The following is a 144,179-nucleotide window of genomic DNA, read 5'->3' as shown; positions in this document are numbered from 1 at the left end:
TCCATAAGTGCTTTTACCGACCGCTCTCCAGTGTAGGGCTGCAGGTAACAACTGTTTTCACCGTAGACTCATGTGTTTTTATGTCTAAATTGATCTATTCATTGATTAGACTGTAAAGAATCAGAAAACTATGGAAATGTCCAGTGTGACGTCTCCATGGCAACAGGCCACAGATATTCACTTTACTGTCATATAAAACACAGAAAATTAACAAAACCTTCTCCTGGTATTGTTTTCAGAGGTTGCGTTAAATTCTCAGCTGTTTATATGTATTTGAGTTGACATGATGATAAGCTGGAAACATTATTGAATAATGCTGTTCAAAGCAATCTCACTGTTGGGGTGCGCTGGGCAGGAGCTCACATTTGGGTTAGCTTAGCTTAAGGTAAATGGTAAATGGATACCGCCTTTCTAGTCATCCGACCACTCAAAGCACTCTTTACACTCCGAGTCACATTCACCCATTCACACACATTCATACACAGGTGGCCGAGGCTACCATACAAGGATCAAGGATACTTCGACATGCAGACTGGAGGAGCCGGGGATCGAACTGCTGATCTTTCGATTGGTGGACGACCTGCTCTACCTCTGAGCCACAGCCGCTCCGATAAGGTTACCCAAGTTGTGCGGATATACTTTATTTTCATGAGGTTTTGGGGTCTACACATTTGTGTACGGGTTAGGCGTAGGGAAAATACCAGACTAGCTTCTTGCATTTTGTGTTTATACAGTATATATATGTCACTGTCAAGATTACTGCACGTAGGGAGACTCTGAAGTGACGCAGTTTCTTCAGCTTCATATGATTAACGGTAACGCTGTGTCCCAGTTAAACTGGTGAGGTGGAATGTTAAATCTCTTAATCACTCTGTAAAACGTAGGAAAGTGTTCAATCATTCAAAGTTTCTTGAAACTGCTGTAGCTTTCCTCCAGGAAACTCATTTGATTAATTCGGGTCACTTTCTGCTAACAGGGGGATGGGTGGGGCTGTCGTTTCACTCCAATTTTCCTTCAAAGGCCAGAGGAGCTGCTATAATTATCAGTAAGAGCGTACAGTTCGTGGCAACAAATGTCGAATCTGATTCTTCAGGGCGTTTTCCCTGTCATCTTGGCCATGTCTACGCACCCAACTGGGATAACCACATGCTTTTCAGCAACTTCTTTTCTAAACTGCCAAACATGACAACACTTCGCCTTATTAATTGGAGGAGACTTTAATTGTGTTCTCTCACCTATTTTAGACCGCAGCTCTCCTCAGAAGGTTTCTACTTCAAAATCAGCACAATCAATTCAACATTTGAACATTTGAGGCCGACTGACTTTACCATCATGTATCTGTAACACACAGTCCAGCTTTCGTTCTTGGAAGCTAAATCCAGCTGTTCTCTCAAATGAGGCTTTCGTGACTTATATTATATCTGAAATAGAGTACTAATCAAACCCCAGGAATGTCCCCATCAATAGTGTGGGAAACGCTAAAGGCATATCTAAGAGGCCAAATGATTTCATTCGTGCACACAAGAGAAGAGTAAAAAACGAATGTCTTAAAAAAATATCAGATCAGATATTGGAGTTAGATTTGTCACACAGTCAGACGCCCTCTCCAGTAACACTGAAAAAGCGCCTGATTCTACAAACAGAATATAATCGTTGAGCAACCCAACAAGCTGAATATCTGATATCTCAATTACAGTGTAAGTTTTATGAGCATGGGGAGAAGGCAGGGAAGCTCCTAGCCCACCAGCTGTGCCAGAGAACAGGTGCTCAGTCTGTCCCTGAAATATGTGATGAACAACGTCTAAAACAAACACATAATACAGAAATTAATTCATGCTTCTACAGATTTGATCAATCACTGTATTCCACAGATCAAGCTACTAATCCAACAGAGTTAGAGGATTTTTTTAAGAAACTGAATGTTCCTTCAATCCATCCAGAAATGGTGGCTAAACTGGAAAGGACGATAACCACCTCGGAGATACGGAGTATGCAGACTAGGAAATCTCCAGGCCCGGATGGATATCCTGCCGAATCTTTCAAAAAATTCTCCACCCAGCTCTCTCCACTACCACTATCTGTTTATGAAGAGTCTTTCTTATCCCACTCCCTTCCCTCTACCATGTCTCAGGCTGTCATCTCATTCATTTTGAAAAAAGATAAAGAGCCCCTTGAATGTAACTCCTATCGCCCAATTTCACTTGAAAATACGTACAAAAAAAATCCTCGCAAAGGTTCTCGCCCTACAAATGGAGAAGACCCTGCCACTAATCCTTGCACCTGATCAGACGGGATTCATAAAAGGTCGGCACTCCTTCTTCAACATCAGGCGATTTATAAATATTCTATATGATCACTCTTCAGCCAGCACTCAGGAAGTAATTCTCGCCTTAGATGCCGAAAAGGCGTTTGATCGGGTGAACTGGGACTTTCTGTTTTATACTTTGCAAAAGTTTGGCTTCGGCCCTAAATTTATATCATGGATTAAGGTTCTTAATTCATCCGTAGGCGCTGCAGTGCGTAACTAATAATAACATATCGCCCTTTTTTGAGTTACAACGCAGCACTAGGCAGGAATGTCCTTTATCTTTTGTTTGCCATGGTAAATGAGCCACTTGCCATAGCTCTGAGAATGTCCGCAGATATCAGAGGGGTTAAACGAGGAGGCCTAGAACATAAGGTGTCATTGTTTGCTGACGACATGTTACTTTATATATCCGATCTGTCATCTAGTTTTCCATACTTATAAGATCTGCTTAATGAATTTGGTCAATTATGTGGCTATAAAGTCAATTTTCAGAAGAAGAATTAATGTCAGTTGGGACTGCAAACCAAGATACCTCCCTTTCTTCAATTCCTTTTAAAATCAGTCCTAAAAAATTAGATATCTGGAGATTTGGATGACATGTGATTATAAAGACCTATACAAAGTTGTCACGCATGAAGCAGGACTTTGACTGTTGGGACTCGTTATCCCTATCTCTTGGAGGAAGAATTAACTCAATCAAGATGATTATTTTACCTAAACTCTATATTTTTCAGAGTTTGCCAATATTTCTTACAAAATCCTTTTTCAGCAATTTAAATAGTCAAATTTCAACCTTCATTTGGAACAAGAAACCATCCAGAATCAAGGGAAGAATATTACAAAGACCTTGTAAAACAGGAGGCATGTCACTGCCAAATTTTCTATACTACCTAACTCTGCTAACATTAGAGCAACATTATATTGGTTAAGAAATGACGTTACTGATAGCTGGGTGATAAATCAATTTCAATTTCAATTCAATTCAGTTTTATTTATAAAGCCCAATATCACAAATCACAGTTTGCCTCACAGGGCTTTACAGCATACGACATCCCTCTGTCCTTATGACCCTCACAGCTGATCAGGAAAAACTCCCCAAAAAACCCATTAACGGGGAAAAAACGGTAGAAACCTCAGGAAGAGTAACTGAGGAGGGATCCCTCTTCCAGGACGGACAGACGTGCAATAGATGTCATAATAATGGAGAGAGCATCCACGCAGTTTAATCCCCTATCAATGTTATGTGCTAAATTGCCACACCAAATCCAGTTGTAAAGTATGCTATTAGAATTTTTCATCAGTTCAGACGGCACTTCAAACTAGTGGACCCTTCACTTGCCGCTCCAGTAGCAAAAAAAAACCTAATGTTCACTCCATCCACAAGAGATGCAGCATTTGATATATGGTCAAACGCTGGAATCACCTACGTGACCTCTATATTGACGGCCTCTTTCCATTTTTTTTTATATTCATTTTCTTTTTTTCTATATTTATGTGTATATATATTTAAAAAAATCTTTTTTATTATTTTCTTTTTTTTGTTTTGTCTTTTATTTCCACTCACTGGTCTGGCTTTCCTCATTTGTTTCTGGGTTGGTTGGTGGGTGAGGCTGATTTTTGTCCTTGTTGGTTTTACGTTTGTTAGTTGATGCTTTGTGCATCTTATTGAATAATCAGTAAAAATACCTTGTTCAAAAAATGTTACATTATTCTGTGTTTATTTTACTGTAGGTGCATTTTTTACTTTCGTCTTTTTTACTTTTTTTTTTCTTCATTGATACATTTTGATTTTAGCGTCGAGGTTAGTGAGTCTCAGTATTTGTGAAAATTAACACTGAAAAAATAAATCCTCACACTGGTTGGAGTTTGTGCTTGAAAAATAACCAGGTGTTTAGGGTTCCAGTGGTAAGAGATTTTCACAGTATGGTAACTGCGGTTTCACAGCATCAAGGAATTTATATTATTATTAGTTATAATGAGCCTTAAAGGAATTAAAACAAAAGGGTCATTGTTGGTTAAACAAATGTTCTATTACTATAATTGAACCTTAAATCATTTTGTTATTTAAAGTTTGTGTAAAAAAATCTTCCTTTAGAAAATAACTCAGGAAAGATTCTCTCTCCAGTTGCATTTTTTTAATATCAAAGATAAGCAAATGTACACGGTGTGATAACTGTCAACTTTTATATCATGATACCTTGAAACCAGAATATCTCTGCAACCCTTCGGGGGCTCCTACAGCTGAGCACAAGTGGGATTTAAGACTTTTTAAGATTTTTTTAATGCCACTCAGAGGGAAATTTAAGAAAAAGGAGAACATGACCTGACTTCAGTTTTTTGCCCAAATATTTCTTGTAACATAAAACATGACTTTATGGTGATTTTGATGCAAAAGGTGTTCGGTGGATTATTTTCATCTTTTTTGAAGTTATTTTTTGAGGTTTTATAATACAATGTTAAAAACATAAAAATCCTACTTCCCATGTCTTAGTATTTTTGAGAAGTTTTAATGCCAGTTAAGGCCCGATCACACAGAAAGCATTTTGCAGGCTGCAAACACAAAATGCACTGCCTTTTATTTTTGACTGAACGCCACTACTGAGAGGCTGTCAGCAGATAAACAGAGATCTGTGTGGGTACATGAGACCCTAAAAAAGAGGCTGGATCATGGGGAGTACCACCAGTTGGTCCAGGAGCTTCTCCTCCATCATGGACGTTTACAGGCAGATTTTAGGATGACTCAGGGGCAGTTTGACAACCTGCTGTCTATCATCAGGCCGTATAGCTCTGGGTATCCAGCAACCACTACCACCAGTTTCTCCTCCATTGTTTACCAACTGTAAACGTGTTGTAGTGACCACCACAGAAGCCCCGCCTCTCAAATCATCCCATTGGACAATGGGGAAAAAGAGGTGACGTGGGCGCTTTTGTTGCTCTGAGTTAAAGGTTTTTCAACTCCAGAGCGCTCCAGGAAAACACCAGGCGCCTAGTGCGCAGAAACATGAGGCGCATCACAACAGCGAGCAAAAAGCTTCATTCTCATTAAAAACTGTTACAAAAAGCCGCCTCCAGCTGCTGAAACACTTCCTGTGTGATCGGGGCCCGAGGCCTTAGATTTACATTAATGCCTTTTAAGACTTTTTAGGGATCCAAAGAGTCCTGACGAACTGAAACGTCTGTACAGCTATCAAACCTTTTTGTCCACCTGCCACTTTAGCTGGTGGATTCCCAAATCTAGCAGCCACTTGCACATTTTACCAGCTTCTGTCTGGTGTCTGCTGCTAATCTCAAGCCTGAAGTTAATCAGCGACGGCTCCAGCCCCGATTTTGTTGTTTTTATGGCGTTCAGCTAAAACAGTGATGAAATAAGAAGCCTCACGTCGGCTGACTTTAATCTGACGCTGAACTCTGCACTCTGTTTACAGTTCACAGCCACGTAACCAGAGGTGTAGTGAAGGGTATACTCAGGTATACGCAGGTATACGTTCCTCTTTTAATGACTGCTTACAGTCTACAAACCTGTCGGCTAGAACGCCACGGGAATATACAGGAGAGTGGACTAACTTCCTGTCAGTACATCAACCACCACCACACCACTGCATCTAACTACATGATTATAACTGGAGGCTGACACCTGAAGAGAGCCTTCACACTGACTTCAGATCAGCTGATTCAACCGTCAACAAAACTTTATTTAGACCCTCAGATTTTCAAAAAAAAAAAAAAAGCTGGAAACCTTCCTGAAGTCCCGTCAGTCTGCAGGTACAGAGTGTGTGTGACAGACTGATAAGCACACACTTAGAGCCCTACTTTTCCTGGACTCTGCTAATAGGATTCCTCCTCCCCCTCCTCCTCCTCCTCCTCCTCCTCCTCCTCCCAGCATGCACTGCTCAATCCACCAACACACACGCTAATAAAACCACACGTATGCAGACACATGCACCAACACACACACACACACACACACACACACACACACACACACAGCAGCTGTAACCTTACCTGCGTGTCCTGGTGTCCTCGCCGCCGCTGCAGCGACGTCCCAGGAGTTGCCGTGGTAACCTCCTTTTCTGCTCTCTCCCGTCCCGTCACTCTCTCCCTCTGTTACAGAGTAACCTGGTTTTATCCTCCCTCTCTCTGTCTCCGCACACTTGTTGTCTGCAGCAGAGCCGGCTCATCGTGGATTTACAGACTCGACTCAGCTGCTCTTCCTCCTCCTCCTCCTCCTCTGACTCCTCCTCTCTATCAATCAGCTGACATCCCCGCCCCTTCTTCCAGGCAGCCTGCCAGCCAGTGTCGTCTTCAGACATTGCTGTCTTCAGCCAATCAGCAGCAGCTCTGACAGATGGCAGGTCAGCTTATTACTGGGTGGGGTGGTGGTGGTGGTGGTGGTGGTGGGTATCAGAGGGTCAGCTGACCCGGTCAGACCTGTCTGGTATCAGGACACTGGAGATGCTTTAAATTAACGTAGAGATACAGGCTGATTAAACAATAAATCACACACTGCTCTACTGACCACGCCCCCAACTGTGATGTCACAGTGCACTGGAGTACGGTGGTACGTAGGGCCGGCGACAAAACAATCTCAAAAAGGATCACAATAAAACGTATGTCGATGATGATGATAAACTCTAGTCCTTTTTCCTGGACATGGACAGACCTAGACTGATCAGCTGTCGGTCAGTCTGCAGTGTTGGGGATGTGCATGTTGTTGTACACGCCCATTTTGTTACTGCAAAGTTTGAGTCGAGGTGAGGAGGAAGTGAGAGTAGCGTGGACGTAACAAAAAGAGAGGAAATGAAGCTGAAGAAGAGCTCGCGTTATCCTCAAAAATGGATGTTGATAAAAAAGGTCACACAACCTCAATAATTTAGAAGCGGTTTGGCTAATTGAAAGGCGATGACGCATGGACAGTGGAGGTCAGTAAAACACGTCGTCGGTTGGTGCCAACCAGGACAGCAAACGCAACACACCTTTTCCATCACCTGAGAAGGTGGCGTCCCAGCGACTACACTGAGAGCATGGAAATCTGCAGTAAGTTCACCAACAAGTGTTAAACGGCCGAGCACAACTGCTGCTGTGGGCGGGGCTAGAGGGGCGGCACCAAAACACCAATCAATAGTGTCGTCTTTTGACGCCATAAGCCCGTATGAGAAGTGATGGGAAAGGAGCAGAGATATAACAGAGGCAGTGTCGTATTTTCTCATCAAAGACGTGACGCCCATGAGCTCCGTGGAGACAGACGGGTCCAAGAAATGAATTAAAGCGTGAGACTGCAGGTACGAGCTCCCAGGCAGGAAATACTTTTCTCAAACTGCTCTGCCGCAGCTTTACGACGAGATTATCAGGATACTTTTTAACTCGCAGCATTGTCAGATTATATATCGTGATAAATATCAATATCGATCATTACAGGGAAGATTATCATGATAATATTTTTTGCCATATCGCCCGGTCCTAGTGCACTGGTATGTCAAAGCGTCTGCGGTTAGTTCACTGTCTGTAATAAACACGGATGTGTTCAGGGACCTGGATACAGCCTTGACGGCTGAACCCAGTTTATTGTAATGAAAGCTGCTCAGCGGAGCACGACGCCAAAAAATGCTCAATATCCACCGTACGACATCACACAGATGATCAATGCTAATCACGCATCACTGGGTTCATAGAGCAGACGCACTAGACTTATGACAACAGCACTGGCTACTTCCTGTGCAGCGCTCTGTTAACTTGGAAGGGATGAAATGATTTAATCTTACGGCTCTTTCAGACTTTCAAAATGTTATCGGCCTGAATGCCTTGATCCTGAAAGTGGAACGAGTCATTTTGCAGCAGTTGTGACGCTCAAAAAACGTGTCTACTGACTTCCAGACGTCTCTGTCTCTGTAAGTCAATGGGATCAAGTGTTGTTGGGGTGAATGACATCACATGATGGACTCAGAAGTTGTAATTTCACTGCTACGAAAAATTGGCTTCAAAGCCGGACGTGCTTCCTGGAGACCTGGCTGAATCCAAACGTCCACACTTGCAGATTCACAGACTTTGCAAACGCGTTCCCTGGAAGTCTGGGAGTGCTGAGGGCTCCAAATCCCCAATTCAACCAGTCCACAGGACTACCCAAGAGGACTTCCTGCAGACCTCCAGAGAGTCCGCCTGGGGAGCAGACATCACTGGTTTAATTACCCACGATTCATTGTACTACAGATGTTACATCAGGTGCCTTCTGAATCGCATACTTTGGTCACATTACACACAACTGAAGTCTGTGAGGGCTCAGTCTGCAGGTCCAGAGGACGGACATTTGGATTCAGCCACAGACTGTATAAATACTGGACGTAACCATGGTGACGTCGCCCATTTGTTTAGGGATGTCTGAAACTCCCAGTTCTGCATTTCAGCTGCCGCCGTCTTGTTTTTTTGGAGCCAGAGGTGACCATATTTGGACAAGAGGGTGGAGTTCACCCTAAAGCTAGCTGCTAGCTTGGTTAATATGGTGCATACAGCTGTGGCTAATGCTAATGCTAATTGTTGCTAGTGAAAAACAGGTTTAAAGCATTTAAATAATATGTACTTACTGTTTTTTGTACACACGTTTACAGACCATAACTCCTGCTGGTTAAAATAACAAACCACCTTCTGACGGCTACAGTCTGCTTCAGTCCGAGTGCTGGTCGGATCGTCTGATAGTGTCAGAAATCTTCTTCTCAATTTATGTAGTTTTTCAATACCGACAAGCCAACAATCCCTCTGCGCTTGAATCCAACTGGAGACCTTTGTTGCATGTTCCCCGTCAGTCACTGTCCCCGTGTGTCTGATGGTACTTTAAAGTTAATTATAAGGAAACAGCGTTCACTTCTACATACTGTAACTGGACAATATATTGATATTACTTTGGTACGATGATATGAGACCAGTTATTGTCTCAGGTTTCTGATATGGTCATACTGCCAGTGTCGCCTTTTCCTGGTTTTAAAGGTGATGTCATGTTTTGCACTCATCAGACTGTTCTATTATTAAGGCGGAATTTATACTTCTGCGTTGAATCAATGCTGTAACCTACACCGTGGCCTGACGTGCACCTCCCCAGAAGTATAACGACACATCACAGTGCCGCAGACCTCCTGTCTGTCTCTGTGAGCTGACACCATTTCCCTCAGTGGAAACAAAGCTTTGATTTACTTTAATTTCACAGATAAGAAACAATAAATTGTGGAGACAATAAAGCCTCCACACACTGTGTGTGATTTATCCTGGCTGAAATATGAGCAGAGCAAATCTCTGCTAGCTGCTAGGCTCATTTATACAATGTAAAATGCCATAGGCTTGTGCTAATAATGTTGGCATGTTGTATTTGTTTGGAAAACATGTTTAGTATAAGACAGTTGTTTTGTCAGTGAACCTTGTGAGCTGTAATGGAGCCGAACTTTGTAATGTTACCTTTGTTACATGTTGCTGGCTTCATATGAGCAGAGGAAATCTCTGCTAGCCATTAGGCTAACTTATACAATGTAAAATGCCATAGGCTCGTGCTAATAACGTTAGCATGTTGTATTTGTGGGGAAAATGTGTCCAGATAAAGACAAGTGTTTGTCTGTGAATGCTGTGAGTTATAGTCAAGTTGATTTGTGTTTGAGACTGTCTCTATTAAGCCATGTTTAATGTGTGTTTACTGTGTGTTTAATGTGTGTTTAATGTGTTTAATGTGCGTTTAATGTGTGTTTAGTGTGGGTTTTTTTTACAGTGAATAAAGTTGTATTCAAATATTAAAAACAAAAGCACAGAGTTGTTGGAGAGAGACGAGGGCTGGGAGGCTTTTCACAATGAAATTCAGCAGGCTCAAGTTTCACATGATTTTAACAGACTTTCCAGGCTCACGGTGACGCTGGACTTGTTGTAGTAAAGTTTAGAGCTGTGTGTTATGATTATTTAATAATGCTGATGGATATTGTGAGGAGGGATGGGAATCGAGAACCACTTTACTTATTGTTTAAACATAAATGTTTTTATTTAGAACTCTTGACTTCAGAGTACCCACAAATTTTTACCCGAGAATTTTCAAAACTTTTATTATTTTTTTGTTGGCCCACATGTTAACTATCTTTCGTCGCTGCGGACCAGATGGGCGCATACGGGTAATCTGACAAAACATCAAGGCCACGCCCCTTTTTTCCTGTAGATTTTAAAGAGCTCTGACATGTGTTTGGATTCTAATTTTGACAAACTTTGTGTGCATGTTTTGGGATGTTTATGAACATATTTCAGACAAGACAAAATCATTTACATTCAAAACTTTCCCAAAACATTCTGTTGATTACAAACTATTTCCTGGAAGGATTTGAACCTTTTTCTGGAATTTCGTGACCATGGGAACCCTGCGACTTTCTTTCTTCTCTCTTATGTTTAATGTCGAGCACCAAAACACCCAAAGGTAAATTCCTCTGATGTGATAAACCTGATTCTGATCTTAAGTTTTGAATGTTCAGCTCATCTGAAGCTGACTGACGTCTTTAACACACACACAGCAGACAGACCTGAAACAGAGGTCGACTCAAACCGTCTTCTTCTGTGGTGCAAAATAAAATGACAAACTCTGAGCGTCTGTGAGGACCTTTAAAGGATTCAACAGACTGTTCAGGACTCTGCAGGGACGTCTACAGCTGAACAACAAGCATCACTCAGTCTGCAAGCTGTGTGTGTGTGTGTGTGTGTGTGTGTGTGTGTGTGTGTGTGTGTGTGTGCTGCAGTACCTCAGGAGGCGGAGTCACACAGACAACAGGAAGTCTGAGAGGAGAGAAGAAGTTCAGATCAGTTAAAGCAACATAAACTGCGTCTCAGTCATAAATCATACATACAGACAAACTGACAATGAACGAGTCCTGATGAGTGACTACAGTTGACTTAATTACATCCTGACAGACTTATTTAAACACACATTGTGTCCCAGGAGATCTGCGACAATGGAAGCTAAATAAATAAATACACAAACAAAACAAAGTGCATGTGTGAGTTCATGTCTGTGAAAACAGACTGATATTATGTGTGAGGATTTTATCCATCGTAACTTATTTACAGCCAGAAGAATGTTGGCATTGTGCGTTTCTACAAACTACAGAAACATCACAGTTCTGTGTTTCATACGAATCACATCAAAGTGACGAATTAGATCAGCTGACTTTGTCCTCAGGAGGTGGAGGGGACGGTGGATGGTGGGACACCTCAGAGAGATCACTGTCCAACACCAACAATCAACATTTAGTGAGTCACTGATGTGTTTCCAGCGGCTTTTAGGCCTGCAGGAGTGGATGTTTTGTAGCAACCAGTCACTGTGTTTCCTGCCAGAACAGCACCTTAAAAAACAATGTTTTTTTACCAACACATTGCTGCATTTCCTGCCAGGAAAAAAGCGGTTGTTTTTCGGCAACCCTCTGCAATGTTTCCAGCACCTTATCAGCCACCAAGGTTGAGTGTTTTATAGCGACCAGTTGCTGCATTTTCACTGGGGATAGTGCCAAAGCAACACTGCTGCCTTTCCTGCTGGGAGAGTACTATGAAAAGCGGTAGTTTTCAGGTGAGCCTTCACAGTGTTTCCAGCACCTTTTGAGCCTCCAAACATGGGTGTTTTATAGCAACCTGTCACTGCATTTCCACTGGGGATAGTGCCACAAAAAGTGGTTGGTTTTTTGGCGACCCTTGTGATGTTTCCAGCACCTTTTGTGCCACAAAATTTGGGTATTTTGTAGCAACCAGTCACTGTGTTTCCTGCCGGAACAGTGCCATGAAAGACAATTGTTTGTGACAGTGACATTGCTGTTTTTCTTTCTTGGATAGTGCCACAAATAGGGTTGTTTTTGGGTGACCCTTTGTGGTGTCTCCAGCGGCTTTTAAGCCACCAAACATGAGTGTTTTGTAGCAACCAGTCACTGCATTTCCACTGGGGATAATGCCACACATCGTATTGTTATCTTTTACCAAGACATTGCTGTTTTTCTTTCTTGGACAGTGCCACAAAGAGCAGTTGTTTTTTGGTGAGCCTTCAGGGCGATTCTGGCAGCTTTTAAGCCACCAAACATGGGTGTGTTGTAGCGACCAGTCTCTGTGCCACAAAAATACAACTGTTTTTCTACTGAGACATTGCTGCCTTTCCAGCAGGGACTGCACTCCACACCTATTTTAAGCGAAAACATGATCTTCCCTGACCAGAATCGTTAGTGTTTCTGTGCCTAAACATTAACTATACGTTAACCACGGCAGTGTTGAGATGTGAAGTTTCAACAAATCAGCTACAAAATAAAATACAAATGTAACGTATCTGTGGTTTAAAGAAACGCAAAATACAAACACTTCCTTCTGGTGATTGGGTCGTTAGTTTCTCTCCTCCTGTTCCAGACTTTGAAAATATATATTCATATAATTAAATCAGAATGTTTCTATTAAAGCTCAGTGCTCTCTTCTGATCAAATCTAAACCTGGAACATTATTGTAGAGCACTGGTTCCCAACCTGGAGGCCCCGACCCCCACTGGAGCTCACCAGGTCTTTATTTCAGCATTTCATTGTCTTAATTTTTGTGAGGAAAACTAAATGAAATTGTTCATTTTAAAGTTTAGATTAGCACTCCAGATATAAGCTTTGAAAAACTCTCCCTGGGTGAGGACGCAGTGAAGACATGAACACAATCTGTCACTCACTGTTAAACTAATCGTCAGTTATGTATTTTCCACATTTCTAAAATAAACAGTAACTCCTCCTCTGTTTGAGGTTTTGCCAGTTTACATGTTTTCAGCTCCGACATGTTTGGACTCCTCCATATTTATGTCCTGGAGATCCTCAGATCCACATTCTTATGATGAATCAGATATGTCAGCGCACTGTGTGTCTCTACAGCCTGATATCGTCCTCTGTCCTGCTGACACAAACACTCACTACAGCTCCAAATGTGGATTCAATCAATCAATTTCAATCAATTTTATTTATAAAGCCCAATATCACAAATCACAGTTTGCCTCACAGGGCTTTACAGCATACGACATCCCTCTGTCCTTATGACCCTCACAGCTGATCAGGAAAAACTCCCCAAAAAACCCTTTAACGGGGAAAAAAACGGTTCATCCGCTGCTGAAAATAGTCCCCAGCACAGTCACTATTTCCTCCTGTTAGTCTGATTAAAAAGAAACTGCAGTGAAATTACTTATGAAACTTTATATTTAGTCCCTCCAAGTTGTTGCGATCGCAACAGTTGATCCCTGTCATTTCTACACGACCTTGTAATTTCGTCAAATCACTGCAACTTAACCACAAATGTGACCATTTAAAGTGCTAAAATCTGGTTTCATTGTAGAGCTGTGTGCGGCGTGTCAATTCTCTCTGTGTTTATCAGTAGGGCAGGTGAGAGGTGTTGCTGTTCGCTTCCTGTGAGACTGTAAAGCCAAACCCTGTTCTTTTGTCCTGAGCGTAACCACTCAGTTCACGGTGTTGTACCAACATAGCGCTTTTATTTTGAAAGAGACTGTATCAAACTGTACATTTCCTGTGAAAACAGAAGTGTATTTTGAAAACAGACAATGCATGTAACAGGCTGAAGTTGACACAGCGTCCCAGAACGTCAACAACCAACACACCCAGGGTACCTTGGACGTCATATGTGGACATGGAAAGTCCATGACCAAACGTGGACATGTGACGAGGTCACAGTGAGGATGATGATGCAGAGTCACACACACATTGACAGGGCTAACTGTTAGCATCAACCAGCTAACATTACCCAACATTTGTTGATGGGTTTAATGTAGGGCCCCCCCCATAGCCGACCAAACATCAGTCGACCAGAAAGGTCATTAGGTGGCAAGATTTCATTGGTCGCTCAGTCACAGAAAAAACAAACACAAACATGAAACTCTATCAGGAGCTGCACCTCGTCACAATAAATCCAAACCTATATGACTGGAGCGTGTGTGACTTTACTTTGAAAGGACAGACACAGGAAGTGTCCACGCTCAGCAGTCAGACAGCAGTCAGGTTAATCTCCAGGGCTGGTACCTGCGGTTATTCCACAGGCTAGTTAATAACATGTCGGGCAGGAAATCCAAAGTGTGGGATCATTTTGAGAAGGTGAAGGACGAACCCAAGGTGATATGTAAACTCATCTTCATTGGTCGACCACAAACATGACGCATCATGTGAAACATGGAAGTAGCTACATGCCCATTAGCCCACAGCGTCATTAACAGGCGGCTCGCTCAGTGTGTGACGTGCACTTGGAGATAAAATATAGGCCTATATTAATGAAGGTTCATTAGTACGGTTTGTGTTTCTCTGTAATGTAGCACAGTGTTAACAATGTTACTGATACTATTCTTTCTCACACCTTCAACTCAAACCACCAAAATATATCATTTCATCATTACAGCAATATCAGAAACATGCAGGAGACTAGTCCACTGATGGACCCTGATGAGGACTGATGGTCCACTGATGGACCCTGATGAGGACTGCTGGTCCACTGATGGACCCTGATGAGGACTGTTGGTCCACTGATGGACCCTGATGAGGACTGCTGGTCCACTGATGGACCCTGATGAGGGCTGCTGGTCCACTGATGGACCCTGATGAGGACTGATGGTCCACTGATGGACCCTGATGAGGACTGATGGTCCACTGATGGACCCTGATGAGGGCTGCTGGTCCACTGATGGACCCTGATGAGGGCTGCTGGTCCACTGATGGACCCTGATGAGGACTGATGGTCCACTGATGGACCCTGATGGACCCTGATGAGGACTGCTGGTCCACTGATGGACCCTGATGAGGACTGCTGGTCCACTGATGGACCCTGATGAGGACTGTTGGTCCACTGATGGACCCTGATGAGGGCTGCTGGTCCACTGATGGACCCTGATGACGACCGCTGGTCCACTGATGGACCCTGATGAGGACTGTTGGTCCACTGATGGACCCTGATGAGGACTGCTGGTCCACTGATGGACCCTGATGAGGACTGTTGGTCCACTGATGGACCCTGATGAGGACCGTTGGTCCACTGATGGACCCTGATGACGACCGCTGGTCCACTGATGGACCCTGATGACGACCGCTGGTCCACCGATGGACCCCGATGAGGGCTGCTGGTCCACCGATGGACCCCGATGAGGACTGTTGGTCCACCGATGGACCCTGATGAGGACTGTTGGTCCACTGATGGACCCTGATGAGGACTGTTGGTCCACTGATGGACCCTGATGAGGACTGTTGGTCCACTGATGGACCCTGATGAGGACTGTTGGTCCACCGATGGACCCCGATGAGGACTGTTGGTCCACCGATGGACCCTGATGAGGACTGCTGGTCCACTGATGGACCCTGATGAGGACTGCTGGTCCACTGATGGACCCTGATGAGGACTGATGGTCCACCGATGGACCCTGATGAGGACTGATGGTCCACCGATGGACCCTGATGAGGGCTGCTGGTCCACCGATGGACCCTGATGAGGACTGATGGTCCACCGATGGACCCTGATGAGGACTGCTGGTCCACCGATGGACCCTGATGAGGACTGCTGGTCCACCGATGGACCCTGATGAGGACTGATGGTCCACCGATGGACCCTGATGAGGACTGCTGGTCCACTGATGGACCCTGATGAGGACTGTTGGTCCACTGATGGACCCTGATGAGGACTGATGGTCCACTGATGGACCTTGATGAGGGCTGCTGGTCCACCGATGGACCTTGATGAGGGCTGCTGGTCCACCGATGGACCCTGATGATGACTGCTGGTCCACTGATGGACCCTGATGAGGACTGTTGGTCCACTGATGGACCCTGATGAGGACTGATGGTCCACTGATGGACCCTGATGAGGACTGATGGTCCACTGATGGACCCTGATGAGGACTGTTGGTCCACTGATGGACCCTGATGAGGACTGATGGTCCACTGATGGACCCTGATGAGGACTGCTGGTCCACCGATGGACCCTGATGAGGACTGCTGGTCCACTGATGGACCCTGATGAGGACTGTTGGTCCACTGATGGACCCTGATGAGGACTGATGGTCCACTGATGGACCCTGATGAGGACTGTTGGTCCACTGATGGACCCTGATGAGGACTGTTGGTCCACTGATGGACCCTGATGAGGACTGATGGTCCACCGATGGACCCTGATGAGGACTGCTGGTCCACTGATGGACCCTGATGAGGACTGTTGGTCCACTGATGGACCCTGATGAGGACTGATGGTCCACCGATGGACCTTGATGAGGGCTGCTGGTCCACCGATGGACCTTGATGAGGGCTGATGGTCCACCGATGGATCCTGATGATGACTGCTGGTCCACCGATGGACCCTGATGAGGACTGTTGGTCCACTGATGGACCCTGATGAGGACTGATGGTCCACTGATGGACCCTGATGAGGACTGATGGTCCACTGATGGACCCTGATGAGGACTGTTGGTCCACTGATGGACCCTGATGAGGACTGATGGTCCACTGATGGACCCTGATGAGGACTGCTGGTCCACTGATGGACCCTGATGAGGACTGCTGGTCCACTGATGGACCCTGATGAGGACTGCTGGTCCACTGATGGACCCTGATGAGGACTGTTGGTCCACTGATGGACCCTGATGAGGACTGCTGGTCCACTGATGGACCCTGATGAGGACTGTTGGTCCACTGATGGACCCTGATGAGGACTGTTGGTCCACTAGGATTTATTTAACATCAAAGTCTTGGGACAGTTTAATGGCTCGATGTCGGATGTTAGCCGCTGTTGCTGTGTTAGCTCGTGCTAACCAGGCAGAGAGAGCAGCTCACGGGGACGGACCTTCAGCGCTGCTTCCAACGGCAGCAACAGCTGATCAGCAACAATCAGCTGTTGGCAATTATAGACTATCATCCTGAGGGAAACACTGTATGCTCATGATAATAAACTCTGAACAGCGCAACTATTTTTGCCATTTTCACTTGCTCCTATAAACCCATAAACATCACGACATGCATCATAAATTTTTAGAAAAGCTGCCGTAGAATCAGATTTCAGCAACGATGCCAACAAACAGTCTGGTAACTCCTGGAGGGACTGTGACACAGACGGTTTTAACGACGGGGCTGTGTTACAGAACAACACCGTCCTTTAACCAGTCAGTGTTTCATTCTTTGCTATTTTCATTATTTCTCATGCAACAAACGTCCCGTTACTGAGCCGTTAAACATTTATAACATTACTGAAACGTAACATCTGTCAGTGAGGATGTTTACTCTGCTCTGCAGTAAACAACAACAACAACAACAACAACAACAACATGTGAAGCTCTCAGTGTTTAACGATGTTTATTATTTTGTCTAAACTACATTTTCATACCTGCAGGAACAAACCATCAGAGACGTGTCGCCACAGAAACACTTAGAACCAGCATCACTAAATTCATGACACTTTGATGCTTTATTATTTATTTTAATCATTTTAAGTGAAAATCTCAAACATTTACTGGTTATAGTTCACATTTTAAATTGACCCGGCAGTTATTGTCTGGATTAATTTATAAAACGTCAGAAAACAGTGAAACATGTCGTCTCTGTGTCCTCAAATGTTTGTTCTGTTCAGTGCAAAGATATTTATTTAAAATGACATAAAGCATGTTTAGATGTTTGGAGCTCTTCACGCGATTAATCACTGAAATTACTCATTGAAACTGTTGCCAATCAATTAAAGCACAAGTGATAAATCAAAAGAAAAGAGCACATTTAGGACACTGCTTTAATTTCATAACCTTTGTTCATCTGTGACATTTTAAAGACCAGCTGATAAAATATGGAGTGAAAGAAAATGATGTGTAGGTTCATTAATTCAGCCCTTTTGTCTTCTGACATGTTATATATCACCACAGACACATTTCTAAGCACTTTAAATCTAAATGCATTCATATGTATTTGTGTCTTTTATTTCTAACTCCTTTTATTCCAACACTCAGCAGCGATGCTTCAAACACTGAGTCATGACCCCCGATCCCGATCCTGTTCCTGTTCCTGATCCTGATCCTGACTGATGAGGCTCAGTTTATGAATTATCTTTGCAGTTTGATCCATGAAACAAAAATGCAAACATATAACATGCTCATGTGCAGTCTATCTGAGAGAAACGAGGCGGGTTTGTTGCACAAAAAGACACGTTTTTGCTGCTTTTACGAGCTCCGACACCCGCTGCTCTCTGGAGCTGCGAGCACGCCTGAACTCCTTTCAGAAATGTGTCGGTTTAACGCTGCTCTGGGTGTTTCTCCACCGTAACCTCGGTCTCATGTGTCAGTCAAAATCTTTTATGAATGTCATGGCAATACTTTTCAGTACGGCGTGCATATAATCAGCCAACGAGCGCTGCCTTCGCTGAAATGTCGACTTTCCGACAGACTCGCATCGCTGCTGGCCACCGCTCAGCAGGGTGGACCGTGATTTTGAAAAGACAGCAATTAGCGGACAGTGGGTTGTAAAAGTGGACATTTTACCAAAAGAGACCGCAGTTTGCTGGTGTCATATGTGCGCCGATATAACGAGAGGGTGTAAGTCAACCAGGAAACATGTTCATTTATAATAACACGTTTATAGATTTTAGCTAATTTTTAAAAATGTTTTAAATTAGATGTTTTTCAAAGGAGTTTGGCACTCACCTTCCAGGGAGAGGGTGATGTCGCGGGGTTTGGAGCTTTCTAGCGACCCGTCAAACACCACAGCAGCACCGACGTGGACTCTGAGTCACCTGGTGGGTCCATTGAACGTTAACGGTGTCGGTAACGGGCGAACCGACGGCCACACAGCGGGCAGATGTTACGGTTAACTGACCGGAGAGTAACGGCTAGCTAAGTTAAGATTCATGGCGGCGGCGGTGAAAGTGCAGCCGGAGGTGAACCGTCCGCCGTGTTCGGTGCTCACTCCGGTTCCTCTTCTTCTTCTTGTTTCTCTTCTGCTGCTTCTTTTCTCTGTTTTTCAGGCGGCTGCTTGACATTAGTTTACGTTCTCCACGGTGACTTCGACTTCCGCATCGTTGAGGTGACGTCACGGCGACGTAAGGAGACGTCAGACTGGACCCGCCAGAAGAAAAAAGATTTCATTAATAAAGTCGTAAAATTAAAACTTAATCAACAAAATATAACCACTCTTTACTTGTTGTTATGTCATGTAGTAATGAGGAAAACAAGAATAATTATTAAATTATTTTAAATTTAATGAAATGAAATGAAATGAAATTAAATTAAATTAAATTAAAACAAGAAAAACATCTTTATTCATTTGCAGAATTTTAAATGAATCAATAAAAGCATTAAAGTTATTCACCTCCTGTTTTGATTAATATGTGAAAAATATTTCATTTCTACGTGTCTATTACTGAAGCCGTTAAAATAAAAATTTACTCATGAAATTTTACGTCTTTTTTCATGTTTTTTTTTTATTTTTTTCTTGATATTTTTTATTCTCAATATTTTGGGTCATCTGTCTGCACGGAGAAAAAAAAAAAAGAAATCACTATTTGCACATAAAATATTAACTTCCTGTTTAGATTTTTATGTAAAAAAAAAAAAAAAAAAAAAGAAAGAAAAAAGAAGAAAATAATATTAAATTGATAAGATTTGATTTTCATGTGTTTATTAATAATGTTGTTAAAATTAAAGTTTTATTTTTGAAATATTACAACTTTTTTCTTGTTTTATTCTTTAAAAAAAATAAAGTTTTAATTTCATAAAAATGTCATAATATTTTTCCAGAACGAAGTCGTCTAGCCACTCTAGAAACACTAAATCAACCCTGAGTTAAGATTATTTCGTCATTAAATTATGATTTAATCTTGAATTATTTTTAATTTATCTCGTCAAATCAAAACTTTCTCCTTATAACATTACAACATTTTCTCTGGTTGAAAGTTCCAGTGAAACATTAGCCCCTTTTACACTGCCAGACTTTCAGCGAATGTTGGGCCGTTTTGCCGCCAAACTGCGAGCGTTTAGACACACAGAGCCGGATTGGCGAGTTGATCCAAGGTGCCCAGTTTTCCGCCTCGTAGAGTAGACATCAGCCCTTTTTAAACAGGAGTTGTGCAAATTTGCAGGAAAGCCCAATCAGTGTTTTTTCAGCATTGGCAGTATAAAAACAAAATCGGGGAGTGCAGCAAAATGCCGCCTACCTACTTTTGTTTATACAGAATGTGCCTTTTTCGGGGCAATGGGGGGCGTGAGCAAGTAACAAAACGTGTAGCTCAGCGTGTGACGTAAAGAGTGACGTGGGAGGGAAGCCGCGGCTGGTCAGTCCTTCGGTGATTCTCTCGTAAGTCGGCCCGTCCTTCACCGTCCCCGTCATCTGACGGTTAATGGCCTCTTCGTTTGCGAGGACAAGGAGGGCGCGCAATTCCTTGTCTCCCCAGTTGCTCATCTTTACAGTGTCTGTCAGGTTTGTGTTTCCCTCTTGCTACTAGCTGCTCGCTAATTCCTGCTATCAGCTGTTTCCTGTTTATCCACCGCCAGTGGCTCGCACGTGCAGCGTCATCAACAGCTCCTCCCACAAGTCTTCAACAGCTCCTCCCACAAGTCATCAACAGCTCCTCCCACAAGTCATCAACAGCTCCTCCCTCAAGTCATCAACAGCTCCTCCCACAAGTCATCAACAGCCCCTCCCACAAGTCATCAACAGCCCCCCCCCACAAGTCATCAACAGCCCCCCCCACAAGTCATCAACAGCCCCTCCCACAAGTCATCAACAGCTCCTCCCACAAGTCATCAACAGCTCCTCCCACAAGTCATCAACAGCTCCTCCCACAAGTCATCAACAGCTCCTCCAACAAGTCATCAACAGCTCCTCCCACAAGTCATCAACAGCTCCTCCAACAAGTCATCAACAGCTCCTCCAACAAGTCATCAACAGCCCCTCCCACAAGTCATCAACAGCTCCTCCCACAAGTCATCAACAGCCCCTCCCACAAGTCATCAACAGCTCCTCCCACAAGTCATCAACAGCTCCTCCCACAAGTCATCAACAGCCCCTCCCGTTGCAGAAGGCCGCCTCGGTCTGTTTAAACTAAAAAGGTTCCACCAATATGTCTACCCTCCCGATGCCGCGGCTTCCCTCCCACGTCACTGTTTACGTCACACGCTGAGCTACACGTTTTGTTACTTGCTCACGCCCCCCATTGCCCCGAAAAAGGCACATTCTGTATAAACAAAAGTAGGTAGGCGGCATTTTGCTGCACTCCCCGATTTTGTTTTTATACTGCCAATGCTGAAAAAACACTGATTGGGCTTTCCTGCAGATTTAATTCCTATCTAAAAGGGGCTTTTGTTAGTTATGTTGTAAATATATTTGTTTTGTAAATCTGTAAATGTGTTTCTAAAATATTCATATTTCCACATTAAATGACTGTAAACGTTTTTCTTCTAAAGATGCAGCTTTATCTCTGAATTTCTTCTTATAAAATTCTGACTCTTCTCAGTTTTATGACTTGTTTCTTAATATTACGTATTTATTCTCTTATGATTTCTTTCTTCTTCTTTTTTCACTTCATCGTCTAAATGTCACATTTTATTTCCCTCACAGCGTTCTGTTCAATAACGTATGCTGCTGGATGTGTTTAGGTCGAAACACTGCTGGTAACGACATAATATACAGAGAGCCCGTATAGGGTTGGTAGGCGGGGCGGTGGATGGGTCCAGCAAACTCTGGACTTTCACCCAGGAGCCGAGTGTTCACTTCCTGAATGTTAAACCAAGATGCTTTTTTTCTAAACGTAACCACGTGCTTTTGTTGATGTCACGGTGTTGGTAGAGTGACCTGGAACATCAGCAGCAGACACAGGAGGGTGCGTAACACGTCATATGTGATCGTAAAAGATGGCTGACAAAATGATGACATAAGTATGTGTGTGGGGCTTTTGATGTGTAAAGTCGTCACTCTATCATGTGACAGGGCGCTCTGGTGGCGACGCTGCGGGACGGCCAGTGACAGAGTTTTAAATGTGTTAATAACTGAGCTGAGATATATCAGTCACAAAATGGTAGATACAACACATCATCCCACCGCGTACGATGTGACGGACCATGAAACACTTTGTCTCCTATTTCTCCATCAAAACTTTAAACAATAATGATGATTGATTATTTCAAAGGGTTATGGATGCAGATGATTTGGAAAGTTTTATATCTGCAGAAAAATTTGAGATTAAACGTCTTTAGGTGTAAAATAATGACATTTTGAAGAATTCAGTTCTGTTTTGCGATTAATTCTGATTTTACCAGCTGATTTCTTTGGTATTAAACCTGTGGAGTGTGTTATGGCTGCTGTTCATGATTGTGACCAGCAGGGGGCGTCAGCACTCAACACAACCACAGATTAAAGGCGACACAGTTTCTTCTTCACTGCATCGCTGAGGGTTTCTGCACAGCAAATAAATCTGCAGGAGAACTTTTTAAATGCTTTTTTTATTTGTAGTGAGAAGTTTCCAGGTGAGAGGAGGCGGAGAGCAGACAGGTGGAGGATGAAGATGATGCTGGAGGATGAAGGCTGGAGACAGCTGGTGGCGTCAGGGGTCACATATGAAATCCTTGATGTCGACCTCTCCATGTGACATAAAGAACTCAGGGTGACACTGTAATGTCCAGAAAGCACAACAAGCTCTGTCACGAACACATCAAAACAGACGTGCTGTGTTTTTACAGGATGTGGTGACAAGACTCCAGGAAGTAGTCCAGCACAGAAGCTCCTGATCTAACTTAAAATCACAACGTCCTCAGCACACTCCCCAAAACATCAAACTGTCCCCGTCCTCGCTGCTGAGACTCACCTGGCGCCGCTCGCCTCTCTCAGGCTGAAGGTCACAGGTGAACGGATTGCTGTAGTCTTGTTTGCGGCAGCCGGTTTTGATCATCTCCAAGTCTACGATGTACCGATACTTGTCTTGAAAAACCTGAAACACAGACGTACAAGAAAAATGCAAGTACCTCAAAACTGTATTTAGGTACAGTAAAGTAAATGTACTCTATTACTCTCGTCTGAGTGTTAACACATCAGATTTTTTACTTTTCATAATTTAATTTTGATGCAAATACTTTTTACTGTCACTTAAATAAAAATGGCGGACTTTAACGTGGAACAAATACGAAAAAAAACCACCTGTGGCTGAAGTTGACACGGCGTCCCAGAGCGTCAACAACCAACACACCCAGGGTACCTTGGACGTCATATGTGGACGTGGAAAGTCCATGACCAAACGTGGACATGTGACGAGGTCACAGTGAGGATGAGTTGGCATAATTAGTGGGATATGTACAAATGTTGGTGCACAGTGTTTCACAGGGACACACACAAACATCTGGTGGGCGAGCTGCTCGTCTCTGATGTGCAGAACAGCGTCGGAGAAACATGAACCTGTTTCTTCAGAGTGTTTCCTGCTGTAAATCAGCTGGTGTGTGTCTCTGAGAGGAAGAGACCTCTGGGCATAATTCAGCTCCTCAACACTGAAGGAATTATGACCAGTTTCAGATGGATGTAATCTGTAATCTGTAATCCTCACTGATATCTGACACACTGGATCTTAAAAGCTAATCTGAGGAATAAAGAGGCAGGACTGACAGAAGTAAAGCAGTTACAAAACGTATGTGTTGTCTTTGTTCCTGATGTCGAGTTTGGGATCAACTCAGTTTCACTTTAACAGAAACAGTTAAAATCCTTTAAATTAATTTAAGAAATTATAAGTGATTCTCAGTGTGACATCATCAGCACTGGGTCAGTTAAGGGCGTTTTAAGTTGATGTTGACCTGTCTGTGACCTTTGACCCCACAGACATGATGTGTTTCCTGTCTCGTACCTGCCTCCGTGCTCTGATGATGGTGGAGGGTTTGAAGTAGTAATCATTGTTTGATCCGTGGTTGTTGTAGTAGTGGATGGCGCTGGTGAGACCCTGCTGAAGTTCGTAGTCACTCTCGCTGACATCCGTCCACGGCCCGAGCAACATTCTGCCTTGCTGGCCCACGGCCGACGCCACGACTGCAGAGGAAGAGGACGGCAGACAGTCAGACCTGCTTTTATCTGACAGCTTCACACATTAAACACACAAAGAGTTCATACGATCTGGTGTTCAGTTATAAATTCAGCTCCAGACATTTCGTACAAATCATCAATTCGTACAAATCATCAATTCATACAAATCATCAGCTCGTACAAATCATCAGCCCGTACAAATCATCAATTCATACAAATCATCAGTCCGTACAAATCATCAGCTCGTACAAATCATCAGCTCGTACAAATCATCAGTCCGTACAAATCATCAATTCATACAAATCATCAGCTCGTACAAATCATCAGCTCGTACAAATCATCAATTCATACAAATCATCAGTCCGTACAAATCATCAGCTCGTACAAATCATCAGCTCGTACAAATCATCAGTCCGTACAAATCATCAATTCATACAAATCATCAGCTCGTACAAATCATCAGTTCGTACAAATCATCAGCTCGTACAAATCATCAGCTCGTACAAATCATCAGTCCGTGGCCGACTGAGTCGTGTCATACGAGAGCTGCCTCTGTGCTTTGGTGTCTGACGCAGAGATCACTGACAAACAGTGTTGTTTGATAAGTTGGGATGAGAAGGGGCTGGTTACCCTCAAAACGAGAGACAAGTGAGAGTTATTTCAGTCTGCAGTCAGTGACAGAGACAACGAGGCAGGAAACTATAAATGTCTGTTCAAACTGTGACAGTGTGAGAGCAGGAGTGGGCGGAGACAGTCACCTGTCAGTGCACAGGTAGAGGTCACATCAGGACTGGGTGTCGCCCGTTCACATCTTTTATTTGGGATCGTGGTGCTGCAACACCTGCAAATAGTTTGTTCAACTTTTGTTTGAGAGCATGCTGTCGTGTCAGCTCGTTCTTATTTCCAGTTTGTCGGATACCAACACTGTGTCACGCCCTTTATGAGCGAAATAAGCAGTCAACACCACGACTGAGCGTTTCTGTCTTTGAGCTGCACTGCACCAACCACAGTCTCAAAAGTATGCATTCAAACAGCCACAGTTTGTGACATCACAAACCCCAGGAACCAATCCTGTCAACTTGTGGAGTATCAGACGCCAGGTGTAGCTACGTATCGGTCACTTCTACTCTATTCTCACGGTTTATGCAACATCAGCAACACATTACCCAACATGTCCTCACACAGCGCTTCGTATTATCCTACGAGTTAGCGTCCCACGAATGACGTTAACGTAAAGCTACGAAGGTTAGGAGAAGAAACACGGCTATGACGGACATTAAAATGACTCAGAGTTCACCACCGGTCTCCAGGGAAAAGTCCAACATGTTCCTTTCACAGACTCGTCAAATACGGCCATTTTGTTGGCAGACATTGACGTCCACGTGACGGGCGAAGTGTCCACATGACGGGCGAAGTGTCCACATGACGGGCGAGGTGTCCACATGACGGGCGAGGTGTCCACATGACAAGCAAGGTGTCCACGTGACGGGCGAGGTGTCCACATGATGGGCGAAGTGTCCACATGACGGGCGAGGTGTCCACATGACGGGCGAGGTGTCCACATGACGGGCGAGGTGTCCACATGACGGGCGAGGTGTCCACATGACGGGCGAGGTGTCCACATGACGGGCGAGGTGTCCACATGACGGGCGAGGTGTCCACGTGACGGGCGAGGTGTCCACATGACGGGCGAGGTGTCCACATGATGGGCGAAGTGTCCACATGACGGGCGAGGTGTCCACATGACGGGCGAGGTGTCCAACTGCGTCTGTTGTTGACGATCCAGCACGCTGTGTCAAATTGAGCCTGGTACATGTCCTCTTTCTTCTCAAAACACACTTCAGTTTTCACAGGAAGTGTACAGCTTCTGGTCATCAGATGTGCACAGTCAGTAAAACACTTTGTATTTATGTTTATTTGATTCATTCATTCATTCACATTCACACAGGAGACAGACGGCAGGCTCCCGTGTAAAAGTCCAGGATCTGTTGGACCCGTCCACCTCCCCTGCTGCCCACATTATAGACACTTTCCAGCTCTTTATATCACCTTGTTACCAGCAGCGTGTTAAACTGACTCATCCTGCCATGAAAGGTCCTTTGTTGCGTCGGTGGCTGACTCCAAAATCTCTGACAAAGCATCAATATTTGACAACGTCAGAATGAGAACGGGCTCAGAAGTACAAAAGGATTTCATTTGTGGAAAAACACTTTTAAATATGTAGCTCTGACAAGGAGAGACGAGGTTTTAAGGGTTAAAGCAGTGAGCGGAGACGAGCTTCAAACTTTACTACAGCTGCTCCATAAATTCACCTTTAACTGAAATATTAAAAAAAATCAAATCAAAATAAAGACTGTTTTATTTAAACATAAAAAATTCTGTACGATGAAATAACCTCTCTTCAAACATGAATAAAGGAACAGGAAGTTTCTTACCCAGGACGGCGAGCAGAGAGACGAGCAGCAGCGTCTTCGGTCCCATCATGTCCTCTGTTAGTGTCTCTGTGGGGACTCGTCTGTGTCTCCTGTGAGGCGGCGACACTCTGACCTCAGATCATTAACTACCTGAGATATCTGTGTCAGGACCAGCTGGTTTTCTTCTTCTGTTTGTGTGACTCAAACATGTGACGTCACACAGATCACCTGAGGGTTATGAGTTATGTTTGTATAATTACTGCTGAAAATTAATGCACAGATGTTTAAGATACGACAGACTGTGAATATATCAAACAGGAACTTCTTTTATAGCGTGACAGTCAGATACTGAACATCATTTCCATCGGTGTGTTCGTGTCTCCGCCGCCACGTGATCATAAACACTGTTAAATGGCCCTCAGACTGGCTCTCTGCCAACACACTGATCCTGGTTCAGTCTGTCAGTTTAACTCAGGACTCAGGACAACAACTCCAACAATCGGGGTATCACACGGCTCAGCCTCCCTGGGATAGTTTACTCCGGGGTGCTGAAGGCTCCGATAGACTGTCAGACCTCCTGTTCAGCAGGAGAGATGCGGATTTCATGCTGGTTATAGAACAGTGGACCAGGTCTTTACCCTCGCAGGGCTGCTGGAGGGGTCATGAAAGACCTGTGTCTGTATACTTGGCACAAAGTCAAACATGTTCCCAGTGGGTGTTGTCCTGTCGTGTATTATCATTCACTCTGAAGCTTTGGAACAGATGACCAGTAAGGGGCTCAGGGTCAGAAACATATATGGTCAGGGTCAAAGAAGATATTTGTGGCCCAGGGTCAGGGATTGGAGAAATCCAACAAGAATGACCCTCTGTTGTCTGTTTGACTTTGTCTCACATTTCACAAACACCACCAGGTCTATATAAGCAGGGTATTTGGGACTGTTTTCCAGAGCAGTTCATATTGGCTAAGAACCCTCTCCAAGCATTCTAGATGCTTGATAGATGCTGTACTTCTTGTAATAAAACCTTTTCTTATGCAAGCAAGATGGTGTCATCGGAGTCTTTTTCATCACCTTCACATCATCGCTATTTAAGAAACAACAATTTTGGCGTCACGAACAGGATGAGAAGAAGGCACAACAGTCCCTTGTCTCTAATTCTGTTCATGATATCCTCCTGAGACCCTGCGACCTCATATGAGGACATCATATTGGCAATGCACTAATCCATGTCAAAACAAGATGGCAGCCATCACTGCCAAGTCAGTCTGCAGCCAATCTCAAGACAAAAGTGGAAAAGCTGAAAATTGTTTATTTAAGATTCATAACGTTTGTAGTTTGATATGGCAACAAATTTGACCAATTTCAGCAACAGTAGCAAAATAAGACACTGCCAATTAGGAAGTACTTGTTTGAGGACGTTGGGACTTTCTCATCGTCTCGTCTGAGGACGTTGGGACATTATCATCATCTTGTTTGAGGACGTTGGGACATTATCATCGTCTTGTTTGAGGACGTTGGGACATTATTATCATCTGGTTTGAGGACGTTGGGACTTTATCATCGTCTTGTTTGAGGACGTTGGGACTTTATCGTCGTCTGGTTTGAGGACGTTGGGACTTTATCATCGTCTTGTTTGAGGACGTTGGGACTTTATCATCGTCTTGTTTGAGGACGTTGGGACATTATTATCATCTGGTTTGAGGACGTTGGGACTTTATCATCGTCTTGTTTGAGGACGTTGGGACTTTATCGTCGTCTGGTTTGAGGACGTTGGGACTTTATCATCGTTTTGTTTGAGGACGTTGGGACATTATCATCATCTTGTTTGAGGACGTTGGGACATTATCATCATCTTGTTTGAGGACGTTGGGACTTTATCATCGTCTGGTTTGAGGACGTTGGGACTTTATCATCGTCTGGTTTGAAGACGTTGGGACTTTATCATCATCTGGTTTGAGGACGTTGGGACATTATCATCGTCTGGTTTGAGGACGTTGGGACATTATCGTCGTCTGGTTTGAGGACATTGGGACTTTATCATCGTCTGGTTTGAGGACGTTGGGACTTTATCGTCATCTGGTTTGAGGACGTTGGGACTTTATCATCGTCTGGTTTGAGGACGTTGGGACTTTATCATCATCTGGTTTGAGGACGTTGGGACATTATCATCGTCTTGTTTGAGGACGTTGGGACTTTATCGTCATCTGGTTTGAGGACGTTGGGACTTTATCATCGTCTGGTTTGAGGACGTTGGGACTTTATCGTCATCTGGTTTGAGGACGTTGGGACTTTATCATCGTCTGGTTTGAGGACATTGGGACATTATCGTCGTCTTGTTTGAGGACGTTGGGACTTTATCATCGTTGACAATATTTCAGTCTTCTGTCCTTCTGATCCCAAATTCGTAGGAGAAATTAAAAATACATACCAAACAAAAGTTCAGGTCTCGGGCGAAGGTTCATGGACAGGATCCTGAGGTGCTGCCGGGGGGAGGAAGGGGTCCGCTATGGGGCATCTGCAGTGATGCAGGAGCTGTGCTGGACGTCGTGGTGAAGAGGGAGGTGAGCCAGAGGGCGAAGCTTTCCATTTCCTCGTCCATCTCCGTCTTGAGAGACATCCGGAGGGAGCTCGGAGTAGAGCCGCTGCTTCTTCACGTCAAAGGGGTTCAACATCTGATCAGGATCCTCCTGGACGCCTCCTGTTAGAGGTGTTCTGGGCACATCCAGCTGGTAGGAGGTCTAGAGTGGGGTCTAAAGTGTCCTCAAGTGATGTCAGAGAGAAGAGACCAGACCTCTGCAGCTAACCCTCCTCTCTGCTGCAGGAAACATCATAATCTACCAAACAGCTGTCAGAGGGAGAGGTGCACTGTGGGTAACGTAGGTCCCAAGTTTCCACCAGGAAGAAGAACTATAGATTTGATCCTTTTAGTTTGACACTGTTCGTCATGACAGTGGTGACGGAGGGCGGCAACAAGGACCGACAGTCAGACAGTGGAGGCAGCAGGACGACTTCAGTGGTCAAACAGAGGAGGGGACAGTGGACCAGGTGGGGAGGAGGACGGAGTCCAAATTAGTCCTGAAGGTTGGACAGGACATATGAACATTTCTTACAAACCAATCAATCAATTGATTTATGGAGAAAACAATCAGCAGATTAATCCACAATAAATATAATCATTAAAAACATGTGAAAGGAGGTTTCATAATGATTTACATAAATACATGAGCCAGAATCTTCTAATGAGATCAGAAATAATAACAATCACTTTAAATACTTTATATTTTCAAACATCATTTTACTGTCAGAGTATTTCCACAGTGAGGTCTTGGTTCCTTCCCTGCAGTACAGGATGTGAAACCTTCCTCTGGTTATCTTCCTCTCTCTGTGTCTCTCTGTGAATCATTTATCTGTCAGATTCACTCTGTACAAAGTGTTTTAAACAAAGTGTGACTCTGTTCTCAGATCTGGAACAAACTGCTCCTCTAATCAGACTGTTAGAAACTGTAATCAGCTGATTCTGTTCTGTGACGACTGAAAACGCTGATTCATAATAATCAGCCTGTGTTCAGCTTTGTGACGACGAATCCTCCTGCTGACCCAAGAGGGTTTTTACAGAGCTTATTCAAAGGTGTTTCAAATATGAAATGAACCCACCTCCTCTAGACTGAATGACATTCTGATGTTATTCAGTCTAGAGGAGAAAAAATAATTAAAGAAAACACAAACAAATAATAAATCAGATCTGCAGACACACAAATTCTAAATAAATTTAAAGAGGCAAGCGTCAGTGGCGTTGTGTCGCACTGTGGCAACGACCAAACTGAGCGTGGGGATCAGAGATAATCAATAAAGTGTAGGCTGTAAAGCCACCAGTATAGTCTGATAGACTGATAGTGTGATTTTACTGTGGCCACTACTCTGTGCAACCCACGTTATTTTCATCATGATATATTTAGGGAAAGATGCTGTCTGTTGCCTCTTTAAAGAAAAAACACACTGTGCATAAAACACAAATCCACGAGTGCAGAACTGAGATTCACAAATGAAAACTAGAATCACAAACATGTTTGAGAAACATATTCACACAACTTTTTCATTTAGTTGTTAACTAATTAAATGTGCTCACAGATTCTTTTTATGTTTATTCATAAAGTTAATATTGAGACAGATCTACCTCCATATGAACACGCTGAAATAAGACAGAACAGCACAGTGTGATAAAAACCATCCTGTACGTTATTATGGTCAGAAACTTTCTCAAACTAATGACTCAGTGTTGTTTCAAGGAAATAGTTTGAGAAAGTTTCTCATTATTTTAGGACACTAACAAATAAAAACAGTATTAATGTGAAAGCCAGTTTTTGCCAGTGTGATAAAAATAAAAATAAAAATCCCGTGAGTCAATACAATGAAAAATTTTGTCTTAATGACTCTGTTGTTTCTCAGGGTTTTGTTTTTTTGTGGAGGCATTAACTTAATATTTTGATAAAGTTTGATAAGTTTGTCATAATTTCAACAACGTTTCTGATGATTATATACATATATATATATATATAATACACTATAAATGTACTAGAATAAAAACACTAAATACTAAACTATACTTTTTTTTGCAGAAATGGAGAAAATCAGTACATTTATAAAATAAACAAAAATAAATCAAAGTTCTTGATGAGCAGAACAGAGCCACTGTGTTTGAGAAGGAATGAAAAATAATAACTTTTTATTTCATTTATTATTGTTGTTGTTGTTGTTGTTGTTTTTGCTGCTTCCGTGCCGTAAAATAGAAGAAAATCAGTACATTTATAAAATAAACAAAAATAAATCAAAGTTCTTGATGAGCAGAACAGAGCCACTGTGTTTGAGAAGGAATAAAAAATAATAACTTTTTATTTCATTTATTATTGTTGTTGTTGTTGTTGTTTTTGCTGCTTCCGTGCCGTAAAATAGAAGAAAATCAGTAAATGAAAAAAAGAAGAAAGGGGCGTGTCTCAATGAGGCCCCGCCCCCTGCGAACAGGCTTTAACTAGGACGGTGAGACAGGTGAGACAGGTGAGAGGACAGACCGCAGCAGCAGAGGAAGAGGAGACACTGACGGGACTCTGAGTTTACAGATTTTATTAAATATAAACTCCTGATAATTTTATTAATATAAATAAAGATGCTGCAGGTGAATGAGACGGAGCTTCCGGTCCTGTCGGAGTACAGCTTCGAGCGGCGCTTTGACGAGAGAGGAGCGATTGAGTGGATGCAGGCTAACTGGTGAGCTAACAGACTGAGTTTATATTCTGTCTCAAGTTTCATTCAAACTGTAACAACTCTTTGATTTGACTGAAACGTTTCTGCGGAGACTTTGGACCCCACAAACTGTCAGCAAGAGCAGTCTCCTCAGTGGAGAAGCTACGCTCCGAATTCCATTACAGTAATCAACACTTTTAAAAATGGCCTCCCCATCCTAAAGTACACACTGTTTAAAATATTTATGAAGGCGGTTTCGGGATTGAGAGGGTCCAGTGTTTGTTTCGGCATACTCCCAGTACTCCAAACGGCACCTGTTACGACACACACTCACCTCAACCGGTTTGCTCGATACTGAAAGTGCCACACTGCGAGCGATCAGGGGAGTGAGGGGAGGCGGCGGACACAGCGGTGATCAATTTAAATATCATCTAGGTTTGTAGGATTAAAATGTCCTTTCTGTATTTTGTGAATGCCGAACGGCAGAGCTGGGATCACTCATTCAAGAGGAAGATTATGTTTGTGTCCAAAGTATGCCTCATTTACAGGTAAGGTAGAGAACTTTAAATTACGTAATATGTGAAGGGGATTTGGTACTGCAGGCAAACATAGCGCAGCAAGTGTTCTCGGGATTACACAGAGCTCAAAGGAATCAGTGCGCTCAGTGGATGCTGCACGTGCACTACAGGTGAGTCACGGTGATGTCACACTGTGAAGCATTTAAAGTATGTTGGAGTGTTTAAGGTGGATCCGGTTGTTCCGGTTGAAAGCCTCCCAGGGTCAGGGTCAGGGTCAGATGATGGAAGAACTACAGATCCTCCTTCATGGGTTAAATACAGACATTTATCTTGTGTTTAATATAATTATGATATTGTAAGACCTGTGTCACGTTAATAAAGCAGCTGACAGTGTTTAACATTCAGTCATGATTAATTATGATTAAAATATATATATTTAATGAAACTAAAGAAAAGAGGTCAGAGTGAAGCTGAGATGAAACAGCTGACGTGACTCAGTCAGTAAAACACAGGTGTACCTCAGGTGTGACTCTGCACCTGTCTATGAAAACATGACTGTGACAGCATGAAGAGAGACGTCACGCCGGATCAGTTCTTCACACAAATTAATACAATTTAAAATTTAATAGGCGAGAGAGCAATCAGATTTATTGTTGTTGTTGTTTTCTTTAAAGAAATATTTTTATGTCAACATTTCAACATCAACTTTTGACATTAGCATTTTGACGTCAAACTTGTAAAGTCAGCTTTTTTAATATCAGTATTTTCACAACTTTTTAGAGTTAGCATTTTGATATCAACTTTAACATTAGCAATTTAACCCCAAACTATTAAAGTCAAGTTTTCAACGTTAGCATTTTAATGTCAACTTTTTAAAGTTGGCATTTTAACGTTAACATTTCAACATCAACTTTTTAACATCAATATGTTCACAACTTTTTAGAGTTAGCATTTTAATATCAACTTTTTTGCATCAGCATTTTAACGTCACTATTTTAATATCAACTTTTTAACATTAGCATTTTAATGTCAGCATTTCAACAAACTTTTAACGTAAATATTTCAGTGTCTGAAGAAGGGCACCTGTGGCCCTAAACGTCACTCCAGGATGGTGGAATGAATGCACCTAAAGGGCGCTGAAGTGTGCAGACTTTTTTGTCTTAACGTAAATATTTCAACAACTTTTCAACATTAGCATTTTAATAACATTTAACGTACTTTAACATTAGTTTTGTAACATTAGCTTTTCAGCATTAGCATCGTAACATTAGCAAGGTGTGAAAATAAGAGTAGCATCCAACTCAATGCAAACATTAAATGTTAGCTAAACTGCTGTTAGCTTGTTGTATAAGTAAATTATCTTTTTTTTTTAACCTGTCAAAGAAAGTTACGTTAATGTTTATTCAAATCTTGATCACCTGACCCGAGTGTGTCCTTCACATGTTTTTATTCAACATTTATGTCTGAACGTGTGTTTCCTCCTGCAGGAGCAAGTCTTTCGTGTTCAGCGCTCTGTACGCCGCCCTGGTGTTCGGAGGTCAGCACTACATGAAGCCTCGACCCAAAATGAACCTGCGGCGGCCGCTCATCCTCTGGTCGCTCAGCCTTGCCCTCTTCAGGTAACAACACAATTTTAACATTTAAAACTCTGTTCGTGGTGACGTTCAGCACGTTGGTTTTACTTAAACTCTTTGAAAGGATTTTAAATCAGTCGCTGACTTTATGACAGAAGAAAATAAAACGTATCTGAGTCGACCAAAAATCCTCTGAGAGGGAAGACGCTCTGTAACACCGTCAGAGTGAGACCTCCTTTTCTGTAGAGGATCTTTCATCACAGCCATTCATGACAGATCAATAAATTTTCCGTATAAACTTAAAATAAGTGAATTGAGTTGTTATTAAACGTGTCAGTTACATATTAAATCAACATTTGAGTGAATATAAACATCAGATCAATATTAAAAGACTGGATTTGGTATCAGGACCAAACAAACGTGATCAGACTTCTGCTCCTAACAAACAAACAAATGTTGTTTATATGTGTGTAAACAGGTTTGTTTATTTTAACTTCAGTTCTCGATTATAGCTAAAATTAAGAACAAAATCTATTTAAACAATTTTAAACAAGAGTTTCCAGATACATTTAGAGCAATTAACAGGTGTCTGAGGGGGCGTGGCCTGTTTATAAGCACCTGTAATATCAGGTGAGGTGTTTCTGTTATTCTGTCCACCCTGTGCGGGCTGAGGTAACACTCTGCCAACAAATTAAAAACCAAACAAAAGTAAAAGTCGTTTCCTCAGAGACGTCCTGAAAACACGACCTTTAACCTCCTGTCTCCATGGTAACCAGCAGCGTGCCGTTAGTGATTTCTGTGAACAACAATAAGAGCTGCTGGGGATGGAGGCTCTGTCTCCATGGTAACGAGCTGTCGGTCATTGTGCCTGAAGATAATTACAGCTCAGGTGTGTTTGTTCGTCTGTCGCCATGAGGACGACCACACAGAGCTGTCAGCTGATGTTAAACACCGCTCACACCTCGCTGTGTCTCCAGAGGGTCGACCCACAGAGTCACGCTCTCTGTCTGAGCTGAGGCCTCTGTCAGAAAGAACATGTGACACGCAGGTGGTGATCAGCTGTGAACGCAGGCTTCAGGCTCTGAGCGCTAAAGTCAGATGACGCCGCGACGCTGAAACGTGATCGATCTGCCCCGCCCACTTTAAATGATCAGTGAAGAACAGCAGCGTTGCTTCAGTGAAGATGAGCGAGTACGGAGACACATTTGTGTCAAAATTATTTATCTGTGTGTTTGTAAACGCATCAACTCATCCTCACTGTGACCTCGTCACATGTCCACGTTTGGTCATGGACTTTCCACGTCCACATATGGCGTCCAAGGTACCCTGGGTGTGTTGGTTGTTGACGTTCTGGGACGCCGTGTCAACTTCAGCCTGTTACATGCATTGTCTGTTTTCAAAATACACTTCTGTTTTCACAGGAAATGTACAGTTTGCATACAGTCTCTTTCAAAATAAAAGCACTATGTTGGTACAACACCGCAACACACACGCACGCACGCGGTTGGGTTGAGGAACAAAGAACAGGGTTTGGCTTTACAGACTTACAGGAAGTGAACACTGACCTCCTGGGTGAAGCTCAGGGGTGGTCCCATCTGTGCTACTTGGACTTCCTCCGCCTTAATTTATGCTGCGTTCCCCTGACGGCGCCAGTCGCCAGGCTGCGTGTCATGCTGACGTGAAAGGTTGGCTTTTTTGTTGGTGTCTGACCCCAGAAGTCACTGAGCGAGCGCCGGTGTTTGACGACTTCAGAGTGAGACTGGGTTGATAAACTTTAAATATAAAACACTCTCCACAAATACAAGAAAGATTTGTAAAGTTTTTGCAAAATAAAACAGATCCTCTTGTATTCAAACAAACAACAACAAAAAACGACACAATTCTGGTTATGACGATGTCATTGTAGTGATTTATTTATTATTATTTTTAAAGAAAAAACAAATTGTTTTATAATTGTTTGAACTTTAAACAAGTTGAGCTGTACCTTTGTACCACTGAGAGGGGACAGGTGATGTTTATGGAGGTCTCTCTGTTGTGTGTCTGTAGTCTGACAGATCTTCTTCTTCTTCTTCTTCTTCTTCTTCTTCTTCTTCTTCTTCTTCTTCTTCTTCTTCTTCTTCTTCTTCTTCTTCTTCTTCTTCTTCTTCTTCTTCTTCTTCTTCTTCTTCTTCTTCCAGCATCATCGGTGCGATCCGGACCGGCTCCTACATGCTCCACATCCTGAGCAGCAGCGGCTTCAGACAGTCCATCTGTGACCAGAGCTTCTACAACGGACCCGTCAGCAAGTTCTGGGCCTACGCCTTCGTCCTGAGCAAAGCTCCAGAGCTCGGTCAGTCCACCAAACACACAGGATTATTTAACATGCTGATTCTCCTCTTGTTAAAGCTTCCATCCAAACACACTGACCGTTTCTGTTGACCCTCCCTCCATCATAAATGAGTTGTTGATTTCTTGCCCTTTTGATGTTTGACAGTTAAATGAAAGAAACAATCATCCAATATTTTCTTTTACAAAATCACCAACAAAATGTTTCTTAAAGAAAATCTTCTTCTGGCTGTGATAGCTGAGTCACTTTGGTGATGTGTTAAGAAAAAACAAATCGCCCAAAATATTTAAGGTTAGAGAAAAACTGCCAAACTGTTTTCTTTAAAAATTGCCCAACTTCTTTGAGGAAAAACCAGGTTACACACACACACACACACACACACACACACACAACATCTGCAGATATCATGATGACCGATGAGATGAATTAAACCCTGGTTTGTGTCTGGCAGGCGACACGGCGTTCATCGTGCTGAGGAAGCAGAAGCTGCTCTTCCTGCACTGGTACCACCACATCACCGTGCTGCTGTACTCCTGGTACTCCTACAAAGACATGGTGGCCGGCGGCGGCTGGTTCATGACCATGAACTACACCGTGCACGCGCTCATGTACAGCTACTACGCGGCGCGCGCCGCTGGCCTGTGCGTGCCGCGGCCGTTCGCCGTGCTCATCACCAGCGCTCAGATCGGTCAGATGGCGATGGGGCTGACGGTGAGCGCGCTGGTGTACCGCTGGATGCAGCACGGAGACTGCCCCTCCCGCCTCGACAACATCACCTGGGCTGCCATCATGTACCTCAGCTACCTGCTGCTCTTCTCCAACTTCTTCTACCAGACGTACCTGCGCCGCCGCGGGGACGCCAAGACGCGTAAGGCTGAGTAGAGACCAGGGGCATTGTGGGAGATCTGACTGTGTGTCATGTCTCTGTTGAACTGAAGCTGCTAACATTTAAACATCTTTAACGTGACATTTTATATTTCTGACGGGAACTGGAACCATCGTTTGTTTGGCTGACCTCAGGAGTCATTTGAATAACTTTGTGTTCATTCAGAGCAGAAGATCAACTCCACATCCAACATCTGATGAATCAAATCATCAGACAAAAACACTTGTAAATCAATGACTTGTTTTTAAATCTGCAGGAAACATCTGTAACAGTGTCGAATGATGTCACTTCAGATTTTTTGAAGTTTGACGGACACACAAAGGTCAAAGCATCGTAAAGTTAATCAGACTAAATGATAAATGAGTCAGTTTTATCGCCTCATAATTTCCAGCGACTGATTTTAGTTCACACACACTTGTTTCAAACACGCCTTCATCACTGGGCCCGACGACACATGACGTCATCCTGACTGACGACCTGCTGGACTTTAGTCAAAAGATTTGTTGACGCTCACTTCGATGACTCGTCACCCGTCACACCCAGCAGGCTGATGAAACCACCACTCCCACCCCAAACCGCTCGTACTGGTGTAACTGGTTTCCCCTGTCCACACCTCCAGTCCTGTGTGTGAGGAGCCAATCAGGAGGCAGCAGCAGACGGTTTACACAAATCTCACCTGGAGTTTGATGTTTGAGTCACACTGTGTTTACAGGAAGTGATTTTAAAGCTCCGTGTTGACGGCGGACACGTCTAAACTGTCACCAGAATCCAACGTGACGTCCTCAAACATCTTGTTCTCAGCAGTCTGAAACTGATTTGAGAAGCTGAAACCTGCCACTCGATAAACGTCAACAGTTAAATATCTGTCCGTTGACTTTTATTTGAATCGACTCGTCGTTTGAGCTCTTTGCTGCTTTTAAACTTTGTGTTTGGTAAAATCAGTTTGTTTACATGTAAACAAGAACCTTACGTTAGTTTTGAGGTTGTTTTTTTTTCCATCCACGTTTTCCAGCTGAGAAACAAAAATCTATGACGTGATTTATTTATTAATATTTATTTGACGTATGATGGCAGCCAGTCGGTGGCCGGAGAAGTCTCCAAACACACATCACTAATGTTTGTTTATTAATATCACTGACGTGTTGATCACATGTATTTATGAGTTTGTATTTTTTATACTGTTTTTTGCACCAGAGATTTTTGTTTACTGAAAGCTGTCGTCAGGAAACATCTTCCTCACAAACATGCTGTTTATTGTTATTATTATTGTTTTGAAGTGTGTGATGTGAAAGTTTCTGAGTTTTAAGGAGACGTTCAGCAGCAGAAGCTGTTTGATGAACGCTGACTGACGATAATTTTCTGTATGAACACACCTTTATATTTCTGCTGTTGATGAACATGAGAACATGTGAACACCTTCAGGTTCAAAACATTTTATTTATTGTTTGAAAAATATAATAAAGAAGCTGTTTATAAATGTTTGTAAATGTGTTTGATGTTTTTAAAGCTTGAACTCGATGAAACAGGAGCAGATAATTCATGTGTACCTAAAGCTAAACAAGAAACAAGATGAAACTACAGTCATCACCCTGTGGTTGTATGACTCCGCCCACCAGTCCAGTGTCTCTGACAGTCTGTCGGCGTTTGTGCCAAACATGTTCTCAAGATATTACAGTCACAAAAATGAGAAAACCAAGGAAAAGTTGCCTTTGACCTATGACCTTCAGAGTCGAATCAGTTCATTGTAAAGTCCAAATTTGAATAACGTGTTTTTTAAAATATTACATTCATGAGAATAAGAAGGACACAAGTTCAGAACGATCTTGACCTTCAACCACCAAGTTCTGATCAGTTTGATCAGTTCATTGTTGGACCTTTGTGCCAAATTTGAAGAAATTACATCCTGGCGCTTTTGAGATATTGCGTTCACAAGAATGAGATAACTTAAGTCACAGTGACCTATGACCACCAAAATGAGTGAGTCCAAGTGACAACTGTGCCAAATTTAAAAAACAACCCCCTAAAGTTTTTTTTTGTTTTTTTTTTAAATATTGCGTTTGTGCCAAATGTAAAGAAACTCTCTCAAGGACTTACTGAGATATCACATTCAGGAGAATATGAAGGATGCAAGGTCACAGTGCCGTTAACCTTTGACCCTCAAAATCTAATCAGTTTGCTGTTAAGTCAAAGTTAACATTTGTGCCAAAGTTTTTTAAAATATCTCATTCATGAGAATAAGATGGATGAGTTCAAAGTGACCTTTGACCACCAAAATTTAATAAGTTCATCGTTGCGTCCAGGTGAACGTTTGTGCCAAATTTAAAAAACAATTCCCTCGAGGTGTTTTTTTAATTTAATCTACATAACTGTAACATGTACGACGTTAAACAGACCTAACGTCAGCTGTCGTTGACTCTACAGTGTTTAAATACCAGAAGAAGAAGAAGAGTCCAGCTGAACTGAGGAGAAACAACAGCCTCCCTGTGATTTAAAAACTGAGACCGTTTCCACGTGAATCCGTCTGAATTTTAAAACGTCCACATGAATGTTTACAGGTTGTTTTTGTAAAGTTGTAAACACAAAGAAATGTGACCTTTGACCTGCGTCAGTAACCTGGGTTCATATTAAAGTCCTTGGTCACGGTCCTCACAAGTGTACGAACGTGTGTGTGTGTGTGTGTGTGTGTGTGTGTGTGTGTGTGTGTGTGTCAGGGTTGCTTCTGTTGCATCTCCCTCCAGCTCTTCCACAGCAGCAGATCTCGACTCTTCCCCAGAGCAACCAGGCAACGAGGCAACTTCAGCCCGTTAAACTGACCCACACCGTCGTCACGGCCCATCGCCAGCAACATGGTGACGTTACCTGGCAACCAGCAACACAGACAAGCAACCGGCAACACTGTCAGTTGACCAGCAATACAGACAGGCAACCAGTGACACAGACACACAGACAAGGAAACTGGCAAGACAACTAGCAACGCAGATAGGCAATTACAAACACAGATGGGCAACTAAAAACACAGTAGGGCAACATGCAACACAGACAGGCGACTAATAACACATGCAGACAACTAGCAACACAACCAGCAACATAAAGGGGCAACTTAAACCACAGACAGACAACTAAAAATACAGATAAACAGCTAGCAACACAACCGGCAGCACAGACAAACAATTGAAAAACACATGGAGACAGCAAGTCACTCAACTTGCAGCAAAGACGGGCAACTAAACACAGACAGACAACTGACATTACAACCAGCAACACAAATGGGCAACTGAAAACATAACTCGCAACATGAACAGGCAACTAAAAAATGCATGCAGACAAATAGCAACAAAATCAGCAACAAAGAAGGGCAACTTGCGACACAGAGAGGCAACTAGCAACACAATTGCCAATGTAGATGGGCAACTAAAAAACCAGAGAACCAGACACAGGTGTGTGTGTGTGTGTGTGTGTGTGTGTGTACCTGTGCGATATGAGGTCAGCTCCTTCCCGCTCAGACTGTTGATGATGTTGCTCACGGCGACGGTGGCGTGCAACCCGGCGTGGTACGCCATCTTGGGCTCGTTGACATTGGCGCAGTCGCCCACAGCAAAGACATTAGAGAAACCTTCAACCTGCAGGTGATCGTTCACCTTCAAAGCTCCGTTATCAGCCAGGCAGCCCACTGTCAACACAACACATCAACTGATCAATCAGCTGATCAATCAACCGATCAATCAACCGCTTACCCGATATTTATTTGAGGCTGTTTATTAACAGATTTATGAATCAATCACAAACAGCTGTTTTTATGTGATGTAGATTATTTATGTCGGACCTGACGGTGGCGCTACAGTTCACATCATCATGACATCATCCTCACAGGATCATGAAGATCCTCAGATGACGTCTGACTGATTGAAACTGATGGACAGAAAAAATAAACAAACACTGACCTCCAGTGGACAACGCACCAAACTGCATGAGTAACAGTACTTGTACTGAGAGTAACAGAGTACTTGTACTGAGAGTAACAGAGTACTTGTACTCACAGAAGCTCGAGGCGTAGGCGGCAGAGTTGACCCTGAGCCCGGTGCAGCAGATGATCAGATCTGTGGTCAGCGTGTCTCCTCGCTCTGTCCTCACCTCCGTGTTCCTCTGAGTCACGTTTAGTTGCAGCTGCAACAGGTTGGCAACTTTGTCACCTGAAACACAGACTCAGCAGGTTAATGAACCTGACACACACACACACACACACACCTATCTCACCTGTCCACAGGTAAACATCAGGTCTCCATACCCAGCAGCAGCTCCACCCCTTTCTCCAGCAGAACCTCCTTCGCCTGCTGCCTGACGCTGGGCAGCAACTGTGGGTCGGCCAGCACCGTTCGGGAGTGGATCAGAACCACCTGGACACCAGAGGGCAACTTTAGACAGGTGTACCAACAACATGAGCAACAAACATGCAACTAATAACAAAGAACCACCTGAAACACAGAGAGGCAACTTGAGACAGGTATTTCTATTTCAACACCATGGACAACAAACAGGCAACCATCAACACACAGAGACAACTAAAGAGATGAACATGCAACTTTAAATGAGGTGTACCAACAGTAGAAATGTCTTCACCTTCTTGTCCGGATACTCGGTCTTGATCTCAGCAGCCATCTCCACACCGGTCGACCCTCCTCCCACCACCAACACTGAGCCTGCTGCCTGCACCTGAACACACACACACACACACACACACACACACACACACAGTGATGAGTTGCCTCTCTCTACAGAGCTCTCAGTATCTGTCCTGTTATCATACCTGCTTGACGAAGTCCTCGTATGTCTGGACGGCGGTCTGATACGACGCCACGGTGTTGAACTTCCCGGGGAAGGTTCCATCAGTCCCAGTACACAGAATGAGGTGGGAGTACTGGATCTCCTGTAGCAACAAACTGGACTGTAGGTCATGTTTAAAGACTGGAAGCAGAGGGAAACTGTTAGCCTAGCTTAGCACAGAGACTGGAAGCAGGGGGAAAACTCTTAGCCTAGCTTAGCACAAAGACCGGAAGCAGGGGAAAAACTCTTAGCCTAGCTTAGCATAAAGACTGGAAGCAAGGGAAACTTTTAGCCTAGCTTAGCATAAAGACTGGAAGCAGGGGGAACTGTTAGCCTAGCTTAGCACAAAGATTGGAAGCAGGGAGAAACTGTTAGCCTAGCTTAGCACAGAGACTGGAAGCAGGGGGAAAACTCTTAGCCTAGCTTAGCACAAAGACCGGAAGCAGGGGAAAAACTCTTAGCCTAGCTTAGCATAAAGACTGGAAGCAAGGGAAACTCTTAGCCTAGCTTAGCATACAGACTGGAAGCAAGGGAAACTGTTAGCCTAGCTTAGCATAAAGACTGGAAGCAAGGGAAACTTTTAGCCTAGCTTAGCATAAAGACTGGAAGCAGGGGGAACTGTTAGCCTAGCTTAGCACAAAGATTGGAAGCAGAGAGAAACTGTTAGCCTAGCTTAGCACAAAGACCGGAAGCAGGGGGAAATTGTTAGCCTAGCTTAGCACAAAGACTGGAAGCAGGGGGAAAACTCTTAGCCTAGCTTAGCATAAAGACTGGAAGCAAGGGAAACTTTTAGCCTAGCTTAGCATAAAGACTGGAAGCAGGGGAATATGTTAGCCTAGCTTAGCACAAGCACTGCAGGCAGGGGAACTGTTAGCCTAGCTTAGCACAAACACTGCAGGCAGGGGAACTGTTAGCCTAGCTTAGCACAAAGACTGGAAGCAGGGGGAACTGTTAGCCTAGCTTAGCATAAAGACTAGAAGCAAGGGACTATGTTAGCCTAGCTTAGCACAAACACTGCAGGCAGGGGAACTGTTAGCCTAGCTTAGCACACTCTGTCCTCACCCTTCCTCCCTCCAGGACGACCGTCTGTCTGTCGGTGTCGACTCCCTGAACTCGTCCCTGAACAAAACTGTCTCCAAAGGTCTCAGCGTACGGGATGAAGGTCCTCCGAGCGAAGCCTGCAGGACGACAGGGGGTCAGAGGTCAGAGGTCACACTCTGCACTCTGACATCATTACACACACACACCCACACACACACACACACACACACATACACACACACTGTGCCCTCTGTGGTTATTAGTCAGGAGCGTATTTGTTGGCTGCAGAGTCATGTGTGATAAAGTTCATCTGTCTGAGTCATCGAACAGTCTGAGCTCACTGTGACAGCGATAAGAATCACAACAACAATAATAATAATAATAATAATCATAATAGAAAAATTTAATATAGATCTATAAACAACTTTTTTAAAAATCCAGAAAAATTACAAAAAATACTATAATAAAAATAAAAATTAAACAAATCTTAAAAAGTATCCTTAAAAAAAACCCTGAATCTCTAAAACTTCTAAACAATGAAAAAAAAAACAGTAAATACAAATAAAGAAAATTTTTTGAGCAAAATTTAAACATATACTTTTTTTCTTAAAAGTACTTAAAAGTAAAAAAAAAATAAAAATAATAATTCTCATTAAAATAAAAAATCCAGGTTAAAAAAAACAAATTATAACATTTAAGTAAATAACACAAAACAAAAATTAAAATATGACTACATATATTATTGTATTATCATGAAAATATAAAATAAATCACTGAAATAAAATAAATAAAAATCAAAGAAATAAATGTAGCCTCTCACCAGGCTGTACGGACGCTCTGAGCGCCGCCACGTTGTGATGAAAAGCGTCTCTCATGTCGATCAGAGTGAAACAAAGTCCTCCAGATTTCAGCTGCTGAGCCACCGCGATGCCTCCGAATCCACCGCCAACGACCACGACATGGACGTCCTCTACTGACGAGGCCTGACCCCCCATCTCTGTGAACACACACACACACGCACACTACAAAGTGACCTGTGACTGTACGTCCTCTGATGGAAGGTGAGTCCCCGTCATGTGGGTAGAATCAACCTGAGTCATACAACAGCATCACAGAGAGAGACACAAACTAACAGGACTCGAGCTGATCCTGTCAAATTAAATACTGAACTCTTGTGTAGCCTTTACAGGAGCGTGAAGGATTTCTACAGCTTTGGGGTTTTTTAAGACAGAGGTGGAGGAAGTACTCAGATTCTTTACTTATGTAAAAACACTAATACCACACTGTGGAAGTAATCCATTACACAGCACTGACAGATGTCGTCACATTTAGAAAACAAAAAGACTTTTGTGCTGTGAAAAATAAATTGGATCATATTTTACAAACTGTTCATGTTTTTAAAGTTAAATCTTCAGATCCAGTGTCACAAACACACAGTGGAGTCATGTGAAGCACATTTAGGGACTGTTGTTTATTTATCAGAGGAGCAGGGTGGCTGCAGTGTGACCCTTCCTGAAGCCTCCCTGAGTGACCTGAGGAAAATTCATGGTGGACACTCTGTCTGTGGAGACGGAGCAGCAGAGCGCCGAGCGGAGTGAATGTGTGATTAACTTAACCGTTGGTTCATTCATGTAGAAATATAACGCTGCGTTTCTTCCACCAACAGGGCTCTCATTTTAGTGTAGAGCGTCAGACTGAATTTACCAACGCACCATGTCAGGTCACTCACTCTCCGGGACCGCCAGTGTTACTTGAATAAGTAAACACTGACCAACGGGACCAGACTGGCCGACCCGACCTGACAGAAGTGGTCCTTGTCGACGTCCACAGCCGGCATGCACTGTCCACCTCGTGGCTCCACCAGGAGACCGGTCGGGTCCCACTCTACGTCAGAGGCCATGTGACGCTCCGCTGTGTTCATGTAATGTACCAAAGGTTTATGATGACACATCGAGAGACGCTGTGCTGCTGCCAGAGGAGCCGCTGACTGAGTTCCCTCTGAGTCCCCTCTTTGTGTGTACTGCATCATCATTTCACTGTCAGCCATGCTCGTTGTTGCCGTGGGTAACAGTATGACGTCAGCAAGTCAAAATATTGCGAGTATCACCATATGAATGTTTCACATTAAAATTACACCAGTATTTTTACGCAGTATTTGGGATCGTCCACTCATTCGGCCCTTTTGGAGTAAAATTCTTGGACACGTGAGTAAATGACGCGGTGACACATCACCAGTGTCTCTGTGTTTACTGGGGGACAGATCACAAGTGCATCATGCGTCACAGGATGAACTCTCAGTCACTGTGTCAGGAGTCATTACAGCTGGTAGAACAACACTCAGGCACTGGGAGACAACAAAACACCCAGAAATAAAAGACTAACCGTGCTCACAGACCGATCTGAGGGGGATTTCTGAATGTTCATCTTTTGATCTGAAACCCAAATGTCTTCAGTGGACAACAGGAAGCAACAGTTTTGGACGGGGCTGTAGACCCCTGGGGACATTTTGTTAAAGGTGCAGTTAGTGGTGGGTTTGATTTGGTTGAACTGTGACAGAATCTGAATCTGAGTTACTGTTGTTGTTCACAAACTAAAGAAATGACATCATCATTTTTATTTAGTTTTTACTGAAGATTTGAAGCAAACTGTGAGACGTTCACTGACTTTAGTGAAATTTTATCTTCTTAAATTAAGTCATTAATTTAAATCATTTTATTTATTCATTTATTTATTTACTGATTTGTCACATCAGTAATATCGTTATTGCAAAAATACCATTGTGATAATAGGCTCGTTGGAGATGAACTGCTCCTCGCCTGGAAAGTAGACGAGAGCAGGGATAACAGCACATTAGACACCCCCCCATAAGTAACGAACAGTCTCTAACTAAAGACACTTGCACTTTAATCTCAGAGGTAAACACTGCACTACGTGTATCTGCACATCTTAATACACACTGCTGTGTTGTTTATTCTGTGTGCACACACTGAAAGGATTTCCTGACTCATAACACTTGTACACTCGCGGTTTGTTTACAGGCTGTTTACAGTTTGTTTACAGGTTGATTATAGGTTGTTTACAGTTTGTTTACAGTTAGTTTACAGGTTGTTTACAGTGAGGACTCTTCCTCACAGTGCAGCATTAAACTGCAGTAAAAGTAGAAATTCCTCCTCCTCAGCTGGACTCAGCAACATGCGGTGTTTCCTCCGCGTGTTGCTTCACACCGACAGAAACAACGAGCTGTTCTTTCTCTGACGGTCACGTGTCTAACAGCACAAACAGGAAGTGGACTCACCTGCCGCAGGTAGGAACCTTGGATGGACTGAATCTGATCGTCTTTAAATCAGTCTCGAGCCTCCAGCTGGTTCTCTGCTGCTTGTTTCCTGCTGCTCTGCACGAGCCGGAGCTCTCCACCAATCACAGCCCCGCTCTGTCCACCTGAGGGGGGAGAGGGGGGCGGGGCGAGCTCCCATGGTGCCTTCAGGTGCCGTAGGAAATGTTAAAGTCTTACATAAAGTTAATTTTCTGGTTTAAATAATAAATAAATAAATAAATAAATAATAAATAAGTGAAAAGAAGAAGAAGAAATAAAATAAAAATAAAAATCCAAATTTAAGATCAATTTAAGATCACAGAAAAGTACAAAAGAATTTCCAGTGTGGATCAGACAGCGTTTGGGAGGCCACCCAGCACCTTGTCACCGCCGCCTACGGAGTCGACGTGAGGAGGACAGTGAGATGTGGCTGAAAGCTCTGGAAAAAAGTCAGTAAACGGACTTTGATTCACGTTTCTCCAGACGTGATGAGCTGACAGACACCTGCAGGTTTTGGGGGAATTTCACAAGTAAAATTTTATTAATTCATTTATGAATTAATGACTTTATTTCAAACAAAATAAATAAATAAAAAACAACCAAGACGAGGAGGAGGTAGAGGTGAACTTACCCACTGTCTTACATTTCTTCTTTTAACTCATATTTTATTTCAACAAATTCCCAAATTTATTTACAACTAATATACAACTGTCCCCGGTCTGTTTACCACCTAATTAAATACATAATGAACCCAGTTTATTTACAGTCCAAGCACCACCCAGTGTTACAGAATAAATACACACTCCCCAGCACAGCTTTTCCCCCTCTATATCTCTGCCAGAAATATATTTTCTGTATTGTTTTTTTTTTTTTTAATTGATTTATATTTGTGTTTTGTTATTATCTTATTATTGTTGATTTCTTCATTTCTGTGACGAACAACTTTCTTTTTCTTGGAAAGCTACGTGTGTAAGTTGCAGTTATGAACCTGAGGAATTATGTGATGATCTGTGCTGCTTTATGGACTTTATTCGCAGGAAAAAAAGGAAAAGGGGAGGTGTCCAGCGGAGAAAGTTGATGTTGACGTCAGACGGAGTCTCCCTCCTCTCCCACCAATTCTGCTTTCCAATGTGCAGTCCATCCGAAATAAGCTGGACGAATTGGAGGCTTATGCTAAATGCAAGCGGGAGTTTAAGGAGACGTGTCTTTTGGCTCTTACGGAGACATGGCTGGGTGAAGCTGACCGGGATGATGAATTATTCATCAGTGGGTTTGGTTATCCATTCGGATGGATAGAAGTCCCTCTATCACAAGTAAGGCTAAGGGGGGAGGAGTCTGCTTTTATGTGAATGAGAGATACTGCAATACGGTTGTGTGGGAAAGGATCTGCACGACCGACCTCGAATTATTGTCCATCTCCCTCCGCCCCTATTATTTGCCAAGGGAGTTTTCCCAACTCTTTTTCACAATTGTTTATATTCACCCACGGGCCAGTGTTACTGCAGCCACGCAGCTGATTATGGATGTGACACATAAACTTGACTCTCTCTCTCTCCTAACGCTCCGAAATTCATTCTTGGAGATCTGAATCATTGTCAGTTGGACAAATCATTAAAAACTTATGAGCAATATGTAACGTGTGCCACTACACAACGGAATACAATGACTGACTTGTGTTATGGCACTGTGGCTGGTGCTTATAAGTCTGTTCCCAGACCTGCACTGGGATCATCCTACCACCACAGCATTTTCCTCTTGCCCTCCTATAAGCCCGTATGTAAACGCTTCGAGCGCACTGTGAAGGCAGTCAAGTGCTGGACAGAGGAAAGCATCAGCAAACTTCAAGCTTGTTTTCTAGTGCACAGACTGGTCCGTTTTTTGTTTTTTTTAAAGACATTTTTGGGCATTTTTTGCCTTTAATGGATAGGACAGTTAAGTGTGAAAGGGGGAGAAAGAGGGGGGATGACATGCAGCAAAGGACCACAGGCTGGACTTGAACCCGGGCCGCTGCGGCAACAGCCTTGTACATGGGGCGCCTGCTCTACCACTAAGCCACCGACGCCCTGACTGGTCTGTTTTTTATGATGCTTGTGATGATTGTAATGACCTGACTGAGGTGGTGTCTTCCTATGTATCTTTCTGCGTAGATACTCATATCCCCTGTAAAGAGATTGCTATTTTCCCAAACAACAAACCTTGGGTTACTAAAGAATTAAAAAAGGTTCTTAATAAGAAGAAACACATTTTCTTTACAGGTAACATGTAAGTATCCAGGGAAGTGAGGACTGAGATAAGGAAAGCAAAGAAAATATATAGAGAAAAAAAAATTACAGTATAGTAGTGGTAATCTTCGAGATGCTTGGAAGGGCATTAAGTCCATGGCCGCTATAAACCAGAATAAAGACAGTACTGGGAAACATGTTAATCTGGAAGGGGTCAAGGACCAGGAATTGCCAAATGTTCTAAATGCTTTTTATTCTCGTTTTGAACAGCTTGACTTTTCTGATAAGTGGACTTAAAAATTCACTTTCCCCAGCCAACGACATTATAATATCAGAAGACGAGGTGGTTAAGTTATTGAAAGGCACTGATGTGAGAAAAGCCCCAGGTCCTGACGGTACATGTGGCTGTACATTGCATCTCTGCACTGTGCAGCTTGGTGGTGTTCTTAAACATATTTTTCAAATGACAGTTGATTCTTTTCAGTATCCCAGTATATGGAAAATATCTCATATTGTGCCACTACCGAAGAATAGTAGCCTAGACAGCCTAATGACTTAAGGCCAATGCCCTCACTTCACTGATAATGAAAATCCTGGAGAAAATAATTAAGAATGAGATTCTCACAGCTATCGAGGGTAAACTCGACCCTCTACAATTTGCTTACCAGGCTGGAAAGGATGTTGAGGATGCTAAGATTTTTATTCTTAACGCCTTGTACAAACATCTGGAGAAACCTAATGCCCATGCTAGACTGTTGTTTGGAGATTTCTCCTCCGCTTTTAATCACATGCAACCTTGTCTTTTAATCGAGGGACTGATTTCTGATTTTAAACTACCACATGAACTCGTTTTATTGATTTTAGACTTCTTGACCAACAGACAGCAGAGGGTCATTGTGAATGGTCATTTGTCTGACACTGTTGTAACTAATACTGGTTCACCACAAGGGTGCGTATTGTCACCTATTCTTTATATCTTATACTCTGACAGCTGCAGATCATCTTGTGACAGCAGCTTCCTTGTTAAGTTTTCGGATGATACTGTGTTGTTGTCTCTCCTTCAGGGTGCCCAACACAACCATGGTGTGGCTTTCCCTGCATTTGTAGATTGGTGTAAGGACAACTTTTTAGAGTTAAATGCATCCAAAACTAAAGAAATGATTGATTTTAAATGTGACAAGAAGGCCTTCACTGAGAGTGTCATAGATAGAGATAAGATTGAAATTGTCAGCTCCTATAAATATCTAGGCACTGTGTTTGACAACCAGCTTAAATTGGATGTTAACACTGAAGCACTGGTCAAACGTGGTCAGCAGAGGACTCATCTCCTTCGAATGTTAAATTCTTTTTCTGTCAGTCCGGTATTGACTATTTTTAATGAACATATTTATTGGTGTGGTTTTTTTCTTTTGGTTTTTTTTTCTCTTTCTCCACATTTTTAATGTTATTCATCATGGCGTCTAACAGAATTTGCACACAGCTGTCAATTTTCTTTTTATGTTCTATGTGTTGTGTGTGTGTTGTTGTGCAAGCTGTCAAATGAAATTGCCCTTTAAGGGATTAATAAAGTTGTCTTGAATCTTGAATCTAGAGTAAATAGGATTAGTCCGAGCACAGAACCTTGCGGAACTCCAAAACAAACTTTAGTACGTAAGGATGATTCATCATGAACGTGAACAAACTGAAAACGATCAGATAAATAAGATTTAAACCAGCTCAGTGCAGAACCTTTTAGGCCAATTAAGTGATCCAGTCTCTGCAGTAGAATTTGATGGTCAATAGTGTCAAACGCCGCACTAAGATCTAATAAAACAAGTACAGAGACGTGTCCTTTGTCTGAAGCAATCAGAAGGTCATTTGTAATTTTAACTAGTGTTGTCTCAGTGCTATGATGCACTCTAAATGCCATTCTCGGCCATTCTGGATGTCACTAACTCGGCTTCTTCTCCGGAGCCTTTGTGCTCCACTGTCTCTCAGATTAACTCATATCGCAGCGGTGCCTGGACAGCGTGACGTGTGTGGTTGTGCTGCTGCCGTGGTCCTGCCAGATGCCTCCTGCTGCTGCTGCCATCATTAGTCATTAGTCATACTTTTACTGTTGTTATACACATATGACTATTGTCACACATGTATACTGCCAGATATTAATACATACTTTCAACATATTGTACCGCAGTAGCCAGAACTATAACTATAATATTATTACTTTCAATAATGTTGTTGTAAGCTACTGTCATTACCTGCATCTCTCTCTCTCTCTCTCTCTCTCTCTCTGTCTCTCTCTCTCTCTGTCTCATTGTGTCATGTGGATTACTGTTAATTTATCATGCTGATCTGTTCTGTACGACATCTATTGCACGTCTGTCCGTCCTGGAAGAGGGATCCCTCCTCAGTTGCTCTTCCTGAGGTTTCTACCGTTTTTTTCCCCCGTTAAAGGGTTTTTTTTGGGGAGTTTTTCCTATCTAATATATATATATATATATCTAATATATGAGTGTTAACTAAAGGAAAGACCTCCTTAAGTAGCCTAGTTGGGATGGGGTCTAAGAGACATGTTGATGATTTAGATGAAGAAATCACTGCAGTCAGTTCTTGAAGAGAAATTGGGGAGAAGCAATCTAAATATATATTAGGTTTTACAGCTGTGTTTGAGATTAGATAGGTACTATCTGAGGACAGGAGGTCATGAATTTTGCCTCTTATAGTTAGAATTTTGTCATTAAAAAAGCTCATAAAATCATTACTGCTAAGGGCTAAAGGAATACAAGGCTCAATAGAGCTTTGACTCTCAGTCAGCCTGGCTACAGTGCTGAAAAGAAACCTGGGGTTGTTCTTATTGTCTTCTATTAGAGCTGAGTAATAGTTTGCTCTGGCATTGTGGAGGCCCCTCTTATATGTTTTGAGACTGTCTGTCCAGATTAAACGAGATTCTTCCAGTTTGGTTAAACGCCAATTCCTTTCAAATTTTCCACGATATTTGTTTTAACTTACGGGATTGAGAGTTATACCAAGGAGCAAACTTTGTTAACTTCTTTTTAAGAGGTGCTATGGAGTTGAGTGTTGTTCGCAGCGAGCCTACGTCACTATCGACAAGATGATCAATTCGGGAGAGGTTAAAGTCGGTAAGGGAAACCTCTGTTACTGAAGGACATGGTATTAAATTTCACGACAGAGCAATCATTTCCTTAAATTTTGCGACAGCACTATCTTCTGTATTCTACATTCTCCATCAAATCTACCATCTGCATATAACAGTCTGAGGTTTACATACCATGATAATGTTAACCTCTGCTGCCTCTAATTAGGTATTGTGTCCTTTTGGAAACAATGCAGGAAAGCATTTAGCTTTGTTGGAAATATCTGACAGTAGTTTCACAGGACTATTTCCTCTGCTGGAACCAGCTTCATTGTACTATCAAAATACTGATCTAACACTCCCTTACCAAGATCAACAGGCATCAGACATGTCTTGAAACAAGCAATGAGCAATAACACACAGAGGCCAAAACTTTGTTTTTAGTATGTTTTCTCATGAAAACATAGAACTAAGTTGGGAAGAAGACAAATCCTAAGAAATACAGGCAGGTTGCTGAGGACATCGTTATTTCTGGCTCCCTCTGCCAGGGACCAAATGATGCTAGGCAGGAATGACAGACTGTAAATAGCACCAATGCCTGCAGTTGATTGTTTTTTTGTCAGAGGAAACTGAGATGCATGCAGACAGGGCTTTCAGGGTCCCACCCTGAAAGAATATGAGCAGTGGGAGGGGAAGGAGGAAAAAGATGGCAGAGATGTGTGATGTAAATGTTGACTTAACCATAAAATTCTGTTTACATTGTTTGAACAGGAATGCGGGCTAACTTAACTGCTTTTCCCTCTTGAATATGAGTTTTCAAGCGAGACAAAAAACTTTGTATGGAACAAATATTGCACATTAGCATTATTGTATGTTGTAAGTCCTAGGGATGCACCGATGCAATATCTGGATCGAATATTGGCCCTGATATCATCAAAATAGATGGATCGGGTATCGGAAAATGCAACCTATACCTGAGGTGATCCTTTCCCTTTAGATCTACTGCAACGCGAGCTATGTCATACGCCATAGAGCGAAGGAGAGAATCTGCTGTGTGGAGGTATTTCACACTATTTCAACTGCTGTTGTTTATTTTTGTTTAAAATAAATAGTTCATCATTGCATTAATCTGTTTCATCTTGTTTCATTTTATCTTAGGAAAGAACTGTGTAGTCATCAATGCCTGATGCCTCTAGTCTACTTTTCTGTTCTACATGTAAAGGTATATAGCTTTTTAGGTCAACCATGGTATCAGATCGGTATCAGGTATTGGCTGATACTCAAAGCCACAGCATTGGGATCGGTATCGAAACTGAAAAAGCTGGATTGGTATATCACTAAAAAAGGCCCCACAACCTCTCCTACATAGTAGTGAAACACACAAACTTTGTGGTGGTTTTACTTCTCTTAGTAGGCATTAAGCACATTTTTGTGTTTTTTTTGTCTTTCTGTGACCTTTTTGTGCCACTTTGAGATCATATTGTTTCTCTTTCAGTTGTCCTAAATACAACTGACTACCAAGCAAAAGTCTCCACACTACTCAATGATGCCAACACCTACGAAATCCTGAAGCGAGACCCATCCAGCGGGTATAAAAAGAGGGTGATACAATGTCTACAGGCATTGTATCACAGGCAACCAACACCAAATTCCTGTGTGTTTCAAACCAAGTAACACACTCAGGCAAAAACTGGTACACCCCAAAGACAGGGTACCACACACTCAAAAAAGCAACTTGGTATATGCTGTCCAATGCAGTGAGGAATGCAAGGACTCATACATTGGTGAAACCAAACAACCATTAAACAAGCGCATGGCTCAACACAGAAGGGCAAACTCCTCAGGTCCAGTTTCTGCTGTTTATTTACATCTAAAGGAGAAGGCTCACTCCTTTGAGGACAGCAATGTGAAAACCTTGGACAGAGAGGACAGATGGTTCGAAAAAGGGGTGAAAGAATCCATCTACGTTAAAATAGAGAAACCGTCTCTAAACAGGGGAGGTGGCCTGAGACACCACCTATCCCCCATTTACAATGCAGCCCTTGCTGCTGTACCTAAGAGATTGAACAACAAAGTGGCTCAGTGGCTCAAAGAAACTCAACGACAGTCGTTCACTGGTAACCACACATCATGCCTAACGACTGTTGCTCACCAGTGGCCCCACTCACTCCTAACGACTGTCGTTCACTAGTGTGACTCACCTGACCCAAACAATGGTCCAGTGAAACTCCACTAACAAAGTATTGTCTTATGAGGGTGGTGGGTGTACACCTCCACAGAGGTTAAAAACCTGAGTCTTACTCCACTGTTTGTCAGACTAGTGAGGACTAGTCAGACTGATGCGTTGAGAACTGATGAAGCCGCTTGGATAAGAGGCGAAACGTCTTCTAGACAAAATCAAAGTCCAGTTGCCTACGATTTAATTGTTGTCAGAATGGAATTGACCTGGATAAATGAGAATATCCACAGAAGTTTCTCTTTGAGGTATTTTTTGTGTTAGTGAGGTAGTTTTATGTCCCTTTGAAGTAATTTTGTGTCATCTTTGGTTATTCTGTCTTTTTGCAGTTTTAGGGAAAGGCCAGGGGGGCCCCTGACACTGGCCCCTGTGCCCAATAGGCCCTTTCAGTAATCCATCTATGAGTACACAGTACAACCTCACAGAGACCATGAGGTGCATTTACTTTTATATGGCTACATGAATCAATCTAAAACAGAAGTTGCTAAGTAACTATGTATTAGATAACTATTTAAGATAGCAGTACATGAAAAAAACCTTTACATTTCAGCAACTCCAGTCTGGAGTGAAACAGATCCTTATTCACATTAAAGGCTGAAAGAGACTAAAGCAGAGGTTACTTAGCCAGCCTTAGCCTTAGTTAATTAGCCAACAACAACAAAACAGGAAATACTGTCTACTGTTTATGTCAAGTGCTGATTTCGGCTCATCAAGATCTATGGTGTTTTATTGTATATTGGAAAAGGTACATTACTGTTAGAATTTGGCTGTATATGTGCAATTCATTTCAATGTAAATTATACCCACAATTAATTAACTTACTAAAAAAGTTTTTAATAACAAGAAGCATCAGCAAGATAAAATAAATATGTAAAAGAGTAAAATAAAAACATCAGCTGCCTGTTGTCCCCCTCTCTCCCCTCATCCACTCTTCATGTGTATACTCCAGCTCAAATAAATACAGGTGGTGATCTAATTCGAAAGCCTCGTCCACATTATTGAAATCAGGTTAATAAGCATCCATGACATTGAATATCTTTTAGATAATCCTGAACTATGTTTTCTGTAAACTACTCTGGTTACTATACTCTCTCCAGATCTCATACGTTTCCACGGTTGTCTTCCTGATGTGACATCTTGTGATATATTGTGATTGTGGTGGCAAAACTACTATTTAATGAACAGTTTAAAGAAAAAGTCTTCACACGTAGGCTGTCTGTCTTGAGTTCTAATAAGCATTCATGAATGGAGACACTCAAACATACAACCGCATGAACAGTCAGTCAGTGAATGCCTAGCAAGTCCTCTTGCCCTGCTATCTTTATGCCACATGCACATCAACAGTCAAAATATGTGGCGCCTTGACATTCCTAAACACAACATCTCTTCAGACTAACAAGGACACTTGGTGTCTGAGCTTCCCTGGCTCGTAACCTTGGTGTCTCTCACTGCTGTCACAGTAGGGGTTAAATGAGCAACACATATCATGAGGTGAGAAGTTCAGTTTCATCAAAACAAGTAAACTTATACAACACATTATAGGTTAAATATGTTTAAATACCAGAAATTTCCATCACATGATATTTCTGAGGGAGACTTCGACTTAACAAGGCAATAACAAGTATACCAGATCGAGTAAGAGGTAAAGAGACATTTCAGACACTTATAATAACAATCTAACAATCATTAAAATCACTTTTAATGGACATATGGTGACAGTGTTCATTTACCCTTTGTTTTTCTATTGCAGCCTGTCTTACAGCTGCCAGCCGCTGCCTGCTTCCTCAATACTGGACCAGTTTCAAAAACTGTTTTTCACATCAGTCTCTTTGACCAACATACATTCAGAAATAAGGTCCGGGTTGAAAATGCCAAAGTCATCCTTAAACTAAGACTGATGACTCCATACATGCCTATAATGAATCAGGTTTGCTGCTGGTGTAGGCAGCTGTCCTCACCTCATGTTTTTTTATTTAAAATACTGTACATGTTTTGCATCACCTGCACTTATTCATACTAGTTTGTTACACAGTCAGATATTTGTGTTTCTCACACATCAAATTTGACTTTAAGGGAAACAAAAGGAGAAAGTGTGGGGACAAGTGTAACCAGCTGGACTGCAGTACAGTTTGCATGTTCATCGGCATTGCTGCTCTCTTTCTTTTGTATCAGTGCATTTACAGTTTTTCTGTATTTGGTTATATATAGAATGAGAGAAATAATACAACATGCTGCAGGAACACAACCTGAATGAGCTTCTTTCACCAGAGTCTCTGCTGTCTCCTCTGCAATCACAGTCTACAGTAACGTGGTGATCCATGGCACACAGGAAGTTACACAAGTTGTACTTTATGAATCTTAAGATTGGTGTGAGTGGCACTCTTGCTATGGACTATGCAGTTGTGTGGTTTCTGCGTGACTTTGTCTACCTCTGGTACTTTTTTTGGTAACTAAAAACGCTCATTACCTTGATTTTGACAAAGTTCAGCTTGAGCTTATGTTTTCAATATTGCCTTGAAAACACCTGCAAGTAAGATTAAATAAAGAATAAACAACATAAACATCAGGGTCGGGCCACGCGAGAAAAGAACTAGTCAAACACACACACCTGTTCTCATTCCAAATATTCAGAGCTTTGTATTCTAACTTCCTGTTTCAAAATGCAAAGGAGATTTGACCAATGTAAAACTTAAGAAGAAAATGAACAGGACAACATTGACACAGCGAGCTGATGAACACAAGCTAAGTCATACTGTGCTCCCTGCCAAAAAGTTTGGGTACCTCTAATGGGTCTACAAAGTGTGGAACTCACATCAGACTGAAACAATTTTTTAAAATCAATCAATCAATCAATTTTATTTATAAAGCCCAATATCACAAATCACAGTTTGCCTCACAGGGCTTTACAGCATACGACATCCATCTGTCCTTTGGACCCACACAGCTGATCAGGAAAAACTCCCCAAAAACGGTAGAAACCTCAGGAAGAGCAACTGAGGAGGGATCCCTCTTCCAGGACGGACAGACGTGCAATAGATAGTCGTACAGAACAGATCAACATGATAAATTAACAGTAATCCACATGACACAATGAGACAGAGAGAGAGAGAGAGAGAGAGAGAGATGCAGGTAATGACAGTAGCTTACAACAACATTATTGACAGTAATAATATTATAGTTATAGTTCTGGCTACTGTGGTACAATATGTTGAAAGTATGTATTAATATCTGGCAGTATACATGTGTGACAATAGTCATATGTGTATAACAACAGTAGAAGTATGACTAATGACTAATGATGGCAGCAGCAGCAGGAGGCATCTGGCAGGACCACGGCAGCAGCACAACCACACACGTCACACTGTCCAGGCACCGCTGAGATATGAGTTAATCTGAGAGACAGTGGAGCACAAAGGCTCTGGAAAAGAAGCCGAGTTAGTGACATGCAGAATGGCCGAGTTAGCAAGATGCAGTAATAGGACATGAGAGAAATTCTGGGACTTTATGCTCTTATGTTTAATCATAAGATTTTTCTGGAGGTTCCTAAATCTATAATGTAGACCTTTGATCCCACCACGCATCCAGGTGCGCAAGAGGAGCCTTTCCAAACCAGACCTTACCGACTCCCACTTCATCTCAAAGTGTCACTGCGTTTGTCGTCACACTCACAGCTGAATGAAGCTCCCTCCATATATATATAGGGTGTAAACACAGCGGCAAGCTTTGGGACAAACTTCCATCTCTGCAGCAGAAAAAGGAGCTGTCCTTATATGTGGTAACCATGGAGAAAATTAGAAATACTTCCATTTTATGTTCCTTATATATATGTTTATATCACATTTATTTGATTCATGCTGCTGTTAACCGGAATTTTGGTACCGTATATTATCCTTTTGTCATTAAAATCAAAATATGAATTCATAAATAAGTTAAGAAGTAAATTAATTAATAAATAAATAAATAATACATAAAAGAGTATAAAACATATCCTTGAGCTTCAATGGTGACATTTCTTGTCTTAGTAACTTTTGTAAACATCTTCTCATTTTCCACTCTGATGATTATAAAATGCTTGTTTGTACAGGTATTTTTAGCATTTGTTTTTATTTATTTATTTATCTTTTTGTGTTTTTCTGTTATTGTTATGTTTGGTCTATAATGTTGTTTGTTTATGTACTATGTTGTATGTTGTATTTTTATGGCTACTGTATGGGTGTAGAGCCAAAGACAAATTTCCCACTTTGTGGGACAATTAAGTTAATCTTGATCGTGATCGTTGTTGCAACAGTTCCTGTTACACTTTACTACAAAGTAAACGTGACAACCGTTTTATAGAGACGAGAGAGATGTTGATTTGATCCTTAATATGAAGTAAATAGCACAACATGGAAATACTGCAGTAATGTCCAAGTATGTGATAAATGTAGTAGAGTAAATGTTTGACTCATTGGAACACAGACAGGAAGTCTAACACTTTATTCTGAAAGGATACACAGGAAATGCTAGTATGCAGTTGTGTGTATGAATATGAACAGTGTTGTATGGAGAGAGCTGCAGTTACTCACTCTGACCACTGGAGGAAAACTTTGGAGGGAGAATAAAGAGAAATTAAAAGTTTACACAAACATCATCAATAAAAACAGTCGAGCAGAAAACGAATCATCTGTGGAGTCCACAGTGTTTTCTTTAGCGCCACCCTCAGGACAAACTCACATCCTACACACAGGCCCAATACCAAATCGGACCCTAACCCTTCGCCCTATCCACTCCCCCTCCATCTGCACGGTCATGGGGAGCTGCGCCATATTAAGGGCCGTACCAAACCAAATATTGCTGAGTGCGAGTGGACTGCTCAGCCCTTAAATAGTGGGTGTACATCAGTGCAGGCTTCTCATGAGCCTAGCAGGAAGCGCAACATCACAATGGAGGAAACAATGTACAAATATAAGAGTTCCATCTTTCTACTTTGTGAAATATTATAGATCACACACACATTTGTTTTCCTCACACTGACTTTACAGTCTCAAACAAACTCACAGAATGTTTGGGGTCAAAAGATGAAAACCTACATGTCCATATGCTGAAATAAACTATTTAAAACTGTATAAAAATGTCCCCATCCCATTGTCATGATTTTTAAAAAATATATAATTATGTATTCACAGGGACAGAAGAAAAAATAAAGCAGTTAATCAATCTATGAATTAAAAATGACAGTCTTTTCACTAAAAAGAGGAATACTCTTCTTAACCTGTGAAACATGACAGCTGCGGCAGCGGCGCAAGCAAAGCGTCTGTCGGCATCCATGGTTACATCTGCTTCCTTCTTCCGGTAGAGTGAAGGCGTCCCATGGTTTGGCTTCTCTTTTATACACTTCCCCTTAATCAGGGGTGCCCTCCACAGCTGCAAGTGTAACCTGATTTGGAGTGACACTTGGTAGTGAAGTGGTAGTGGGTAGGGAGTGGTTTGGGATTGGGCTACATTCTCTGAACTACCATCAGCTGTGTGTCATCCTGTACAGACTGAACTATCTGTTCAGCAGTGAGAAAGTTTCTCTAACAGGAGGAGACTCTCCCTCCTACAGAGAACACAGAGACACTGAGGAACCAGACAAGAGCCTAAACCCCAACCCAGGATGAGGAGGTTCAGTGAATGTAGTGTTGAAGGTGTGGAGGTGGATCAGTGTGTCAGAGGAGACTGTGAACAAGGACAGAGTGCCAGCAGGACAGTCCACATACACTGCTACTCTACCAGAGGAGGAGGAGGAGGAGGAGGAGGAGGAGGAGATGGATGTTCCTCTCTTATTGTGCCAGACAGTGTAACCACCATCAGAGCAGATCAGACTCCAGGACTGATCATTCCTTCCAAACAAACAGTCATCACTGTGTCCTCTCCTCCTGATTCCTCTGTAACTCACTGATATATAAACTCTTCCTCTCCACTCGACCTCCCAGTAACAGCGACCAGTCAGACCAGTTCTACACAGCAGCTGAGGCCAGTGGTCAAACCTGTCTGGATGATCAGGATATGACTGATCCTCCTCCACATATGTCACCTTCCTGTTGTTGTCAGACAGTTTGAGGTGTCTGTGTACTGTGTTTGTGTCGATTGTGAGTTCACAGGAATCTGATGGAGAGAAGAAGACACAATACAGCTGCAGTTATTCATCTATCATCACTCTGATGATGACATCAGAGATTTGAATGAGTGATGTCACAGTTTGAAGATCAAATGAAAAACACACTTACACTTCCTCAGACCTGGTGTCAACCATCGGACTCCAGCAGGCTCCACCCTGAAAGGAGGAGGGGGGTCAGAGCAGCACTTCCTCTTTCACCATGGAAACATGGACATTACATCACTCTCATACACACAGCTTTGTTATTGTCTCCACATGGACTGACATGTTCATCACTTATTATTAATCAGCTGATATTGTTTTAGTTCAGTGTACCTGAGCAGGTGGTGTTTCAACAGTTTACTGTGGGTTCATCACCACCACACAACACTTGACCATTACAGTCAGCTGATCCATTGTCAATATACAAGTATTGATTATTGGAGCTTTGAAACCACCTGTTTTACTCCTGATGAGTGACCTCCTTTGTTTGTGTCATAGTGACTGTTGTCTGTCACAAGTAAAGGAGACACAACCTCTGATGGAGGAGGTCGGGGTGGATGGTTGGATGGGTTAGGGTTGCTGTTCACATCCTGTCTCCTAGCAACAGTCAGCACTGGTTTTTATCATCTGTAATCTGGAGCTGAAAATATGACAGTAGTAGTAGTACAGTAGTTTCTGTGATGAGTCCCACAACCAGTCGACTCTTATCAGCCAGGGAACTCTCTGTCATTATTTGATATGAGCCCACAAACCAGAGGGCTGCACCATGAAGCCAGTTCAACAGAACCAGTCTCTCTTTGTCTGAGCTGACTCAACAAACCCTAAAGTCTCAGTCAGAGATAACAGACACCATGAAGGTGGTTGTCAACTGTCTGTTAACTCAGGCTTTCTTCTTCAAGCTCTGCACGTTCACATAAAACAAGTCAAATGATGCGTTCAGCGCATCAATTGACTCTTAAAACTGATCCATCACGTGCCGCCTACTTCCACCTTTGAAGAATCTTGAAAAGTAAAACAGTAAAAAGCAACACTGTGGCTTCAGTTACAGCCAGAGAGGAGTGTTTGCATTAATATGACTAACTGTGTGAACTCATATGTGAATATATTTATGTAACCTCTCTGTTTATTTCTAACGTGACAGCTGCTCTTTCTACAGCTCTGAAACTTTAAACTTGATGCAGCAGATTTACTCAAGAACTGCATTTACTGTCCCTTAATGAAGGAGACACGGACATCACTAAAGTTTGGGGGCAAAATACAATGAAATGAATTTTACTGATTGAATATTATCTGTGATAAATACCAAGGGACTAATTAATGTTCTAATCAGTGTTATCAGCTGTAATATACCAGCAGTGTAAAACAGATTTGAGCTAATCAGGAGCAAACATAAAACCTAATCCACAATGTTAACGTTATGGTGGTTTGAAGGAATTATATCACATGTCATATGACAGTAAAGATCATCCTCATTAATAATATAGTCACCTGTTTGCTACCTGTGATTTTAAAGAAGCTTTTCTTAGAGCCAGCGTGGACAGATGGACCAGAGGACACAAATATATTCAGTAGTTCAGTGAGAGCAACAACAACCTTACAGATAAAATAAAACAATGCTCCTCAGATTTTCAGCATCACTGATGGACTCTAGGTTCCTGTGTTAAAATAAAGTGACCTGATAGATACAGTAAACACTACTGTAATCACACAGCTTCATGCGGGGACATGTCTGTAACGTTACGGCTCAACAAGTTGGATAAAGTGCATTTATAACGTTTTCCCTCAGCTGACAATCTGCATCGCTCATATATTCACAGTGATTATAGAGTGACGCTACTCAAAGGAGCAGTGAAAGCTGCTTTTTAGACGATTTTAAGCTGAAACTCGGAGCATAAACTCGTCCCAACCAGGTTAGGTTTGCAGCATAAGTTACCATGGTGATCTAGCCAGGTTGAAAGAGCCACCTTCGTAGTACAGAAAACCCTGGCTTTAGACTCAACTCAACATATCTGGTTAAGCCACTGATCTTGCTTTGTGGTACAGCCCTCTGCAGCGTGATGATGTTGATGAATGTCAACCCACCATGAACCTCCAACGTGTCAGGATACACCACTGTCCTATTATCCAATGTTGAAACAAGACAAGGCTCCAGAAACATTTCATCACCTTCCCTCCCTGTTTTGGCCCATCCTGGCTACTGTCCCCTGACTACTTGTGTCTGTATTGATGGTCTGATGTGGGACACAAACAGTTTGATGAGTCAGTGTTTATCAGCTGTGGTTGTTTGAGGTCAGCTTGGTGTGTCAGGGTCATATGAGCCAGGCTGACAGTGTGACAGAGACAAAGTTTCCAGCTCTACCTCCTCTATCAGACTGAGTGTGTGTGGCTGCAGCAGGCCTCTTCATACCTGAGAGTGTCCAGTCTCCAGTGTGGATCCTTCAGTCCAGCCGACAGCAGCTTCACCCCTGAGTCTCCTGGATGATTGTAGCTCAGGTCCAGCTCTCTCAGATGGGAGGGGTTGGAGCTCAGAGCTGAGGCCAGAGAAGCACAGCCTTCCTCTGTGATCAGACAGCCTGACACAGACTGCAAACACACAAAACAACACACATGTCACATAATGTGAGGGTGGGTACCACAGTACTGCCATACTGTCGCCTACTGTGGGGTTACATCAACATTATTACTGACTTTGTTCTAGTCCCAACCAAACACCCACTAATGTCCACCAACTATCTGACAACATTACTGATTCCTCTCTGATATTTCAAGCTCCAACAACAGAGAAAAAAACAACATAAAACATGTTGATGGAAAGAGACTGAAACACAAAACACAACTGGTTTGAAATCATATCAGCAGAGACAATCCTGTGATGGTTATGAGTTTATCAACTAATGTAAATCAGGATTTAAGTGGCCATCAGTTGAACATGTTGATGAATCCTGACCTGAGAGTTTCCAGTGTACAGTGTGAACTCTTCAGTCCATCAAACAGAAGCTTCACTCCTGAATCCTTCAGGTGGTTGTTACTCAGGTCCAGGTGTCTCAGACTGGAGGACTGGGAGCTGAGAACTGAGGACAGAGCTTCACAGCTTCTCTCTGAGAGGTCACAGTCACTCAGCCTGAAGAGACGATATAATAAAGAAATAAAAAGATAGAAAGTTGAAAAGACAACAGAGCATTTAAGTTATGATATATGAATCCAACTGTCTCTGTACTTACAGAGCTTTGTTGGAGGCTTTGACCACTGGCAGCAGCCTCAGAAGAGCCTCCTCTGAAGCAGAGTATTTCTTCAGGTCAAACACGTCCAGATCTTCTTCTGATGACAGTAAGATGAAGACCAGAGCTGACCACTGAGCAGGAGACAGTTCATCTGTGGAGAGACGTCCTGAACTCAGGGACTGTTGGATCTCCTCCACTAGAGAACGATCATTCAGTTCATTCAGACAGTGGAACAGATTGATGCTTCTCTCTGCAGACAGATCCTGGTTGATCTTCTCCTTGATGCACTGGACTGTTTCCTGATTGGTCTGTGAGCTACTTCCTGTCTGTCTAAGCAGACCTCTTAGGCTCCTCTGATTGGTCTGCAGTGAGAGACCCAGGAGGAAGCGGAGGAACAAGTCCAGGTGTCCATTTGGACTCTGTAAGGCCTTGTCCACAGCACTCTGGTGGAGATACTTCAGATTCTGTTCGTCTCTGAAGACTTCAGACCTTTGGGATGTTGTTTGTTGTTCTTCCATCAGATTGACTCCAGAGTTGATGAAGGTCAGATGGACATGAAGAGCAGCCAGAAACTCCTGAACACTCAGATGGACGAAGCAGAACACCTTGTCCTGGTACAGTCCTCTCTCCTCTTTAAAGATCTGTGTGAACACTCCTGAGTACACTGAGGCTGCTCTGATATCGATGCCACACTCTGTCAGGTCTGATTCATAGAAGATCAGGTTGCCTTTCTGCAGCTGATCAAAAGCCAGTTTTCCCAGAGACTCAATCATTTTCCTGCTCTCTGGACTCCAGTGATGATCTGTCTCAGCTCCTCCATCATACTTGATGTTCTTCACTTTGGTCTGAACCACCAGGAAGTGGATGTACATCTCAGTCAGGGTCTTGGGCAGCTCTTCTTCCTCTCTGGTCTTCATCACATCCTCCAGAACTGTAGCAGTGATCCAGCAGAAGACTGGGATGTGGCACATGATGTGGAGGCTTCGTGATGTCTTGATGTGGGAGATGATTCTGCTGGCCTGCTCCTCATCTCTGAATCTCTTCCTGAAGTACTCCTCCTTCTGTGGGTCAGTGAACCCTCTGACCTCTGTCACCATGTCAACACAGTCAGCAGGGATCTGACTGGCTGCTGCAGGTCGTGTGGTTATCCAGAGGCGAGCAGAGGGAAGCAGTTTCCCCCTGATGAGGTTTGTCAGCAGCACATCCACTGAGGTGGACTCTGTAACATCAGTCAGGATCTCATTGTTGTGGAAGTCCAGAGGAAGTCGACACTCATCCAGACCGTCAAAGATGAACACAACCTGGAACTCTTCAAACCTGCAGATTCCTGCTTCTTTGGTTTCAGTAAAGAAGTGATGAACAAGTTCCACCAAGCTGTACTTTTTCTCTTTCAGCACATTCAGCTCTCTGAAAGTGAATGGAAATGTGAACTGTATGTCCTGGTTGGCTTTGTCTTCAGTCCAGTCCAGAGTGAACTTCTGTGTTAAGACTGTTTTCCCAATGCCAGCCACTCCCTTTGTCATCACTGTTCTGATTGGTTCATCTCTTCCAGGTGAGGCTTTAAAGATGTCTTCTTGTCTGATGGTTGTTTCTGGTCTGTCTGGTTTCCTGGATGCTGTTTCAATCTGTCTGACCTCATGTTCATCATTGACCTCTGCAGTCCCTCCCTCTGTGATGTAGAGCTCTGTGTAGATCTGATTCAGAAGGGTTGGGTTTCCTGCTTTAGCGATCCCCTCAAACACACACTGGAACTTCTTCTGCAGGTTAGATTTCAGTTTACGCTGACAGACTGCAGAATAACTTCCTGAATGAACACAACAAAGAAGATCAGTAAGACAAAGAAAATATTTCAACATGTCATTTCCTCAAAGAATGAGTATATGAATATATTTTGGTCCGTCTCTTGAGACATTAGTAAACGTCCCATTTATCCATCATGTTAAATCTTTATAGAAATCCTCTTACTGCTCTGCAGACAGTCAGCCAGCTCCTCCTGCTTCATTCTCCTCAGGAAGTTCAGTGTGATCTTCAGAAAAGCCTCTCTGCTGCTCCTCCTCTGCTCCTCATTGTCACCATGCAACACCTCCTCATCCTCCCTCTGACTCTCTAAGCATTCTGGGTCATCTGAACTCAGAACCTTCTGGATCTTCTTCAGCTCGTTCTTCACAAAAGTGAGGATGTTCTCCTCCAGCAGCTGGAACAGAATATTATATGAATGACACACTCAAACATCAGATCCATGTTGGACACACTGACAATCCACTGGTGTAAAAAGTGCAGCATGGAGATGATTGTGAACAGAATAGATGTCAAAGTAGTTGTTGTACATGTACAGACCATAAATATGGAGTCCAGGTGTGTTTGATGCTGCTGGGCAGACTGAGCACTGGGAACCTCTGAGCTCTCCTGGTCCACTCTGTGGAGGAATCATCAACAGTGAGCTCACATGATGTTTGCACCAGGAGACTGTAGAACTTATATCATTTACAAAAACACACACAGACCAGTTAGTTAAAGACGTGTTCTGTCATGATTGATCAGAATGAAAACCAGATGTAAACGACACTGTAAATGATGGACACCTGATTCTGTGTCTCATGACTGAGGATCACAACAGTTAGTTCATCTGTTTCAATCAACAGTTTCATTCACTTACAGCAGGTCAGAAGAAGGACGTCCATCTTTGAAGTTAATCAGACGACCCATAGACCGATCACTCTTCATGGACACACAGCTGGGTACAGGGGACTTTTCTCTCTGCTGCTGGAAACTGACAGAAACATTGACATTTACTGAACATACAAGATTTCTGTCTCTGATTTCACTGGTTTTATTGGACAGTGAAAGTTATTTTATTACAGTTAAAGCATTTTTTTGAAACACGTCTTGCTTATAATGCTCATTTAACCAACATTACAATGGGATACAATAACTAAACAACTAGAATCACATCAGGGGGGTATTCCAGAAAGCGGGTTTAGTGAAAACTCTGAGTATGTTAACCCTGAGGTGAGGGAAACTCTGGGTTTTCAGCTCCAGACAGAGAGGTAAGTCAAACTCTGAGTCAATCACCATGGCAACTGACTCTGTGAACCTAACCTGCTCGCTGACAGGTTTTCTATAAGACACCCTGAGTTCACCCTGTCTCCTCCCTACTGCCGAGCCTGAAGCAAGCTGGCAGACACACATGAGTTGTTCATATGTAGGAAATGTGATCGATATCGAGGCAGAATTAATTCACAATGCTTTACACTGGGAGAGGATCTTCAGACCCCGTTTAGATGTGCTGTCTTTCATCAGAGTCAGTCATTTACTGGCCACACATGTCAAATCTGACACACTGCAGACGTGCGCTCTCATCAGAGCAAATGTTTTTTGTGAACGGTAGCTTTTATATGATATTGGTGATGATTTGTGGCCTCTGCCTTCTTTCTGTTGGCTGAGTAGAACTCAAATGTTACTCAGCAGGATATTAGGCAAGAGGACACACAAGTTGAAACAGTATTTTGGGGGGTTTAAATTACTAGTGACCTACAGCACATAATGACATAGCCACTGAATGACAGGTTATTGAAGCTACTTTGTTTAATAAATCAAATATGAATCAAACTAAAGGAAGCTACAGTCATGGCCAAGTCAAATGTGCCTTACCTGTTTGAATGATGTTTTTATATTTCATTTTAAGCTGAGCCAAGTGTGTTTTTCCCCTGTGAGATTGAACCTACATGAAAATCAGATTTTATTCAAAACCACTTTTTCACCTGTAAGCTATGATTTTAATTAAGTGTGGTTAAATGTTGAATTAGGGCGGCATGGTGGTGTGGTGGTTAGCACTCTCGCCTCACAGCAAGAGGGTTGCTGGTTCGATCCCTGGTGTGGGAGCCCTTCTGTGCGGAGTTTGCATGTTCTCCCCGTGTTAGCGTGGGTTCTCTCCGGGCACTCCGGCTTCCTCCCACAGTCCAAAGACATGCAGATTGGGGACTAGGTTAATTGATAACTCTAAATTGTCCGTAGGTGTGAATGTGAGTGTGAATGGTTGTCTGTCTCTATGTGTCAGCCCTGTGATAGTCTGGTGACCTGTCCAGGGTGAACCCTGCTTCTCGCCCAATGTCAGCTGGGATAGGCTCCACCCCCCCGCGACCCTCAAGAGGATGAAGCGGTTAGAAGATGAATGAATGAATGAATGAAATGTTAAATGAATGAACTGGTGCATTCAAACATACGCGTTGACTCGGGCAGCAGTTTTCTCCCATGATGCCTCTCTCCATTCATGAGCACCTCCAATTCCACAGGTGTAAAATAAGTTGATCGCGTTTTCTCTCCGGTTGCCATGGTGACCCGAGGTATCGGGGCTCCACTGATGATGGCTTTTTATTGTGGTTGTGCACGTGCTTAACTCAAGGTGTACCTACTCAGAGTTGACTGAACTAATTCAAATCAGCTGTTCTGGAACCGGATACTCAGAGTTTCCCAGCTCAGGGTAAGTCAAGTCAGAGTTTAGGATCAGACTCAGTTTGTTGAACCTCCTACCTGGAATACCCCTCTGATGTGACACTTGTTTGTATTTGGTCTGTGATTGTTAAAGCAGTGTGTTGTTAGTCAGATGTGTTCAGACTTTACACTGTTGACCTGCCACATCACTTCAAACTGAGGTTTGGTTTAGGCCACAGCACACCTGAGGAGACCTCCTCAACTAGTCCCCAGTGCACTGCAGAGTTAGGGTTAGGTCCAGAGGGGTACTTCCTGTCTGTCATCAACCCTAATTTAGTTTTCCAGCTCCACTTCTCTTCTTTGTTCTCCACACTGACTCCCAGCCTCAGCTCACATCCAGCTCAGGACTCTGGTGCTGGTCTACAGGGAAGTGAGGGGACCAGGGGCCTCATGTACAAAGACTTGCGTGGATTTCCTACTGAAACGTGGCGTACGTTTAAATCCAGAAAACGTCGTATGCACAAAAACATCCAGATGTATGAATCTGTGCAAGGATTCATACAGGATTGAGTAAAGAAAAAGAAAAACTTCACAGAATGCAAATTGGAGACGCGACTCACTGAAGTGGAGGTGCACAAAAAATGTACTTTTTGGCACGCTGTCCTCCGGCATCAATACAAAACGCAAGAGGAGTGAGTGGGAGAGTGTGTGCGAGGCTGTCAATGCTGTGGGGTCAGAAAAGCGCACACACGCAGAACTAAAAATGAAGTGGTCCGACATTAAGGTGGACGTGAAGCAGAGGACGGCTGCCCCCCACCAAAGTGTGGCCAAAACAGGCGGGGGGACAGGAGAGGAGGAGCTCACCCCGTCTGAACAGAGAGTTGCCGCAATTGTGGGTGACTCTGCTCTCTTAGTGGTGGTGGGAGCACATGTGGTTGACTCAGATTACCCCCAAGGTAAATACCTATACATTTGTGTAACTCATACAGGTCAGACAACAGGCTGCTCACAGCCCTATAAGATAGAGGTTCATGCGTAAATGTTGTATGTATGGTATTATTTGGTTTGAAATAAAGCTTTTGAATTTAAATTTAAACATGCCAGTATATCAAAAGTGTGTTAATTGTTCATGTGTCTCTGATGTGCACATCACTCTGAGGACTAATTGTTTTCACAAGTATTTATTACAGTTTCCCAGCATCACCTCTAAGTGTTGCCAAAGGATCAACAGCTGTAGAAACGTGCGTGTACCCTTTGTACATGAGGCCCCTGGTCCTTAATACTAAGAAGCCACAGTCAGACCCTACATTCCTCCTCTACCTCTGGACATTTGTCCACCCTGTCCCTCAGAGGACCCTGTGGTCTCTCATTTCAGTCAAGACTCCTCTCTGTTCTGGTCCCACAGTGGTGGAATGAACTTCCTGCTGAAGTCAGGACAGCAGAGTCACTGAATATCTTCCACCTCAATCTGAAAACCATCTTTCACTCTACATCTTCACACACCTGACAAGTTCTTACAAACATCTCAATGCTGTTAAAATAAAAACCTTCATCACTTGAACTGTAGCTCTCTGACACATGTTCAGTTGTTTATTTTCTGATGACATCGACCTGATGCTGTTCAGTTTGATTGAACCTGTTGTCAGTCACTGTGGACTGTAATGTCCTCTGTTCCTCACTGATTGCCTGTATTCATACAGACTGTGATGACTGTAGTTTGGACACATATCAGATCATAGAATCTCTTCATGTTTTATCCAGGAAGTGACTGATGACCTGACATGTAGTTTTAGTTTGACTCTATGGTCCTTTTCACCCAACAGGACAAAATATCAGCAGCCTCCACTGCCCACTTTTCTTTATGGAGAACTTAAATATCAGCAGCAGGAGACCAGTTATACTGGGAAGCTGTCAGCTTCATTTGACATTTAATGTCAGCTTACTGTGCAGCAGAGAGTTTTTGTCCTTTAAGATCGATGCCATGTTCATGTGACGGGTCAGACTTGGGGGACACACAGCTGGGGTCAGGGTCAGGGTCAGGTTCAGGTTCAGGTCCAGGTGAGTCTGGTCTCTGATGGATCCTAGCACACAGAGAGGAAGAGCAGCAGGGAGGGAAACTCAGTTTTTAGTCTTCAGCCTCCAGCGGCTGCTGGAGAAACTATCAGCTATCAACAGGAAAAGGATCAACACAGCAACGTTTAACTAGAACTGAATTTACTGAAGAAAATGTGTGTGAGTGCTGACAGCTGAAGATTATGGTTTAACAAGATGGAGTTATGTGTCACATAAGGGGAACTCAACACTATATTTTCTGTCACAGCTGGGATTTGAACTGATAATGTTTAATCAGTGAGGTGCACACTGCACCAAGGAAGCTAATGTCTGACACAGAGATACATGTATACTTGTCTTTATGCTGCAACAATGATTAATTCATCGTCAGTGAATCTGCAGATGATATTCTCCAAAAACAGTTTGATGTACAAATGAAAAAAAAAGATATTCAGTTGATGAACATGTTGAAGGTGAAACAGGATCAAATGTGATGTCAAGTGTTGAGTGTGATACCTTTTCATGTTGGTGATAACCTGCAGCCTCCTGATGAAGACAGACAGACAGACAGACAGACAGACAGGTTCATCATTAGACTTTAAAGTGTTTGTTGTCAGATAAACTTTGTGCTGTGGAGTCTGGATCAAAGACAGGAGGTGAACACATGAACCAACAGAGACACATTAGAGACTGGAATCAATCAAAGGTCCACTTACTCAGTTTCTTCTCATGGACTTCATCACTCTGCAGCTCTCTGCTGTCTGGACCAGGTCTGTGGACACAAAGAGTTTTCTGTTGATCTGAGTGGGACCATGTGCTCCATCAGGACTCAGACTGGAGGCAGACTGGCTCTTTAAGCCCTCTTCACACAGGAAATATGTGACACTGCTGCCGTCATGGATTTGTTCAAGTGATATTTGCTCATTGAGACAGAGGAGACGTTTACGCTGATGTTTCTTACAGCTTCATTCACACATGGCAGCACATTTATGGACAGAGACTCCATGAGAGAGAGAACAACAGTGAGTGAAATGATGTGAAGGAAGAAGAAGGTTTTCTCAGCCTCTGTTAGAGTTCATAATGTGTCCTCTTCTACACCACAGGGACACACTTCATGTTGCTTTGTCTTTGTCTGTCTTTGGGGATGACCTCACTTTTCACTTGTGTTTGAGCGACTCTGAAAAGCTCTTCAACATTTCAAATGTTCCAATGTGCTCACACATCATCCACAATCAATCCCATCAGCTCCCAGAGACTTTCTACCTTCATCTGTAGAGGAAACACTGAGAGCATCAGTCCAATCATTGATCAGTCATCACTCATTCATCCTTTACATCATTTCTCCTGGACTCAACCTCCTGATTATCACTGATGGACTCTGAGTCACGTGACGTCCACCACTAATGTCTCCTCTCAGTCAGGCTGTTGGTGGATCTGTGGCCCTCTGGTGGCACAAAGGGAAACTGCAGCATGTCACTTTGAGCTGACACACTCAGTTCACCCAAAATAATAACAGCCATCATTATTTCTGTGCTGATTGAATATGGCTGATGTGCTTTGAACACCTTCTTTATGCAGACGCTCACTTACAAACATAAAACCACTTTCTCTCTAAATGTCATCGACCAGTAAAAACTTTCATGTCCTGATGGATCATCACCAGGATCACGTTTCTGTCTCAACATGAAGATTAAAGAGGGAAATTAATTCTTTCAAAACTGAACTCAACTTTAAAATAAAGTCAGAAACACCAACATGATAAAAACTAGATCACATATTAAATTCTACTGTGGGTGGATTCGTGGCTCTGCGCTGGATTTCACTGCAGATGTTACTGAGAGGATGATTGTGGTGACTGACTGAATGGAGCACTATCATAGACAGGAAACATGGAGACTGTGAGATGTTCAACGGCTCCAGAAAAGTGAGTGGAAGTTAAAAAGAGTGGTCATGTGATCAGTGCAGGATGTTTGTGTTCACATGTGAAACTCTGCAGACAACAAACTGTGCGTTCCAGTCCCCATCCTACCATACTGTTTAGTACGCCAGAAAAGGATTTAGTGTGTCCCAATACACAGTATGTCAAATGCAGTATGCCAAAAATACCAGGATGTTCTACTCCATCCTGCCGTGTTTTACAGTTTACAATCCAGCACGCTTTTCTGTTTATTCTGACCCACAACAACTGGAGACGCTCATTTGGTAGATTTGAAAATGAAACCAAACAACACATCAAAAACATCTTCTCCTCAGAAAATGAGAAGGCTATTCACACCATGAATTTGTGCACCCTCTTTAATGTGTGTGTATGAATCAATATTGTCTTCTGGCTCTGTAGCTGTGGATGATAGAGGCGTTAGCTTTGTCTCCATGGTAACGGGTATAGAAGCAGGAGGGTCAAAGTTCAGGGCGTCCTGTTATGAGACAGTAGTCTGTCCTGATTGTGTGCAGACTGCATGGAACAGGAGGTACTTTTTAAGGGCAGCTGCAGGACCTACTAAAAGTAGAAAGGATGTGATTCGGAGCGCACCCAAAGTTTCCTCTGAACAAAAAGGATCCAAAGTGTCCGTGCGTCATGACGCGGAGAGCTCTACGTGTGAAGGAGATGAAAATACTGAATGTGATTGGCCATGTGATCGTCTCAGCCTCTATGATATAACCTCTCTGATCCCAGCACGCGCCCAAGTGCGCCACAGGTGCGTAAAAGAGGAAATGAACCCAAAGAAAAGAGCATGGATACCAAGAGGCGAAGCGCCGTTGAATTTTTGCCAACAGCCACTAGGGGCGCTGCCGCCATTTTGGACTGTTGCGCCCAGACAACATGCAAGATGTCAAGGAGAGAGGAGAAAAAAAGTAAAAGAAAACAGTGTAGTGCAATTAACTGCAACATCTATCAGTGGAACACCCCGCACCTGGCCTTCCACCGTTTCCCGAAGAACTCCTGAGGTGTACGTTTTAAAGTGTTTTAATATCAATTTAATATGCCAGTTTTGGAGGGAAGATAACGCTTGCAAAACTGCACTTGTCAATGCACTGAAACAGGAGATAGTAATCACATTATTTTTATTCACATGGATGAGCTTTTATTTGTTATAATGCTTTGGTTTAACATAAAATGTTAGAAGACAAAGCAATCGATGAAAAAGAGTTTATCATTAAAATATACATATTATTATTTTATTATTACTATCCCCTATGAAAGAACAATCAGCACTTTGCATACTGTACATAGTACTGTTTATTATATATATATATATATATATATATATATATATATACAGTACAGGCCAAAAGTTTGGACACACCTTCTCATTCAATGCGTTTTCTTTATTTTCATGACTATTTACATTGTAGATTCTCACTGAAGGCATCAAAACTATGAATGAACACATGTGGAGTTATGTACTTAAAAAAAGGTGAAATAACTGAAAACATGTTTTATATTCTAGTTTCTTCAAAATAGCCACCCTTTGCTCTGATTACTGCTTTGCACACTCTTGGCATTCTCTCCATGAGCTTCAAGAGGTAGTCACCTGAAATGGTTTTCCAACAGTCTTGAAGGAGTTCCCAGAGGTGTTTAGCACTTGTTGGCCCCTTTGCCTTCACTCTGCGGTCCAGCTCACCCCAAACCATCTCCATTGGGTTCAGGTCCGGTGACTGTGGAGGCCAGGTCATCTGCCGCAGCACTCCATCACTCTCCTTCTTGGTCAAATAGCCCTTACACAGCCTGGAGGTGTGTTTGGGGTCATTGTCCTGTTGAAAAATAAATGATGGTCCAACTAAACGCAAACCGGATGGGATGGCATGTCGCTGCAGGATGCTGTGGTAGCCATGCTGGTTCAGTGTGCCTTCAATTTTGAATAAATCCCCAACAGTGTCACCAGCAAAACACCCCACACCATCACACCTCCTCCTCCATGCTTCACAGTGGGAACCAGGCATGTGGAATCCATCCGTTCACCTTTTCTGCGTCTCACAAAGACACGGCGGTTGGAACCAAAGATCTCAAATTTGGACTCATCAGACCAAAGCACAGATTTCCACTGGTCTAATGTCCATTCCTTGTGTTTCTTGGCCCAAACAAATCTCTTCTGCTTGTTGCCTCTCCTTAGCAGTGGTTTCCTAGCAGCTATTTGACCATGAAGGCCTGATTCGCGCAGTCTCCTCTTAACAGTTGTTCTAGAGATGGGTCTGCTGCTAGAACTCTGTGTGGCATTCATCTGGTCTCTGATCTGAGCTGCTGTTAACTTGCCATTTCTGAGGCTGGTGACTCGGATGAACTTATCCTCAGAAGCAGAGGTGACTCTTGGTCTTCCTTTCCTGGTCGGTCCTCATGTGTGCCAGTTTCGTTGTAGCGCTTGATCGCTAGTGCGACTCCACTTGGGGACACATTTAAAGTTTTTGCAATTTTCCGGACTGACTGACCTTCATTTCTTAAAGTAATGATGGCCACTCGTTTTTCTTTAGTTAGCTGATTGGTTCTTGCCATAATATGAATTTTAACAGTTGTCCAATAGGGCTGTCGGCTGTGTATTAACCTGACTTCTGCACAACACAACTGATGGTCCCAACCCCATTGATAAAGCAAGAAATTCCACTAATTAACCCTGATAAGGCACACCTGTGAAGTGGAAACCATTTCAGGTGACTACCTCTTGAAGCTCATGGAGAGAATGCCAAGAGTGTGCAAAGCAGTAATCAGAGCAAAGGGTGGCTATTTTGAAGAAACTAGAATATAAAACATGTTTTCAGTTATTTCACCTTTTTTGTTAAGTACATAACTCCACATGTGTTCATTCATAGTTTTGATGCCTTCAGTGAGAATCTACAATGTAAATAGTCATGAAAATAAAGAAAACGCATTGAATGAGAAGGTGTGTCCAAACTTTTGGCCTGTACTGTACATATATGTATATATATGTATATATATATATATATATATATGTATATATATATATATATATATATATATATATATACATATATGGCCTCTTGGACAATTTATATCAGAACTGATTGCTGCTTTAGCATTAAAATATATCATATTAAAATAGCCTATATTATTATTATTATTATTATTATTATTATTATTACTGTCCCTTTACTGTACAAACTGTAAGTAAATCTTTATTCCTGACTATGTGACATCGCCATTAATGTGTTTCTAGTTAAAATATAGATTTTTTTTTTTATTATTTTTTATTTTTTGGTAGATTGGCTTATGGGGTGATTTTGAAGGAGTAATTAAGTTAATCTTCTCATAGGTGGATGTAATATGCAGAGATGCCATCTAGGCCGTTTTTCTTTGTTTCGTTTTTTTTAAAGTCTATATTTTGCTTTACAAAAACGTGAAAAAGCAGCTGTGACCAAGCTATCACGAGGTGAGTAGCATTGTAAGCATAATTAATAGCGATATACTTCAGTTTGTCTGTGTGTCTTTGTATGCAAGCGGGTCTGCTGACAGTCCAAAATGGCGGCGGTAGGACGAAACCATGGGCGAGTCTGTTGCTATGGGGCGTTCTATTGAGCTTCACCTCTTGGTATCCATGCCCTTTGACTAAAGCTCTTGGATACCAAGAGGCGAGGCAAAATCACCCCATAAGCCACTCTACAAAAAAAAAAAAAAAAAAATCTATATTTTAACTAGAAACACATTAATAGCGACGTCACATAGTCAGGAATAAAGATTTATTTACAGTTTGTACAGTAAGGAGACAGTAATAATAATAATAAGGCTATTTTAATATGATATATTTTAATGCTAAAGCAGCAATCAGTTCTGATATAAATGGTCCGAGAGGCCATATATATATATATATATATATATATATATATACATATATGTATATATATAAAATACCTGATATACAAAACAAAACTGGCATATTAAATTGATATTAAAACACTTTAAAACTTACACCTCAGGAGTTCTTCGGGAAACGGTGGAAGGCCAGGTGCGGGGTGTTCCACTGATAGTTGTTGCAGTTAATTGCACTACACTGTTTTCTTTTACTTTTTTTCTCCTCTCTCCTTGACATCTTGCATGTTGTCTGGGCGCAACAGTCCAAAATGGCGACAGCGCCCCTAGTGGCTGTTGGCAAAAATTCAACGGAGCTTCGCCTCTTGGTATCCATGCTCTTTGCCCAAGGTGCGTTTTGCGCGCTCTCGACTCCAACGCACTGAACAGGAAGGACTGCGACCTGCACGCGCCGTCCCCGTGCACATGCGTGGACCTCTAACTTTTCTTTCAGAGTGTAAATAGTTGGTGACAAACTGAGAGAGTAAGAAGTGAAGAGTGTTAAAGTCCGGACTGAAGAGTTTGTGTTCTTCTTCAGAGGGTTTGGAGGGACGTGTCTGTCCGGTCCTCACTGATCCTCCTCTCATGGTGGAAACTGAACTCCACTTTAACAAGTTTCTACAGGAAGTGAACTAACAAAGAGTCATTCAAGAGTCACACAGTGAAAAGTGTCAAAGCTTACAAACCTTTAGATGGAGACAAGAAGCTGCGACACGACGACGAGCACACAAAATGAAACTAAAGTGTCAACAGGAAGGAAGGGGCGGTAACGGACAGGTGCTCTCACATCAGTCTCATTCTTCACTCACTCACTACAAGATATGATCTCCTACACACAAGACATTATCCTGACTGAGGACATATTATCTTCTACATACCAGATCATGTCTCCTAACATGTGTTCACTATCTCCTAACCTTATGCACACCCACTTCAGCACTGAGATATTATCTCCTACGTAGGAGATGTTGCTTTTAAAGTCACATGATGTTGAACTTGTGTTTGAGGAGAGACTCCTTCAGTGTGAACAGGAAGTGCACAAAGTTCTGTTAGAAAACAAGCAGAGCTCCATCTAAGAATCTGTTTCCATTCTTACTGTCTGCTGACTGTTGGTAATGACTTCATTCAACATGTTGCATCAGTCATGTGAGGGTGAACACGTGCACATCAACACCACCACTGTGAATAGTGGGAGAAAAGGAGGCAGCCACTTCCATCAGCTGAGAACTGGCTGTAAAGATCCTGCCGACACATTGGAATGATCCAGAGGAAACAAACAGCCTCTGGACTTTAATTTAGAGTCACAACAGTCGCTGCTTCACACATCTATCAGTGTATAAAACAGCTCATCAGTGTGTAGGAGAAGCACAACGTAAACAATGTTTAAAAAAGTATTGTGAATTTTTTAACGTCACCTTTTACCACATTTACAGCAATATTTGTTAACTTAGAAATATATTAAATAGTTAAATCTAAATATTAAATGTAGCACCTAAATGTTAAATGTTAAATCTTAATATTAAATCTAAATCTAAATCCAAATGTTAAATCTAAATGCTCAATCTAAATCTAAATATTAAATGTAGCACCTAAATGTTAAATGTTAAATCTAAATATTAAATCTAAATATAAATCTAAATGCTAAATCTAAATCTAAATATTAAATCTAAATCTAAATGTTAAATCAAAATACTAAATGTAAATATAAATCTAAATGTTAAATGTTAAATCTAAATGTTCTGGGTGAAACTAAATATTTAGCTAATATGCAAATTCACACTGCCGGTCAGAGGAAGTACCAAAATAAAAGCTCGAGATGGTCAGACTGTGTTCATAGAATCAAATAACGAATTAAAACCAACTTATCGGGGGAAATGAACACTTGAACATACATTAGCGTGATAATAACTACCTAAAATAACAAGAAACATGTTTGGAGAAATTTTATTTGACGTGTACTTTGAGTTGTTAGTATCCCTTCGGAGGGATTAACAACCTAAGCTAAGATAACAACCGTTAGCTCTTAGACCCGTTAGCACTGTCTGTAATGACTCATTAACTCTTAAACAGTCCGTGAAAAAAATATTTTTTTCCAGCGGATGTCTTAGTTACAACATGATTGAGCTAGCAAAGCAGTTTTGTGTTGCGATGTGTGGTATTTATTCAGTTTTGGCAAATCACGATGTCTAGAAAGCATCAGCGGCTGCAGCAGCAGCAAAGCTAACATCAGGACGTCATCTGTTAAATGTCTCCCATTGTCGGATACGACATGAAACTACTCCAGTTAGCTCAATCATGTTGTAACTAAGACATCCGCTGGGGAAAAAAAAAAAAAATTTCACGGACCGTATAGAGTTTATGAGCCATTACAGACACCGCTAACGGAGCTAACAGCTAACGGTTAGCCCCGCTAATCTACGATAACAATGTTATTAATTTCAGAACGTGATAGTAATGTTTGTTCAATCATTGTGGTTATAGACTTCACAAACACCAGATTAGTCTAAACGGTGATACAGTGACGTGAAAAATGTGAGATATGCATATATATGTAGCTAAACTCCGCTGGTTTTCTACCCGGAAGTATTTGTAAACAACAAGGTGATTCCCTCCGAAGGGACACTAACAACTCAAAGTACACATCAAATAAAATTTCTCCAAACACGTTTCTTGTTATTTTAGGTAGTTATTATCACGCTAATGTATGTTCAAGTGTCCATTTCCCCCGATAAGTTGGTTTTAATTCATTATTTGATTCTATAAACACAGTCTGACCATCTCGAGCTTTTATTGTGGTACTTCCGGTGACTGGCAGTGTGAATTTGCATATTAGCTAAATATTTAGTTTCACCCAGAACATTTAGATTTAACATTTAACATTTAGATTTATATTTAGCATTTAGATTTAACATTTATATTTATATTTAGCATTTAGATTTAGATTTATATTTAGCATTTAGATTTAACATTTAACATTTAGATTTATATTTAGCATTTAGATTTAACATTTATATTTATACTTAATATTTAGATTTAACATTTATATTTATATTTAGCATTTAGATTTAGATTTAGATTTAGCATTTAGATTTAACATTTAGATTTAGATTTAGATTTAATATTTAGATTTAACTATTTAATATATTTCTAAGTTAACAAATATTGCTGTAAATGTGGTAAAAGGTGACGTTAAAAAAATCACAACACTTTTTTAAACATTGTTTGAAGCAAAATGTGGCAAAATGTTATTTTCAGCGTGAGCCACTTTACAAACGGCACCCCATAGAAAACAACTTCCTGAAGAACACCAAGTATTTAGGAGTTTTACTTCAGTCAAAGTACTTATACCTGAGAGTTTGAACAAAGTACTGTTGTATTATCACAAGTATGAAGAGTAAAAGTACTCCCTGTTCTCTTATTAGATATGATTGACTTCTGCTTACTGATGTAGTTACATCTGAATGTTGTAGCTGCTGCAGATGGAGCTAACGCTAACTACTTCTACTGTTTGCTAGTTGAATCAGCAGTAATGCATCATAGTTTATATAGAGTGTGAAATCTTAAAGGCCCTGCACACCTGTAGTCCACCTACACAGGTGAGTTCACTTCTGTTGCCTTGTTAGTGCCCAGCTTGATTAACAGCTCTCTCACCTTCCATCTGTAAAGTGACTGAAGCTGTCAGATAAATGTAGTGCAGTAAAAGTACCACATGTTCCTCTGAGATGTAGTGAAGAAAAAGTACCACATGTTCCTCTGAGATGTAGTGCAGTAAAAGTACAACATGTTTCTCTGACATGTAGTGCAGTAAAAGTACCACATGTTCCTCTGAGATGTATTGCAGTAAAAGTACCACATGTTCCTCTGAGATGTAGTGCAGTAAAAGTACCACATGTTCCTCTGAGATGTAGTGCAGTAAAAGTACCACATGTTCCTCTGAGATGGAGTGCAGTAAAAGTACAACATGTTCCTCTGAGATGGAGTGCAGTAAAAGTACAACATGTACCATCAATCAATCAATCAATTTTATTTATAAAGCCCAATATCACAAATCACAATTTGCCTCACAGGGCTTTACAGAATACGACATCCCTCTGTCCTTATGACCCTCACAGCTGATCAGGAAAAACTCCCCAAAAACAGTAGAAACCTCAGGAAGAGCAACTGAGGAGGGATCCCTCTTCCAGGACGGACAGACGTGCAATAGATGTCGTACAGAACAGATCAACATGATAAATTAACAGTAATCCGTGTGACACAATGAGACGGAAAGAGAGACTTTCTTATACTATATAGATACTTAGTTATACATAGTTATATGTAGACAATAGACAATTTTACTAGAGAAAACAAACCCTGTTGCAGTCTCCATCTGCACTTTCTACACTTTTTGAGATGCCCTGTCAAATACTGTCATTATTTTATTCCTGTGTGCAGGTCTTTCCCTGCCCATCAATTGTTGTTGACCCACAGTAAGCATCCAGACTAGACTAATTTGCCAATTCATCATGGTACAGCTTTTGTGCTGTCCTCTTATTTTAAAGAACCAATACAGAATGGCAACCATAGTACAAATACTACAAATACTTAGAAACACTTTTTTATTGTACTGGATCAAATTTTCCCATGTCATTCTTTTATGCTGGACTGCAGCAGCCATACATTAGGTTTTAACCTAGTCTTGATTCCATCCTTGAATTTTTTTTCAAAATGCTGAATACTCAGGCCTCTGTGCCATGGCCTCTTCCTCTACTTTTCGCCTTCGGCCTCTTTGATCCATGTTTGCAAATTGCAGCACAGAGGTGGCATCTTTTATAGGTGGATAAGGACTGATTGCTTATCGAAGAGTTGTGCAAAGTAGTTTCACACAGGTGCATTAGAGATTTCTAATTATGCGAGTGATTACTATCAGATGGGAACAAACACAGTTTTTCCTTTTGTTTAACACTGTTATCCGATAGTGTTTTGGGTCTTTCTGTAAGATCTGTGCTAACTGTGTTGAAAAAGGGTGTGACCTCAGCTGTGCTAAGAAGATGATGATGAAGTATCTGTCATGGAGACAGCAAGTCACTCAACTTGCAGCAAAGACGGGCAACTAAACACAGACAGACAACTGACATTACAACCAGCAACACAAATGGGCAACTGAAAACTTAACTCACAACATAAACAGGCAATTAAAAAATGCATGCAGACAAATAGCAACAAAATCAGCAACAAAGAAGGGCAACTTGCGACAAAGAGAGGCAACTAGCAACACAATTGCCAATGTAGATGGGCAACTAAAAAACCAGAGAACCAGACACAGGTGTGTGTGTGTGTGTGTGTGTGTGTGTGTGTGTGTGTGTGTGTGTGTACCTGTGCGATATGAGGTCAGCTCCTTCCCGCTCAGACTGTTGATGATGTTGCTCACAGCGACGGTGGCGTGCAGCCCGGCGTGGTACGCCATCTTGGGCTCGTTGACATTGGCGCAGTCGCCCACAGCAAAGACATTAGAGAAACCTTCAACCTGCAGGTGATCGTTCACCTTCAAAGCTCCGTTATCAGCCAGGCAGCCCACTGTCAACACAACACATCAACTGATCAATCAGCTGATCAATCAGCTGATCAATCAACCGATCAATCAACCGCTTACCCGATATTTATTTGAGGCTGTTTATTAACAGATTTATGAATCAATCACAAACAGCTGTTTTTATGTGATGTAGATTATTTATGTCGGACCTGACGGTGGCGCTACAGTTCACATCATCATGACATCATCCTCACAGGATCATGAAGATCCTCAGATGACGTCTGACTGATTGAAACTGATGGACAGAAAAAATAAACAAACACTGACCTCTAGTGGACAACGCACCAAACTGCATGAGTAACAGTACTTGTACTGAGAGTAACAGAGTACTTGTACTCACAGAAGCTCGAGGCGTAGGCGGCAGAGTTGACCCTGAGCCCGGTGCAGCAGATGATCAGATCTGTGGTCAGCGTGTCTCCTCGCTCTGTCCTCACCTCCGTGTTCCTCTGAGTCACGTTTAGTTGCAGCTGCGACAGGTTGGCAACTTTGTCACCTGAAACACAGACTCAGCAGGTTAATGAACCTGACACACACACACACACACACACACACACACACACCTATCTCACCTGTCCACAGGTAAACATCAGGTCTCCATACCCAGCAGCAGCTCCACCCCTTTCTCCAGCAGAACCTCCTTCGCCTGCTGCCTGACGCTGGGCAGCAACTGTGGGTCGGCCAGCACCGTTCGGGAGTGGATCAGAACCACCTGGACACCAGAGGGCAACTTTAGACAGGTGTACCAAGTCCGACAACATGAGCAACTAACAAGCAACTAATAACAAAGAACAACCTGAAACACAGAGAGGTAACTTATGACACAGTACAGCCTGAACACTTGAGACAGGTATATCAACAACATAGGAAACAAATGGGTAACTATTAACAAAGAAAGGCAACTATGACACAGACAGGCAACTGATAACACAAAAAGGGAACTAGTTACACAAAACCACCTGAACACCAGAGGCAACTTGAGACAGGTATTTCTATTTCTCCTGTTTTAGCTTCTCTGCACTGGCTCCCTGTAAAATCCAGAATTGAATTTAAAATCCTACTGTTAACTTATAAAGCTCTAAATGGTCAAGCTCCGTCATATCTTAGAGAGCTCATAGTGCCATATTATCCCACCAGAACACTGCGCTCTGAGAACGCAGGGTTACTCGTGGTCCCTAAAGTCTCCAAAAGTAGATCAGGAGCCAGAGCCTTCAGCTATCAGGCTCCTCTCCTGTGGAATCATCTTCCTGTTACGGTCCGGGAGGCAGACACCGTCTCCACATTTAAGACTAGACTTAAGACTTTCCTCTTTGATAAAGCTTATAGTTAGGGCTGGCTCAGGCTTGCCCTGTACCAGCCCCTAGTTAGGCTGACTTAGGCCTAGTCTGCTGGAGGACCCCCCTATAATACACCGGGCACCCTCTCTCTCTCTCTCTCTCTCTCTCTCTCTCTGTCTCATGTTTTCAAATTCAGGGTGTATTTGTATTATTGTGGGAAAGTGTTCATTTCTCAGAGCCTGGTATTTGGGGCATGAGGTGAGGAAGTGTAGCTCTGACTCGACCTCTTGTCTGTCACAGTGGGAGCAGAGTCTCTCCTCCTCTGGCAGCCAGCTCTGTCTGTGCCGACCCTTCTCTATAGCTAGGCTGTGTTCACTGAGTCTGTACATAGTCAAGGCTTTTCTTAATTTAGGATCTTTTACTGTGCTCAGATAATTTGCTAATGTGAAGTTTCTTTTTAGGGTCAGATAACATTGTAATTTACTCTGTGTTTTAGTTGTTTCCTTCCAGTATGTGATACAGATTTCTTTCTGTTGGTTGATAATTTGGTTTGGTCTGATTGGCTTGGTATTGTGGTCCCGAGGCTGTCCGGGGCATGTTAGGTTGTCTGGACGGAGCCTCAGGACCAGCTGGCTGAGGGGGCTCTTCTCTGGCTTCAGCTCTTGGCAGGTTAGGGCTTTGTGATGGTGTGTCTGGGGGTCACTAGTTTTTAGGTGATTGTAAAATTTAATTGCTCTTTTTTGTATTTTCAATATGAGGGGGAATTGGCCGAGTTCTGCTCTACATGCGTTGTTTGGTGTCTTTCTCTGGACGTGCATGATGTTCTTACAGAACTCTGTGTGGAAAGATTCTGTTATTGTTTTGTCCCATTTTTCAAATTCATGATTTAGTTTTGGTCCCCAAATTTCACTGCCATAGAGAATTATCGGTTCTAATACAAACTGGAAAATCTTTAGCCAGATTTGAATTGGAATGTCCAGTTTAATATTTCTTGTAATTGCATTGAAAGCTCTCCTTGCTTTGTCTCTCAGATCTTTCACAGCCAAGTTGAAGCTTCCTGTGGAGCTTATGTTGAGGCCAAGGGATGTGTAGTTTTTTGTATGTTGTAATTTAGTGGTGTCCAAACAGAAATTGTGTGTGTTTTCCTGACTTCTGGACTGCTTCTGGAAGATCATAATTTTGGTTTTCTTTGGGTTAACGGTCAGGGCCCAGGTCTGACAGAATGTATGCAGGAGGTTGAGGTGCTGCTGTAGACCTTCTTTTGTTGGTGACAGCAACACCAAGTCATGTGCGCACAGGAGACCCTTCATTTCTGTGCCATTCAGGTTGAGGCCAGGTGCCGTGGATCGATCTAATTGACATGCAAATTCATTCATGTATAAATTGAAGAGGATTGGACTAAGATTGCATCCCTGCCTCACCCCACGACCTTGGGAAAAGAAGGCTGTGGATGGAATCAAAGGCCTTTGTGAAATCAACAAAACATGCGTAGGCCTTTCCTTTCTTCTTGTCTGATTCTTGCTCAATCAGGTTGTGGAGGGTATAGATGTGCTCTGTTGTGCGGAAATTTAGTAAGAATCCAATTTGGCATTTATTCAAAACATTTTGGTCATTGATAAAACTGATGAGTCTTTTATTCATAATGTTGCAAAAGGTTTTTCCCAGGTTACTATTTACACAGATCCCACGGTAATTATTAGGGTCATATTTATCTCCATTTTTATAAAGGGGTGTTATTAAACCTTTATTCCATGTGTCAGAAAAAGTGCCAACTGCTAGAATTATATTAAAAAGTTTGAGTATAGCCAATTTGAATTTATGGTCAGAATATTTGATCATTTCATTTAAGATGCTGTCGACTCCACAGGCCTTTTTAGCTTTCAGGGATTGGATGCTTTCCGTCAGTTCGTGCTCTGTTATTGAAGCATCTAGAGGGTTTTGGTTGTCTTTGATTACTACTTCTAAAGTTTTCCACTTGGTGTGTGTTTTGTTTTGGTCGCTGTTCTTTGTAATATTGCTGTATAATTCAGTAAAATAATTCATCCAAATGCTGCCATTTTGTATTGCCAATTGATCTTGTTGTGTTTTGTTTAGAGTGTTGCACTTCTGCCAGAACTGGTTTGACTCTAAAGATTCTTCTGTTTCAGAGAGCTGGGTTCTGGTGTGTTGGTCTGTCTTTGCTCTCAGTGTGCGTTTGTATTGTTTCAAGGTTCCGTAGTAATGAAGGCGTATATTTTGGTTATTTGGGTCTCTATGTTTTTCATTTGTTAACTTTCATAAAGTTTTCCTTATATTTTTGCAATCATTGTCAAACCATTTGTTATTGTGTATTTGTTTTGGTTTTTGATTAGAGGTTTTCTCAAGTTTGATAACTTTGCCAATTTATCAAAAATTGCGTTCAATTTGCCCACAGCAGTGTTTACACCATCATTATTGTGGGGGAATATTTCAGAAAGAAAGAAATCGATTGAATATTGGATTTTGGCATTTTCAAATGCCTTTTGGTAGCTCTCCATGCTGTCTGATTTCCATCTGTATGAATGTGTGGTGTTGTACAGTTCACTGGGTTTAGAGGCCTCAGAGTTACTGTGTGCCCTCTTCAGACAGACCGTGATCTTGCTGTGGTCCGAGAAGGGTGTGAGTGGGTTGACTGTGAAAGCTCTGAGAGACACTGGGTCCAGATCTGTTATGGCGTAGTCTACCATACTACTGCCAAGAGCTGAACTAAATGTGTGACGGCCCAGAGAATCTCCTCGTAACCTACCATTGACTATATACAGACCCAGCGTGCGGCAGAGCTGTAAAAGCTGGGTACCATTTGTGTTTGTAATTTTATCAAAATTGTGTCTCGGGGGGAGTTCGGGGAGAGGAAAGCAGGTTTCTCCAGGTAGGCCTAAGTGCTGATCTCCCTGGATGTTTCCAGTGTCAGCTTTCTCTCCAGTTCTAGCGTTCAGGTCTCCCAGACCAGCACGTTTCCTAAAGTTTTAAATTGGTTTATTTCCCTCTAGAGTGGAAAAAACATCTTCATTGTAGTAGGGGGAATCTGAGGGGGGTATGTAAATAGCACATAGGTAGACATGTTGGTCTGCACTTATTACTTCTTTGTTAATTTTCAGCCAAATATAGGATTCTGCTTTTTTGATCATTTGAATTGAATGGGTTAGTTCTGATCTATACCAAATAATCATGCCTCCTGAGTCCCTACCCTGGGTTACTGTTTGGAGTTTAATTGATGGGATAATAATCTCAATGTAACCGCAAGGACAACCAGTGGAACTGTCTTCTCTGTACCACGTCTCTTGTAAGACGGTGATATCAGAGTCTTTTACTTCTCTAATAAAATCTGGATTTCGGCTTTTTAATCCAAAAGCAGATGATCTAAGGCCTTGAATGTTCCAACATGTTATTTGAAAAGATTTCATCTTTAAATGTGTTCTGTTTTAAAAATAAGACAAACACTGAAAAAATAATAATGTTAATAAAAACAAGAAATAAACAACTAAGTTAAATTAAACTAAATTAGGGATTTGGGGGATAGTTTAGAATGTATGATGTATGTATGTATATATGATTTTATCTTAAACATTTTACGATAAGATTCTTATTCATTAAGATTCTGTCTCTGCTCTTCTATTACGTAGCTATGAGCTTACAGCAGAGCAGGTGTAACATGTATTGGATCTCCCTGAGGTCACCAGTGGGGGGTGGGGGTGCCTGTAGAGCTGGCTGTACTGCTGGATGTAGGGGGGTGGAGGCTTTTTCAATCACTCTCCTGAGTGAGTCTGCCACTCTCTCCTGTTGGGACCTCAGGTCGTTGGTGCCTGTGTGGATGATAATATGGCTGGGTGATCCTAGATCAGCCACGGTCAAGAGCTCCAGGGCTCTCTGGGTGTCAGGGCACCAGATCTTCTCGACTCTATGTCTCGGGAAAAGTGTCTGTTCATCTAGAAACCTTCCATTGGAGTCCATGAGCAGGATAATTTCAGCCCTTCTGCCTCTGTGTGTCTGTGCAGTCTCAGTGGAGTGTGGAGAATCCACTGGTGCTGGGGTGGGCGCATGGCTGTGGCTGGAGGCTGGAGCTGGTTGAGTGAGGTGGGGTGAGCTCCCAGGGGTAGGGCTGGTTTGGGTGGGGATGGTCTGGCTCTGAGGGGTGACTGTAGGTAGAGAGCATTGTGTTTTCAGGCTCTCCTGTAGACTGAGCAGAGTTCTGTCCTCTCTCAGAGCTGCTATCTCTGCCTTACAGCTGTCTCTGTCACCTCTCAGCTGCTTCACCTCCTCACTGAGGTAGTCCAGCTGTCTGCTACGACTGGTTCTGTCCTGCTGAAACTCTCTCAACCGAGCGTTGAGTATGTCCTCCAGTTCTCTCCTGAAGATGGTCAGGGTATCCTGGAAGGAGGGAGAGTTCGGCTGCTGTTGGTCCAGCTGCTCCCTGAGCTGTACCAGCTCTATCTCCATCTGGGAGAACTGTTCCTTCATGATGTTCAGAGCCTCTGAGTGCTCCAGTAGGGGAGGGTCAGTGTCAGCGTCTGCAGGCTCTCTGTCAGACGTGGGGAGAGAAGAGGTGGAGGTTTTGCTTCCATGGGTTGGTGGGGTATTTGTAAGACCCTCCTTCTCCTTTTGAGCCCTGAGTTTCATGGAAAGTCACCCTCAAACTTTGCCAGGTGTCCTTGAACCATGGCAGTTCCATGTTTAAACAGGTTGACTGTCATGATGGTGTTGTCTGGGTCATTTTCCTCCAATACACTTATCTTCCATCCATTGCAGATACCTGTTCTCTTTACTGAGGAGTAGTGGGAGCTGATGACATCCAGCCAGGCATAAGCTTCATCAGAGTAGAAGATTGAAGTACATGCCCTCCCATCTTTATACAGGTCGAGAAAGAGTGTTTCTGGTCTTTCCCGGAGAACTTGTTGTTTATACTTGCCCCTTGCAGTCTTGCTTTTTACAGCTGGGGGATATTCTATTGTCTCAGAGCAGGTAGACATCATGATATAGCAGTTACTCTCTCTGAGGTCTGTGAGTTTTGATTTATAACAGGAAAGTTCTGCTGCCACTACTGCTACTGCTGCCGTTGCTAGGCAACCGTCCAACTGTTATTTAGCGAGTGTAAGCTAGTTAGCTGTTAGCTTTAATATTTCAGTTGGGATTTTATTTGTAATTTAAAGTGTTAAACCTTACTGTCAGTGTCCAGTAGTTTTCACTTAGTCTTCTTGTTTGTTTAGTTGAGTCCTCCTCTGTCTTCTTCTTTTCTTTTCTTCTAGTTGTTTTGACTGCTTAGGTTAGCAACATTGTTAGCAACATTGTTAGCAATATTGTATCCAACCGGCTAAATGTCTTGATCTTTGTCTTGATCTTTGTCTCCAGGGTCCTGTTCCAGCTGTTTTTCCTCTCTTTCTCTTCTCTGGCTTGTTGTGTTGACTTCTGTATTCAAGTTCTTTACTATTTTTCAGTGTTTATCTTATTTCTGAACAAAAAACAATAATACTGTTCAGGAGCTATTCTTAAGCATGTCTGCTCAGTTGGTTACCGTAGTAACATCTGTCTCATTGTGTCATACTGATTACTGTTAATTTATCATGCTGATCTGTTCTGTACGACATCTATTGCACGTCTGTCCGTCCTGGAAGAGGGATCCCTCCTCAGTTGCTCTTCCTGAGGTTTCTACCGTTTTTTCCCCGTTAAAGGGTTTTTTGGGGAGTTTTTCCTGATCAGCTGTGAGGGTCATAAGGACAGAGGGATGTCGTATGCTGTAAAGCCCTGTGAGGCAAATTGTGATTTGTGATATTGGGCTTTATAAATAAAATTGATTGATTGATTGATTGATTTCAAAACAATGGACAACAAACTGGCAACCATTAACACAGAAAGGCAACTAATAACACACAGAGGCAACTAATGTCACAGATGGACAACTAGCAACACAGAGGGGCAACTAAAGCACAGACAGGCAACTAAAAAGATGATGTGGATGAACATGCAACTTTAAGCAGAGACAGCAACTTCAAATGAGGTGTACCAACAGTAAAAATGTCTTCACCTTCTTGTCCGGATACTCGGTCTTGATCTCAGCAGCCATCTCCACACCGGTCGACCCTCCTCCCACCACCAACACTGAGCCTGCTGCCTGCACCTGAACACACACACACACACACACACACACACACACACACACACACACACACACACTCTTTTCTTAGTTGTTTTTAAAATCAAATTCTCCTCTTAGATCATAACCTCCCCGTCCCTGTCACAAAACATTGTCTTTCTTTAACTAATTTCATCATTAGATCATACAGCTGATGTTCACTGGCACACGTGCTCTTTGTTGTTTTTCCCAAATAAATTTACATTTATATAACAAGTATATCACCTTAAACAACATGTGTCAAATGAATCATGTTTAAATAATTGATAAAACTAAATTTAGTCGTGAAGGCTGAACTTGTCTGCTCAGAGGAGGTGCTGCTTTATCAAACATTAATGATAAACTCTTTTTGTTCCAGAAGAAGTTTTGATGAGTGAATCGTCTCCGCCATCAGTCCTGTGATCACCAGCTGATTATGTCATGTTACGTCACTGTTATAAAACTGAATTAAAGGTCTCTGATTCATGAACGAGTCACGGCTGCTGTGAAGGATTCAGTTACAAACATCTGTTCAACATTCTTCTTTAGTTGAAGTGAGACAAACACACAATCTGATTGGTCTCGCTCTTACAACCAACGTTCATCAATGTTAGTCTCCCTGACAGGAAATGAGGCTGTTTGCTGTTTGATTCATCACTTATGATGCTTTCATGAACTCTTCACAGTCTGTGGAAATGTTTCCCTACACTGGAGTCCGTCGCTGCCGTTACTGCCGGTGATCGTCTCCAAACTTTCTTTGTTTGGTTTAAAACCATTCGTGTCTTGATTTGTTGTCAATGTTTGGAAATCATCCAAATATCAGGAGGTGATATGAGGACTCTTTAAATGTGATCATGTCAGCTCTAATAATAATAGTGATAATAATAATAATGATACAATTCTTGCCCCACTCGCCGGGCATTTTCAGAAACAAATCATACACCTTTTCCACCAGAATTAGCGCACACATACACAGGTTCTTTAAACACAGAAAAACCAGTCCACTGGCTCCGACAACATCAGCGCCTCTGTCCTCAAGAGCTACAGTAAGGAGCTCGCCCCTGTGTGGCAGCCGGTCTTCCAGCACTCCCTGGACTCACACACAGTGCCCACAGCCTGGAAAACCTCCCATATCATCCCACTCCCTAAGAAAGCATGTGTCAAAGAGTGTAACGACTATCGACCTGTGGCTCTTACCTCAGTACTGATGAAATCTGCTTTCTCAGTCAGTTCAGGATAGGTTAGACCCCTACCAGTTTGCTTACAAGCACGAGCGCAGTACTGAAGATGCAGTAGCCACCCTCACGCATCTGGTTTCAAAGCATCTGGATACAACAAAAAGCAGACCCTATGCCAGAGTACTGTTTATTGACTCCGCCTCAGCATTTAACACAATCAGACCGGACTTACTGCTTTCAAAATGCACCAGTTAGAGATAAATCTATGTCTCATTCATTGGTGCAACTCCTTCCTCACTAACAGACAACAGTTGGTCAAAATCAACAACACATTCTCCCCACTCACAACCAGTACTGGCGCTCCCCAAGGCTGTGTCAGCTCACCACTGTTATTCACCATCTACACCAATGATTGCATCATCAGCACGACCAATCAATATCTGATCAAATTCTCGGATGACACAGCACTGGTGGCATTGATGACGGAGGGGGAGAGACCCCTGTTTTGATCGTGTGAACAATGGTGTAGCCAGAATGCCCTCATCTTAAACTGCACCAAAACAGAGGAGGTCATTTTTGGATCCACACAGTTCACACCAGCCCCGGTCATCATTCATAACAAATCCATAAAGCAGTCATCATCCTTTAGATACTTGGGAGTGTATGTGGATAGCGCTCTCTCCTGGTCACATCATGTGGATCACGTATGCAGCGAGGTACAGCAGAGAATCTATAGATCTGTTGGAGTCAGCAGGGAGATTCTCCACCTCTTCTTCTGCTCCACAATCCACAGCATCCTGCTCTACAGAGGCCCGGTCTGGCTCTGTGGCCTCTCAGTCCAGCTGAAAAGCAGGGTTACAAGACTGCTCAACACCTGCTCAAAGTTAGTCGGTCATTCTGTGGAAAAGTCTTTCTTCGACAGCTGTGCCACGCGTACCATCAGACTGGCGGAGAAGATCAGCTCTGACAATTCTCATGTCATGTGCCAGCTTCTGCCCTCTGGGAGGCGCTTTAGGGTGCCGAGTTGCAAGAGGAACAAATACAAACTTTCTTTTATTCCTCATTCCATCGAACTGCTGAATCAACAGGACAGGTCAGAGTTTGCATTCTATAACACTTTTTATGTCATGTTTAAGTCCTTCATGCTTATGTCTTATGTTTTTTATTGTGTCCTGTTTGTGGATGGATGACAGATTGTGAGCTGGAGAAGCAAGACAAATTTCTGTGCAAACAGACAATAAAGAATTATCTTATCTTATCTTATCTTATCTTATCTTAACATAGATAGGGCACAGACACCATTCCCACTGTCAGCAGAGCAGAGAGTGCACACACCTCTCTGTATGTGAGTCTGTTTCTATCTGTTGTCATGTTGAACTTCACAGACAGGCTGAACACAGGTCAGTAAACAGTAGAAAGCAGCATGAAGGCCAATGAAAATGTCACGGTGGTTACCTGACTTTGTGTATCTCTAATCTCAGTCTGTCCAACTCGGTGCAGACTAATCTGGATTGATTGTTTGACTGTATTTTGGTGTTGGCACGTCAGTGCATTGCAGAGGCAAATAATGTATCATTTCATACTAAAGGTGAAAATAAGGTCAGTTACACAAGGTTTAGAAAGCAGCTGGTCAAATATCAGATTTGGCAGCAAAAACCACCCATAAGAGGTGTTTAGATAAATTGAGTAGTTTGTGTGTAAGTCGAGCCTTGGGAGGTTAAATGACGGAGAACATTCTGGGTTAGGGTGACCTGACCGTTGGGACGCATGTGCCAAGTTTCGCAATAGAAACGATTGTTTTTGCCAGAAAGACAAAGAAAAATAGAATGTATTGACGCACGAACCTCAGTTCCAGGAATAAGTAGGAAACTAGGAGAACTTTGGATTCCCAGAAAACACGACCCAAGTGTACACACACACACACACACACACACACACACACACACACACACACACACACACATTAACGAGCAAACTTGAAGGGCTGTTTCCAACTGATTTGTTGTGTAGACTACTATACTGTTGTATGCTAACGTTCTGCGATTAAAGTAACCCCGTTGGCTGTAACTTTTCTCCATGGTTCTCCGAGTCTCTTCATTTCAGTGTTTGCTGAAGTTGAGCATTTTCCTGACAGCATCTCGAAGGTAAAGGAGCTAATGTTAGCGTGTTAGCGTGTAGTGTGTTTCCATCACTGCTAATAAATACCCAGAACTACTGCAGAGTCATTTGGCCCGGGTGTGATCGTAACCTTTGCCATTACATCAACACTTCCCGCCATTGATGAGACATTCCATCAATCCGTATTGTCATAAGACAGGGGGCGCTGTTTCACATCTTGCGGAATACGCTGATTGAAAAGTTTACGGTTGTGCAGGCCGTGGAGATGTTGATGGACTCAGACTCCAACACTTCCTGTTCTGATCAACGCTCTGAAGCTGATTGGACGAAGAAGCAAATGAGTTTGGTGGGACGAAACAGGATCTCCATGACGGCGATAGACATGCATACAAGACGACCACAGAGGAGACGGGAACGTGTTCTGCCGCTGTACCTCAAAGAGAATATTATTTTCATTATTATTATTATTATTATAATTACGCAGTTCGAACCGGCGTAAGGAAATGAGAAAGAAAAACAAATAATGTAAATGTGAAACTGATTTTATATTTACAAATAACTCTCTGACAAAAATACATTGTTCTCAGCTTTTTGTCTAAAAAGTTGTTTTTTCTGAACATGCACGAGTGTTGACAAAAAAAATGGAATAAGATAGAATTAAAAACTCAGCAGGTGTTGGTAGGTTTAATTTTTTGGGCAGGGAGAAAGAGGCTCATAACTTATAAACTATTCAAACAGAATCTCAGCGAGCTGGTGCACAAGAAAAGTGAGAGAATTAATAAAAGTACATCATGTGACACGTCTAAATTCCAGCTGCGTCACACTGACAGCTTCAGAAAATATGTTTGCCCTTATGTTACGTTACGTTACAGGTTATCCACAGAGATTTTCACAGATTTAATTTCATGACTTTTCCAGGTTTTCCATGATGATGGCAATCCTGGAAAACCTGGAAATATGTGTGTTTTTGTCACTTCAGTCTCACTGCGAAGTCCTCGAAATCCAGCAGAAATCCAGAAGTCCAACACACGACCAGTTGCTGTTAGAGTTTAACAGCTGTTATTATCTCCCCTTTTTAAAGAATAATGACAATTATAACCGTATCCTCTTATTTTTTTTGTTTTTATATGAGTATTACTTTATTATCTTTTTTATTTTATGTTTGTCTGTATGATGTCGTATGAAATGTGCTTTATAAATAAAACTGACATAACGTCTTCTTCAGTTGTTCAGGACTCTGAGACATGATGTTAGGTGTGAGGCCGCCCCCTGCTGGATGAACAACACCAGAGTCTACAGTAAACATCTCAGCAGCTGGTACACAAATAAACGTGTTGTGGTGAAGTGACAGAGCTCAGCAAACACAGATCAGATCCAACATTTATTCTTCATCAGTGTCGAACTCAATGACAACATTAACGTCAGTAAACCTGAACTGAAACTATCAAAGCAGCGGCGTCAGAACATCTCATTCATATCTGCACAACGTCAAATATTTGATGAAAGAAATGTTTAAACTGTGAATGATTAATGTTCTCAGTGATTTACTGACTGTCAGTGAAAAAGATAAAATCACTTTACATGTAAATTAACTGTAGCATAGTTTCATCTCTTACATTTCTCTGCTGTATTTGTGAGTATGAAGAGTGAAACAATATATTTTACCATCTTGAATGCTTTATAAAAATATATTTAGTGTTTATCATTAAAGATTTGAGCAGTTTTATAGACACTTGTGTTATTCTTCTTGTATTTTGAGCTCCCGGCAGCTTTATGCTTTGTTAAAGTGACAAAATAAGAAGTTCGCCTTACAGCTGAGTCTGTGCTGAAGTAAAAGACACCATGCATGTACACAGACAGTTTAAAGGAAAGATAATGTAACCTGCATGACAGGGGCCTCAGTAACGACAATAATAATAAACCGTGCACACAAAATCAGATTTACCAGTTTCTTCTTGTTATGTCAGAATATTTGGAGGACCAACAAACCTCCAGCTGTTCTCAGGTGTGATCACAGGTGAACTGATTCATAAGCTACACACACACAAACCGACTCTGCTGTCACCCTGTAGTAACGAGAGATGCTAAACTAGATGGTGATGCTGATTCACGCTACTGTCCTGCCGTCTCCAGTAGAGGCTCACAAGTTTTCAGATTTCTGTGGGATTCCCACAGGATGCAAGTCAATAGCTGTGTCTCAGTTCAGGGGCTGCAGCCTTTGAGGACTGCACTCGGGGACGTCACAGCGTTGCGACCAAGGCTGCCCCGTTTCAAAGGCTCCTTCAAATGCGGCCGAGAAATGAGGCCCTCTTTCCCCAAATCTGGAGGATGTAACGGATGAATCCTTTGTGACCCAAGATTCATTGCACGCCGGTGACGACTGTGCGTTTGTTTTTATCTAAGAATATGGCGTCCCTAAAAACACCAGCAGCAGCAGAGACTTACAATGAGGTTTCAAAACCACAGGGCCTTCAAATATCAAATTATCGTCCAAACAGTGGGCGACGTTATGAGATCTGGATCTGATGTCTAAACAACTTGTTGCCTGCTACCTTCTCTGGTCATGTGCAGCTGGTTTTTAGGTGACAGAAGCCTCAGCGGGCACAGTTGAGACCAGCTGCTGACACAAACAGGAAATCCTCCTTCGACCATGAAAAAAGTAAAAGTACCACATGTACCTCTGAGATGTAGTGCAGTAAAAGTACCACATGTTCCTCTGAGATGTAGTGCAGTAAAAGTACATGTTCCTCTGAGATGTAGTGCAGTAAAAGTACTACATGTTCTTCTGAGATGTAGTGCAGTAAAAGTACCACATGTTCCTCTGAGATGTAGTGCAGTAAAAGTACCACATGTTCCTCTGAGATGTAGTGCAGTAAAAGTACCACATGTTCCTCTGAGATGTAGTGCAGTAAAAGTACCACATGTTCCTCTGAGATGTAGTGAAGTAAAAGTACAACATGTTCCTCTGAGATGTAGTGCAGTAAAAGTACATGTTCCTCTGAGATGTAGTGCAGTAAAAGTACTACATGTTCTTCTGAGATGTAGTGCAGTAAAAGTACCACATGTTCTTCTGAGATGTTGTGCAGTAAAAGTACCACATGTTCCTCTGAGATGTAGTGCAGTAAAAGTACCACATGTTCCTCTGAGATGTTGTGCAGTAAAAGTATCAAATAGCACAACATGGAAATACTGCAGTAAAGTTCCAGTATGTGATAAATGTAGCAGAGTAAATGACTCATTGGACACGGACAGGAAGTGTAACACTTTATTCTGAAAGGATTCACAGGAAATGCTAGTATGCAGTTGTGTGTATGAATATGAACAGTGTTGTATGGAGAGAGCTGCAGTTACTCACTCTGACCACTGGAGGAAAACTTTGGAGGGAGAATGCATTGACTACCACTGCCTATTGGAGCCGACGTCCTCGCCGGCCGCCATCTTGGATGGGTCTCGGTTCGCCTCCACAGTGCATTCACTTCTATTGAGGAAGGAGCTGTATGCACAAGTAAAATAGAATAACTCGCTGAATTTTCAACTGATTTTCACGCGGTTTGGTTTGTTACAAACGGCACACATGTAGTTATGATACAGGATGCTTTCGTACATTAAAAATGCGGGATTTCATGCTTTAATACTTCCTGCAGATAGCAACAGCATGTTATTTAGGTCACAACACAGTTTTTATTTTATTCACCTCAAACCCAGAGTGGGATATATATATATATATATATATATATATATATATATATATATATATACTGTATAAACACAATATACACAATACAAAACACAGTATAGCATATTATGTATAGCACACCTTTGTGCACATATTCAGTTTTCCACCAGCTGTGCTGCAAATATCCCCTGCTGCTCATCCTTCTGTATCTTTTTCAAATTATCTTGACCACAGTCCCATTTTCATAGTTATAATACCAATGCCAAAATTAATTTCAGTGTTTATGTGAATACTGAATATGTTTTTTACTACTTTTGAGGGATCACAGCAGTCAGTGTAATAAGAATAACTTTACTAATCCCCGAAAAGAAAATTTCAAAGAAGTCTGTAAGATCATCTATTTAACAAAGAATTATTAAGTCTGATGGCTGTGGGTATAAAAGAGAGTGGGTGTGTGTGAGAAATAAACTCAATCAACAATCAAGCTTTTTCTTTATTAAAATATATGAATACATTTATTAATATGCTATACTATGTTTTGTATTGTGTATATTGTGTTTATACAGTACAGTATAGCCTATATATATATGTGTGTGTATATCAATCATTTCAATCAATTTTATTTATAAAGCCCAATATCACAAATCACAATTTGCCTCACAGGGCTTTACAGCATACGACATCCCTCTGTCCTTATGACCCTCACAGCGGATAAGGAAAAACTCCCCAAAAAACCTTTTAACGGGGAAAAAACGGTAGAAACCTCAGGAAGAGCAACTGAGGAGGGATCCCTCTTCCAGGACGGACAGATGTGCAATAGATGTCGTACAGAACAGATCAACATAACAAATTAACAGTAATCCACATGACACAATGAGACAGAGAGAGAGAGAGAGAGAGAGAGAGAGAGAGACAGAGAGAGAGAGAGAGAGATGCAGGTAATGACAGTAGCTTACAACCACATTATTGAAAGTAATAATATTATAGTTATAGTTCTGGCTACTGTGGTACAATATGTTGAAAGTATGTATTAATACCTGGCAGTATACATGTGTGACAATAGTCATATGTGTATAATAACAGTAGAAGTATGACTAATGACTAATGATGGCAGCAGCAGCAGGAGGCATCTGGCAGGACCACGGCAGCAGCACAACCACACACGTCCACGCTATCCAGGCCCTGCTGCGATATGAGTTAATCTGAGAGACAGTGGAGCTCCGGAGAAGAAGCCGAGTTAGTGACATCCAGAATGGCCGAGTTAGCAAGATGCAGTCAGAGGAGGAGAGAGAGAGAGAGAGAGAGAGAGAGAGAGAGAGAGACGGGGCCCGGTGTATTATAGGGGGGTCCTCCGGCAGACTAGGCCTAAGTCAGCCTAACTAGGGGCTGGTACAGGGCAAGCCTGAGCCAGCCCTAACTATAAGCTTCATCAAAAAGGAAAGTCTTAAGTCTAGTCTTAAATGTGGAGACGGTGTCTGCCTCCCGGACCGTAACAGGAAGATGATTCCACAGGAGAGGAGCCTGATAGCTGAAGGCTCTGGCTCCTGATCTACTTTTGGAGACTTTAGGGACCACGAGTAACCCTGCGTTCTCAGAGCGCAGTGTTCTGGTGGGATAATATGGCACTATGAGCTCTCTAAGATATGACGGAGCTTGACCATTTAGAGCTTTATAAGTTAACAGTAGGATTTTAAATTCAATTCTGGATTTTACAGGGAGCCAGTGCAGAGAAGCTAAAACAGGAGAAATATGATCTCGTTTCTTAGTTCCTGTTAGTACACGTGCTGCTGCATTCTGAATTAGCTGGAGAGTTTTTAAGGACTTACTAGAGCTACCTGATAATAGAGAGTTACAGTAATCCAGCCTCGAGGTAACAAATGCGTGGACCAATTTTTCTGCATCTTTTCGGGTCAGGATAGGCCTAATTTTCACAATATTACGCGGATGAAAAAATGCAGTCCATGAGGTTTTAAATGAGAATTAAAAGACAAATCTTGATCAAATGTTACTCCGAGGTTTCTTACGGTAGTGCTAGAGGCCAGAGCAATGCCATCTAGAGAAACTATGTCATCAGATAAAGAGTCTCTGAGTTGTTTGGGGCCAAGAACAATAACTTCAGTTTTGTCTGAATTTAACATCAGGAAATTGGTGCTCATCCAGTTTTTTATGTCTTTAAGGCAGTTATGGAGTTTAGTTAATTGATTACTGTTTTCTGGCTTCATGGATAAATACAACTGAGTATCATCCGCATAACAATGGAAATTTACAGAGTGATTTCTAATGATGTTACCTAAAGGAAGCATATATAGAGTAAAAAGGATTGGTCCGGGCACAGAACCTTGTGTTCATTACTATGCTAAAAAATGTAATAGTACAGTATGTCGTCCAAAATCATGAAAAAAGTCATAGTATAGCGTGTCGTCCGAAATCATGAAAAAAAGTCATAGTATAGCATGTTGTCCGAAATCATGAAAAAAAGTCGTAGTCATCGGAAATCATGAAAAAAAGTCATAGTATAGCATGTCATCAAAAATCACGGAAAAAAGTCAAAGTATAGCATGTCGTTTAAAACCATGAAAAAAGTCACAGTATAGCATGTCATCAAAAATCACAGAAAAAAGTCATAGAATAGCATGTCGTCCAAAATCATGAAAAAAAGTCATAGTATAGCGTGTCGTCCGAAATCATGAAAAAAACGTCATAGTATAGCATGTTATCAAAAATCACGGAAAAAAGTCATAGTATAGCATGTCGTTAAAAAACATGAAAAAAAAGTCATAGTATAGCATGTGGTCCGAAATCATGAAAAAACGTCATAGTATAGCATGTCGTCCAAAATCATGAAAAAACGTCATAGTATAGCATGTGGTCCGAAATCATGAAAAAAAGTCATAGTATAGCATGTCGTCCGAAATCATGAAAAAAAGTCATAGTATAGCATGTCGTCCGACATCATGAAAAAAAGTCATAGTATAGCATGTTGTCCAAAATCATGAAAAGAAGTCATAGTATAGCATGTCGTCCGACATCATGAAAAAAAGTCATAGTATAGCATGTGGTCCGAAATCATGAAAAAACGTCATAGTATAGCATGTCGTCCAAAATCATGAAAAAAAGTCATAGTATAGCATGTGGTCCGAAATCATGAAAAAAACGTCATAGTATAGCGTGTCGTCCGAAATCATGAAAAAAACGTCATAGTATAGCATGTCATCAAAAATCACAGAAAAAAGTCATAGAATAGCATGTTGTCCAAAATCATGAAAAGAAGTCATAGTATAGCATGTCGTCCGACATCATGAAAAAAAGTCATAGTATAGCATGTTGTCCAAAATCATGAAAAGAAGTCATAGTATAGCATGTCGTCCGACATCATTAAAAAAAGTCATAGGATAGCATGTCGTCCAAAATCATGAAAAAAAGTCATAGTATAGTATGTCGTCCAAACTCTTGGAAAAAAAGTTATAGTATAGTATGTCGTCAAAAATCTTAGAAAAAAGTCATAGTGTAGCATGTCAGCCAAAATCATGAGAAAATACTCATACTAGAGTATGTCGTCCAAAATCTTGAAAAAAAAGTCATAGTATAGTATGTCATCCCAAGTCATGAAAAAAAGTCATAGTATAGCATGTCGTCCGAAATCATGAAAAAAAGTCATAGTATAGCATGTCGTCCGAAATCATGAAAAAAAGTCATAGTATAGCATGTGGTCCGAAATCATGAAAAAAAGTCATAGTATAGCATGTCGTCCAAAATCATGAAAAAAGTCATAGTATAGCATGTTGTCCAAAATCATGAAAAAAAGTCATAGTATAGCATGTCGTCCAAAATCATGAAAAAAAGTCATAGTCGTCCAAAATTATGAAAACAGTCATAGTATAGCATGTCATCCGAAATCATGAAAAAAAAGTCATAGTATAGCATGTCGTCCGAAATCATGAAAAAAAAGTCATAGTATAGCATGTCGTCCGAAATCATGAAAAAAAAGTCATAATATAGCATGTCGTCCAAAATCATGAAAAAAAAGTCATAATATAGCATGTCGTCCAAAATCATGAAAAAAAGTCATAGTCGTCCAAAATTATGAAAACAGTCATAGTATAGCATGTCATCCGAAATCATGAAAAAAAAGTCATAGTATAGCATGTCGTCCGAAATCATAAAAAAAGTCATAGTATAGCATGTCGTCCGAAATCATGAAAAAAAGTCATAGTATAGCATGTCGTCCAAAATCATGAAAAAAAAGTCATAGTATAGCATGTCGTCCAAAATCATGAAAAAAAGTCATAGTATAGCATGTCGTCCGAAATCATGAAAAAAAGTCATAGTATAGCATGTCGTCCAAAATCATGAAAAAAAAGTCATAGTATAGCATGTCGTCCGAAATCATGAAAAAGCATGTTGTCCAAAATCATGAAAAAAAGTCATAGGATAGCATGTTGTCCGAAATCATGAAAAAAAAGTCATAATATAGAATGTCGTCCAAAATCATGAAAAAAAGTCATAGTCGTCCAAAATTATGAAAACAGTCATAGTATAGCATGTCATCCGAAATCATGAAAAAAAAGTCATAGTATAGCATGTCGTCCGAAATCATAAAAAAAAGTCATAGTATAGCATGTCGTCCGAAATCATGAAAAAAAAGTCATAGTATAGCATGTCGTCCAAAATTTCTTAAAAAAGTCATAGTATAGCATGTCGTCCAAAATCATGAAAAAAAGTCATAGTATAGCATGTCGTCCAAAATCATGAAAAAAATGTCATAGTATAGCATGTCGTCCAAAATCATGAAAAAAAAGTCATAGTATAGCATGTCGTCCAAAATCATGAAAAAAAGTCATAGTATAGCATGTCGTCCAAAATCATGAAAAAAAAGTCATAGTATAGCATGTCGTCCAAAATCATGAAAAAAAGTCATAGTATAGCATGTCGTCCAAAATCATGAAAAAAAGTCATAGTATAGCATGTCGTCCAAAATCATGAAAAAAGTCATAGTATAGCATGTTGTCCAAAATCATGAAAAAAAGTCATAGTATAGCATGTCGTCCAAAATCATGAAAAAAAGTCATAGTCGTCCAAAATTATGAAAACAGTCATAGTATAGCATGTCATCCGAAATCATGAAAAAAAAGTCATAGTATAGCATGTCGTCCGAAATCATGAAAAAAAGTCATAGTATAGCATGTCGTCCAAAATCATGAAAAAAAGTCATAGTATAGCATGTCGTCCAAAATCATGAAAAAAAGTCATAGTATAGCATGTCGTCCAAAATCATGAAAAAAAAAGTCATAGTATAGCATGTCGTCCAAAATCATGAAAAAAAGTCATAGTATAGCATGTCGTCCAAAATCATGAAAAAAAAGTCATAGTATAGCATGTCGTCCGAAATCATGAAAAAAAAGTCATAGTATAGCATGTCGTCCGAAATCATGAAAAAAAAGTCATAGGATAGCATGTCGTCCGAAATCATGAAAAAAAAGTCATAATATAGCATGTCGTCCGAAATCATGAAAAAAAAGTCATAGTATAGCATGTCGTCCGAAATCATGAAAAAGCATGTTGTCCAAAATCATGAAAAAAAGTCATAGGATAGCATGTCGTCCAAAATCATGAAAAAAAAGTCATAGGATAGCATGTCGTCCGAAATCATGAAAAAAAAGTCATAGTATAGCATGTCGTCCGAAATCATGAAAAAGCATGTTGTCCAAAATCATGAAAAAAAGTCATAGGATAGCATGTTGTCCGAAATCATGAAAAAAAATTAATAATATAGAATGTCGTCCAAAATCATGAAAAAGTCATAGTCGCCCAAAATTATGAAAAAGTCATAGTATAGCATGTCGTCCAAAATCATGAAAAAAGTAATCGTATAGCATGTCGTCCTAAAACATGAAAAAAAGTCATAATATAGCATGTCGTCCAAAATCATGAAAAAGTCATAGTATAGCATGTCGTCCGAAATCATGAAAAAGCATGTTGTCCAAAATAATGAAAAAAAGTCATAGGATAGCATGTAGACCGAAATCATGAAAAAAAAATCATAATATAGAATGACGTCCAAAATCATGAAAAAAAGTCATAGTCGTCCACAATTTAGAAAAAAGTCATAGTATAGCATGTCGTCCTAAATCATGAAAAAAAGTCATAGTATAGCATGTCGTCCGAAATCATGAAAAAAGTCATAGTATAGCATGTCGTCCGAAATCATGAAAAAAGTCATAGTATAGCATGTCATCCAAAATCATGAAAAAAAAGTCATAGTATGGCATGTGGTCCGAAATCATGAAAAAAAGTCACAGTATAGCATGTGGTCCGAAATCATGAAAAAACGTCATAGTATAGCATGTCGTCCAAAATCATGAAAAAAGTCATAGTATAGCATGTGGTCTGAAATCATGAAAAAAAAGTCATAGTATAGCATGTCGTCCGAAATCATGAAAAAAAAGTCATAGTATAGCATGTCGTCCAAAATCATGAAAAAAAGTCATAGTATAGCATGTCGTCCGACATCATGAAAAAAAGTCATAGTATAGCATGTTGTCCAAAATCATGAAAAAAGTCATAGTGTAGCATGTCATCCAAAATCATGAAAAATCGTCATAGTATAGCATGTCGTCCAAAATCATGAGAAAAATCATAGGATAGCATGTCGTCCGAAATCATGAAAAAAAAGTCATAGTATAGCATGTGGTCCAAAATCATGAAAAAAAAGTCATAGTATAGCATGTTGTCCAAAATCATGAAAAAAAGTCATAGTATAGCATGTCGTCCGAAATCATGAAAAAAAGTCATAGTATAGCATGTCGTCCGACATCATGAAAAAAAGTCATAGTATAGCATGTTGTCCGAAATCATGAAAAGAAGTCATAGTATAGCATGTCGTCCGAAATCATGAAAAAAAGTCATAGTATAGCATGTCGTCCGAAATCATGAAAAAAAGTCATAGTATAGTATGTCGTCCAAAATCATGAAAAAAAGTCATAGTATAGCATGTCGTCCGAAATCATGAAAAAAAGTCACAGTATAGCATGTCGTCCAAAATCATGAAAAAAAGTCATAGTATAGCATGTCGTCCGACATCATGAAAAAAAGTCATAGTATAGCATGTTGTCCAAAATCATGAAAAGAAGTCATAGTATAGCATGTCGTCCGACATCATGAAAAAAAGTCATAGTATAGCATGTTGTCCAAAATCATGAAAAGAAGTCATAGTATAGCATGTCGTCCGACATCATTAAAAAAAGTCATAGGATAGCATGTCGTCCAAAATCATGAAAAGAAGTCATAGTATAGCATGTCGTCCGAAATCATGAAAAAAAGTCATAGTATAGCATGTCGTCCAAAATCATGAAAAAAAGTCATAGTGTAGCATGTCATCCAAAATCATGAAAAATCGTCATAGTATAGCATGTCATCCAAAATCATGAGAAAAAGTCATAGGATAGCATGTCGTCCGAAATCATGAAAAAAAAGTCATAGTATAGCATGTCGTCCAAAATTATGAAAGAAAAGTCATGGTATAGCATGTCATGTAATATCATGAAAGAAACGTCATAGTATAGCATGTCGTCCAATATCATGAAAGAAAAGTCATAGTATAACATGTCGTCCAAAATTATGAAAGAAACGTTATAGTATAGCATGTTGTCCAAAATTCGGAGAAAAAAAAGTCATAGTATAGCATGTCGTCCATAATTATGAAAGAAACGTCATAGTATAGCGTGTTGTCCGAAATCATGAAAAAAAGTCATAGTATAGCATGTCGTCCGAAATCATGAAAAAAGTCATAGTATAGCATGTCGTCCGAAATCATGAAAAAAAAGTCATAATATAGCATGTCGTCCGAAATCATGAAAAAAAAGTCATAATATAGCATGTCGTCCAAAATCATGAAAAAAATTAATAGTATTCCAAAATTATGAAAAAAGTAATATTATAGCATGTCATCCAAATCATGAAAAAAGTCATAGTATAGCATTTCGTCCAAAAACCATTAAAAAAAAGTCATAATATAGCATGTCGTCCGAAATCATGAAAAAAAAGTCATAGTATAGCATGTCGTCCAAAATCATGAAAAAAAAGTCATAGGATAGCATGTCGTCCGAAATCATGAAAAAAAAGTCATAGTATAGCATGTCGTCCGAAATCATGAAAAAAAAGTCATAATATAGCATGTCGTCCAAAATCATGAAAAAAAGTCATAGTATACCATGTCGTCATAAATCATTAAAAATCATGTTGTCCAAAATCTTTAAAAAAAGTCATAGGATAGCATGTTGTCCGAAATCATGAAAAAAAAGTCATAATATAGAATGTCGTCCAAAATCATGAAAAAAAGTCATAGTCGTCCAAAATTATGAAAACAGTCATAGTATAGCATGTCATCTGAAATCATGAAAAAAAAGTCATAGTATAGCATGTCGTCCGAAATCATAAAAAAAAGTCATAGTATAGCATGTCGTCCGAAATCATGAAAAAAAAGTCATAGTATAGCATGTCGTCCGAAATCATGAAAAAAAAGTCATAGGATAGCATGTCGTCCGAAATCATGAAAAAAAAGTCATAATATAGCATGTCGTCCGAAATCATGAAAAAAAAGTCATAGTATAGCATGTCGTCCAAAATCATGAAAAAAAGTCATAGTATAGCATGTCGTCCAAAATCATGAAAAAAAGTCATAATATAGCATGTCGTCAAAATTAATGAAAAAAAGTCATAGTATAGCATGTCGTCCAAAATCATGAAAAAAAGTCATAGTATAGCATGTCGTCCAAAATCATGAAAAAAAAAAGTCATAGTATAGCATGTCGTCCAAAATCATGAAAAAACTTCATAGTATAGCATGTCGTCCAAAATCATGAAAAAAAGTCATAGTATAGCATGTCGTCCAAAATCATGAAAAAAAGTCATAGTCGTCCAAAATTATGAAAACAGTCATAGTATAGCATGTCATCCGAAATCATGAAAAAAAAGTCATAGTATAGCATGTCGTCCGAAATCATGAAAAAAACGTCATAGTATAGCATGTCGTCCGAAATCATGAAAAAAACGTCATAGTATAGCATGTCATCAAAAATCATGAAAAAAAGTCATAGTATAGCATGTCGTCCAAACTCATGAAAAAAAGTCATAGTATAGCATGTCGTCCAAAATCATGAAAAAAAAGTCATAGTATAGTATGTCGTCCAAAATCATGAAAAAAAGTCATAGTATAGCATGTCGTCAAAACAATCATAAAAAAGTCATAGTATAGCATGTCGTCCAAAATCATGAAAAAAAGTCATAGTATAGCATGTCGTCAAAACTCATGAAAAAAAGTCATAGTATAGCATGTCGTCCAAAATCATGAAAAAAAGTCATAGTATAGCATGTCGTCCAAAATCATGGAAAAGCATGTTGTCCAAAATCATGAAAAAAAAGTCATAGTATAGCATGTCGTCCAAAATCATGAAAAAAAAGTCATAGGATAGCATGTCGTCCGAAATCATGAAAAAAAAGTCATAGTATAGCATGTCGTCCGAAATCATGAAAAAGCATGTTGTCCAAAATCATGAAAAAAAGTCATAGGATAGCATGTTGTCCGAAATCATGAAAAAAAAGTCATAATATAGAATGTCGTCCAAAATCATGAAAAAAAGTCATAGTCGTCCAAAATTATGAAAAAAAAGTCATAGTATAGCATGTCGTCCGAAATCATGAAAAAAAAGTCATAGTATAGCATGTCGTCCGAAATCATGAAAAAAAAGTCATAATATAGCATGTCGTCCGAAATCATGAAAAAAAGTCATAGTATAGCATGTCGTCCAAAATCATGAAAAAGCATGTCGTCCAAAATCATGAAAAAAAGTCATAGGATAGCATGTCGTCCGAAATCATGAAAAAAAGTCATAATATAGCATGTCGTCCAAAATCATGAAAAAAAGTCATAGTCGTCCAAAATTATGAAAACAGTCATAGTATAGCATGTCATCCGAAATCATGAAAAAAAGTCATAGTATAGCATGTCGTCCGAAATCATGAAAAAAGTCATAGTATAGCATGTCGTCCGAAATCATGAAAAAAGTCATAGTATAGCATGTCATCCAAAATCATGAAAAAAAAGTCATAGTATGGCATGTGGTCCGAAATCATGAAAAAAAGTCACAGTATAGCATGTGGTCCGAAATCATGAAAAAACGTCATAGTATAGCATGTCGTCCAAAATCATGAAAAAAGTCATAGTATAGCATGTGGTCCGAAATCATGAAAAAAAAGTCATAGTATAGCATGTCGTCCGAAATCATGAAAAAAAAGTCATAGTATAGCATGTCGTCCAAAATCATGAAAAAAGTCATAGTATAGCATGTGGTCCAAAATCATGAAAAAAAAGTCATAGTATAGCATGTTGTCCAAAATCATGAAAAAAGTCATAGTGTAGCATGTCATCCAAAATCATGAAAAATCGTCATAGTATAGCATGTCATCCAAAATCATGAGAAAAAGTCATAGGATAGCATGTCGTCCGAAATCATGAAAAAAAAGTCATAGTATAGCATGTGGTCCAAAATCATGAAAAAAAAGTCATAGTATAGCATGTCGTCCAAAATCATGAAAAAGTAGTCATAGTGTAGCATGTCATCCAAAATCATGAAAAAAAGTCATAGTATAGCATGTCATCCAAAATCATGAAAAAACGTCATAGTATAGCATGTCGTCCGAAATCATGAAAAAAAAGTCATAGTATAGCATGTCGTCCGAAATCATGAAAAAAAAGTCATAGTATAGCATGTCGTCCAAAATCATGAAAAAAAAGTCATAGTATAGCATGTCGTCCGACATCATGAAAAAAAGTCATAGTATAGCATGTTGTCCAAAATCATGAAAAAAGTCATAGTGTAGCATGTCATCCAAAATCATGAAAAATCGTCATAGTATAGCATGTCATCCAAAATCATGAGAAAAAGTCATAGGATAGCATGTCGTCCGAAATCATGAAAAAAAAGTCATAGTATAGCATGTCGTCCGAAATCATGAAAAAAAGTCATAGTATAGCATGTCGTCCGAAATCATGAAAAAGTCATAGTATAGCATGTCGTCCAAAATCATGAAAAAGTCATAGTATAGAATGTCGTCCAAAAACATCAAAAAAAAGACATAGTATAGCAAGTCGTCCAAAAACAGGAAAAAAAGTCATAGTATAGCATGTCGTCCAATTCATGAAAAAGTCATAGTATAGCATGTCGTCCAAAACCATGCAAAAAAGTCATAGTATAGCATGATGTCCAAAACAAGTAAAAAAAAAGTCATAGTATAGCATGTCGTCCAAAATCATGAAAAAGTCATAGTCGTCAAAATTATGAAAACAGTCATAGTATAGCATGTCATCCGAAATCATGAAAAAAAAGTCATAGTATAGCATGTCGTCCGAAATCATGAAAAAAAAGTCATAGTATAGCATGTCATCCGAAATCATGAAAAAAAAGTCATAGTATAGCATGCCGTCCGAAATCATGAAAAAAAGTCATAGTATAGCATGTCGTCCAAAATCATGAAAAAAGTCATAGTATAGCATGTCGTCCGAAATCATGAAAAAAAGTCATAGTATAGCATGTCGTCCAAAATCATGAAAAAAAGTCATAGTATAGCTTGTTGTCCAAAATCATATAAAAAAGTCATAGTATAGTATGTCGTTCAAAATCATGAAAAAAAGTCATAGTATAGCATGTTGTCCAAAATCATGAAAAAAAGGTCATAGTATAGCATGTTGTCCAAAATCATGAAAAAAGGGTCATAGTATAGCATGTCGTCTGAAATCATGAAAAAAGTCATAGTATAGCATGTCGTCCGAAATCATGAAAAAAAGTCATAGTATAGCATGTCGTCCGAAATCATGAAAAAAAAGTCATAATATAGCATGTCGTCCAAAATCATGAAAAAAAAGTCATAATATAGCATGTCGTCCAAAATCATGAAAAAAAGTCATAGTCGTCCAAAATTATGAAAACAGTCATAGTATAGCATGTCATCCGAAATCATGAAAAAAAAGTCATAGTATAGCATGTCGTCCGAAATCATGAAAAAAAAGTCATAGTATAGCATGTCGTCCGAAATCATGAAAAAAAGTCATAGTATAGCATGTCGACAAAAATCATGAAAAAGTCATAATATAGCATGTCGCCCAAAAGCATGAAAAAGTCATAGTCGCCCAAAATTATGAAAACAGTCATAGTATAGCATGTCATCCAAATCATGAAAAAAGTCATAGCATAGCATGTGTCCAAATCATGAAAAAAGTCATAGGATAGCATATGTCGTCCAAATCATGAAAAAAGTCATAATATAGCATGTCGTCCAAATCATGAAAAAAAGTCATAGTATAGCATGTGTTCAAAATCATGAAAAAAAAGTCATAGGATAGCATGTCGTCCGAAATCATGAAAAAAAAGTCATAGTATAGCATGTCGTCCGAAATCATGAAAAAAAAGTCATAATATAGCATGTCGTCCAAAATCATGAAAAAAAGTCATAGTATAGCATGTCGTCCGAAATCATGAAAAAGCATGTTGTCCAAAATCATGAAAAAAAGTCATAGGATAGCATGTTGTCCGAAATCATGAAAAAAAAGTCATAATATAGAATGTCGTCCAAAATCATGAAAAAAAGTCATAGTCGTCCAAAATTATGAAAACAGTCATAGTATAGCATGTCGTCCGAAATCATGAAAAAAAAGTCATAGTATAGCATGTCGTCCGAAATCATGAAAAAAAAGTCATAATATAGCATGTCGTCCGAAATCATGAAAAAAAAGTCATAGTATAGCATGTCGTCCAAAATCATGAAAAAAAAGTCATAATATAGCATGTCGTCCGAAATCATGAAAAAAAAGTCATAATATAGCATGTCGTCCGACATCATGAAAAAAAGTCATAGTATAGCATATCGTCCAAAATCATGAAAAAAAGTCATAGTATAGCATGTCGTCCGACATCATGAAAAAAAGTCATAGTATAGCATGTCGTCCAAAATCATGAAAAAAAGTCATAGGATAGCATGTCGTCCGAAATCATGAAAAAAAGTCATAATATAGCATGTCGTCCAAAATCATGAAAAAAAGTCATAGGATAGCATGTCGTTCGAAATCATGAAAAAAAGTCATAATATAGCATGTCGTCCAAAATCATGAAAAAAAGTCATAGTCGTCCAAAATTATGAAAACAGTCATAGTATAGCATGTCGTCCGAAATCATGAAAAAAAGTCATAGTATAGCATGTCGTCCGAAATCATGAAAAAAAGTCATAGTATAGCATGTCGTCCGAAATCATGAAAAAAGTCATAGTATAGCATGTCATCCGAAATCATGAAAAAAAAGTCATAGTATGGCATGGTCAAATCATGAAAAAGTCACAGTATAGCATGTGGTCCAAATCATGAAAAACGTCATAGTATAGCATGTGGTCCAAATCATGAAAAAAGTCATAGTATAGCATGTCGTCCAAATCATGAAAAAGTCATAGTATAGCATGTCGTCCAAATCATGAAAAAGTCATAGTATAGCATGTCGTCCGACATCATGAAAAAAGTCATAGTATAGCATGTCGTCCAAAATCATGAAAAAAACGTCATAGTACAGCATGTTGTCCAAAATCATGAAAAAATTCATAGTATACCATATCGTCCTAAATAATGAAAAATAGTCATAGTATGTCGTCCGAAATCATGAAAAATCATCATAGTATAGCATATCATCCGAAATCATGAAAAAAACTAATAGCATAGCATGTCGTCCAAAATCATGAGAAAGCAGTCATAGTGTAGCATGTCGTCCAAAATCATGAAAAAAAGTCATAGTATAGCATGTCGTCCAAAATCATGAAAAAGTAGTCATAGTATAGCATGTCGTCCAAAATCATGAAAAAAAGTCATAGTATAGCATGTCGTCCAAAATTATGAAAAAAAGTCATAGTATAGCATGTCGTCCGACATCATGAAAAAAAGTCATAGTATAGCATGTTGTCCAAAATCATGAAAAAAGTCATAGTATAGCATGTCGTCCAAAATCATGAAAAAAAGTCATAGTATAGCATGTCATCCGAAATCATGAAAAAAAGTCATAGTATAGCATGTCGTCCAAAATCATGAAAAAAAGTCATAGTATAGCATGTCGTCCAAAATCATGAAAAATCGTCATAGTTTAGCATGTCATTAAAAACCATGAATAAAAGTCATAGTATAGCATGTCGTCCGAAATCATGAAAAACGTCATAGTTTAGCATGTCATTAAAAACCATGAATAAAAGTCATAGTATAGCATGTGGTCCGAAATCATGAAAAAAAAGTCATAGTATAGCATGTCGTCCGAAATCATGAAAAAAAAGTCATAGTATAGCATGTCGTCCGAAATCATGAAAAAAAAGTCATAGTATAGCATGTCGTCCGACATCATGAAAAAAAGTCATAGTATAGCATGTCGTCCAAAATCATGAGAAAAAGTCATAGTATAGCATGTCGTCCAAAATCATGAAAAAAGTCATAGTATAGCATGTGGTCCGAAATCATGAAAAAAAAGTCATAGTATAGCATGTCGTCCGAAATCATGAAAAAAAAGTCATAGTATAGCATGTCGTCCGAAATCATGAAAAAAAAGTCATAGTATAGCATGTCGTCCGACATCATGAAAAAAAGTCATAGTATAGCATGTTGTCCAAAATCATGAAAAAAGTCATAGTATAGCATGTCGTCCAAAATCATGAAAAAAAGTCATAGTATAGCATGTCATCCGAAATCATGAAAAAAAGTCATAGTATAGCATGTCGTCCAAAATCATGAAAAAAAGTCATAGTATAGCATGTCGTCCAAAATCATGAAAAAAAGTCATAGTATAGCATGTCGTCCAAATCATGAAAAATCGTCATAGTTTAGCATGTCATTAAAAACCATGAATAAAAGTCATAGTATAGCATGTCGTCCGAAATCATGAAAAACGTCATAGGCATGTCGTCCAATATGAAGTCTAAAATCTCAGCTGTTCTCCTGTGTCTCTGCTGCACCTATATTTCCTTTGTTGAATTTGAGGCAACTTATTACAGCACTGTAACTGTGTTTCTGGTAAATCCATTCAAATTGTAATTAACTTCATCTAATTTAAATTGGATATTATCTCAAATGATTTTGTTCTCTTTTTTATTACTTACTGTTTTATGTGTTATTCTCATGTTTTGTTGCCTTTGTAAAGCACTGTGATTTGCCTCCTTGTTTGGGATGTGCACGCTATTCAAATAAAGCTATCATGCCTTCATGCAGTGAGTTAGCCAAAGCAAGGCATTTACAGTAAATGTAGCAGAGTAAATGTTTGACTCATTGGAACACAGACAGGAAGTGCAACACTTTATTCTGAAAGGATTCACAGGAAATGCTAGTATGCAGTTGTGTGTATGAATATGAACAGTGTTGTATGAAGAGAGCTGCAGTTACTCACTCTGACCACTGGAGGAAAACTTTGGAGGGAGAATGAAGAGAAATTAAAAGTTTACACAAACGTCATCAATAAAAACAGTCGAGCAGAAAACGAATCATCTGTGGAGTCCAGAGTGTTTTCTTTAGCGCCACCCTCAGGACAAACTCACATCCTACAGAGAACACAGAGACACTGAGGAACCAGGTGACCAGAGCCCAAACCCAGGATAAAGAGGTTTAGTGAATGTGGTGTTGAAGGTGTGGAGGTGGATCAGTGTGTCAGAGGAGACTCTGAAGAAGGACAGAGTGCCAGCAGGACAGTCCACATACACTGCTACTCTGTTAGAGACAGAGGAGGAGGAGGAAGAGGAGGAGGAGGAGGAGGATGTTCCTCTGTTATTGTGCCACACAGTGTAACCACCATCAGAGCAGTTCAGACTCCAGGACTGATCATTCCTTCCAAACACACAGTCCTCTCTGACTCCTCTCCTCCTGATTCCTCTGTAACTCACTGATATATAAACCCATCTTCTCCACTCGACCTCCCAGTAACAGCGACCAGTCAGACCAGTTCTACACAGCAGCTGAGGCCAGGGGTCAAACCTGTCTGGATGATCAGGATATGACTGATCCTCCTCCACACGTGTCACCGTCCTGCTGTTGTCAGACAGTTTGAGGTGTCTGTTCACTGTGTTTGTGTCGATTGTGAGTTCACAGGAATCTGATGGAGAGAAGAAGACACAATACAGCTGCAGTTATTCATCTATCATCACTCTGATGATGACATCAGAGATTTGAATGAGTGATGTCACAGTTTGAAGATCAAATGAAAAACACACTTACACTTCCTCAGACCTGGTGTCAACCATCGGACTCCAGCAGGCTCCACCCTGAAAGGAGGAGGGGGGTCAGAGCAGCACTTCCTCTTTCACCATGGAAACATGGACATTACATCACTCTCATACACACAGCTTTGTTATTGTCTCCACATGGACTGACATGTTCATCACTTATTATTAATCAGCTGATATTGTTTTAGTTCAGTGTACCTGAGCAGGTGGTGTTTCAACAGTTTACTGTGGGTTCATCACCACCACACAACACTTGACCATTACAGTCAGCTGATCCATTGTCAATATACAAGTATTGATTATTGGAGCTTTGAAACCACCTGTTTTACTCCTGATGAGTGACCTCCTTTGTTTGTGTCATAATGACTGTTGTCTGTCACAAGTAAAGGAGACACAACCTCTGATGGAGGAGGTCGGGGTGGATGGTTGGATGGGTTAGGGTTGCTGTTCACATCCTGTCTCCTAGCAACAGTCAGCACTGGTTCTTATCATCTGTAATCTGGAGCTGAAAATATGACAGTAGTAGTAGTACAGTAGTTTCTGTGGTGAGTCCCACAACCAGTCGACTCTTATCAGCCAGGGAACTCTCTGTCATTATTTGATATGAGCCCACGAACCAGAGGGCTGCACCATGAAGCCAGTTCAACAGAACCAGTCTCTCTTTGTCTGAGCTGACTCAACAAACCCTAAAGTCTCAGTCAGAGATAACAGACACCATGAAGGTGGTTGTCAACTGTCTGTTAACTCAGGCTTTCTTCTTCAGGCTCTGCACGTTCACATAAAACAAGTCAAATGATGCGTTCAGCGCATCAACTGAACTTGAAAAGTAAAACAGTAAAAAGCAACACTGTGGCTTCAGTTACAGCCAGAGAGGAGTGTTTGCATTAATATGACTAACTGTGTGAACTCATATGTGAATATATTTATGTGACCTCTCTGTTTATTTCTAACGTGACAGCTGCTCTTTCTACAGCTCTGAAACTTTAAACTTGATGCAGCAGATTTAAAGCTTTTACTCAAGAACTGCATTTACTGTCCCTTAATGAAGGAGACACAGACATCACTTAAGTTTGGGGGCAAATTAAAATGAAATGAATTTGACTGATTGAATATTATCTGTGATAAATAACAAGGGACTAATTAATGTTCTAATCAGTGTTCTATCAGCTGTAATATACCAGCAGGGTAAAACAGACTTGAGCCAATCAGGGGCAAACATAAAACCTAATCCACAATGGTAACGTTATGATGGTTTGAAGGAATTATATCACATGTCATATGACAGTAAACATCATCCTGATTAATAATATAGTCACCTGTTTGCTACCTGTGATTTTAAAGAAGCTTTTTTCAGAGCCAGCGTGGACAGATGGACCAGAGGACACAAATATATTCAGTAGTTCAGTGAGAGCAACAACAACCTTACAGATAAAATAAAACAATGTTACTCAGATTTTCAGCATCACTGATGGACTCTAGGTTCCTGTGTTAAAATAAAGTGACCTGATAGAGACAGTAAACACTACTGTAATCACAGCTTCGTGCGGGGACATGTCTGAAACCCTGGCTTTAGACTCAACTCAACATATCTGGCTAAGCCACTGATCTTGCTTCGTGGTACAGCCCTCTGCAGCGTGATGATGTTGATGAATGCCAACGCACCATGAACCTCCAACGTGTCAGGATACACCACTGTCCTATTATCCAATGTTGAAACAAGACAAGGCTCCAGAAACATTTCATCACCTTCCCTCCCTGTTTTGGCCCATCCTGGCTACTGTCCCCTGACTACTTGTGTCTGTATTGATGGTCTGATGTGGGACACAAACAGTTTGATGAGTCAGTGTTTATCAGCTGTGGTTGTTTGAGGTCAGCTTGGTGTGTCAGGGTCATATGAGCCAGGCTGACAGTGTGACAGAGACAAAGTTTCCAGCTCTACCTCCTCTATCAGACTGAGTGTGTGTGGCTGCAGCAGGCCTCTTCATACCTGAGAGTGTCCAGTCTCCAGTGTGGATCCTTCAGTCCAGCCGACAGCAGCTTCACCCCTGAGTCTCCTGGATGATTGTAGCTCAGGTCCAGCTCTCTCAGATGGGAGGGGTTGGAGCTCAGAGCTGAGGCCAGAGAAGCACAGCCTTCCTCTGTGATCAGACAGCCTGACACACTGCAAACACACAAAACAACACACATGTCACATAATGTGAGGGTGGGTACCACAGTACTGCCATACTGTCGCCTACTGTGGGGTTACATCAACATTATTACTGACTTTGTTCTAGTCCCAACCAAACACCCACTAATGTCCACCAACTATCTGACAACATTACTGATTCCTCTCTGATATTTCAAGTTCCAACAACAGAGAAAAAAACAAGATAAAACATGTTGATGGAAAGAGACTGAAACACAAAACACAAGTGGTTTGAAATCATATCAGCAGAGACAATCCTGTGATGGTTATGAGTTAATCAACTAATGTAAATCAGGATTTAAGTGGCCATCAGTTGAACATGATGATGAATCCTGACCTGAGAGTTTCCAGTGTACAGTGTGAACTCTTCAGTCCATCAGACAGAAGCTTCACTGCTGAATCCTTCAGGTGGTTGTTACTCAGGTCCAGGTGCCTCAGACTGGAGGACTGGGAGCTGAGAACTGAGGACAGAGCTTCACAGCTTCTCTCTGAGAGGTTACAGACACTCAGCCTGAAGAGACGATAATGGTGAAAAAACAAGCAATTAGTTGAAAAGACAACAGAGCATTTAGGTTATGATATATGAATCCAACTGTCTCTGTACTTACAGAGCTTTGTTGGAGGCTTTGACCACTGGCAGCAGCCTCAGAAGAGCCTCCTCTGAAGCAGAGTATTTCTTCAGGTCAAACACGTCCAGATCTTCTTCTGATGACAGTAAGATGAAGACCAGAGCTGACCACTGAGCAGGAGACAGTTTATCTGTGGAGAGACGTCCTGAACTCAGGGACTGTTGGATCTCCTCCACTAGAGAACGATCATTCAGTTCATTCAGACAGTGGAACAGGTTGATGCTTCTCTCTGCAGACAGATCCTGGTTGAACTTCTTCTTGATGTACTGGACTGTTTCCTGATTGGTCTGTGAGCTACTTCCTGTCTGTCTAAGCAGACCTCTTAGGCTCCTCTGATTGGTCTGCAGTGAGAGACCCAGGAGGAAGCGGAGGAACAAGTCCAGGTGTCCATTTGGACTCTGTAAGGCCTTGTCCACAGCACTCTGGTGGAGATACTTCAGATTCTGTTCGTCTCTGAAGTCTTCAGACCACCAGGATGTTGTTTGTTGTTCTTCCATCAGATTGACTCCAGAGTTGATGAAGGTCAGATGGACATGAAGAGCAGCCAGAAACTCCTGAACACTCAGATGGACGAAGCAGAACACCTTGTCCTGGTACAGTCCTCTCTCCTCTTTAAAGATCTGTGTGAACACTCCTGAGTACACTGAGGCTGCTCTGATATCGATGCCACACTCTGTCAGGTCTGATTCATAGAAGATCAGGTTGCCTTTCTGCAGCTGATCAAAAGCCAGTTTTCCCAGAGACTCAATCATCTTCCTGCTCTCTGGACTCCAGTGATGATCTGTCTCAGCTCCTCCATCATACTTGATGTTCTTCACTTTGGTCTGAACCACCAGGAAGTGGATGTACATGTCAGTCAGGGTCTTGGGCAGCTCTTCTTCCTCTCTGCTCTTCATCACATCCTCCAGAACTGTAGCAGTGATCCAGCAGAAGACTGGGATGTGGCACATGATGTGGAGGCTTCGTGATGTCTTGATGTGGGAGATGATTCTGCTGGCCTGCTCCTCATCTCTGAATCTCTTCCTGAAGTACTCCTCCTTCTGTGGGTCAGTGAACCCTCTGACCTCTGTCACCATGTCAACACAGTCAGGAGGGATCTGATTGGCTGCTGCAGGTCGTGGTTATCCAGAGGCGAGCAGAGGAAGCAGTTTCCCCCTGATGAGGTTTGTCAGCAGCACATCCACTGAGGTGGACTCTGTAACATCAGTCAGGATCTCATTGTTGTGGAAGTCCAGAGGAAGTCGACACTCATCCAGACCGTCAAAGATGAACACAACCTGGAACTCTTCAAACCTGCAGATTCCTGCTTCTTTGGTTTCAGTAAAGAAGTGATGAACAAGTTCCACCAAGCTGTACTTTTTCTCTTTCAGCACATTCAGCTCTCTGAAAGTGAATGGAAATGTCAACTGTATGTCCTGGTTGGCTTTGTCTTCAGCCCAGTCCAGAGTGAACTTCTGTGTTAAGACTGTTTTCCCAATGCCAGCCACTCCTTTGTCATCACTGTTCTGATTGGTTCATCTCTTCCAGGTGAGGCTTTAAAGATGTCTTCTTGTCTGATGGTTGTTTCTGGTCTGTGTGGTTTCCTGGATGCTGTTTCAATCTGTCTGACCTCATGTTCATCATTGACCTCTGCAGTCCCTCCTCTGTGATGTAGAGCTCTGTGTAGATCTGATTCAGAAGGGTTGGGTTTCCTGCATTAGCGATCCCCTCAAACACACACTGGAACTTCTTCTGCAGGTTAGATTTCAGTTTACGCTGACAGACTGCAGAACGACTTCCTGAATGAACACAACAAAGAAGATCAGTAAGACAAAGAAAATATTTCAACATGTCATTTCCTCAAATAATGAGTATATGAATATATTTTGGTCCGTCTCTTGAGACATTAGTAAACGTCCCATTTATCCATCATGTTAAATCTTTATAGAAATCCTCTTACCGCTCTGCAGACAGTCAGCCAGCTCCTCCTGCTTCATTCTCCTCAGGAAGTTCAGTGTGATCTTCAGAAATGCCTCTCTGCTGCTCCTCCTCTGCTCTTCATCCTCACCTTCCAACACCTCCTCATCCTCCCTCTGACTCTCTAAGCATTCTGGGTAATCTGAACTCAGAACCTTCTGGATCTTCTTCAGCTCGTTCTTCACAAAAGTGAGGATGTTCTCCTCCAGCAGCTGGAACAGAATATTATATGAATGACACACTCAAACATCAGATCCATGTTGGACACACTGACAATCCACTGGTATAAAAAGTGCAGCATGGAGATGACTGTGAACAGAATAGGTGTCAAAGTAGTTGCTGTACATGTACAGACCATAAATATGGAGTCCAGGTGTGTTTGATGCTGCCGGGCAGACTGAGCACTGGGAACCTCTGAGCTCTCCTGGTCCACTCTGTGGAGGAATCATCAACAGTGAGCTCACATGATGTTTGCACCAGGAGACTGTAGAACTTATATCATTTACAAAAACACGCACAGACCAGTTAGTTAAAGACGTGTTCTGTCATGATTGATCAGAATGAAAACCAGATGTAAACAACACTGTAAATGATGGACACCTGATTCTGTGTCTCATGACTGAGGATCACAGCAGTTAGTTCATCTGTTTCAATCAACAGTTTCGTTCACTTACAGCAGGTCAGAGGAAGGACGTCCATCTTTGAAGTTAATCAGACGACCCTTAGACCAATCACTCTTCATGGACACACAGCTGGGTACAGGGGACTTTTCTCTCTGCTGCTGGAAACTGATAGAAACACTGACATTTACTGAACATACAAGATTTCTGTCTCTGATTTCAAAGGTTTTATTGGACAGTAACAGTTAGTTTATTTACCATTTTATCATGTCTTTGAGACAAGTCTTGCTTATAATGCTCATTTAACCAACATTACAATGGGATACAATAACTAAACAACTAGAATCACATCAGGGGGGTATTCCAGAAAGCGGGTTTAGTGAAAACTCTGAGTATGTTAACCCTGAGATGAGGGAAACTCTGAGGATGTTAACCCTGAGGTGAGGGAAACTCTGGGTTTTCAGCTCCAGACAGAGAGGTAAGTCAAACTCTGAGTCAATCACCATGGCAACTGACTCTGTGAACCTAACCTGCTCACTGGCAGGTTTTCTATAAGAAACCCTGAGTTCACCCTGTCTCCTCCCTACTGCCGAGCCTGAAGCAAGCTGGCAGACACACATGGGTTGCTCATATGTAGGAAATGTGATTGATATCGAGGCAGAATTAATTCACAATGCTTTACGCTGGGAGAGGATCTTCAGACCCCGTTTAGATGTGCTGTCTTTCATCAGACTCAATCATTTACTGGCCACACATGTCAAATCTGACACACTGCAGACGTGCGCTCTCATCAGAGCAAATGTTTTTTGTGAACGGTAGCTTTTTACATGATATTGGTGACCTACAGTACATAATGACATAGCCACTGAATGACAGGTTATTGAAGCTACTTTGTTTAATAAATCAAATATGAATCAAACTAAATGAAGCTACAGTCATGGCCAAGTCAAATGTGCCTTACCTGTTTGAATGATGTTTTTATATTTCATTTTAAGCTGCTTCCAAGTGTGTTTTTCCCCTGTGAGATTGAACCTACATGAACATCAGATTTTATTCAAAACCACTTTTTCACCTGTAAGCTATGATTTTAATTAAGTGTGGTTAAATGTTAAATTAATGGACTAGTGCATTCAAACGTACGCGTTGACTCGGGCAGCAGGTTTCTCCCATGATGCCTCTCTCTCTATTCATGAGCACCTCCAATTCCACAGGTGTAAAATAAGTTCATCACTTTTTCTCTCTGGTTGCCATGGTCACTCGAGGTATCGGGGCTCCACTGATGATGACTTTTTATTGTGGTTGTGCACGTGCTTAACTCAAGGTGTACCTACTCAGAGTTGACTGAACTAATTCATATCAGCTGTTCTGGAACCGGATACTCAGAGTTTCCCAGCTCAGGGTAAGTCAAGTCAGAGTTCAGGATCAGACTCAGTTTGTTGAACCTCCTACCTGGAATACCCCTCTGATGTGACACTTGTTTGTATTTGGTGTGTGATTGTTAAAGCAGTGTGTTGTTAGTCAGATGTGTTCAGACTTTACACTGTTGACCTGCCACATCACTTCGAATTGAGGTTTGGTTTAGGCCACAGCACACCTGAGGAGACCTCCTCAACTAGTCCCCAGTGCACTGCAGAGTTAGGGTTAGGTCCAGAGGGGTACTTCCTGTCTGTCATCAATCCTAATTTAGTTTTCCAACACCACTTCTCTTCTTTGTTCTCCACACTGACTCCCAGCCTCAGCTCACATCCAGCTCAGGACTCTGGTGCTGGTCTACAGGGAAGTGAGGGGACCAGGGGCCTCATGTACAAAGACTTGTGTGGATTTCCTACTGAAACATGGCGTACGCTTAAATCCAGAAAACGTCGTATGCACAAAAACATCCAGATGTATGAATCTGTGCGTACACATGAATCCAAGTACATTTCCTTTGTACATCCCAATCAATGTGGAATTGAGCACACATGTTGGAGACCCCTCCCTGTCCACACCTCATTTAAATATGCAAATCATATTTAAATGAACCCTGCACCTGAGATTCCCCTCTCTGCATGATCAGAAAACTAAAAAAAGGGATTGAGTAAAGAAAAAGAAAAACTTCACAGAATGCAAATTGGAGCCGCGACTCACTGAAGTGGAGGTGCGCAAAAAATGTACTTTTTGGCACGCTGTCCTCCGGCATCAATACAAAACGCAAGAGGAGTGAGTGGGAGAGTGTGTGCGAGGCTGTCAATGCTGTGGGGTCAGAAAAGCGCACACACGCAGAACTAAAAAAGAACTGGTCCGACATTAAGGTGGACGTGAAGCAGAGGACGGCTGCCCACCAGTGACACTGCTCTCTTAGTGGTGGTGGGAGCACATGTGGGTGACTCAGATTACCCCCAAGGTAAATACCTATACATTTGTGTAACTCATACGGGTCAGACAACAGGCTGCTCACAGCCCTATAAGATAGAGGTTCATGCGTAAATGTTGTATGTATGGTATTATTTGGTTTGAAATAAAGCTTTTGAATTTAAATTTAAACATGTCAGTATATCAAAGGTGTGTTAATTGTTCATGTGTGTCTGATGTGCACATCACTCTGAGGACTAATTGTTTTCACATGTATTTATTACAGTTTCCCAGCATCACCTCTAAGTGTTGCCAAAGGATCAAGGCAAGGCAAGGCAAGGCAAGTTTATTTGTAGAGCACAATTCGTACACAAAGTAATTCAAAGTGCTTTACAGAACAAGAAAATGCATTAAAATCACAATACAAAATAAAAACATAAATAATCATTATAAAATGAACTTTAAAAGAGAAGAGTGCAGATAAGATCCTTTCAGTCATATGCACAGTGAAATAGAGCTGTTTTGAGCCTAGATTTGAACATTGTCAGAGTAGAGGCCTGTCTCACATCTTCAGAAAGACTGTTCCAGATTTTAGCTGCACAAAACTGGAATCCTGATTCCCCATGTTTAGTCCTGACTCTGGGCACCAGCAGGAGGCCGGTCCCTGAGGTCCTCAGAGTCCGAGATGGTTCATATGGCACTAACATGTCAGAGATGTACTTTGGTGCTAGGCCGTGGAGAGACTTGTACACAAGCAGAGCTGCTTTAAAGTCTATTCTCTGAGCCACAGGAAGCCAGTGTAGAGACCTGAGCACAGGACTAATGTGCTCGTACTTCCTGGTTCTGGTCAGGACCCGAGCAGCAGCATTCTGGAGGTACTGCAGCTGTCTTACGGCCCGTTTGGAGAGGCCAGTGAGCAGGCCGTTACAGTAGTCTAACCTGCTAGAGACAAATGCATGGATCAGTCTCTCCAAGTCAGGTTTAGACACTATACCTTTGATTTTGGCAATGTTTTTTAGATGGTAAAAAGCTGCTGATGTTATTGATTTGATGTGGCTGTTAAAGTTCAAGTCTGAGTCCATTATTACCCCGAGATTTCTAGCCTGATTTGTAGGTTTTAGAGAGAGAGACTGGAGGTGACTGCTGACACTTTCTCTTTGTTTCTGTGGACCAAATACGATGACTTCAGTCTTGTCTGAATTTAGCTGGAGAAAGTTGTTTTGCATCCACACACTGACCTGTTGGATGCAGTGACAGAGTGAATCCACTGGTCCATATTCACCTGCTGTCAGTGAGACATAGATCTGAGTGTCGTCTGCATAATTGTGGTAGGACACATTATTACTTTGTATTAACTGGCCTAAAGGCAGCATGTAGAGATTGAACAGAAGGGGTCCCAGGATTGACCCTTGGGGCACCCCACAGGTCAAGGCCATGTGGTCTGAGACACAGTTACCAATTTCAACAAAGTACTTCCTGTCTTCTAGATAGGACTTCAACCAATTTAGGGCAGTGCCAGAGATGCCCACCCAGTCCTCTCTCTGTGAAAGGATCTCATGATCGACAGTGTCAAAAGCAGCACTCAGATCTAGCAGGACTAAAACTGAGATTTTGCCTGCGTCAGTGTTCAGGCGGATGTCATTTGTCACCTTAATAAGAGCGGTCTCAGTGCTGTGATGGGGTCTAAAACCTGACTGGAAAACATCAAAGGAGTTTTTCATTAGGAGAAAGTCAGTAAGCTGTTGGTAAACAACTTTCTCAAGGACTTTGCCTAAAAACGGCAGATTTGAAATGGGCCGGTAGTTGTTCAGTACTGTGGCATCAAGACTGCTCTTCTTTAGGAGAGGCTTTATGACCGCAGTTTTCAAGGCCTTTGGGAATGTTCCAGATTGTAGTGACATGTTAACTATGTGAGCGAGTGGTGGTAACTAACTGCTCGGCACAGACTTTAGAAATCTAGTGGGTAACACATCGAGGCAGCATGTAGACGAACTCAGACTGGTGATGGTCTCTTGGACAGTTTTGTCAGTTACAGGTGCAAAATGAGTCAGCTCTAAGTGTCTAGGTGGCTGCAGGGTTGTTACTGGTGTTGTGGAATTGATGGCATTTTTAATGGTCTGAACCTTGTCGCAAAAGAATACTGCAAACTCATTACACTTAGATGTGGAGATCAGTTCCAGCGGCAGTTGAGCTGGAGGGTTTGTTAATCTGTTCACTGTTGCAAGTAAGACACGCGAGTTGTTACTGCAGTTTCCAGTAATTTCAGAAAAGTACCTCTCCCTTGTTCTACGTAAGATCCGGTTGAACACGTACAACTTTTCTTTATAAATTTCATAATGAACATGAAGCTTCGACTTGCGTCATTTCCGCTCGGCCCTCCGGCACTCCCTTTTCTGTGCCCTGACCGAGTCGTCATTCCTCCATGGCGCCTTCTGCTTATTTTTAACCATTTTAACCTTCACAGGGGCAATGGTGTCCAGAACATTCAAAACACTCAAAGTAACAGAGTTCAACAAATCATCAACATTAGAACATGAGGCATTTTCAGAGTTTATCATTTCCATAAACAGAGCACCTGTGTTGTTATTTATGTGTCTCCTCCGAACAACTGCAAGACTAGCCGGTGGTTTGGGAGAAACAGACCGGTCAAAGAAGACACAGAAATGATCAGACAGAGCAACATCAACCACACTGACGTTTGAAATATTAACCCCCTTTGTAATGAGCAGGTCCAGAGTGTGCTGCGTCACATGCTGAGTCAGGCCAAAGGTTTCAAGGACAGCACTGAGCTCTTTAGCATTTCTGTCACAGACATTATCCACATGTACATTAAAATCACCTGTAATGACCAAACCATCAAAGTCTGTGCATACAATTGAAAGCATCCTGGTAAAATCATCAATTAACTTTGACGGTGCTGGCTTGTATATAATTACATAGAGTATGGACGGAGATTGTTTTAGCTCCATTTTAAAGGATACATACTCAAATGATGAAAACACCCCAAATGACAACCTGTGCATAACCATATGATCTCTAAATATTGCACAGGCACCTCCACCCTTTTGTTTCTCGTGTTTCAGATTCGAATTTGTAGTTGGGTGGAGCTGATTCCGTTAGAACAGCATTACCTGTGTTTTTGTCAAGCCATGTTTCAGTTAAAAACATAAAATCAAGATTATACGAAGAGATCAAATTATTAATTAAAAATGATTTGTTAGACAAGGATCTGACATTAAGCACAGCAAGTTTCAGATTAGTTTCAGTAGGACTGGACATTATCTCCTTACAAGGGATGTGGATTAAATTTCTCTGATTGGACAGTCTAACTGTCCTTCTGTAATCTGGTCTATGTGGTGTGGCTGTAGATATAGCACTAGGGGAGAGTATTGTCTCACAGGGCCCCAGCTTGATATTACCTTTATCATGGCTGAAAGTCCTGGGACAGCAGAGGCCCTGTGCATCCTAGCTCTTAGGGATACCAGCTCTGGGGGCAGGCAGGGGAGGACGAGCAGGGGGAAGTTTGGGTGATGGACCAGATGAAAACCGAGGGGGAGGAGCTGGGGGAGCTTTAGTTTGTGAAGCAGGAGAGTTGAAGCTCCTGTGTGACTTGAGGGGCACAGTTTTATACGGGGGAGAGTTCAGCATAGTTGGTGATAGAAGTCTTGACCTTGCTATATTAGGGGTGAGGGGAACCATCTTAATCCCTGATTTGATCAGGCTTTCAAGATGGTTGGGAAGGCCCATGGGGGAAGGTGGGGATGAAAAGGAGAGGGAGAGGGACAAGTCTCTAGAGGGGTAGATGTGGCAGGGGGGGCCCAGGGCTGGTCTGTGGGTAGAGGAGGTGATGGGGGTGCTGCTGGGTCTGAAACTTCTGCTGGGGCCGTCACAGACAAGTCCAAGGCCTGTGATGAGGGCCCGGGGGGAGGTGGAACCGATGGCGGGCCTGAATCCTTCGCTGGGGGCAGTGGAGGCTGTTGTGGTGCAGCTGGTGCTGAAACACTGGCTCGGTCTCTGGCTTCTGCGACAGAGATGCTTCTCTCGTTCCTCTTTTCTCTCACTGGTCTCTCAGGACCCTGTCCCGGCCCATTCTGATGCCTCAGAGCGTGGAGGAGGTGTTCCGTCAGCACTCTCCTCCCACCTCTGCACAGGTGTGGGCCCTTTCCCTTGAACAGGTCCTCTCGTTTCCAGAACAGATAAAAGTTCTCAATGTAGTGCAATCCTCGGTGCGCACACTCTTTGGACAGCCATGTGTTCAGCTGAAGCAGCCGGCTGAACTTGTTTATCTTCCTGTCTATGTTTGGAAGAGGTCCACTAATGAATGCCTTGACCTCCACTTTATCAAGCTCCATGAAGAACTAAGTGAAATCCCTTTTCAAGATTTCAGTCTGTTCCTTTCTGATGTCCACTGCACCCACGTGCACGATCAGCTGTTTGGGAGTTAGGGAGTTTCAACCTCAGTGCCACAGGGTTTATCACCTTAGATATGGGGAAAGGACCCACAAAACGAGGAGCCAGCTTACGGGACTCAACACGCAGGGTGAGATCCTTGGTGGACAACCAGACTCTTTGACCAGCCTGATACAGGGGAGCCGGGGTCCGACGCCTATCAGCGAACTTCTTAAGACGAGCAGCACTCTGAAACATGACTTGGCGAGCCCAACTCCAAGTCCGACGGCACCGACAAACCAAGGCCAGAGCTGAAGGAACCCGTGACTCACCCTCCAGGGCCGGAAACAGGGGGGCTTGGTAGCCATAAGCACACTGGAATGGAGAGAGACCAGTAGAAGAACAAGGCAATGTATTATGAGCATACTCCACCCAGATAAGCTGTTTGCTCCAGGAGGTGGGGTTCTGTGAGGCAAGGCAGCGCAGTCCAGTCTCTAGCTCCTGATTGAGCCGCTCCGTCTGACCGTTGGACTGCGGATGATATCTGGAAGAGAGGCTGACAGTGGCTCCCAACAGTGCACAGAACTCCTTCCAGAAACGGGAGACAAACTGGGGGCCGCGATCCGAGACCATATCACTGGGGAAACCATGGAGATGGAAAACATTGGAGAGCACAACCTCTGCTGTTTCTTTGGCAGAGGGTAATTTTGGCAGAGGAACAAAGTGCACCATTTTAGAAAATCTGTCCACAACAGTGAGTATGACTGTGTTACCTCCGGAGGGGGGTAGACCAGTGACGAAGTCCAGGGCGATGTCAGACCAGGGTCGGCGCGGAACAGGGAGTGGGCGCAGGAGACCAGCAGGCCGGTGGCATGGGGTTTTATTGCGGGCACAGACTGGACAAGCCGCAACATACTCCCCCACCGCTTTCTCCATGGAGGCCCACCAAAACCGCTGCTTAATGATGAAAATCGTCCTACGTACTCCTGGGTGACAGGAGAGACGGGAGGTATGGGCCCAGTGGATCACTTGAGAATGGAGAGGAGAAGGCACAAACAGCCAGTTCGGGGGGCAACCCTCCGGAACAGGAACATTAGCAGAAGCCTGTCTGACTCGTTCCTCTATGCCCCATGTGAGAGCTCCCACCACACAGGATGGGGGTAGAATGGGAGAGGGAGATTCAGGAGCAGCGGCAGAGCAAAACTGGCAAGAGAGAGCATCAGGTTTAACATTCTTAGAGCCAGGACGATATGACAGGGTAAAGTGGAATCTATTAAAGAAAAGGGACCACCTTGCCTGACGTGAATTCAGTCTTTTGGCAGTACGCAAGTACTGCAAGTTCTTGTGGTCGGTCCATACCAGAAAAGGCTGCTCCACTCCCTCCAACCAGTGAGGTTGGCCATTCCTCCAGAGCCACCTTAATAGCCAACAACTCCCGGTTACCCACATCATAGTTCCTCTCAGCTGGAGACAACTTACGGGAGAGGAAGGCACAGGGGTGCATCTTGTTGTCCTCCTTGGAACGCTGAGAGAGTATCGCTCCAATCCCAACATCTGAAGCATCCACCTCAACCACAAACTGCTGATGTGGATCAGGGAGAGCCAGTATCGGGGCAGAGGAGAACCTTTCCTTGAGAGTCATGAAAGCCTGATTGGCTTGGGGATTCCATTGGAACCTGCTAGCAGGAGAGGTTAGAGCATGCAGAGGGGCAGCAATGGAGCTAAAATTTCTAATAAATCGTCTGTAGAAGTTGGCAAACCCCAAAAAACGCTGAACCTCCTTGCGGCTTCCTGGGGTGGGCCACTCTGAGACTGCTTTAACCTTAGCTGGGTCCATTTGAATATTGCCCACGGAAACAATAAACCCCAGGAAAGACACAGTAGGGACGTGGAACTCACATTTTCCAGCTTTGACGAAAAGCTGGTGGTCGAGGAGGCGCTGGAGGACCTGATGGAAATGAAGAATGTGCAATTGCTCATCCGGGGAGAAGATGAGGATGTCGTCCAGGTAGACAAACACGAAGATGTTAAGCATGTCCCTGAGCACATCATTTACCAGAGCCTGGAAGACAGCTGGAGCATTGGTTAAACCAAAAGGCATCACTAAGTACTCATAGTGTCCACTGGGGGTGTTAAAGGCTGTTTTCCATTCATCTCCCTCCCTTATCCTTACCAAGTGATAGGCATTTCTCAGATCTAACTTGGTAAACACTTTAGCTCCCTGCAACAGTTCAAAAGCAGAGGAAATGAGAGGGAGGGGGTACCTGTTCTTTACGGTTATGTCGTTAAGGCCCCGGTAATCGATGCAAGGGCGGAGGGACTTGTCCTTCTTGTCCACGAAAAAAAAACCAGCTCCTGCTGGAGAGGATGAGGAATAAGGCCAGCTTTCAGTGCTGAATCCACATACTCCTTCATGGCCTGCATTTCTGGAGCAGAGAGAGGATAGAGCCTTCCTTTGGGAGGAGAGGTTCCACGTAACAGGTCAATGGCACAGTCATATTCACGGTGAGGAGGCAGGGAAGTGGCCTTAGTCTTATTAAAGACTTCCTTCAAATCATGGTAACACTGTGGTACTTTAGAAAGGTCAGGATAATCAGATTCGGGAGTGACTGAAACAGCAGGAAGGGCTGGAGGAGAGATTACAGGTGGCGACTGAACGGGAGCAGGGCAGAATGGAAAACACGTCTTAGAGCACTCAGCTCGCCAGCCCAGAATTCTCCCCGATGACCAGTCAATGTGTGGGTTGTGATGCTTGAGCCATGGGAAACCCAGAATGAGGGGGTGTTGAACAGACTCAAACAAGTGAAAACTAAGAGTCTCTGTGTGGTTATCAGGAAATGCCAATTGTACAGACTGAGTGTAATGTGTAATGTGACACAAGAGGTGACCATCCAGGGCACTGGCTTCAAGGGGTTTAGACAAAGAAATGAACTCTAAGCCTAGTTCTTTGGCAACTTTAAAGTCCATCAAATTGGCATCTGAACCAGAGTCAATCAAAACAGTACTGTTCATAGTCTTGGTGGGAGAGGTGAGTGTAATATGATGCAAGGAGCGAGAGGGACTTACAGACAGAAATGTGAGGCTCACCAGCGCCCTCCTGGTTACTGATGAGCCTGGTCTTTTACTGGACAGGTAGCGATGAGATGTCCCAGCTGAGCGCAGTAGATACACCGCCCCTCCCGCAGGCAGCGCTGACGCTCCTCTGGGGAGAGCCTGGTTCTGCCCAGCTGCATTGGTTCCTCCACAACAACAGGGGGCGATGGAGAGGGCGAAGAAGGGCACTGTCCAGAAAAACGCCAACTGGGGGGTGATGACCTCTTGTGGCTCGGCGGAGTAACAGCACCTCTGGGCCTCCTCTTCTCTCTCTCCCTCTCAAGAAGCCGCTTGTCAATCTTGATAGCCAAGGCAATCACAGAGTCCAAATCTTCTGGAAGATCGAGTGGAGCCAGCTGGTCCTTTAATGGATCAGACAGTCCGAACAGGAAAGAGTCTAACAGGGCGGCGTCATTCCAACCGCTGTCTGCGGCAAGAGTGCGAAATTCAATGGCGTAGTCAGCAACTCTTCTCTCACCTTGTCTTAGACTGGAGATGGCTCTGGCAGCCTCTCTACCAGGAGTGGTGTGTTGAAAAATCTTGGTGAAAGTCCCAGAAAACAGCTTCAAAGAGTCACAAATGGGTGAGTGTCTGCTCCACTCTGCCGTAGCCCATGCTTCAGCTCTGCCGGAGAGGTGAGAAATGATAAAAGCAACCTTGGACTGCTCCGTGGGGTAGGCAGCAGCCTGGAGCTCAAAATGCAGACCACACTGGACCAGGAATGCCTGGCAATCACCTGAGTCTCCGGAAAAATTGTCTGGTTTGGAGAGGTGAGGAAACGGAGCTGAAGGAGGAAGAGGCATGGCTGCTGGGGGTGGACTTACAGGTGGAGGAGAAGACCCAGGAGGCGGCCCAGACTGGAACTGCATCTTCTGAATATTGCCCGCTAAACAACAGATCTCTTCGCCAAGAGATGTCATTATTCTCTCCTGGCGCTCTGCCATTTCCTTCATTTCTTGGCGGAGAATAGAAAGCTGCTCCTCCTGTTGGTGAATCCTACTCCCTTGGTTTTGGAGAGCAACCCGCACAGGATCTGAGTCTGCTGAGTCCATGCTGGCCAGTTCGTACTGTTGAAGTTGAACTGATAGGACTCAAGAGCAGGACTCAACTCAGGTTCAGTTCACAACAAAAGTCTTTAATGAAAAAAGGCTGGTTCGGTACACGGGAAGGCAGTCAGACAAGGCAGAGGTATCCAAAAAACGCTAAGGCAGAGGCAGGGTCCAAAAAACAGAACTAGATCATACACTCTCGAGACTCACACTGGGAAAAAGGCTGGGACGCTTACAGGGAACTGAAAAGACGAACTGGCAGAGACAAAGGGATGCACACAGACTAAATACACAAGGGAAGGTGGGATAATGAGACACAGGTGACACTAATCAGGGCGGGGCAGGTAATCACACAAGGCGGGAAACACAGGAGGACAGGAGGTGAGGATCTGGAATGACAGGAAAATACAAAAATAAAACAGGAAGTAATCTTCTTGTGGTCGGTCCATACCAGAAAAGGCTGCTCCACTCCCTCCAACCAGTGAGGTTGGCCATTCCTCCAGAGCCACCTTAATAGCCAACAACTCCCGGTTACCCACATCATAGTTCCTCTCAGCTGGAGACAACTTACGGGAGAGGAAGGCACAGGGGTGCATCTTGTTGTCCTCCTTGGAACGCTGAGAGAGTATCGCTCCAATCCCAACATCTGAAGCGTCCACCTCAACCACAAACTGCTGATGTGGATCAGGGAGAGCCAGTATCGGGGCAGAGGAGAACCTTTCCTTGAGAGTCATGAAAGCCTGATTGGCTTGGGGATTCCATTGGAACCTGCTAGCAGGAGAGGTTAGAGCATGCAGAGGGGCAGCAATGGAGCTAAAATTTCTAATAAATCGTCTGTAGAAGTTGGCAAACCCCAAAAAACGCTGAACCTCCTTGCGGCTTCCTGGGGTGGGCCACTCTGAGACTGGTAGGAAGTAATCAAAATGCACAAAGACAGAAAAATATAACAATACTCAGGGACTAGATGTTACATTTCCTCTTTGATAAAGCTTATAGTTAGGGCTGGCTCAGGCTTGCCCTGTACCAGCCCCTAGTTAGGCTGACTTAGGCCTAGTCTGCCGGAGGACCCCCCTATAATACGCCGGGCCCCTTCTCTCCTTCTCTCTCTCTCTCTCTCTCTCTCTCTCTCTCTCTCTCTCTCTCGTATCCTATTACTGCATCTTGCTAACTCGGCCATTCTGGATGTCACTAACTCGGCTTCTTCTCCGGAGCCTTTGTGCTCCACTGTCTCTCAGATTAACTCATATCACAGCGGTGCCTGGACAGCGTGACGTGTGTGGTTGTGCTGCTGCCGTGGTCCTGCCAGATGCCTCCTGCTGCTGCTGCTGCCATCATTAGTCATTAGTCATACTTCTACTGTTATTATACACATATGACTATTGTCACACATGTATACTGCCAGATATTAATATATACTTTCAACATATTGTACCGCAGTAGCCAGAACTATAACTATAATATTATTACTTTCAATAATGTTGTTGTAAGCTACTGTCATTACCTGCATATCTCTCTCTCTCTCTCTCTCTCTCTCTCTCTCTCTCTCTCTGTCTCATTGTGTCCCTTTCTCAGCATTCTACATAAGTCCTCATGAACGCACTGGTCACCTCTCGTTTGGATTATTGTAACTCCCTTCTCACCGGTCTACCACACAAACTCATTCACCGTTTACAAACCATTCAGAACTCTGCTGCTAGAATAATCACTCGCACAAGGTCCTCTGATCACATTACTCCAGTCCTCATCCAGCTCCATTGGCTCCCTGTCCAGCAAAGAATACAATATAAACTCCTCCTGATAACATTCAAAGCCCTCCATAATATCCCCCCTCGTCCACTCCGTTCTTCATCGGCTGCTCTGCTCACCACACCTCCTTTCAAACTCAGTTCTTTTGGTGCTCGTGCTTTTAGCTGCTCAGCTCCCAGACTTTGGAACACTCTCCCACTACACATCCGTAATCTGGACTCAGTTGATACCTTCAAGTCACACCTCAAGACACACCACTTCAAAACTGCCTACTCCCTTTAATCCTAATAGTTTATCTATCCGTTTAGCCATCTCTATTTGTATGTTCTCTATATTTATTACTTGTACATTTATTTTGCTATTTCTATGTTCTGCATGTTTGTTATTTGTATATTTATTATTTGCTACTGTACTGTTCTTATGTTTTCTGTTATTTACTTGTAAGGCGACCTTGAGTGCCTTGAAAGGCGCCAAACAAATAAAATGTATTATTATCATTATTATTATCATTATTATTATTATTATACGGATTACTGTTAATTTATTATGCTGATCTGTTCTGTACGACATCTATTGCACGTCTGTCCGTCCTGGAAGAGGGATCCCTCCTCAGTTGCTCTTCCTGAGGTTTCTACCGTTTTTTCCCCGTTAAAGGGTTTTTTGGGGAGTTTTTCCTGATCAGCTGTGAGGGTCATAAGGACAGAGGGATGTCGTATGCTGTAAAGCCCTGTGAGGCAAATTGTGATTTGTGATATTGGGCTTTATAAATAAAATTGATTGATTGATTGATTGATTGATTGATTGATTGATTGATTGATTGATTGAACGAACTGTAGCTCTCTGACACATGTTCAGTTGTTTATTTTCTGATGACATCGACCTGATGCTGTTCAGTTTGATTGAACCTGTTGTCAGTCACTGTGGACTGTAATGTCCTCTGTTCCTCACTGATTGCCTGTATTCATACAGACTGTGATGACTGTAGTTTGGACACATATCAGATCATAGAATCTCTTCATGTTTTATCCAGGAAGTGACTGATGACCTGACATGTAGTTTTAGTTTGACTCTATGGTCCTTTTCACCCAACAGGACAAAATATCAGCAGCCTCCACTGCCCACTTTTCTTTATAGAGAACTTAAATATCAGCAGCAGGAGACCAGTTATACTGGGAAGCTGTCAGCTTCATTTGACATTTAATGTCAGCTTACTGTGCAGCAGAGACTTTTCGTCCTTTAAGATCGATGCCATGTTCATGTGACGGGTCAGTCTGAACGGACACACAGCTGAGGTCAGGGTCAGGTTCAGGTTCAGGTCCAGGTGAGTCTGGTCTCTGATGGATCCTAGCACACAGAGAGGAAGACCAGCAGGGAGGTAAATTCAGTTTTTAGTCTTCAGCCTCAGCAGCTGCTGGAGAAACTATCAGCTATCAACAGGAAAAGGATCAACACAGCAACGTTTAACTAGAACTGAATTTACTGAAGAAAATGTGTGAGTGCTGACAGCTGAAGATTATGGTTTAACAAGGTGGAGTTATGTGTCACATAAGGGGAACTCAACACTATATTTTCTGTCACAGCTGGGATTTGAACTGATAATGTTTAATCAGTGAGGTGCACACTGCACCAAGGAAGCTAATGTCTGACACAGAGATACATGTATACTTGTCTTTATGCTGCAACACATGATTAATTCCTCGTCAATGAATCTGCAGATGATATTCTCGAAAAACAGTTTGATGTACAAATGAAAAAAAGATATTCAGTTTAAAGAGTTGATGAACATGTTGAAGGTGAAACAGGATCAAATGTGATGTCAAGTGTTGAGTGTGATACCTTTTCATGTTGGTGATAACCTGCAGCCTCCTGATGAAGACAGACAGACACACAGACAGACAGACAGACAGACAGAAAGACTCATCATTTAAGTGTTTGTTGTCAGATAAACTTTGTGCTGTGCTGGATCAATGACTGTCTTTCAATGCTCTGTGCAAAGTAGAAATAGAAATACAGCATGAATGGAAACAAGAGATAAAGATGAAGATATAAATAAAATACTAAAATAGACAATGAAATAAATAAAATAAAATATTAAAGTAGACATTAAAATAAAATAAAATAAAATAAAATATTGAAGTAGACATTAAAATGAAATAAAATAAAATATTAAAGTAGACAATAAAATAAAATAAATAATAAAATAGTAAAGTAGTAGTGGATCAGCACCAGGATCACGTTTCTGTCTCAACATGAAGATTAAAGAGGGAAATTAATTCTTTCAAAACTGAACTCAACTTTAAAATAAAGTCAGAAACACCAACATGATAAAAACTAGATCACATATTAAATTCTACTGTGGGTGGATTCGTGGCTCTGCGCTGGATTTCACTGCAGATGTTACTGAGAGGATGATTGTGGTGACTGATTGACTGGAGCACTATCACACACAGGAAACATGGAGACTGTCGGATGTTCAACGGCTCCAGAAAAGTGAGTGGAAGTTAAAAAGAGTGGTCATGTGATCAGTGCAGGATGTTTGTGTTCACATGTGAAACTCTGCAGACAACAAACTGTGCGTTCCAGTCCCCATCCTACCATACTGTTTAGTACGCCAGGAAAAGATTTAGTGTGTCCCAATACACAGTATGTCAAATGCAGTATGCCAAAAATACCAGGATGTTCTACTACATCCTGTCGTGTTTTACAGTTTACAATCCAGCACGCTTTTCTGTTTATTCTGACCCACAACAACTGGAGACGCTCATTTGGTAGATTTGAAAATGAAACCAAACAACACATCAAAAACATCTTCTCCTCAGAAAATTAGAAGGCTATTCACACCATGAATTTGTGCACCCTCTTTAATGTGTGTGTATTAATCAATATTGTCTTCTGGCTCTGTAGATGTGGGTGATAGAGGCGTTAGCTTTGTCTCCATGGTAACAGGTATAGAAGCAGGAGGGTCAAAGTTCAGGGCGTCCTGTTATGAGACAGTAGTCTGTCCTGATTGTGTGCAGACTGCATGGAACAGGAGGTACTTTTTAAGGGCAGCTGCAGGACCTACTAAAAGTAAAAAGGATGTGATTCGGAGCGCACCCAAAGTTTCCTCTGAACAAAAAGGATCCAAAGTGTCCGTGCGTCATGACGCGGAGAGCTCTGCGTGTAAAAGAGATGAAAATACTGAATGTGATTGGCCATGATCGTCTCAGCCTCTATGATGTAACCTCTCTGATCCCAGCACGCGCCCAAGTGCACCACAGGTGCATAAAAGAGCAAATGACCCCAAAGCAAAGAGCATGGATACGAAGAGGTGAAGCTCCGTTGAATTTTTGCCAACAGCCACTAGGGGCGCTGCCGCCATTTTGGACTGTTGAGCTTGGACTGTTGCGCCCAGACAACATGCAAGATGTCAAGGAGAGAGGAGAAAAAAAGTAAAAGAAAACAGTGTAGTGCAATTAACTGCAACAACTATCAGTGGAACACCCCGCACCTGGCCTTCCACCGTTTCCCGAAGAACTCCTGAGGTGTAAGTTTTAAAGTGTTTTAATATCAATTTAATATGCCAGTTTTGGAGGGAAGATAACGCTTGCAAAACTGCACTTGTCAATGCACTGAAACAGGAGATAGTAATCACATTATTTTTATTCACATGGATGAGCTTTTATTTCTTATAATGCTTTTGTTTAACATAAAATGTTAGAAGACAAAGCAACAGATGAAAAAGAGTTTATCATTAAAATATACATAGTATTATTTTATTATTACTATCCCCTATGAAAGAACAATCAGCACTTTGCATACTGTACATAGTACTGTTTATTGTTTATTGTTATATATATATATATATATATACATACATAAAGCTCTAAATGGTCAAGCTCCGTCATATCTTAGAGCGCTCATAGTGCCATATTATCCCACCAGAACACTGCGCTCTGAGAACGCAGGGTTACTCGTGGTCCCTAAAGTCTCCAAAAGTAGATCAGGAGCCAGAGCCTTCAGCTATCAGGCTCCTCTCCTGTGGAATCATCTTCCTGTTACGGTCCGGGAGGCAGACACCGTCTCCACATTTAAGACTAGACTTAAGACTTTCCTCTTTGATAAAGCTTATAGTTAGGGCTGGCTCAGGCTTGTCCTGTACCAGCCCCTAGTTAGGCTGACTTAGGCCTAGTCTGCCGAAGGACCCCCCTATAATACACTGGGCACCTTCTCTCCTTCTCTCTCTCTCTCTCTCTCTCTCTCTCTCTCGTATCCTATTACTGCATCTTGCTAACTCGGCCATTCTGGATGTCACTAACTCGGCTTCTTCTCCGGAGCCTTTGTGCTCCACTGTCTCTCAGATTAACTCATATCACAGCGGTGCCTGGACAGCGTGACGTGTGTGGTTGTGCTGCTGCCGTGGTCCTGCCAGATGCCTCCTGCTGCTGCTGCCATCATTAGTCATTAGTCATACTTCTACTGTTATTATACACATGTGACTATTGTCACACATGTATACTGCCAGATATTAATACATACTTTCAACATATTGTACCACAGTAGCCAGAACTATAACTATAATATTATTACTTTCAATAATGTTGTTGTAAGCTACTGTCATTACCTGCATCTCTCTCTCTCTCTCTCTCTCTCTCTCTCTCTCTCTCTCTCTCTGTCTCATTGTGTCATGTGGATTACTATTAATTTGTTATGCTGATCTGTTCTGTACGACATCTATTGCACGTCTGTCCGTCCTGGAAGAGGGATCCCTCCTCAGTTGCTCTTCCTGAGGTTTCTACCGTTTATTTTCCCCGTTAAAGGTTTTTTTGGGGGGGAGTTTTTCCTGATCAGCTGTGAGGGTCATAAGGACAGAGGGATGTCGTATGCTGTAAAGCCCTGTGAGGCAAATTGTGATTTGTGATATTGGGCTTTATAAATAAAATTGATTGATTGATTGACTGTACAAACTGTAAATAAATCTTTATTCCTGACTATGTGACATAGCCATTAATGTGTTTCTAGGTAAAATATTGGTTTTTATTTTTATTTTTTATTTTTGGTAGATGGGCTTATGGGGTGATTTTGAAGGAGTAATTAAGTTAATCTTCTCATAAGTGGATGTAATATGTAAAGATGCCATCTAGGCCATTTTTCTTCATTTCGTTTTTTAAAGTCTATATTTCGCTTTACAAAAACGTGAAAAAGCAGCTGTGACCAAGCTATCACGAGGTGAGTAGTATTGTAAGCATAATTAATAGTGATATACTTCAGTTTGTCTGTGTGTTTTTGTATGCAAGCAGGTCTGCTGCGGTCTGCTGACAGTCCAAAATGGCGGCGGTAGGACGAAACCATGGGCGAGTCTGTTGCTATGGGGCATTCTATTGAGCTTGGCCTCTTGGTATCCATGCCCTTTGACTAAAGCAAAGAGCATGGATACCAAGAGGCGAAGCAAAATTTAGATAAGATTTATTTACAGTTTGTACAGTAAAGGGACAGTAATAATAATAATAATAATAATAATAATAATAATATAGGCTATTTTAATATGATATATTTTAATGCTAAAGGAGTAATCAGTTCTGATATGAATGGTCCAAGAGGCCATATATATATATATATATATATATATATATATATATATATATGTATGTACGTATAAAATACCTGATATACAAAACAAAACTGGCATATTAAATTGATATTAAAACACTTTAAAACTTACACCTCAGGAGTTCTTCGGGAAACGGTGGAAGGCCAGGTGCGGGGTGTTCCACTGATAGTTGTTGCAGTTAATTGCACTACACTGTTTTCTTTTACTTTTTTTCTCCTCTCTCCTTGACATCTTGCATGTTGTCTGGGCGCAACAGTCCAAAATGGCGGCAGCACCCCTAGTGGCTGTTGGCAAAAATTCAACGGAGCTTCGCCTCTTGATATCCATGCTCTTTGCCCAAGGTGCGTTTTGCGCGCTCTCGACCCCAGTGCACTGAACAGGAAGTAACTGACTGCGACCTGTGCACGCCGTCCCCGTGCACATGCGTGGACCTCTAACTTTTCTTTCACAGTCTAAATAGTTGGTCACAAACTGAGAGAGTAAGAAGTGAAGAGTGTTAAAGTCCGGACTGAAGAGTTTGTGTTCTTCTTCAGAGGGTTTGGAGGGACGTGTCTGTCCGGTCCTCACTGATCCTCCTCTCATGGTGGAAACTGAACTCCACTTTAACAAGTTTCTACAGGAAGTGAACTAACAAAGAGTCATTCAAGAGTCACACAGTGAAAAGTGTCAAAGCTTACAAACCTTTAGATGGAGACAAGAAGCTGCGACACGACGACGAGCACACAAAGTGAAACTAAAGTGCCAACAGGAAGGAAGGGGCGATGACAAACAGCTGCTCTCACATCAGTCTCATTCTTCACATCCACCCAGTGCCGCCTCCACACTGCAGGTGGCGCCCTCGGCCCAAATATACAGCAGCTCCAATATGAATGGACAGCAGCAGAATCTTCATATAGTCAGTGAGACATATTAATACACAGCTGCCCAAATGTCTCTTACAGTCCTTCTGTCAGTGAGTTCAGACAGATTAAAGCCAGATGTTAGGTGTTAGTATTCTGACTGAGAGGCAAGCTGAGGATTGTTTTATTTATTTAGAGGCTGATGTTGGCCAAAAGTTCATCTGCTCACTGCAAGATATGATCTCCTACACACAAGACATTATCCTGACTGAGGACATATTATCTTCTACATACCAGATCATGTCTCCTAACATGTGTTCACTATCTCCTAACCTTATGCACACCCACTTCAGCACTGAGATATTATCTCCTACGTAGGAGATGTTGCTTTTAAAGTCACATGATGTTGAACTTGTGTTTGAGGAGAGACTCCTTCAGTGTGAACAGGAAGTGCACAAAGTTCTGTTAGAAAACAAGCAGAGCTCCATCTAAGAATCTGTTTCCATTCTTACTGTCTGCTGACTGTTGGTAATGACTTCATTCAACATGTTGCATCAGTCATGTGAGGGTGAACACGTGCACATCAACACCACCACTGTAAATAGTGGGAGAAAAGGAGGCAGCCACTTCCATCAGCTGAGAGCTGGCTGTAAAGATCCTGCCGACACATTGGAATGATCCAGAGGAAACAAACGGCCTCTGGACTTTAGTTTAGAGTCACAACAGTCGCTGCTTCACACATCTATCAGTGTATAAAACAGCTCATCAGTGTGTAGGAGAAGCACAGAGGGTCAGTTATCATTCATGAAGGTTCCTGCTGTCACATGAAAAACTGGAGATGTCTTCCTGCTGGAAAACAACTTCCTGAAGAACACCAAGTATTTAGGAGTTTTACTTCAGTCAAAGTACTTATACCTGAGAGTTTGAACAAAGTACTGTTGTATTATCACAAGTATGAAGAGTAAAAGTACTCCCTGTTCTCTTATTAGATATGATTGACTTCTGCTTACTGATGTAGTTACATCTGAATGTTGTAGCTGCTGCAGATGGAGCTAACGCTAACTACTTCTACTGTTTGCTAGTTGAATCAGCAGTAATGCATCATAGTTTATATAGAGTGTGAAATCTTAAAGGCTCTGCACACCTGTAGTCCACCTACACAGGTGAGTTCACTTCTGTTGCCTTGTTAGTGCCCAGCTTGATTAACAGCTCTCTCACCTTCCATCTGTAAAGTGACTGAAGCTGTCAGATAAATGTAGTGCAGTAAAAGTACCACATGTTCCTCTGAGATGTAGTGAAGTAAAAGTACAACACGTTCCTCTGAGATGTAGTGCAGTAAAAGTACAACATGTACCATCAATCAATCAATCAATCAATCAATCAATCAATCAATTTTATTTATAAAGCCCAATATCACAAATCACAATTTGCCTCACAGGGCTTTACAGCATATGACATCCCTCTGTCCTTATGACCCTCACAGCTGATCAGGAACAACTCCCCAAAAACCCTTTAACGGGGAAAAAAACGGTAGAAACCTCAGGAAGAGCAACTGAGGAGGGATCCCTCTTCCAGGACGGACAGACCTGCAATAGATGTCGTACAGAACAGATCAACATGATAAATTAACAGTAATCCGTGTGACACAATGGGACGGAAAGAGAGACTTTCTTATACTTTATGCCTGTGCCATTTGTAGATACTTAGTTATACATAGTTATATGTAGACAATAGACAATTTTACTAGAGAAAACAAACCCTGTTGCAGTCTCCATCTGCACTTTCTACTCTTTTTGAGATGCCCTGTCAAATACTGTCATTATTTTTTTCCTGTGTGCAGGCCTTTCCCTGCCCATCAATTGTTGTTGACCCACAGTAAGCATCCAGACTAGACTAATTTGGCAATTCATCATGGTACAGCTTTTGTTCTGTCCTCTTATTTTAAAGAACCAATCCAGAATGGCAACCATAGTACAAATACTACAAATACTTTTTTTATTGTACTGGATCAAATTTTGGGCGGCACGGTGGTGTGGTGGTTAGCACTCTCGCCTCACAGCAAGAGGGTTGCCGGTTCGATCCCGGGCATGGGAGCCCTTCTGTGCGGAGTTTGCATGTTCTCCCTGTGTCAGCGTGGGTTTCCTCCAGGTGCTCCAGCTTCCTCCCACAGTCCAAAGACATGCAGGTTAATTGGTGACTCTAAATTGTCCATAGGTGTGAATGTGAGTGTGAATGGTTGTTTGTCTCTATGCGTCAGCCCTGCGATAGTCTGACGACCTGTCCAGGGTGAACCCTGCCTCTCGCCCGATGTCAGCTGGGATAGGCTCCAGCCCCCCCGCGACCCTCAAGAGGATGAAGCGGTTAGAAGATGAATGAATGAATGAATGAATGGATCAAATTTTCCCCATGTCATTCTTTTATGCTGGACTGAAGCAGCCATACATTAGGTTTTAACCTAGTCTTGATTCCATCCTTGAATTTTTTTTCAAAATGCTGAATACTCAGGCCTCTGTGCCATGGCCTCTTCCTCTACTTTTCGCCTTCGGCCTCTTTGATCCATGTTTACAAATAGAAGCACAGAGGTGGCATCTTTTATAGGTGGATAAGGACTGATTGCTTATTGAAGAGTTGTGCAAAGTAGTTTCACACAGGTGTATTAGAGATTCCTAATTATGCGAGTGATTACTATCAGATGTGAACAAACACAGTTTTTCCTGTTGTTTAACACTGTTAATCCGATAGTGTTTTGGGTCTTTCTGTAAGATCTGTGCTAACTGTTGAAAAAGAGTGTGACCTCAGCTGTGCTAAGAAGGTGATGATGAAGTATCTGTCTCGAAACGTCGATTTGCAAACTCTCACACAACTCCTGTAGTATAATACAAGTCTCATTTATACGTTCGTATGTTTACTATTTCCCAAATACATGCATTTTCAATTAAACATTACTATTTAAAACATTTAAGCATAAACAGTCCAATATGTACCTGGGCAAGCTACATTGAAGGCATATGGGGAAGACTGTCTTCACAAACTCAAGGTAACACCGGGTGAGCCAGATGAACCACATTGTTGAAATTCCACATAATAAAAGTAGTCCAAAATTTTGGAGACATGAGTACTTCCCTCAAAAAACAATACCATCTAAAATCAAACATCCTTCCCTTTATGACGGGGTTATGGCACAACAGTTCACACCTGTCTGCCCATTCTAAATCTTCAGTGGTCTGTGTTCTACATTCCTGATTTGAAATACGAAGGAGAAGACTTATCCAACACAAAACTACGCAAGAAACTATGAAGAACACCAAGCTGGCAGACACAAGCTAAGAGATCAAGCTGCGCTCCCTGCCAAAAAGCTTGGGTACCTCTAATAGTAATCTAAAAGACAGAGCCCATCAACAGACGGAAACACTTATTTAAAAGTATAATAAAGTATTTTATTTAAATTTTTGACGACATGCTATACTATTATGTTTTTTCATGTTTTTTGACAACATGCTATACTATGATGTTTTTTCACGTTTTTGGACGACATGCTATACTATGATGTTTTTTCATTTTTTTTTTTGACAACATGCTATACTATGATGTTTTTTCATTTTTTTTGACGACATGCTATACTATGATGTTTTTTCATGATTTTTGACGACATACTATACTATGACATTTTTTTTATGTTTTTTGACGACATGCTATACTATGATGTTTTTTCATGATTTTTGACGACATGCTATACTATGAGGTTTTTTCTTTTTTTTTGACGACATACTATACTATGACATTTTTTTTATGTTTTTTGACGACATGCTATACTATGATGTTTTTTCATGGTTTTTGACGACATGCTATACTATGATATTTTTTTTAATGTTTTTTGACGATGTGCTATACTATGACGTTTTTTAATGATTTTGGACGACATGCTATACTATGATGTTTTTTCATGATTTTGGACGACATGCTATACTATGGGGTTTTTTCATTTTTTTTGACGACATACTATACTATGATATTTTTTCATGATTTTGGACGACATGCTATACTATGAGGTTTTTTCATTTTTTTTGACGACATCCTATACTATGATATTTTTTTATGTTTTTTGACAACATGCTATACTATGATGTTTTTTCATGGTTTTTAACGATATGCTATACTATGATGTTTTGTCATAATTTTTGATGACATGCTATACTATGATGTTTTTTCATGTTTTTTGAAGACATACTATCCTATGACGTTTTTTCATGATATTTGACGACATGCTGTACTATAACGTTTCTTCATGTTTTCAGATGATGTGCTATACTATAACGTTTTTTCATATTTTTTGACGACATATTATGTTATGTTATGTTTTTTCATGTTTTCTAACGACATGCTATACTATGTCATTTTTCATGTTTTTTGACAACGTACAATACTATGACGGTTTTTCATGTTTTCTGACGGCATGCTATACTATGACGTTTTTCATGTTTTTTGAAGACATACTATTCTATGACGTTGTTTTCATTATTTTTGACAACATGCTATACTATAACGTTTTTTCATGATTTTTGACAGCATACTATACAATGATCGTTTTTCACAATTTTTAACGACAGGTCTCTATCATCAAAAGCAGTGTTAGTAAACGAATTAATATCAGATAATCATATTGATTTACTCAGTCTCACTGAAACCTGGCTGTGTCCAGATGAATATGTCAGTCTAAATGAGTCCACTCCTCCCAGTCATAATAATACCCACATTCCTCGAGGCAGCGGCCGAGGAGGGGGAGTTGCAGCCATTTTTAACTCTAGCCTGTTAATCAGCCCTAAACCTAAACTAGATTATAATTCATTTGAAAGCCTCGTTCTTAGTCTTTTACATCCGACCTGGAAAACCTCGCAGCCACTTTTATTTGTTATAGTGTACCGTGCTCCTGGCCCGTATTCTGAATTTGTATCTGAATTCTCAGAGTTTTTATCCAGTTTAGTTCTTAAATCAGATAAAGTTATTATTGTAGGCGATTTTAACATTCATGTCGACGTTGATAATGACTCCCTGGCTACCGCGTTTATCTCATTATTAGACTCCATTGGCTTCAGTCAGGGTGTACATGAACCCACTCACTGTTTTAACCATACCCTCGATCTAGTTCTGACGTATGGAATTGAAATTGATAACCTCAAAGTCTTTCCACAGAATCCCTTGCTATCGGATCATTATTTGATTACTTTTGATTTCTTTTTACTCGATTACACGCCACTCAGCAACAGTTACTATACTAGATGTTTATCAGATAGTGCTGTCGCAAAATTTAAGGAAATGATTACTCCGTCGTTAAATTTAATACCATGTTCTTCAGTAACAGAGGTTTCCTGTACCGACTTTAACCTCTCCCGAATTGATCATTTTGTCGATAGCGCCGTAGGCTCGCTGCAAACAACACTTGACTCCGTAGCTCCTCTTAAAAAGAAGTTAACAAAGCAAAGAAAGTTCGCTCCTTGGTATAACTCTAAAACCCCTATGTTAAAACAAATGTCGCGAAAATTTGAAAGGAATTGGCGATTAACCAAACTGGAAGAATCTCGTTTAATCTGGACAGACAGTCTCAAAACTTATAAGAGGGGCCTCCGCAATGCCAGAGCAAACTATTACTCAGCATTAATAGAAGAATGTACTATGATGTTTTTTCATGTTTTCTAACGACATACTGTACTATGTCATTTTTCATGTTTTTTGACAACATGCTATGACGGTTTTTCATGTTTTCTGACGGCATGCTATACTATGATGTTTTTCCGGATTTTGACAACCTTCTATACAATGACGTTTGTCATGTTTTTTGAAAACGTACTATTCTTTGACGCTTTTTTCATTATTTTTGACGACATGCTATGCTATGATGTTTTTTAATATTTGATCACATATTATACCATGACTTTCTTTTAGCATTTTTTAGAGCATAATATAAAATGCCTTTTTACATCACATTTTTATGACATAATGAGATTTTTTTTTTTTTTTTTACATTTTTAGGCATTTCAATATTTTCACTTTTCCAGTATATATTATAATTTGACTTTCAATTATTTTATTTTTCTTATTTTCTCTATTTTTTCATGTGATGAATATTTCTGTAATAAAGGCTCCCAATCAAAGAGTCACTTTGTGAGTTTTATTATCACATTTAAAGGTTCACACAATCAGCGTTCAGCAGCGTCTCAGACTGAGGTGGGCGTCTCCTTCCTTTTTTAGCACTTCAATACATTTGTGGTGAGGTCACCTGTGACGTCAGTGCATCAAACAAAGCAGACAGTCTGTCACTGGATATTTTGTACACAGAGTCCTGTCTTTGTTGGTTTGACACCATCATACTTGCTCAATCAGAACAATGAACACTTGGCTAATGAGAACATGCATGTTAAGACATCAGGTCACCCAAAGGTTACCGCTAGGTTACAGGCCTTCCTGTACAGGGGCACCAGGGGAAGGGCAGCATGGTGTCCACCATATGACCACACTGAGGAGATGTATGTGTAACATATCATCATAACCTGCAGGTACAGAAGTGGCTTTCTTACATGAACTGCGTCCAGGACCACATCCTGGAGCACAGAACTATTTCTGAATGGATCCACAGGAAGTGTTAGTATGTTGTTGTGTGTATAAATATTAAGTGTTGTCATGAGAGAGCTGCAGTGTCTCATTGTGTCCACTGGAGGGAGCTGTTCACTCTCTGGTCTCCTCCTCTTAAGTGTTTTCTCCCCTCTGCTGGTCACTCTGAGGAGCTGCAGCACCAGAACTGACAAACTCTTCTTTGTGAATTTTGTGTTCTCCCCAGGCCTCCGTCAACAACAGCGTCTTTGGAACTGTGGGTTCAGATAAATAAATAAATAAATAAACACACAAATAAATAAATAAATAAATAAGTGGGTACGGAGCCAGGGTGATAGTCAGAAAAAAATGTTAAGAATACTCAAGAAGGGGTAAAGTGGTAAATTTACAAGACGATTAAATTGTGTATTTACAAAAAAAAACTTGCATATTTTCTCTGAGATTAATGATGTATTCTTGTGAGAAAGCAAATCTAAGGCTACTATCTCAAAGTTGTAAATTTACAAGGAAAAAAGACTGAGACATGAAAGATGTAAGTTTATAAGAAATATCTCTAATATTCGCTGAGGTTTAAAGGGTGTACTTAAAAGAAAAGTTAGGACACTTTCTCTGAAAATAAAGTTGTAAATTTACAAAAAATAAAATCTGGGATATTTTCTGACATGGTGAATTTATGTGAAATATGTCGGATATTCTCTGAGATTAAAGTAGGAAGGACGAAGGACACTTTCAGGGTTGAGACTGAGTGAAGACACAACAGAGGACACTGGTTTTAAAGCTTTATTACAAAATGCAAGACAAAACATGTCAACTGGGTTTATTTCTATTGGCAAACACGACACAATGACGAACAACCTTCTATCTGCAGGTGAAGCTTCGCTGAAACCACGAACCGAAGAGAAAACAAACCAACACAACGTGGATCCAAAAACGGTGGACCAAAAGAGGAGAGCGGCAGCTTTAAGGCCCGAAACTGAGGAAACAAAAAACCAAAAGGATGAAGAGCAGGAGCAAGAAGAGGAGGAGAAGCAGGAGGAGGAGGAGGAGGAACTTCTTCTTCTTAGTTTTTTTCTACGGGAGGTTCGTAGTGCGACAGTCTGCCGCCTACACACACGTATAAATAGGTCACCATTAAATTAAGTCAAATCCAATTCACACAGTAAAATGTTATTCACAAACTCAAAGTGTCCGCCACCGTCAGACGGCTCGACGGGCAGGAAACAGGAAGTGAAAGGGGGGGTGGGGGGGGGGGCTTCTCCGTCTGTCAGGGAGGAAGACAACGACGACGACGTCCAACAGGATCAAAA

The 144,179-nt window shown here is 41.6% G+C and overlaps 8 protein-coding genes, 1 long non-coding RNA gene and 1 pseudogene across 20 annotated transcripts in view; 2 read left to right on the top strand and 8 right to left on the bottom strand.

The window, feature by feature from the left end:
- The window catches only part of LOC125903045 (uncharacterized), a 92,219-nt gene extending 85,719 nt beyond the window's left edge, over positions 1-6,500 (bottom strand). The window contains exon 1 of the mRNA XM_049599657.1: positions 6,311-6,500. The gene's annotated coding sequence lies outside the window, so the exon portion shown is untranslated. The remainder of the gene's footprint in view (positions 1-6,310) is intronic.
- Positions 6,501-8,282: 1,782 nt separating this feature from the next.
- On the bottom strand, positions 8,283-17,209 carry LOC125903820 (uncharacterized). The gene is made up of 4 exons (XM_049600973.1): positions 17,107-17,209; positions 16,810-17,017; positions 16,089-16,561; positions 8,283-8,461 (listed from the first exon to the last, which is right to left on the bottom strand). The coding sequence occupies exons 1-4, from the start codon at positions 17,207-17,209 to the stop codon at positions 8,283-8,285; spliced, it is 963 nt and encodes a 320-aa protein (XP_049456930.1).
- Positions 17,210-22,821: 5,612 nt separating this feature from the next.
- Positions 22,822-27,102, bottom strand: LOC125903043 (cystatin-C-like). The gene is made up of 4 exons (XM_049599652.1): positions 26,760-27,102; positions 24,152-24,330; positions 23,129-23,251; positions 22,822-22,933 (listed from the first exon to the last, which is right to left on the bottom strand). Exons 1-4 carry the CDS (start codon positions 26,806-26,808, stop codon positions 22,868-22,870), a joined length of 417 nt encoding a protein of 138 aa, XP_049455609.1. The 5' UTR covers positions 26,809-27,102; the 3' UTR covers positions 22,822-22,867.
- A 4,691-nt stretch (positions 27,103-31,793) lies between these two features.
- Positions 31,794-38,756, top strand: LOC125903039 (elongation of very long chain fatty acids protein 6-like). Of its 2 annotated transcripts, none has more exons than XM_049599648.1 (4): positions 31,794-31,999; positions 33,981-34,112; positions 36,245-36,396; positions 36,845-38,756. In XM_049599648.1, the coding sequence occupies exons 1-4, from the start codon at positions 31,899-31,901 to the stop codon at positions 37,273-37,275; spliced, it is 816 nt and encodes a 271-aa protein (XP_049455605.1). In that variant the 5' UTR covers positions 31,794-31,898; the 3' UTR covers positions 37,276-38,756. The 2 variants fall into 2 exon arrangements, with proteins under 2 accessions (XP_049455605.1, XP_049455606.1); XM_049599649.1 differs by lacking the exon at positions 31,794-31,999 and adding an exon at positions 32,688-32,803.
- Positions 38,697-46,555, bottom strand: aifm2 (apoptosis inducing factor mitochondria associated 2). Its single transcript, XM_049599621.1, has 9 exons — positions 46,437-46,555; positions 43,962-44,138; positions 43,163-43,278; positions 42,084-42,203; positions 41,897-41,989; positions 41,565-41,673; positions 41,317-41,469; positions 40,749-40,949; positions 38,697-40,138 (listed from the first exon to the last, which is right to left on the bottom strand). The coding sequence occupies exons 2-9, from the start codon at positions 44,134-44,136 to the stop codon at positions 39,987-39,989; spliced, it is 1,119 nt and encodes a 372-aa protein (XP_049455578.1). The 5' UTR covers positions 44,137-44,138; positions 46,437-46,555; the 3' UTR covers positions 38,697-39,986.
- An 11,489-nt stretch (positions 46,556-58,044) lies between these two features.
- Positions 58,045-62,787, bottom strand: LOC125903819 (stonustoxin subunit beta-like). The gene is made up of 4 exons (XM_049600972.1): positions 62,780-62,787; positions 62,517-62,684; positions 60,237-60,283; positions 58,045-60,114 (listed from the first exon to the last, which is right to left on the bottom strand). Exons 1-4 carry the CDS (start codon positions 62,785-62,787, stop codon positions 59,567-59,569), a joined length of 771 nt encoding a protein of 256 aa, XP_049456929.1. The 3' UTR covers positions 58,045-59,566.
- Positions 62,788-63,013: 226 nt separating this feature from the next.
- On the bottom strand, positions 63,014-136,188 carry LOC125903025 (NLR family CARD domain-containing protein 3-like). Of its 4 annotated transcripts, none has more exons than XM_049599610.1 (9): positions 136,109-136,188; positions 70,530-70,585; positions 70,330-70,359; positions 69,705-69,842; positions 65,987-66,100; positions 65,668-65,746; positions 65,296-65,524; positions 63,331-65,134; positions 63,014-63,230 (listed from the first exon to the last, which is right to left on the bottom strand). In XM_049599610.1, exons 3-9 carry the CDS (start codon positions 70,335-70,337, stop codon positions 63,029-63,031), a joined length of 2,574 nt encoding a protein of 857 aa, XP_049455567.1. In that variant the 5' UTR covers positions 70,338-70,359; positions 70,530-70,585; positions 136,109-136,188; the 3' UTR covers positions 63,014-63,028. The 4 variants fall into 4 exon arrangements, with proteins under 4 accessions (XP_049455567.1, XP_049455568.1, XP_049455569.1 ...); XM_049599611.1 differs by lacking the exon at positions 136,109-136,188 and adding an exon at positions 76,297-76,391; XM_049599612.1 differs by lacking the exon at positions 70,530-70,585 and having other exon boundaries at positions 136,109-136,173.
- LOC125903048 (uncharacterized) lies at positions 96,849-108,893 on the top strand. Of its 7 annotated transcripts, XR_007451228.1 has the most exons (6): positions 96,849-98,707; positions 99,169-99,578; positions 100,016-100,157; positions 103,996-104,188; positions 105,012-105,805; positions 108,750-108,893. It is a non-coding gene; the product is annotated as an uncharacterized LOC125903048 (long non-coding RNA). The 7 variants fall into 7 exon arrangements; XR_007451232.1 differs by lacking the exons at positions 105,012-105,805; positions 108,750-108,893 and adding an exon at positions 107,395-107,648 and having other exon boundaries at positions 99,283-99,578; positions 103,996-104,563; XR_007451230.1 differs by lacking the exons at positions 105,012-105,805; positions 108,750-108,893 and adding an exon at positions 107,395-107,648 and having other exon boundaries at positions 99,207-99,578; positions 103,996-104,563.
- Positions 110,904-136,202, bottom strand: LOC125903022 (NLR family CARD domain-containing protein 3-like; annotated as a pseudogene).
- Positions 136,203-143,638: 7,436 nt separating this feature from the next.
- Positions 143,639-144,179, bottom strand: part of LOC125903602 (zinc finger protein 135) — a 19,824-nt gene continuing 19,283 nt past the window's right edge. For both annotated transcript variants that reach the window (XM_049600619.1, XM_049600618.1), the window contains exon 3: positions 143,639-144,179. This exon is cut by the window's right edge and continues 2,348 nt beyond it. The gene's annotated coding sequence lies outside the window, so the exon portion shown is untranslated.

This window comes from Epinephelus fuscoguttatus, linkage group LG16, assembly GCF_011397635.1.
Source record: "Epinephelus fuscoguttatus linkage group LG16, E.fuscoguttatus.final_Chr_v1".
NCBI lineage: Eukaryota > Metazoa > Chordata > Actinopteri > Perciformes > Serranidae > Epinephelus > Epinephelus fuscoguttatus.
Note: the sequence above shows the minus strand (reverse complement) of the source record. Positions and strands in the feature narration are given on the sequence as shown.

Excerpts from the sequence above, each read along its gene's own strand:
- LOC125903820 (XM_049600973.1), bottom strand. The coding sequence starts at position 17,209 with ATGATAGTCTATAATTGCCAACAGCTGATTGTTGCTGATCAGCTGTTG. Across the intron at positions 17,018-17,106 it reads TGAGCTGCTCTCTCTGCCTG|TGGACCAACAGTCCTCATCA; the intron begins GTTAGCACGAGC and ends AATAAATCCTAG. Across the intron at positions 8,462-16,088 it reads GTCCTCATCAGGGTCCATCA|GCGGACTCTCTGGAGGTCTG; the intron begins GTGGACCAGCAG and ends TCTGCTCCCCAG.
- LOC125903043 (XM_049599652.1), bottom strand. The coding sequence starts at position 26,808 with ATGATGGGACCGAAGACGCTGCTGCTCGTCTCTCTGCTCGCCGTCCTG. Across the intron at positions 23,252-24,151 it reads TCATCAGAGCACGGAGGCAG|GTTTTTCAAGACAAGTATCG; the intron begins GTACGAGACAGG and ends TCTGTGTTTCAG. Across the intron at positions 22,934-23,128 it reads AGAGAGGCGAGCGGCGCCAG|TGTCACCCTGAGTTCTTTAT; the intron begins GTGAGTCTCAGC and ends TGGACATTACAG.
- LOC125903039 (XM_049599648.1), top strand. The coding sequence starts at position 31,899 with ATGCTGCAGGTGAATGAGACGGAGCTTCCGGTCCTGTCGGAGTACAGC. Across the intron at positions 34,113-36,244 it reads CTCAGCCTTGCCCTCTTCAG|CATCATCGGTGCGATCCGGA; the intron begins GTAACAACACAA and ends TTCTTCTTCCAG. Across the intron at positions 36,397-36,844 it reads GAGCAAAGCTCCAGAGCTCG|GCGACACGGCGTTCATCGTG; the intron begins GTCAGTCCACCA and ends TGTGTCTGGCAG.
- aifm2 (XM_049599621.1), bottom strand. The coding sequence starts at position 44,136 with ATGGGGGGTCAGGCCTCGTCAGTAGAGGACGTCCATGTCGTGGTCGTT. Across the intron at positions 43,279-43,961 it reads CAGAGCGTCCGTACAGCCTG|GCTTCGCTCGGAGGACCTTC; the intron begins GTGAGAGGCTAC and ends GTCGTCCTGCAG. Across the intron at positions 40,950-41,316 it reads CGCCTACGCCTCGAGCTTCT|TGGGCTGCCTGGCTGATAAC; the intron begins GTGAGTACAAGT and ends TTGTGTTGACAG.
- LOC125903819 (XM_049600972.1), bottom strand. Across the intron at positions 60,284-62,516 it reads TGGAGACTGGACACTCTCAG|GGTGGAGCCTGCTGGAGTCC; the intron begins GTATGAAGAGGC and ends TCCTCCTTTCAG. Across the intron at positions 60,115-60,236 it reads GACACCAGGTCTGAGGAAGT|ATTCCTGTGAACTCACAATC; the intron begins GTAAGTGTGTTT and ends TCTCTCCATCAG.
- LOC125903025 (XM_049599610.1), bottom strand. Across the intron at positions 65,525-65,667 it reads ACCTGGACTCCATATTTATG|CTGCTGGAGGAGAACATCCT; the intron begins GTCTGTACATGT and ends ATTCTGTTCCAG. Across the intron at positions 63,231-63,330 it reads AAAGCCTCCAACAAAGCTCT|GCTGAGTGACTGTGACCTCT; the intron begins GTAAGTACAGAG and ends TCGTCTCTTCAG.